This window comes from Sus scrofa, chromosome 4 (assembly GCF_000003025.6).
Source record: "Sus scrofa isolate TJ Tabasco breed Duroc chromosome 4, Sscrofa11.1, whole genome shotgun sequence".
Classification (NCBI taxonomy): Eukaryota; Metazoa; Chordata; class Mammalia; order Artiodactyla; family Suidae; genus Sus; species Sus scrofa.
Window position 1 is genome coordinate 27,131,724 of NC_010446.5, and position 144,179 is coordinate 27,275,902.

The 144,179-nt window shown below is 34.4% G+C and overlaps 1 long non-coding RNA gene across 1 annotated transcript; it reads right to left on the minus strand.

The window, feature by feature from the left end:
• Nucleotides 8,735–71,589, minus strand: LOC110260237. Its single transcript, XR_002343154.1, has 4 exons — nucleotides 71,391–71,589; nucleotides 53,699–53,826; nucleotides 25,713–25,907; nucleotides 8,735–10,147 (listed from the first exon to the last, which is right to left on the minus strand). It is a non-coding gene; the product is annotated as an uncharacterized LOC110260237 (long non-coding RNA).

Here is a 144,179-nt window from a genome sequence, read left to right on the forward strand (position 1 = left end):
TTCCACATGCCCACCTACCCATCCTAAAATGGTGTACTCCTGGAAAATTCTTAGATATAAGTGTAAGCTAGAGCCGAAACATTTAAGTAAGAGATATTTCAAGCAGAAAATGTAAGTATTTCTGGAAGACAGTCTTACTGACCCTTTTTTGTGGGCCCCAAAAAGAGAACACCTGTCTGGTGTCCTTTGAGCCAAAAGAAGGAGGCCAAGTTTGGTTCAGAAGCAAAGGAGAGTTTTATTCTTTGATGAAAGAATGAGGAGTGTGAGGAGTTCCCACTGTGGCTCAGTGGGTTAAGAACCCTACATAGTATCTGAGAAGATGTGGATTGCATTCCTGTCCTCAGTCAGTGGGTTAAAGATCCTTATAGGTCACAGATGTGGCCCTGATTCAACCCCTAGCCCCAGAACTTCCATATACCAAAGGTGTGGTGGTTAAAAAAAAAAAAAAAAAAGACTGGAGCATGCAAGCTACTGATCTAGAATAGGTGTTTTCCCATGCAGGCCAAAGGCCCTGCTGCTTTATAGGGAGAACTCTCACCAGTAGTAGGGGTCAGAGTTCTCATGAGTGAGCTCAGCTCAGCTGTGTGGCCCAGGGCTCCAGATCACAATAACCTGTGAAGCGTTTCTCCACACGGCCCACAGCCCCTATCTTGAATTGAGGTGTTGGGTGCAGCATTTCTGCACCCGGAAGTGGAGTTGTGGATTCAGCACAGCCCGTTCCCCACTAGTAATTCTACTCCTACTCTGAAGGACCTGTGAGGCCTCTGCTTGGGGTTCCCAATGAGTAAGTGAAATTAAACTAAATGCAAAGAAAAAAAAAATTAGACTTTATTTTACTACCCAGACTCTATTTTTATTTTCCAGGAAGTGTTAATGGGCTTTGCTAGTGACAATAATATTTTAGCAATGCTGGGAACATTGGCTACACAGCAAAAAATCTAATAGTGGCTGGAAAAGATACTGTAATTTTCTATTAGAGATTTAGGAGCAGAATTTACCATTTTAAAGTGGGTAAGCACCAATACTCATGAGCTATTTGGGGAAAGGGGACACTTGAGAAAAGTATTTTCTGCTAATTTGAAAGTAATTTCATAAGTAAAGTTGTCTGTGGTATGAACACATGTTGATAAAAATTTAATTCCTTAGCAACCAGAATGTCTTTTTTTTTTTTTTTCCTTTTGGAAAATGGATAAAACCTTTCTGTCCTGAAAATTTTTGAGTTTTCTAGTGGTAAATATATCTTCAAATTACGACTCATATTCTGCCTTATTTTTCTTTTATTTTTCTCTGAATTGTCCAATTTTTCATTGCATTCCAGTTACTATTTTTCCATTAAGGTTACATGTGTTTTTGTGGTTTATTGGAATTCACATATTTAGCAGAGCAGCTCATTTGAATTCTATATTTTCTTAGTAGCAAAAAATGCTCCCTAGATTTCTGTAGTAGGATTAAGACAGATGGATGGTGATGTTGAAAGCTCAGCATTTGACAGTTTCTTAAGGGAATCAAAGATTGGAGTTTGGCTGGGACATCATTACCTATTCCTGCCTTTTTTGTTGGGTAATTCTTAGAATAAAATCGGGTCTTTATCAGTTTGAGCAATCCCCATGGTTCACACCACTTGTGTCATCTCAAGCTTTCAGCTAGGAATGAGGTGGGAAAAGCAGTCTTCTCTTCCAAGATAAAGTTCAAGGCTAAAGTTAAGATAAGAACACAAAGGGCAGTGTTCTTCTTTTCTTCCAGTTTAAGGCTTGAAATAAAGAGGATAGGGAATGATCTGCTTCTCGGTGCAGTAAGGATTATAGAAATTACTATATTAATCAGAAATTTGCTTAAATTTTATTTCACATATTAGCTTTTTGCATTATTTTTTTTTCAATGAAACACTGGAAGAAGACCCAGGTTTTCATTCACACTATGTCTTTCTTGGGCTCCTACAATTCTTGATACTTTTCTATTTACACACATTACCTTCATACTAACTATCCACTTTCTTAAATTATAGCAGAGAGCAAGTAGCAGGTTGAAAAGGGGCAGACACCCTGAGAGGCAAAATCAAAAGCTGAAAGCATGAGGAAATCATAGTAAAACTTGTGTGTTGTAATTAATAAAAAAATGACTCGGCACTGAGAAAATGTTAAATTATATTTAAAAACTATCTGTTTAAGGAAGAAACATTGTGAATAATACATTTTGGATAGATTTTAGTCCAATATATTAAGAAATGTGAACTCTCAATGGTATAACTTTGTTTTGGAAATTCCCTGATATGGAAAATACATTGCTGACCGAAAACAGACTAAACAAACTGTTGCTCTGTATCCTATGTAGGATGTTCTGTTCTGTTATCTATGCACATATCTTGTTCTCCTTTAACTTTATTGTATAATCCTAAGAGTAAGGAGGATATATAAAGTATCTTGTGCCTTTTTTAGACAAGGCTTAAAAAATGCCGGACACTGATTGAAAGTTGTGTCACCTATGCAGTTAAACAGGCAGAGAAGGAAATAATGGTACTGCAATACATAATAGATTAACAAGTATCTTTTTTTTTTTTTTTTTTTTTTTTACTATTATAGCAATAATATGAGAGTGAACAAAATTAGTCTCAGGAGATGCTGGAATGGGTAATTTGAATAATTCCTTTAAATTTCTTGAGGCAAATGTTTTACTTTGATACTATTTTTAAAGAAAAAATGAAATACATAATATAGAGGTGAGTGATTTTATTATGTGGTGTTTAGGAGAACTTACAAATGTTACTCTTAACAGTAATTATCCTCATCTCTGTATGGGTTGAATGTCTATTAATCTAAAAATCATTTATTGAGTACATACTATGTTCCTGTCATTATGTAGGCAAGTGCACAAAAAGTGAAAATTGATATGAATTCTGCTCTGAGAATCATATCTTGTTAAAATATAGCAAGCCAACTGGGCAATAAGAACAATTTAAAAAGACTGAGTGCTCTGATAATGAAAATAAAAAGCATTGGTACATGCGATGGCACTGTTTACTATTCCAGGGTGCCATCGAGGATACCACATTACACTTAGTAGTCATGTCTCCATGGGTGTTTCTTGACTGTGACAGAGTTCTCAGACTTTCCTTTTTTAACAATTTTGAAAAGACCACGTCAGATATTTTGTAGGATATACCTCAGTTGGGATTTCTCTGATGTTTTCCTTCATAATTAGATAAGGTTTAGATGTTTTGAGGAGGAAGAAAAAGCAGGTAAAATGCTGTTTTCACCATATCATTTCAAGGGCACATAATATCAATAGTTTTCTCTTTGATGTTAACCTGTTCTTGGTGAAGTAGTTTGTCAGGCTTCTCAGCACTTAAGTTACCAATTTCCCCCCATCCATAGTATACACTTTGGAAGAATGGCAGAAAAGGCCCAGTCCATGAAAGAAAGGATGATAGGATAAACTTTAAAACAAAGCCAAACAAAAATCTTCTGATAGATGAAAGACAATATTAAGAGAATGAAAAGACAAGTCACAAACTGGAAGAAAAATATTTGCAAAAGAACCTTCTAATGAATGATATTTAAAATATGCAAAGAACTCTTAAAGCCCAATAATAAGAAAACAAACAACTTGATTAAAAAGCAAGAAAGACTTTAACAGACACCTCACCAAAGATGAAAAGTGTTTCATATCATATTTCAACAGAAAATACAAATTCAAACAAAAATGAAATACCACAACTAACTTATCAGAATGCCCCAAATCCATAACACTGACAGTACCAAATGCTGGCAGGAATTTGAAGCAATGAGAACTTTCATTGATTGCTAGTTGGAATCCAAAATGGTACAGCCACCTAGCTTCCAAAGATTAACAGTATCTTTTAAAACTGAACACAGTGTTACCATAGGATCTAGCAATCATATTCTATGATATTGACACAAAATATTTGAAAAATTATATCCACACTAACACCTACACATGGATATTTATAGCAACTTTATTCATGATTATAAACTTGCATGCAACCAAGATGTCCTTCAATAGATGAATGGAAAAATAAATGAATCTATGTGATGGAATATTATGCAGTGCTAAAGGAAATGAGCTATTAAATCATGAAAAGGCATGGAGGAAACTTAAGTACATATCACTAATTGAAAGAATCCAATCTGAAAATGCTACTTACTGTATGACCCCAAGTTTATAATATTCTGAAACAAGCAATGGAGGCAGTACAAAATCAAATGTTGCCAGGGATTTGGAAGATGGAAAGAGATGTAGAACACAGAAGATTTTTAGGGTAGTGATAGTACTCTGTATGATACTATAATGATGGATATATATCATTATATATTTAGTGAAGCCAATAGAGTGTATACCACCAAGGGAGAATTATAATGTAAACCATGAAGTTTGGGTGATTATGATATGTCAATATTCGTTCATCAGTTGTACCAAAGGTACCACGTAGAGAGAAATATTTATAAAGGGGGAGGCTATGAATCTGTGGGAGCTATCTGGACAATCTTTGTACCTTCTTAATTTTGCTGTGGACTTAAAAATGCTTGAAAACAATAAAATCTTAAGATATAAATTAAAATTTAATAAATTGATATTAACACATCTGTTCAAGGATCTTTATCCAAAATATTCAAAGATTCTCAGAGTTCCCACTATGGCTAGCAGGTTAAGAGCCCAACATGGTGTCTATGTAAGGATGCAGGTTTGATCCATAGCCTCGCTCTGTAGGTTTAGGGTCTAGCATTGCTGTGTGTGGCATAGGCTAGCAGTTGCAGCTCCAAATCGACCCCTACGCTGGAAACTTCCATATGTTGCAGGTGTGGTCCTAAAAAAGAAAAATAAAATCAAAATTCTTAAATTCAGCAGTAACAAAATGAACAATACTATTTTAAAAATGCAAAATATCTGAACAGACACTTCGTCAAAATACACAGATAACAAACATATGAAAACAACATAATTTGGGGATTGCAAATTTAAACAATTATGAGATACTACTACAAGCCTATTAGAATTGCTAAAATCAAAACAAAAGCCTGCAACACCAATTTCTGGCAAGGATATGGAGCAGCAGGAATGCTCATTCCTTGCTGGTGGGAATACAAAATGGTACACCATTTGAGAATACACTGTGGCAATTTCTTATCTGATACAGAGAACAAAGAACACTTTTGCTCACCACCCAGTTCTGCAAGAATTAAGTGATAAGCTACTTCAGTTGCTGAAGAACAGTATATTCTGAGTGGAAATTAAGATGATAACAGGATGCTCTGTGCTTTGGACAGGCAGTCCTCTTAGATAATTAGATGTTTATCCTAGGAAGAATTTTAATAAACCCAGATTCTTGCATTTTCCCATGCATAGTAAAACACTAAAATAATTAACTTAAGATATCTGTTCTTCGTGATGGGAATTCATCTTTTATCAAGATGTATGCTTGACTGCATGTATTCCTCCTAGCCCCAAATCACATATAAATTGGTTTCTAACCCTACCTTTTCAGAACAGTTCCTCAGAGCTGTCTCCTGGGCTATGTAGTCTTCAGTAAGATCCTGACTAAAAAACTCACAATTCTCGTATTGTGCATTTTTCTTTTAGTTGACACAAAGCTAAACATGGACTTTCCATATGATCTAGCACCTGTTCTCCTATGTATAACCTCAGTTGATTTAAAAATTTATGTCCATACAAAATGGTGCTCACAAATGTTTATGGCTGCTTTATACTATATATATATATATTTGTAATTTTTAGATGAATTTAATTTTGAGTAAAAATGAATAATTGATTCAAATCTGGCTGTATTCACTGAAGTAGGAATGCTTGAAATATATAGTATTTATGTTATTTTATTTTGCTTATTTCAGCTTGTTTGAGAGCTGGGGTAGGAGAATGATGGGTTCATTATATTTCATTTTTGAGAAGTGAACTTTAGACCGGCAAAGTTCACTTCTCAAAAATGAATAACATGCTGTTGGACATTTACATCTCGAAGTCGGAAGAGATGACTAAACCGATGATATTTGAAGTCAAACCAGCTAGGTTTGTTGGGAATCACTGTATGTCTTTTTTGTTTGTTTGTTTTGTTTTGTTTTGTTTTGTTTTAACTTGTACATCATGCAGCCTGTGATTGGCTGAAAAATGTAATTAAGACACATCAGGTTAAAGTTGACTTCACTGAATTGGAGTTGTTGTTTCAAAAAAAAATGCTTCTATAAAGAAACATTAAGTTTACAACTAAAAAATAAATGAGTAACTTACTTAAAGAACTTAGATTTCTTAACTCAATTTTATTTCTATTATGATATGGTTTTAAAATTTCCTTTGTATTGCAAATACTTTTTTTTTTTAGTACTTTGTATGTTACTAGCATGATGTGTGGCAACTGCTCTCAAATTATATTACGTGCTGATTATCTATATACTTCTAAACTGATTGTTTGCAATAATACAGTTAGTAACTAGAGAGCAAAAATTATTTATGTATTTTTCTTTCCTATAGAAACAATGTACTTTTGTATTATAAAATACAACAAAAATGTTTATATTGATTTTGAATTGATATCTTTATGTTAGAGGAAGCTTTGTTGTTTATATCATAGAAATTTAAACCTAGAAAAATATAAAGAAATAATATAAACACTTATTTCACAGAGATTTATAAAACATAGGTCATAGAACTATTAATGATTTTACTAATGTAGAATTTCATAATGGAAAAAGAACAAATAGGCCTTTGAACATCTAATTGCTTTATCTTTCCATAAGACCCCTAATTCTTAATCCCTTTAAGGGTCATATGGCTCTTTTCTGCGTAACTCTGATAGGGTCACAGTTTCCTTGGTTCCCAGTCTCACCCTAGCAATAGCAATGCATTGGAACAGCAGACGTTTTACAGTTTATTAAAGTGAAAGTGCATCTTCAGAGAGGGAATTCCTATGTGCTCAGGTTAAAAAGAGAGCCCAACTCATTTTACATTTCTTCTTATTACCACCCCCACCCATCCCCCAGCCCCTGGACGAGGACCTGAGTGGAGACCCAATTTTTCCTGTCCCGGCCCCCTACACTTCGTAAGAGCTGAGTGTTACTTTATCTCTGTATGGCTCATATTTGATCTGATAGGTTTCTGGCAGGATACCTAATTTGCATGGGAAACAAGTTATATAGAAACAGGGCGACGAATGGGTGACATTCCTTTCCAGTAGGTAGTGGGCAGCCCAGTCTGGTCAGGGTGAGGGAAGGGGCATTACAATGAGACATGGCCAGAGACTTTTGGGTTTAATCTCCTTGAAGGTGACTCGAAGTCTATAACAACTTGAAGAGTATATAATTTTCCATATGTTGATAAGGAATTCAATTCCCATTTTAAACAGATGTTTAGAATTACAGCAAATCTTCAAGAGGGCATCATGCCACACAAATTACTGTCCCTGTGAGACTCCAAACAAGTAATATTTTTAAATATAGATAATGTTAGGCAGATATTTGCATGGATACTAGAGATCTAAATGTTTAAAATGAGATAAATTTTCATATAAATTTAAAAACTGTTTGAAATGTCTTTGGAATGTGACTGACATCAGTAAAATTATAATTAGTCACAAGAAAAATTGATTGTTGATTCTGGAGACTGGCAAGACATAGTTATTAATTTATCAACTTATTTAAACATATACTTATTATATTGAGTCCCTGTATGTGAAATGGGGACAAATTGGATAGTCATTGTTCTCAAGGAATTTGAAGACCATGGAAGATGAGTTAAAATAAATTTTCATAAACTGTGATAGATGCTATCAAAAATATAGGAATTATTGGAATATGAAAAAGGGGGCGTATTTCTGTATTAATTGTGTGTGTGTGTGTGTGTGCACATGTGTATGCATGTGTGCATTGCTCAGACATGATCATGGTATAGTTTTTCATTGAAACCTTCTCAGAGGAAAAAAGCTTAAGCTGGTCTTTACCCAAGGGAGGAACACTAGAAAGACATTCCAGACAATAGGACAAAAAAAATAAAGATTGGAGCCAGAAAAGACTATAGAATCATCAGGAACTGCAGGTAGTTGAGTTTCCTATTGCTAAATAAACCTGATAGAGTCATTCGGTGGCCAGTATATCTAGCAGTTACTGGATAAATCTGTATGGCAAATCCAATATAAAAATGTGTTTAATCTATCTTTTGGGACATGCATTTCTAGATCAAATGTACCAAAAATATTTACCATATTTGCTATTACAACTGATTTCTCACATACTTACTGTTTTAACTGCAAGAGTATTTGATAAATTGCTTAATAGCATGAAATAAGACATGACAAATATTTTGAAGAAAAATTATCAATTCTATTCAAACATAGATGGATCAGAATATTGTAGGGGGAGCAAAATTTGCCACCTCGAAATGTATCTCTTTGGCATGAATACTAATTTAGGCTATTTTTTTTTTTTTTAAGAATCAGAAAATTCAGAAAATCTTTCTTTTTTCTTCTCCCTTAGCTATCTATAGAATTTAAAGACCTGTTCTAGGAATCGAGCTATGACCAGAGATATCTTCAAAGAATATGGACTGAGTGTAGTATGGGAAAAATCATCAGGGCCTAGAGATCAGAGTCTATTCTATGTCCCATTGTTTCTGCCTGGCACAGTACATGTTTTGTTTACCAAACATTTGCTTTTCCATCTTCTTGAGCCTACCTTCCCATGAAGTCTCAAAAGGATATTGCCAACATCCTCTTCTGTCTTTAGGTGAAGATGGTGTTTGAGGTGAGAGTTTTGGCTATTTTGATGAGTTACTGTTTTCCTGGGTCTCTCCAATGTATTATATATTATTAAAGTTTTGCTTAATTTTCTCCTGTTAATCTATCTCACGTCAATTTAACTCTTAGACCAGCAGAAGAATTTACAAGATTAAAGAAAAGTTTCTTCTTCCCCAAAGAAACTTTATTAGAAGAGAAATTAGGTGCACACAAGCTCACACACAAAAATAAGAGATTATTTTTGTGTCAACCTTTAAAACAAAAAGATAAATTGTTTAGTCAGAAAGATCAAGGTTATTCAGAAATAGCAAAGGAATTACAATTAGTGACATTCAAACTATGGCAAAAAAAGGTAAATTCAAAGAAAAAGGAGAGCAGAGTTCTCTTACAAAGGAAAGGAAGAAGTTGAGAAGGGCCATTTGGGAAAAGTTCTTTGGAGAAGAAAGTAAGAGTTCCAGGTTGTTACAGCTTCTCACTAGCTGAGAGCCTCCTTTGAAAGTAGTTGTAACTGAATATACAGCATAATATTTACTATTTTTTTTCCCTTTAAATAAGAACCATCAGTAAACTATGAAAACTCAGCATTGGTTAGAGGAGTTTCCCATGAATCATCTCCAGGGGTCTAAAGACCATGTGTCCTGGCCAACAGTTATCAAGAGTATTATATTCTGAACAGAAAAGATGTGTGGCAGTGTTGAAGTTATTACAGTGAGAAAGAACTGTGAGAGGATTGCATAGGAGTTTAAATTGCTGGCCAAATGGTATTGAGTATGATGAGAATTCTGGAGGGCTTTAACTGAATGGGTTACAAAAATGGCTACGAGGGATATCACCACTATTTCTTCAATGGCCCTAACTTAGAGGACAATAGCAGGAATGGTTCTGAGGAAAGGAGATATCCCCATGTCACAGGGTCTAGCTGCTGACTGTGGTAGTCTATGGGGCAATAGTGATCCCCATGATTTTGGGTAAGTAGTCCAAAAGTACATCCTTTCTTCTCATATATGAAAAGCAAAAAAGGGAATTTGATAATTAGGGAGTCCAGTGACAGAAAGATTTTTCAAGCTATTCTTTAAGGTATTAATAGCTAGGTTATCCTAATCTTCCCAAGTAATAGAGTCAGATTTGATGTTCTTAGTAAGGCATATAAAGACCTAGCCATGAGAGAAAATTTTGGAATCCAGTTTCAACAATAGCCAGACAACCCACTTTCAGCAATAGCCAGTATTTGATTTTGGGTTGGAAATTCACAATACCATGAAGCCCATTTGGGTCATGTGCCCCAAATAACAAACCTGGGTTTGACAAAAATGCAGTTTCTCCTTAAAAACTTTATGTCCCTTTGAGGCCAAAGGCTTTAAAAAGTGGATGCTGTCTTCCCCATGGAGAAACCTGGAAAGGAGTGGGGAAACAGAGAAGCAAGTCATTTACATTTTGCAATAGAGTAGAGCTTCCAAGAAATTTTATATTATCCAAATCAACTTTTTAAAGTTGATGAGAACCAAGAAGGACTTTTGGTAAAGCCCCGAGGTATTATTGCCCAAGTGTATTATTGTCCTTCTCAAATAAAGACAAAGAGATATTGACTAGCTTTTTCACAGGATGCTAAGGAAGGTGCCACATAAATAAAGCACAGTTAAAAAGTTGCTTTATTAGGGATGGAAGCTAATAAAGTATTGGGATTGGGAGCAACAGTGTGTTGAGGGATAATATTGTGTATTGCCCAGAGGTCTCAGAGAAATTTCTGTCATCAGCCGTTAAGTTTCTTTACAAATAAATAGGGATGATACAAGGACTAGTGCAGAAATAACGAGGCCCTGAGCCTTATAGTCTTCTATTATTAGCTTAATGTCTTGGAGGAACTCTTTGTAGAGTATTGATTGATTCTGAAGATAGGCTTTGAGGAACTTATTTGATCTTAACAGGAGGTGCACTGTTGATTCTGTCAATCAGTTGAGGTATAAGAAGAGTAGGGACATAAGTATAATGATGTTAAAGTAGAAAAATAACAATCAGTTGTCTCTATTGGATCGGCTACCACCTTCCTTTATGTGCAAGATCCTCAACTGATATTGGCAGAATCAACAGTATATCTCTTTTAAGATCAAAATAAAAGCCTATCTCTTCTTTACTTAAGAGAATATATTATACATTTCAGTAACAGAATTTATTATTATTATTATCATGAATTTATATTTGAGTAAACAATAGTTAGAGATGAGAGGTGAAAGGCATCACTCTATTAAAAAAGAGACCCATCTCACTATAGAGGCTGCACTTAGTTTAACCTGGATAATTCAGTCAAATTCACCGAATGCCTTCTATGTGTGAGGCTTTATGCCTGGTGCTAGAATTCAGATAGAGTTGCAATATAATTTTCATGGGTGCTTCTCAAGTTTATAGGATAGGCAATGTTACATAATGATTAAGTTTATATAGAGAAGAATCAGCCTACCAAAGGGAGTATCACCATTACTTGACCCCTCAATGATCCATCACCTGTAAAATCAGGATAATAGTAGTTTCTAACACAAGGGGCTATTTTGAATATTAAGTGGGGTACTCTGTATAAATTGCCAAGACCAGTTCAGCAGGAGAGGGCTGAAGAATAGTTGCTGTGAAACTAAGAGAAGGTTAACATAGAACAAGACACATAGACACTTATCTTAATTAAAGGTGGGAATTGCAGGACTCAAGGTCTCTGGGACCAAGAAAACCACACTGCTTTTATTGTGCTCTTTAGGATTATGTCAAGTGAGGAGGGGGCTGTAGGTGTAGAATTTTTTTAAAAGTCACCTAGCTGGTAACTGGATAAGTTTTTACTCTGACCTTTAGGCATTTAACAGTTATTAGCATTGAGGAAACCTGGCATCAGCTGTCTATGCATAGCATCTAGAGAATCACCATTGTGCTTCCGTAGAGGGCATGCCTATCTGCAGCAACCTGCGTGCCTAGGTTTGCACTTCGTTCTCCTTGCTAATTCATATCCTTCTAACAACCCCTCATAAACCCCCTGGGGCCTGAGGTCCTTCTTCCTCTTATTTTAACAGGATATATTATGCTGTGCAAATGGCATGGATGAATGTAGATTAAAGGTTTAAATTTCGTTGACTGCTTCAATAAAAATAATCAATAAAGCCACAATATATCTAAAAATTTTAATAGAATTGGGGTTAATTTTGTATTAAGATTTCTCAGCTAATATGGATGAATTCAATTTATAAGTAGAGTAATTATCTGACACCTTTACATCTTTCAAGTCCATAATATTTTAATGATTAGACTTTTTTTTTTAAATATGTTAAGAACTTTCAATAGCCAAAAACTTGAAAGTCAGTATGAAACTGGGAGATAAATAAATGTTCATATTTTTCCCAGCAATTGAATCTGACAAGTCTGTATTCTAAGGACAGACAGATTTAAGAGAAAAGTTTTGGATGATTTGGATGCTATCATCTGGCTTAGGAAAGCAATAAAGTTGACACTTGCTAAAATTGTATGTTCATGCTTTATAGACTGTTGCTTCTGCCTGAATAATCAACCATATATATGTTTCCCAAGAAATGACTCTCACAGGCACTTGGAAAATAAGAACTAAAGAACAAGAAAAAAAATTCCATGATCTCATAAAACATATAAATAAATAAACACATGGGGAAAATCCTGAAGTAAAATAATGAGTTCCACACTAAAAATCTCAAGTTATTTGCATGAATATAAGTTCATTTGTCAATGTAATTTTTATTTATTATGTCACCATATACAGTTAAAATATTAGCTGGGGATTTGAATTACATGAATCTATTTCTTCAGTGATATGTATAAAGAAAATTAACATGTGGAATCACAGGGAATCTATGATACACTTCAAAAGACAAATTGCAGAGATATTTTTCCCAAAAGTAAGCAATTTTTCTATGACTTCTACAAACTGAAGTTGTAAGCAAGTAGAAATCTTAGAAATCATGAGCTAATACGGTCTCACTATTAATTTCCTGTGCTATTCTTTACATTTCTACTTGTATAGTTTGATTTTTTTTTTTTGTCCTTCTCCCGTTGGCACCAGCACCACATCCCAAAGACATGTACTTTGAATTTTAATTTTTGAAAAATTAATACATACTTTTGGCTCAGATGTAGGAATATGTAATGACTCAGAAATTCTACTCATAGGTGGTGTATGCAACAGACATAGATACATATTTTTACAAATGGACTTTTAGTAGAGCATTATGTATTTTTTTAACAAAAGTATTTATTTTCAATAGCCCCAAATTGGAAGCCATCAAGATATTTCCATAAAACTTATGTAGATGTTTATCAAATTATAAGGTAACTACACTAGAGTATATTCACTCAGGCAATTATAAATATGTGCAAAGGCATGATCAACTATAACAAAACAGAACAGCATTTATAGAAAATTATCACAAACATAACACTGGGTGAAAGCAACCACATACAAAGATTACACAGTGTAAGATTATAATTTATATATTTTTTTAAATAGAGAAAACTAAAATATGTTGTCAGAAATCAAATTGGCTGTAGAACTTTGGAGTTTCTGACTACAAGGGAGCACAGGAGCATTTCCAAATCAATGGTAATTTTATGTGTTCATCTTCATACTGATAGGTTGGTGTATAATTGTTGAAAAAAACCAAAAAGTTTATCCTGTGTTATTTTTCTGCATGAATATCTTTTCCATTTAACACTAAAAGGATAAAAGATATTGTCCAATCCGTTTTCCTCAATAGTTACTCTCCCAACAACCTGCCAATAATGTCCTTCTAACCAAATAGTCTCTTTTATGTCTTTCCAGATCCTCTTGTAGTACTTTTTCTTTCTTTAGTTTTACTTTTTTTTTATAATAAATAACCCTGTATGTCATTTTATATGTGTACATCAATAGCATGAATCCTATAAGTAAAGCTGTAACATCTCTTGGTAAAAATAAGTATGTATAATTATACCACATTCATTGGGGATGTACCAATGAATACTGCCACAAATATACATAAAAATCCCCCCTCAATTCAGCTTTGGCAGTAGAGTATATTATCAAAACTTTTTAGTTTCATCATATTAAAGATGAGAATTAATCTGAATTGTCTGTCCATGTCATTTGCCTATTTTTCTATTGATTTTTGATCCCTTTATGCTTTAGAATATTAGTTTTTAATCTATAATATTGCCTATAATATATTTTCCCTTTCTCCATTCAAATTTGATTATGTCATATTTTATCATGAGTGTTTATGTTTAATATTTTCTGTAGTAAAATTTATCAAATTTGTCATGGCTTCTGGATTTTGAGACACAGCTAGAAAGCCCTTCTTCTTCCCAAATTATAAAGGATTTCTATATAATCTTTTAGTTCATTAATTGTTTAATTTTTAACAAGCAAATCTCTGATCCATATGAAGCTAATTTATTGATTCTATTTTTTTATCAGGATGTTGATTACAGAAGTGTATTCACCTTCATAAAATTGTTCCAAATGTATGCTTTTAAAATTTTTATGTACATTTCTCTGAGTATATCTTTATACACATCATATATCATTAAAATTTTATTTTAAAAATGAACATGTGGGAGTTCCCGTCGTGGCGCAGTGGTTAACGAATCCGACTAGGAACCATGAGGTTGCGGGTTCCATCCCTGCCTTGCTCAGTGGGTTAACAATCCGGCGTTGCCTGAGCTGTGGTGTAAGTTGCAGACACGGCTCGGATCCTGCGTTGCTGTGGCTCTGGCGTAGGCCGGTGGCTACAGCTCCAATTAGACCCCTAGCCTGGGAACCTCCATATGCCGCAGGAGCGACCCAAGAAATAGCAAAAAGACAAAAAAAATGAACATGTGCTAGGCAGTGAGAGAAAGTATATATCTGGATATGCTAAACTCTGTATGTGAACTTGACAGAATAGTGAACCCCACACATAGTATCTAAACATGATAAAATTTTCCCCAGCTTTAGTTTCTAATATATATAGAAACATATATACATACACTCAAACAAACCAGTCAACAAAGAAACAAATAACACAGAGACTCAATTGAGATGATGTCATATATTTTATTTAAGGAGGACTAGGAAAAAATTATTACCAAGAAAATAAGAAGTAATTAATTATAAATAAATAATACATGGAAATTGAACTTAAATTTGTATTTATTCCTTTTCATCCTTGTCTCCTTCCACTCTCCTTCTTGCCAGTCCTGCTTCATTCATATTGGATTTATCTCTATTTATTCAGCTTCTAATCTTCTTCACCACTAATTATGTTTAGACATCTGTTACCTCTGCCTGGTGTCCTCTTATCATCTGTCATGATTAATTCCTATACATCCTTCAGGTCTCAAAAGTTACTCTTTTAAGAAGACTTTCATATCATTAGTGTTTCTTTTTTATTTTTTAATTTTACTTCAAGGCATTTATCAGAGTTTTAAGTATAATAAAGAAGGATGAACACTCTTGCAATCATGTAGCATGTTACATTTATAATCACCGTTTTGGAAGGTCTTAAATTTGAATAGCTTACTTCTTTTTTTTTAATGTCTTTGACTTTTATTATTATTTTTTTAATTTTATTTTTTTAATTATTTACCCAATACAATTTTTTTTTTTTTTACTGTACAGCATGGTGAACCAGTTACACATAATGTACACATTCTATTTTCTCACATTATCATGCTTCATCATAAGTGAGTAGACATAGTTCCCACTGCTACACAGCAGGATCTCATTGCTAATCCATTCCAAAGGCAATAGTTTGAATCCTTTAACCCCAAGCTCCCAACCCACCGCACTCCCTCCCCTTCCCCCTTGGCAACCACAAGTCTATTCTCCAAGTCCATGATTTTCTTTTCTGTGCAAAGGGTCATTTGTGCCTTATATTAGATTCCAAATATAAGTGATATCACAAGGTATTGTCTCCTTCTTTCTGAATTACTTCACTCAGTATGAGAGTCTATAATTCCATCCATGTTGCTGTGAATTATTTCATTCTTTTTTATGATTGAGTAGTATTCCATTGTGTATTATACCACATCTTCCTAATCAATCATCTGTCGATGGACATTTGGGTTGTTTCCATGTCTTGCCTATTGTGAATAGAGCTGCAGTGAACATGTGGGTGCATGTGTCTTTTTTAAGGACAGTTTTGTCTGCATATATGCCCAAGAGTAGGATTGCTGGGTCATATGGTAGTTCTATGTATAGATTTCTAAAGTAACGCCATACTGATCTCCATAGTGGTTGTACCAGCTTACATTCCCACCAACAGTGCAGGAGGGTTGCCTTTTCTCCATACCCCCTGCAGCATTTGTTATTTGTGGACTTATTAATGATGGCGATTCTGACTTATGTGAGGTGGTATCTCATGGTAGTTTTGATTTGCATTTCTCTAATAATCAGTGACGTAAATAAATGGAAAGATATTCCATACTCCTGGGGAAAAATGAATATTGTAAAAATGGCCATACTACCCAAAGCAATCTACAGTTTCAATAAAATTCCTATCAAATTACCCATGACATTTTTCACAGAACTAGAACAAACAATCCAAAAATTTATAGGGAACCACAAAAGACCCAGAATTGCCAAAGCAATTCTGAGGAATAAAAACCAAGCAGGAGGCATCACTCTCCCAGACTTCAGGCAATATTACAAAGCCACAGTCATTAAGACAGTGTGGTAATGGTACCAAAACAGACATACAGACCAATGGAACAGAATAGAGAGCCCAGAAATAAACCCCGACACCTATGATCAATTAATCTTTGACAAAGGAGACAAAAACATAAAATGGGAAAAAGACAGTCTTTTCAGCAAGTATTGCTGGGAAACCTGGACAGCTGCATGCAAATCAGTGAAACTAGAAAACACCCTCACTCCATGCATGAAAATAAATTCAAAGTGGCTTAAAGACAGAGTTCCTGTCGTGGCACAATGGTTAACGAATCCGACTAGGAACCATGAGGTTGTGGGTTTGATCCCTGGCCTTGCTCAGTGGGTTAAGGATCTGGCATTTGCTGTGAGCTGTGGTGTAGGTTGCAGACGTGGCTTGGATTCCAAGTTGCTGTGGCTCTGGCGTAGGCTTGTGGCTACACCTCTGATTCTACCCCTAGCCTGAGAACCTCCATATGCCGTGGAGAGTGGCCCAAGAAAATGGCAAAAAGACCAAAAAAAAATGGCTTAAAGACTTAAATATAAGATAAGACACCATCAAACTCCTGGAAGAGAACATAGGCAAAACATTCTTTGATATCAACCTCATGAATATTTTCTCAGGTCATTCTCCCAAGGCAACAGTAATAAGAGCAAAAATAAACCATTGGTACCTAATCAAACTGACAAGCTTTTGCACAGCAAAGGAAATCAAAAAGAAAACAAAAAGACAACTTACAGAATGGGAGAAAATAGTTTCAAATGATGCAACTGAGAAGGGCTTAATCTCTGGAATATACAAGCAACTTATACAAGTCAACACAAAAAAGCCAACAACCCAATGGAAAAATGGGCAAAAGACCTGAATAGACATTTTTCTAAGGAAGATGTACAGATGGCCAACAAACACATGAACAAATTACTTCTATGTAGCTAATATATTCATGCTGACTTAAGATTTCTAGCCTATGTGTCTCCTCTCTAGACCTAGAAAGTCCTGGAGGCAGAAGTGTGTTCATCTCTGCTTTAGGCCTATGGAAAAAGAGACTAGGAGGAAGTGGCAGAGTGAAGTGGCCTTAAAGATCTTGAGAAGTTTGTCTTCTGGGCTAACTCAGGGAACATTTGAACATCAACGAAAGTTTCCTTTGAGCAATAAGGGCACTGAAAAATTGTAGTGAAAGAAGCCAGTAAATAAAGGATACAGTGGCATCCATAGAGTCCCAAAGTGAATTTCTTTTTTTTTTTTTTTTTTTTTTTTAGGGCCACACCTGCAGCATATGGAGGTTCCCAGGCTAGGGGTCAAATCGCAGGTGTAGCGGCCAGCCTATGCCACAGCCACAGCAACACGGATCCAAGCTGCTTCTGCAACCTACACCACAGCTCATGGCAACTCCAGATCCTTAACCCACTGAGCAAGACCAGGGATCGAACCCGCATCCTTATGGATGCTGGTCAAGTTCATTAACTGCTGAGCTACAACAGGAACTCCCCAAAGTGAATTTATGAAGGACAACCCAATAAATGGAGGATTTTAGGTAGAGTATTGAAGATTCATTTAACCATTCAGAATTATTTTTCTTGATTGTGTGCTTGTGCTATAAGTCATATGAATAAAATAGAAAACAAACAAAAAAATCGCTTATCTAATATGCCTCGATGGTATTAAACAACATTTAGGCAAATGAATTAATTTTTATTGTTTTAAGTTATAAGATGGAGAAAAAGACATGGCTAGAATAGTGTATGATAGAAATAATTAACCTAGACTATGATGGAAGAAATTTCCTCATATTGGGGTGTGGGGGAGACATTCTGGTTTACATGATTTCACCTGAACTTTGTATGAATTAGAACAGCCTGTCTTGTGGCCTGTTGAACATACATTGTATGCCAGCTTTAACCATTAAAGGAAAGAATGCATTATCCAGATTATTTAGAATGTCCACTTTGAAGATAGGAACAGGTGCCTCCCTTCCTATGACACCAATGCTAATACTCCTTTGAAGATGAGTTTTTCTTCTCAGGCACCAATGTCATGCTAACTCACTGTGTGCACACTAATCTCTGTTGAAACCTTGAATGAATGTACCCCCATCGTGTTTGGTATATCCTCTATGTGCTGACAAGGTATCAGACTGCTGAAAACCATGCTATGGAGAGGCTACTTCCTGAGCTATTGTTCTCAATAAGACCGTAAATGAAATTAAGCTCACAACTCTCATGTGTGTTTTTCTTTTGGTCAACAACTATTAAGCTACTGTGGTAGCTCAGGAGTTTTTTTTTTTTTTTTTGAGAGTAAAATTGAGACAGAGTGGAGAAAACAACAGGGAGATTTTTTTTTTTTTTAATTCTGGGAGAATCCGTTTATACTACGTTTAGTAGATAGCACATATAATACTATTCCAGAGTCAAAAGGGTATATAAAAGTAGCAGCCATTTGACTATGATGAAATGGAGAGCTTTATAGGAAAGAAGCTAGAATTGTGTTGTGTTTGCCCAAGATAAAGAGAAGAGAGAGGGACAATAAATGATAATGGAGCCCACATCCCTCAAAGGGCATAAGAAAGTGACTGAGGACTACTTCCCACTGACAAGACTGAGTGAACATTTTTAGGTATAGAAAGCTATATCTTCACTAGCAAATGCTATTCCTTAATATTTATAGAAGGCTTTGTGATGAGCTAATATGGTCTATTTATTTGAGGAGGAGTTATTATATAACTTAAATGTCACCCTAGTTTCTTATATACTCCATCTCATTAAGGTTTCAGTTACTAATTTGAAGACTCTGCTCTTTATTTGATGTTTCTTTCTAGTACTTAAAGAAATTACTGTAATACACAGACGAGTTTCTGCTTTTCAGCCTTGTAAGATTTAGTGATATAAGGTTGTTGGAGGATGTTAACAGAATAATTATAAAACAATTTATATATTGCAAATATGGGCTGAAAACCTCACTAAACATCAGATTTTTTTCAGATATATCTAAATAATTATAAAGTGCAAAATAAATAGGAAGAAAAAAAGTTAAGCAGAATACTCTCCAGCCAAAAAAAAATGTATGTCATTCTCTACCAAGTTATTGGCTTGTAGCAGATAAATAAATTCTTGTTTCATGAATGTGCAACATAAGTTGTAGAGATGTCCCTCCAAATCCCCCAAATTTCAAGCAAAAAAATTTCCACCATAAGAAACAATGCTTTTCAATACCTCTACCATTTTATTTTCTGCCTTCTGATGAAGTGATAAAAACGTAAAAGTCTCCAAGTCACTGCCTATATGTATTTCTGAGGAAATACAGCCTCTGCTCTAGGAATCTTTTCCCAATTATGCCAAGAATCTATATTGTTTTAGATTCCGTCTCTTTTTCATGATTCATACAGCCCATTGATGGGAGACTATTTTTCACATATCTAACTTTTCTGCATGTCTTTCAAGTGAGGAACTAACTGCCCTTTGTTCTGGATGCTTTTCAAGGATGTTTATACACTGGACAGCCTTTGAAGACAGAGATATCTCCTTCTGAGGCAAAGGACAGGCATACTTAGAGCCTGTTATAAAATACCTGAGTTCCCTAAGCTTAGGGTTTCTCTCTTATAGTGTTGCTATGTATGCAATTGTCATTTGGTATTTTCACATCACCTTAGACAATAGATCTTGGGGAATCAGTTGAAAAATACTGATCCTCTGTCTACTGCTATTGCTGTGAGTAATACACTGCCCTTTATCGCTGGCCTAGGATTCTCTTGTTTTTAACCAGCGTCTAAGGAAATGGGCCCATCTAAATTTTTAACTTGTGAATGAGGTAATATCTCAGAAGATTTAAAGTTCCTGACACTTATTCCTGTGGGGGTAGCTAGGGTTGAAACCATCTTTAAATAGTAAATGCAAATGTTGTACTGAGCTATCATCTTTTCTGCTCATATGCCATATTTTTGTGGAGAGACAGTTTTCCATAATCTCTGGTGTTTGTGCATCTCTTACTAGTAGAGGCACTGACAAATTTTGTTCTGGACTATCTTTTCAAATTTATTTATATAGTGGGACAATTTAGAAGGTAAAAATATTCTCCATCTAGGAGTTCCCATCATGGCTTAATGGAAACAAATCTGACTAGTAACCATGAGGTTGTGGGTTCGATCTCTGGTCTCACTCAGTGGGTTACAGATCCAGCATTGCTGTGAGCTGTGGTGTAGGTCGCAGATGTGGCTCGTATCTTGCATTGCTGTGGCTGTGGCATAGGCCAGCTACTACAGTTCCAACTCTACCCCTAGCCTGGGAGCCTCCATATGTCATGGATGCAGCCCTAAAAAAGCAAAAAAAAAAAAAAGTCTCCATCTAAAGCAGGAGTCAGATTCGTTTACTCTCCATAGGCTCAAAGTTCCTTATCTGTGATATGTAACTGTGTTAAATGCACAGCATTTAATTAGGTCAGTCCACCTCACTCCCAAGGATTCAAAGGGTGAGAGAAAGTAACACAAAAAGGAAGCTTGTATTGGAGTTCCCGTCGTGGCTCAGCAGAAACGAATCCGACTAGGAACCATGAGGTTGTGGGTTTGATTCCTGGCCTTTCTCAGTGGGTTAAGGATCCGGTGTTGCCATGAGCTGTGGTGTAGGTTGCAGACTTGGCTTGGGTCTCACGTTGCTATGGCTCTGGCGTAGGCCAGCAGCTACAGCTCTGATTAGACCCCTAGCCTGGGAACCTCCATATGCCGCAGGTGTGGCCCTAAATAGGAAAAAAAAAAAAAAAAAAATGAAGCTTGTATTGCTGTGTGAAGTGAGTAGTAAAGTCTTTTGTGTCTGAAATAGGATTCCCATGTCTTCTGTCAACATCCATGAATTTGTGGCAAGATCCATGAATCCTTAGCGCATGCAGGATAAAATCTTAAACCTGTCCCAGTTTTTCAGAGTTCTGTGATGCATTCTCACAGTTTTGAAAGTTCTGTGATTGCATTCTTAATCAGGTCTTCAACTAAATAGTTTTCTTACTAAGTTAGAATACTAATTAAAAGAAAGTCATTCATTTCTGAGATAATGCAAATAGCTCATAATTAACATCTTATTCTCTAATTAATAACAGTTCAAGGCATAAAATCTAAATGTGCTTCAAAAGGAGAAAAAAGATTTCTTAAAAATCCAGTTAAGTGTCTCCAAGATTAAGGATTTGCTTATCTATTTGCCTTGCCTGATGAATTGACTAAATTTCTACAGGCAGAATGAGTTCCATACAATACAGGGATGTAGGGTATTTAATTTAAGTTACCACATTCTACTCCTACTATTTCTTTTTGCCTGAGAAGAAATTACTTAATTATCCCTTCTGTTGTTCAAGAGTTTTTTTCTGTGATACTGGCTGTAGCGGGTAGCAATTTCTCCTAAGTGTAATACTAAACCACTTCAAAAGATAAAAACAAACACAGTTTTCTCTGAAAAATTTATAACCATGAAAAATGTAGAGAATAACAAGTATAACAAAATAAAGGGACATGTTTTTGTAGTAACATTAGAACACAATTAAAAGGCAATGACTGGAGTTCCCATCATGGCGCAGCAGAAACGAATCCGACTAGAAACCATGAGGTTTCGGGTTCTATCCTTGGCCTTGCTCAGTGGGTTGAATATCCGACGTTGCTGTGAGCAATGGTCTAGGTCGAAGATTTGGCTCAGATCCCACGTTGCTGTGGCTCTGGCGTAGGCCGGCAATAACAGCTCCAATTAGACCCCTAGCCTGGGAACATCCATATGCCATGGGTGCGGCCCTAAAAGGACAAAAAAAAAAAAAAAAAAAAAAAAAAGGCATTGACCTTCTAAATACATATTAGAAAGATTGCATTCCACAAATACTCAACAGTATGAACCTTTTTTTTTTTTTTTTTGATTCTGGAAAACTACAAACCTAGATTATATTTCTATCTAGAGTAACACTATATTATTTGTATTGTCATTCTCATAGTAAATTGCACACATTTAAATATTGATTGCATATTATCCAATTATCTACCATTTAAATTGTTTTGAAAGTCTGTTAAAATATTCCTCATCACAATAATTAAACGGTCCTCACAGCTCTAAAGAAAAATGTCACCAGTAAACAATAAAGTAATGGAAAGAGCCTGACCTAATGTCGTATGTGTAGAAACTTGTTGCCAGTGAAAGAGCCAGAGGGTTTTGGAAAAATGTGCTGAGATTTCTGACATAACCCCCTATAAGCCACACTGATGAATTGCAAAAAAAAAAATAAAAATTGTGAAAATTCTCACTGAAATCTTTTACCACGATGTAGAGGGAAACAAACTAAGCAAGTATGTTTTCCTTATGATCTGAAGAGGACAGGGGAAACAGTTCTGGAAATAAGTGAAAAGGCGGAATAATTTGGCTCTCAGCATGTATATAATACATTTCCTCTATCCACTCAAATGCACACAAAACATATATGCACATTTAAAGGGACAGAGAGGTAAGAGATGAGGTCGTAGATAGAGAAACACAGATATATGATAAATCTATCTCTGTATGTGTCTATAGAGGTATATCTAGGATGCTGTTTACTAGATGTTTCTCGGTAGTGGTATTTTGTTTTCACTTTTTCTTCATATGTGTCTCTATTAAATTCTTTATATTGAGTATGAAATGCTACACAAAAAAATCATATTATTTTAAAAGAAAATAATTTACTATGCTTCATTTTAGGTACACTTTATGTTAATGCTTAACATTGCCTAAAGCAAGTCCTGGTCTTAATTTGAAAGATACTTTCTTAAATATGTTTTAACATATCTGAAAAGTATACTAATTTTACAGAATTCAGTATGTGATTAAATTAAGCTCATATTAAACTGAAAATACTAGATCATTTAGTCATTTTCCATTTCATCTTTACATTATAAATATAGATCAAGTTTCATACAAAAGATATTTGTACATTTTCAGTATTCAAATGGATGTATGTTGTCAGTGTTACATGAATTACATATATTCAAAGCAAAAGTACTATTTGCCCAAGAATTCTAATTTTGTTCTTAATCATATAATGAATAATTTTAAAATAATTAAACGTCAAAAAAAGTTTTTTAAATCCCTGAAAAGCACATGTTTCACCTAACATTTTATCTATAACTATAAGTAATAATATTCAAAACAAAAAAGCACTATCATTCAATATCCAGTGTAATCCTATTATTAAAATGAGGGGGTAAATTTAAAAGTGTTTATACCATCACGTAAAAACTCAGTCTCTCAATTCAATAAATTACTTTCTGCAGGTCACTGACTTTCATTATATAATAAGAGTAATGAATAGACTTAAAAAATCATTTGTCATTTAAGTCACAGCTTGAATGCTTAAAGTCATTAAGAATACCCAGGTATATTCTATGAATCTTAGTAAAAACTAACATTATACTTCATGTACTTATTTTGATCATTGCTGCAGTTCTGGAGTGTTGTTCATGCAAATAAAAGAATAAAGTGAAGACACTAAATATTTACATTCAAAAGAAGAAAGTTGTTAAATCTTTTTTTTTTTTAATTTAGAGTGACTAATTTTGGAAATTACAAAATTGTCATTAATAGAACATACATAGAAAATCTCTCAGACCGTTAGGTAACCCTGCCCCAAAGGTATCCCTTAACAGAGTATACTTCTTACTATGGTGGTGGATACATGTTTATGCTTTTTGCCACAAACCAAACCAGACCAAAAATTACTGGCTTAAAACAACTAATGCACCTAGCTCATTATTTGGGGCTTGACTCAGCTGGGCATTTATGATCTCTGCATCCTCACTCATGTAACAGTATGTGGAGTAATACTGTATGCCTGTTGGGTGATACCATGCAGCTGTCTTTGGAGACAGTGGCGTCTGACCTGCATGATGATGTTTAATTAGGCTTCCAAGGAAGAGAAATAAAAGCACGCAAGGACTCTTAACCTCAGAACTGGCACCCTGTCTCTTCTGCTGTGTTTCTATTAGCGAAAGAAAGTCAAAATGCTAACCCAATTTAAAGGTTGAAGAGATAGACTTTACCTCCTTATGAAGGAAGGAACTGAAAATCTCCTCTTTCTATTTTTGGTATCTTTATTGATATATAAATGATATACAAAAAAACTGCACATATTTAATATATACAATTAGATGATTTTGGCCATATACATACCATCACCACAATCAAGATTACACACATAGCCATCACCTCTGAAAACTTCTTTGTGTCCTTTGCTTTTTTGTTACGGTAGTTGTCATAACTCTTATCATGAGATCTACACTTTACACATTTTTAGTGTACAATATAACATGTATGTGTTATACAACAAATACCTGGAAGTTACTCATCTTTATAACTGTATACCCATTGCATAATAACTCTCAAATTCCTCCTCTTCATCCCCTGGCAACCACCATTCTATTTTCTGTTTCTATACATTTGACTATTTTAGCTACCTCATGTAAGTAGACTTTATGCAGTATTTGTCCTTCCATGACTGACTTTTCATTCAGCATAATATTTTCTGGGTCCATTCATGTTATTGCAAATGGTAGAATTTCCTTCAGTTTAAGACTGAATAATATTCCCCCATATGTATATACCATATTCTCTTTATCCTTCTATTCATTGATGTTGAGCTATTTCTTGGTTTTTGTAAATAATATATCTTGGTAATTGTGAATAACAGTGCAATGAACATGAGATCTCTACAGGACTCTGACCTCAGTTATTTTGGGTATATACGCAGAAGAGGGATTATTGTATTGGATGGTAGTTCTGTTTTTACTTAGATATGGAAACAAACAAAAAAAAACGTGACCTTATTTTTTGCAGTCTACCCAAGGATGATATGTAATATGAGAATTTATTATAATGGGATGGCCTTAAAATTGTTCTGTGTTAATAATATTCATACACTTGAGGATTTTGAAGTCAAATTCATTAATTTACATGGGATAAATTGTTGTGGTATCATGACTGTTTCAGTAAAGTATTTTATAACCGATTTTAACATTTTTATTTTCATATTTCCGTGTGTTTGTGGTGGTGGCAGATGAGAAATGAAATATCACAAAAGGGAAAATCATGCTCTAGACACTAAGTATACAATTGAAAACTTTTATATTATTGGTATTGTAGGAGAACAATTGCACTTTGACAGCCTAGTATTCTTGTATGTGTTCACTTAGGTCATGCAGACAGTATAGTTTGAACCCCAGCTTTTCTGAGCGCTGGTGGAATAACATCTTATCATCCTCCTGAAACACGAGAATATGAAAACTTTTGAACCCAGTTTTTACTCACCTCCTTATATTCCATGAGAGGCTGTAATTCCTCAATTTCTTATCATCTCCCAGGTTCTAATGAGGTATAAAGGTTTCTTCTGTCCTATTCCGCTTGGATTATAATTGCAGTCTATAAAGGCCGTCTAGAATTGGCGTCTCAGAAACTGTGTCCAAATTGCATTGCATTGTCATCAAGCCTTATTTCAGTTTCACCCTTTTTGGCGTGGGGGACAAAGAGCACAGTGAGTTGTCTCCTTTTGCTACTATTTCTTTTGTTGGGTATACATATAATAAAGTGTCTAAATCTAAAAGTGGCTTGCTGAATTTTACTGACTGAATCTGTCAGGAGGTCTGTCAGGAGTTAGCCTGGCTTGCTGCTGTGTGCTGATGGGGCTGTATTTAGAAATATGGATGCACTCATTCTCATTGTGGCTTACCTCCTCCTTTGCTGTTTTCCTCCATTAAAAAACCTGAAAACTGCAGGTAATGATTCTCCCTATCAACATTAGAGAGCTCACTATATTGAGCTTCCAAGAAAGTAATTGGTTTGGTTTCCAGAGCCCTGCCTCTTGACAGAGATAAATCCCACTGGGATCATTTGAAACCACATGAGCAATACTCTTCTACCTAGCTCTTCAAAAAGATTCTTCCCCATCAACTATGAATCAATATCACAAGAAGAAACTTAAACCTCCACGTTATCCTTTTGTATGTGGTATGATCTCTGTACTCTTCCCAGCAGCAGGGAGAAATCTTTCTTTTCTTTTGCATAAGAGCAGTTATCTCAGAGTCTGAGACTACTGAGTGTTAGCTCTGAAAACACAGTTACCATTCTTCAAATCATTGGGTGTAAAGAGTGCCTAATTTGAAATCTAAGAGCCCCTAAATCATAGACATGCATCATTCCCTATTCTGCCTCTGATTGTTGATGAAACACCTAGCCTCTGTTAATTGTGTGTTGATAAGCCTCTATTTTTTTCAATCATTTTGATATTGGGCATTAGCATAAAAAATTCAATTTCAACATGAGACTGATGGAATTAATGCATTTCCATGAAATGATTTTGGTTTACACAGCTCTCATGGAATTTGTTCTGTGATTTTTTTAATGGCAAAATCAACTCTTAGTACCTCTTTAAGAACACATTCATTATCTAAAAATTATTTGTTTTGTTTTCCTTTGTTTTGGATTTTTAAATATCTTTTACATTTGAAAAATGGTCATATATAAAAAAACAACAAAATTTACAACCAAATACTGAGCAATCTTCAACCAAACAGACTGGAAACTTTCAAAAAGATATCCTACTCCAGAAGAAAAAGAGGAGGCCACATCAAGAGATAGGAGGGGCGATTACATGATACAAGTAACCCCATACCTCCTGGTTGGGAAGCCCTACAGACTGGAAAGTAACTGTTTCACAGAGACTCACCTACAGGAGTGAGAGTTCTGAGCCCCACATCAAAATCCCACGTGTGGGGATCTGACACTGGGAGAAAGAGCCCCTAGAGCATCTGGCATTGGAGGCCAGTTGGGCTTATGCATAGAAGCTCCATGGGACTGTTTCCTCCATGGGGGAAACAGAGACCCCATTCTTAAAGGGCACACACAGACTTTCACGTGCACTGGGCCCCAGGGCAAAGCAAAGTTTCCATAGGAATCTGAGTCAGACCTGACTGCAGTTCTTGGAGGACCTCCTGGGAAAACAGGGGGTGAATGTGGCTTGTTGTGGGGGAAGGACATTGGAAGCAACACTTCTGGGAATATTCAGCAGTGTGCCTTTCTCTGGAGGTGGCCATTTTGGGAAAATCTGGCTCCACCCATCAGTGCTGAGAAGCCCCAAGCCAAACAACAATCCAGGAGGGATCACAGGCCCCCCATCAGTAAACTGGCTGCCTAAAGACCCCCCAGGCACACAGCTGCCTCTGATCTCACCCAGAGACAAAGTTCCACCCACCAGAGGGATAGGAATCAGCTCTGCCTACCAGTGGGCAGGCATCAGTCCCTCCCATCAGGAAGCCTACAGCAAGCCCCCCATACCAACTTCAGCCACAAGGGGGGCAGACACCAGAATTAAGAGAGGCTACAACTCTGTTATCTGTAAAAAGGTGGCCACACCAAAAAACATATAAAAATGAAAAGACAGAAAACTATAACTCAGATGAGGGAGAAAGAAAAAAACCCAGAAAATCAGCTAAGCGATGAGATTCTCAGCCCCCAGGAAAAAGATTTTAGACTACTGATGCTGAAGATGATGCAAGACATTGGAAATAAACTGGAGGCGAAGATGGATAACTTACAGGAAACACTGAGCAAAGAGATACAAGATATAAAACTTAAACAAGAAGAGATGCAAAATACAATAACTGAAATAAAAAATTTACTAGAAGTGGCTAACAGCAGAATACAGGAGGCAGAAGAACGAATAAGCAAGGTGGAGGACAGATTAGTGGAAATCATGGATGTGGAACGGAAAAGAGAAAAAAGATTGAAAACAAATGAAGAGAGTCTCAGAGAACTCTGGGACAACATTAAATACACCAACATCCATATTATAGGGGTGCCAGAAGGAGAAGAGAGAGAGAAGGGGACAGAAAAAATATTCCAAGAGATAATAGCCGAAAACTTTCCTAACATGGGGAAGCAATCACTCACACAAATCCAGGAAGCACAACGAGTACCATATAAAATAAATATAAGGAGGAATACCCCAAGACACATATTAATCACACTGACCAAAATTAAAGACAAAGAGAAAATCTTGAAAGTAGCTAGGGGAAAGAAACAAATAACATATAAGGGAACCCCAATAAGGTTATCGGCAGATTTTTCAGCAGAAACTCTTAAGGCCAGAAGGGGGTGCCATGATATACTTAACTTGATGAAAGGAAAAAAACTCCAACCAAGATTACTCTACCCAGCAGGGCTCTCATTCAGATTTGAAGGAGAAATCAAAACCTTCACAGATAAGCAAATGTTGAGAGAATTCAGCAAGACTAAACCAGCCTTACAACAAATACTAGAGGAACTTCTCTAGACAGAAAGGAAAAGGCCGCAACCACAAACAAAAATACCACAAAGGACAAGGCTCACCAGTAAAGGTGTGAATATATATATATACACACATACAGTAAAGATAGGACATCATCCATGCTCAATTATGCCACCAAAATCAGAAATCATGAGATGAGGCGGGTACAAATGCAGGACAATGGAGATGCACTTGCAATTAAGAGACTCAACAACTTAAAATAATCTCTTATATATATATAGAATCTTATATCAAAATTTCAGAATAACTGAAACCAAAATTCTACAATTGATACACAAACAAATAAGAAAAATCAACTCAAATACAACACTAAAGATAGTCATCAAACCACAAGAGGAGAGAACAAGAGAAGCGAAGAAAAAAGAGCCACAAAAACAAATCCAAATCAATTAATAAGATGGCAGTAAGAACATACATATCAATAGTTACCTTAAATATTAATGGAATAAATGCCCCAACCAAAAGACATTAAGCAGCTGAATGGATACAAAAACAAGACCCATATATATGCTGTCTTCAGGAGACCCACTTCACTTCTAAGGATGCATACAAATTGAAAGTGAGAGGATGGAAGAAAATATTCCATGTAAACAGAATCAAAAGAAAGCTGGAGTATCAATACTCATTACAGGCAAATTAGACTTTAAAATGAAGAATATTTTAAGGGACAAGAAAGGACACTACCTAATGATCAAAGGATCAATCCAAGGAGAAGATATAACAATTTTAAATATCTACACACCCAACATAGGTTCACTACAATATATAAGGCAAGTGCTAACAACCTTAAAAGGAGAAATCAACAAAACACAATCATAGTGTTAACATCCCACTTACAGAAATGGACAGATCAACCAGACAGAAAATCAATAAGGAAACACAGAAAATCGATAATGAAGCATTCAACCAGATGGACTTAATAGATATTTATAGAACATTCCATCCAAAAGCAACAGAATACACATTCTTCTCAAGTGCACATGGAACATTCTCTTGATCACATCCTGAGCTACAAATCCAACCTCTGTAACGTTAAGAAAATAGAAATCATATCAAGCATCTTTTCCGACCATAATGCTATACAACTGGAAATTCACAAGAAAAAACTGCAAAAAACACAAACACGTGGAGACTAAACAACATGTTACTAAACAACCAATGGATCACTGAAGAAATCAAAGAGGAAATGAAAAAATACCTAGCAGCAAATGACAACAAAGATACGATACTCCAAAACTTATGGGATGCAGCAAAAGCCGTTCTAAGAGGAAAGTTTATAGCAATACAAGCCCACCTCAGGAAACAAGAAAAAGCTCAAATAAACAAGCTAACTTGACATCTAAAGCAGCTCGAGAGAGAAGAACAGACAAGACCTAAAGTTAGTAGAGGGAAAGAAATTATAAAGATCAGAGCAGAAATCAATGAAATAGAAACAAAGAAAACCATTGAAAAGATCAATGAAACAAAAAGCTGGTTCTTTGAAAAGATCAACAAAATTGATAAAGCCTTAGCCAGACTTATCAAGAAAACAAGAGAGAGGATGCAAATCAATAAAATTAGAAATGAAAAAGGAGAAGTTACAATGGACAATACAGAAATAAAAAGGATCATGAGACTACAATGTGCAACTATACGCAAATAAAATGGAAAACCTAGAAGAAATGGACAAATCTTAGAAAAGTACAATCTTCCAAGACTAAACCAAGATGAAATAGAAAAGATGAATTGACCAATCACAAGTACAGAAATGGAAACTGTGATTAAAAAACTTCCAACAAACAAAAGTCCAGGACCAGATGGCTTCACAGGCAAATTCTATCAAACATTTACAGAAGAGCTAACACCTATCCTCATGAAACTATTCCAGAAAATTGCAGAGGAAGGGACACTCCCAAACTCATTCTATGGGGCTACCATCACCCTGGTACCAAGACCTGACAAAGATACCACAAAAAGAGAAAACTATAGGCCAATTTCACTGATGAACATAGATGTGAAAATCCTCAACAAAATACTAGCAAATCACATCCAACAATACATTAAAAGGATTGTACATCATGAGCAAGTGGGCTTTATCCAGGGATGCAAGGGTTCTTCAATATCCACAAATCCATCAGTGTAATACACCCCATTAACCAACTGAACAATAAAAACCATATGATCCTCTCAATAGAGGCAGAAAAAGCCTTTGACAAAATCCAACACCCATTTCTGATAAAAACCCTTCAGAAAGTGGGCATAGGGGGAACCTACCTCAACATAATAAAGGCTATATATGACAAACCTACAGTTAACATCATTCTCAATGGTGAAAAGCTGAAAGAATTCCCACTGAGATCAGGAACAAGACAAGGATGTCCACTCTTGCCACTACTATTCCACATAGTTTTGGAAATCCTACCACAGAAATCAGAGAGGTAGAAGAAATAAAAGGAGTCCAATCTGGAAAGGAAGAAGTAAAACTATCACTGTATACCTAGAGAATCCTAAAGGCTCTACCAGAAAACTGTTAGAGCTCATCCATGAATTTGGTAAAGTCGCAGGATACAAAATTAATGCACAGAAATCAACGGCATTTTGATATACTAACAATGAAAGATCAGAAAGAGAAATCAGGGAAGCAATCCTGTTTACTGTCACATCCAAAAGAATAAAATACCTAGGAGTAAACAACCTAAAGAGACAAAAGACCTGTACTCTGAAAACTATAAGACACTGATGAAAGAAATCAAAGATGACACAAATAGATGAAAAGACATACTATGCTCTTGGATTGCAAGAGTCAATATTATCAAAATGACTATACTACCCAAGGCAATCTACAGATTCAATGCATTCCTATCAAACTACCAAGCACATTTTTCACAGAACTCTAACAAAATATTTTAAAGTTTGTTGGATAGCCAAAGACATCCTGAAAAAGAAAAATGGAGCTGGAGGAATCAGGCTCCCTGACTTCAGACTATACTACAATACAACAGTCATCAAAACCTATGGTACTGGCACAAAGACAGAAATATGGATCAGTGGAACTGGATAGAATGCCTAGAATTGAACCCACGCACCTACAGTCAACTAATCTATGTCAAAGGAGGCAAGAATATACAATGAAGAAAAGAGAGCCTGTTCAATAAGTGATGCTGGGAAAACTGGACAGCCACATGTAAAAGAATGAAATTAGAACACTCCCTAACACCATGCACAAACATAAACTCAAAATGGATTAAAGACTTAGATATCTAAAAGACCATATACTATAAAAATCTTAGAGGAAAACAGGCCAAACACTCTCTGACATAAACGACAGCAATGTCTTCTCAGATCCACCTCTTAGAATAATCACAGTAAAAACAAAAATAAACATATGAGACTTAATTAAACTTAAAAGTTTCTGCACAGCAGAGGAAACCCTAAACAAAATGAAAAGACAACCCACAGAATGGGAGAAAATCTTTGCAAATGTATCAGCTGACAAGGGATTAATCTCCAAAATTTATAAACACCTTCTGTAGCTCCATACCAAAAAAACAAACCACCCCATCAAAAAATGGGCAGAAGATCTAAACAGACAGTCCTCCAAAGAAGACATACAGATGGCCAAAAAAACACATGAAAAGATGTTCAACACCACTCATTATTAGAGAGATGCACATCAAAACCACTATGAGGTACCACCTTACACCAGCCAGAATGGCCATCATCCAAAAGTCTACAAACAATAAGTGCTGGAGAGAGTGTGGAGAAAAATGAACCCTATTACACTGTTTGTGGGATTGTAAATTGGTGCAACTACTATGGAAAACAGTATGGAGAGTCTTCAGAAACCTAAAAACAACTACCATTTGACCCAGCAATCCCACTCCAGGGCATCTATCCAGAGAAAACCATGACGCAAAAAGACACATGTACTCTGATGTTCATTGCAGCACTGTTTTCAATAGCCAAGACATGGAACAACCTAAATGTTCATTGACAGAGGAGTAGATCAAGAAGATTTGGTACATATACACAATGGAATATTACTCAGCCATTAAAAGAATGAAATACTGGCATTTTTAGCAACATGGATGGACCTAGAAATTATCATGCTAAATGAAGTCAGTCAGACAAAGAGACACCAACATCAAATGCTATCACTGACATGTGGAACCTGAAAAAAGGACAGAATGAACATCTTTGCAGAACAGATACTGACTCACAGACTTTGAAAAACTTACGGTTTCCAAAGTAGACAGTTTGGAGGGTTGGGGGATGTACTGCGGGTGTGGGATGGAAATCCTATAAAATTGGATTGTGGTGATCCTTGTTCAACTATAAATGTAATAATTTCATTGAGAATTTTAAAAAAAGAAAATGGTCATATATTTATAATATGCTTTGATCAAAGCTAGAATATATTGAGAAATTTATTTGAAAATCATTTTTGAAGTGAAGTTTTCAGTATTCTACATTGCTATACCTAGAATGTAGATTTTTGAAAATATAGACTTTTCATTGTATTCAAAACCCAAATATTTTGCAGGACACTAGTGTTTTTTTACTAAAAACAGAGTATATAACATAAATTGATTCATTTCTCAGATTATTTTCAAGAAATAAAATGCATAATTTCTAAGAATCATGAAGAATACCATGTTTCTCATATATTTATATTTAGCATATTTGTGCCTAAACATCACAAGCTGATATATTAAAATATTTTAAATGACAAATTAGGTTATGATTAACCACAGTGAGAGGAAAAATGCAGTTGAATATTCAGATACAGAAATTGTCTTCAAATCTGTCAGTTTTGTTTTTCCTTTCAGAGAAACCAGTGATTTTTGACAGGTGTGAACTTCTGCAATGATACAATTTCCCCCAGAACATTCAAATTGATTTTTAAACAGAAGTGATTCATCTTTATTTTTAAACTAATGCACTTCTGTATTCTAGAATAGCGCTGAGATTTTCATCCAGGAAAATGACTTTGTGAAAAGAAAATTTATCATTTGGGAACTTAAATGCACAGTCAAATTCTAATGAGTAAATGCAATACTGTTCACATCAAGATATTTTTCAAGAGTAATGACCATGTATTCAATACACTTGAAATATTTAGGTATTTCTAAACAGTTCTATGATTATAGATAATTTGTAATCATAAAAGGAATGATGAACCCTTCTAATGATAATTAAAACATTTTTTTAGAAATATTTACATTTACTTTTTTTTATTTTAAGGGTATTTTCCTTTTTATAGTCCCGTTTTATATGCCAAATTCTCTCTAGCATTTATTCTAAAGAAATATGAAAGAGCTCAAATTCCTAATTGCCAATTGAATTGTTCTAAGGCTCATTAAGTACTCTAAAAATTATAACAGTGAAATAAAGAGCCTAAAATTTGTATTTTTGTGAGTCATGTTTATTTTATATTTTTACATTGTTAGAAGCACCAACTTCATCTTTGAAACCAAGTTGTTATTGCAGTAACATTATTGTGTGGTATTATTTTTTTTACAATTGCTACATCTAAAATCTAGTATTTATCCTTATTATTGTCACTATCACTATTTTTTCTATGGAAATATTCTGTCTGATTCTATAAGCCTAGAAACTTACATAAGAAATAAATATTTTTATTTAAAGTACAGAGTAAATGGGAAAATATGCTCAAAGCATAGAATCTGAGTACATCTTTACAAAGCCTTTCAAATATGGCATGACAAAGACTCTTATGAATAATTTTGCAAGTCAAAGATGTCCTCAACTCCTCTTTCAGGGGTAAAGTGATATGAATTCTTGGTTCTTCTCAGAAGTTAACGAAGAAAAATAAAAACTGAGACAAAAATTTACTTAAATCAAAACTGTAATTCAAATCTGAAGTGAATCATTACTATTAATCTAGGATATCCACCGTGAGCTATAAAGACACTATTCTTTCAGAGCTGAAAAAAAGTATACAAGATAAAAATAAACTCATTATGTCTCAAATTGAGCACTGCACAGATCTGGGACATTATATTTTACATTACGACTTTTAAAATAATTGTTTAGACCGAGAGAATGTACTAATCAAAAAAGAGGACATCATAAAGATGTTTCCAAACAAAATAACACAGATAATTTACAACCAGCAGACTATCACTCAAGGAAATTTTAAAGAATGCATTTCAGGTAGACAAAGAATGAAGATAAAAGTGGTAAGTATTTGGATATATCTATCTATATATGATACAGTATAAAAAATTATAAGGTTTTTGGGATTAAAAAGGATATGTGAAATACCTAAAATAATGACCAATATGGAGGTCCCGTCATGGCTCAGAGGTTAACGAATCCCACTAGGAACCATGAGGTTGTGGGTTCAATCCCTGGCCTTGCTCAGTGGGTTAAGGATCCAGCGTTGCTGTGAACTGTGGTGTAGGTTGCAGATACTGCTTGGATCTGGCCTTGCTGTGAGTGTGGCATAGGCCAGCAGGTACAGCTCCAATTGGACCCCTAGCCTGGAACCTCCATATGCCATGGAAGTGGCCCTAGAGGAGGCAAAAGACAAAATAAAAAATAAAATAAAATAAAATAGTGACCAATAAGAAGTGAGTGGAATTAAATTATTCTAAGTTACTTTGTTGTTCAGGATGAATTAGGGTAGTACATTATATTTTGCTAGTTACCTTCATGAATGAATTGGTATACCAGATAGCTGAAAAGGCAAGCAGTAGCAAGAGAAATTTTTTTAATTTTTTAATTTTTAAAAAAAAATTTGAAGTATAGTTGATTTGCAATGTTGTGCCAATTTCTGCTGTACAGCAAGAGAGAGAATCTGGTGTTCTTGGGCAAAATCCTTGGATTTTATCAAAAATTCTTGGATTTTTTTTCTTTACATTAATAAGAAGCCACTGAGCATACTTTGCTGTGGAGAAAAAACTGGGGAGAACAATAGCAAATGAAGAATGAACAGAAGTCCATCCCTTTTTTTGGCGGGGGAGATAATAAATGAGGAAAATAAATCATCATTAGATAAAAAAAGACAAGACTATGTTAACAAATTAAATCAAACAAGGCACATAAATAGTTATACACTACAGCCAGTTATGCAAGAACATTTCAACATTTGAAAATCAAAGTTATTATCATATCAATTATTTAAAGAAAAAGTATATATGATCATATAAATAGATGAATTAAAAAATTCATCACCCATTCATGAATAAAACACATCTGGGAATAGAAGAGAACTTCTTACTTTATATAGAACATCTATTAAAAAAAAACAGGTAATACCATACTTAATGGTAAGAAAATGGATGCTTTTCCCCTATGTTTGAAAAAAAGACAAACTTTTCCTTCTCACTACACCTACTCAGCATTATACTGGAAGCACAAACTTGTGTAATAAGACAATAAAGAAAATAAAAGGTATGCCTCTTGGGAAAGAAGAAATAAAACTGTCTTAAACTGTCTCAATAGAAAATCCCAAGAAATTTTCAATCCCCCATCCCCAAACTCCTGTAATATAGAAAGGTTGCAGGATGCAAAGTTAACTGCTTTCTTAAATGTCAGTAATGAAGAATTGGAATTTGAAATTTAAAATAACACCATGTATAATATTATCCAATATCTTAAATACTTATGTATAAATAAAATATGTGCAGCATTTAATATAGGAAAATATGTAAAACTGATAGAATGTCAAAGAAGAACTGAATAAATTGAGAAATATTACATTCATAAATTGGAAGACAGTATTGTTAATGTGTCAATTCTTCCCAACAGAATACAAATAAAAATTCCAGCAAGCTATTTTATGGCTATCAGTAAACTGACTCTGAAGCTCATATGAAAAGACAAAAGGACAAAATAGCACAATTATAAAGAACAAAGTTAAACCTCAAGGCATATAAAGCTACAGTAATCAAGACAGTATAGATTGATGAAAGAACAGACATAGAAATCAATACAGCAGAATAGAGAGGTGAGAAAAAGGCACACCAGTATCAACTAATCTTTGGGAAAGGAGCAAAGGTGAATCAATAAAGAAATGACAGCCTTTTTAACAAATGGTCCTGGAACATTGGATATCCATATGTAGACAAATGAGTCTAGACATGGACACTGTGGTCTCCCTCCTAATAACTCATGTCCCCAGTTTTAGCAAAAGAAAAATATGCCCATAGTAGGACATTCTACAAAATACCTGATTAGTACTCCTTAAAACTTTCACGGTTATCAGAAACAAGGAAAATACAAAAAACTGTCATAGCCAAAGGAACATAAGCAACATGACACATTATCCTAGATGGGATCCTGGAACAAAAAAAGCACATTAGGTACAAACTAATAAAATCTAAAGAAACTTAGTTCATAATAATGTACTAAGCTTGGTCATTAATTGTAACAAACATTTCTAATGTAAAATGTTAATAATGGAAAACTGGATGCAGCATATATAGGAACTGTGGACACTCTTCTCAGTTTTTATATAGTTCAAAAAAAGTTATTTCCCATGATATGCAATCTAATGAAGAGAATAAAAGCAAGTCTAATAGTGTTTCTGAGGATCAGATAAGATCAGGCAGGAAAAAGAGCTTGAAATAATATTACAAAGCTCCATACAGAGATATACAATTTCTTATTGTAAGGAAGTAATTTTCACTTGCTTCTGGTTTAACATGTGTGTTAAAATGGGAATTCTTAAATTCTGCTTTCTAGATTAGCAAGGTTGCAACTAAATTATATTGAATTGATTAAAGAAGGAAGAATATATATTCTTGTCTCACAGCATATAATTGATTCAAAGTTATTTTGAGAATTATGATTGTATAACATAATGATTTGAAACATAGGAAGAGGAGGTTTATCTTTAAAAATTAGCTATTTAACTGAAAGACTGATTATGTAATTTTTTATGCCCACAAACAAAATGTTCGAGGAATAAAACTGAAATAAAGCTGGCATATACCCTTGCTAATTTTCCTTCTCATAGTGCTTTAATCAATATAATGTTCAGAACTGAGAGCTAATTTTTCTAAGAATAAGGAAGGTGTAATTTGGATGTATTTAAAGAGTTTAGATTTATACATAATAGAAAATCTAAAACATAAAGAGTAGGGGGTTCTAATTTCATTCTTTTGTATGTAGTTTTTTCCCAACACTATGTGTTGAAGATACTGTCTTTTCTCCATTGTATATTCTTGACTCCTTTGTCATAGATTAATTGACCATAGGTGTTTGGGTTTATTGCAAAATAATGAAATTAGAACATTCTCTAAACCCATACACAAAATAAACTCAAAATGGATTAAAGATCTAAATGTAAGGATAGATACTATAAAACTCTAAGAGAAAAACATAAGCCGAGTACTCTCTGACAAAAACCACAGCAATATTTTCTCAGATCCACCTCCTCGAGTAATGACAATAAAATAAAAATTAACAAATGGGACCTAATTAAACTTAAAAGTTTTTGTGCAGCAAAGGAAACCATAAACAAAAGAAAAAAAAAGCCCATAGAATAGGAGAAGCTATTTGCAAAAGAAGCAACTGACAAAGAATTAATCTCCAAAATATATAAACACCTCATGAAGCTCAGTACCAATAAAACAAACAACCCAATCAAAAAACGGCCAAAAAATCTAAATAGATATTTCTCCAGAGAAGACATATGGATGGCAAAAAAACACATGAAAAAATACTCAAATCACTAATTATTAGAGAAATGAAAATCAAAACTCCTATGAGGTACCACTCTACACCAGCCAGAGTGTCCATCATTTTAAAAATCCACAAATAATAAATGCTGGAGAGGGTATAGAGAAAAAACCTGCTTTTACTGTTGGTAGGAATGTACATTGGTGCAACCACTATGGAAAACAGCATGGAGTTTCCACAAAAAAACTAAAAATACAAATAACGTAATGATCCAGCAGTCCCACTCTAGGCATCTATCCAGAGAAAACCATAATTTGAAGAGATACATGCACACCCCAGTGTTCATTGTAGCACTATTTACAATAGTTAAGACATTGAAGCAACCTGTCTATCAACAGAAGAATGGATAATGAAGAATGGTACATATATACAATGTAATATTACTCAGCCATAAAAAAAAGAACGAAATAATGCCATTTGCAGTGACCTGGATGGACCAGGTCATACTAAGTGAAGTTAGACAGTGAATGACAAATATCATATGATAATCACCTATATGTCAAATCTTTTTCAAAAGGCTATAAATGAACTTATTTGCAGCACAGAAATAGACTTAAAGATTTGAAAAATTTATGGTTACCAAAGGAGACAGGTTGGGGGATGGGAGGAATGGACTAGGGGTTTGGGATTAGTCTCTGCACACTGAAGTGTGTGGAATGATTGGCCAATAAGGACCTATCATGTAGCACAGAGAACTCTATCTAGTATTCTAATATTCTGTCATAATCTATGTGGGAAAAGAACCTGAGAATAGATATGTGTATATAAATGACTGAATCACCTTTTTGTACGGCGCAAATTATCATAGCCTTGTAAATTAACTATACTTCAATAAAACCAACAAAAAAAGAGGGGGTTATATTCTTTCTAAATCAGGTGCATTTTTTGAATTTTATATTATTTTCAATGAAAATCAGCTACTCAGCAATAAACCCAGCAATTATTTTTAGCTGGCTTTCTAGACTTTTTAAAAATGATAACCTAACACATGCTTATATTTAAAGAGGCAATATTACTTTTTAAAATTTGTGAGCCAGAAAGTTTGAATAGAACACACAAAACATTATTAAAATGTTTAAATATATATAGCTCTTGGCACTCATTCTGTATAGTATAGTTGATTAAAATGTAACTGTTGTATTTTCTATCTCTACCAAAATTGGAAATTTCTGTTTGCTTCCTCTTTAAATTAGTCAATTCTCACTTGCAAGGGCAGTGGTAGTTCAAATGTAAATCTCACTGAATAAAATAGCCTTTGTTGATATGTGGAGATGGAAAAATGTATTTCAATAGTTTATTTACTTTGCATAATGACTTAGAACATTGTTTGATCTTAGATATTGTTAAGACCTATGTACTTACTAAAGAGAAAAAATAGGAAAGGAAAACAGCTATTGCTTGACCACCTTCCAGATGTCAGTAAAGTAGCTTTGAAATTTCCCATATAGACCTTACTGAGTAATGGTACCATAAGAGGTAAGTACTATTATTGCCCTTTTAAACAGAGAGAACTGAGGTTCAGAAAGTTTAAGTAATTTACTGATGGAAATTATGCAGTCAATAGCATAGAGTGGAGGCATCCAAATTGTAGCATATATGAATCCAAAATTCATCTACTTTCTACTATACAGCAAGATCATTATTATCATTGACTCTATTTCTACCATGTGGCCAATCTCCTAGTTCCCAAAAAATAAATAAAAATGTATAGGCCAACCTCCTATAAAAGTAAAGAAAGGGGAAAAAAAGGAATGTGAAGACAGAAGTAGGCATACATTACAGTTATGATGCTGCAAGCCAAGGAACACCTGGTGCCATCAGCTGAAAGAGGAAGAAACTGAGGCCCTCAAGTTTGGCAGGTTATTGGCACTGGATTGGTACCTTATGGTTCTGGACCTGCTCAGTAGAAAATTACACAGACAAACATTTTGATCCATTCATGGGATTCCCAGATGCCCTGAAGCTCTAGGTTAAGAAGTATTTTAATAATACATAAAGGGCATAGAGAGATCAGCCTTTTATGAGATATTTAGCTGCTACATGTAAGAATTTGAAACCGAATAATCTAGAGTAGTTTTTTCCTGAACCAGATTTGAAAATCAGTAAGTATGCAAACCATCAAGAGAATGAGTCACCCTGATACATTTTGGTAATAAATAGTAGGAAGACAGATGGTCATTAAAAAAAGAAAATTGAAGCAGAAACTTGATGGACAGTCATTTCAAATTTTGCATGTGACATAATGGTTATAATTTATAGACCTACCATAGCTATTCAGAATAAATTCTTCCTATTTAAAAAAGTAAAGCGAAAATATTGTGACATGAGAAGTTAATAGCATCTAAATAAAAGCTATGTATATTTCTCCAAAGAAAGCAAAACTTGAGGAAAAGTTAATGGATATGGTAATAAATTATTGGAATGATAGTCATAACATATAAAACATGAATCCTAATAGTTTCGGGTAACTTCATATACATTGAGTCATCAAAGGGAACTGTCTCACTTTTTTTTCCTACAGATTATTCAGGTAGGGACTTTATGGAATATTTGAAAATAAACACTATTTCAATCTTCTTTTTCTAAAGAAAACGAGTCTGAGGATTTCTCTAAACATCGGCCAGTAGTAAAGACTAGATCCAAAAGAGACAGATAATTTTTTTTTCTTGCTCTGATATTTCCATGCATAAACAACATGCTTACATTTTTTTTTTTTTGTCTTTTGTGTTTTTAAGGCCATACCCATGGCATATAAGAGGTCCCCAGGCTAGGGGTCTAATCAGAGCTGTTGCTGCCAGCCTACGCCAGGGCCACAGCAACACCAGATCTGAGCCTCATCTGTGACCAACACCACACTCACAGCAACACCGGATCTTTAACCCACAGAGCGAGGACAGGGATTGAACTCACAACCTCATGTTTCCTAGTCAGATTCGTTCCTGCTGAGCCACAATGGAAACTCCAATGATTATATTCTTTACTGGATAGATACCCTGTTGTATGAGCACTTTTTCTGTCTGTAAAACTCTACTCTTGATTTCCATTTATTATCTATTTTGATCATCATTATCATCCCACAATTGGGCTTTCTTAATCAAGAAACATACAGTTTACCCTCAGAACAAGTATACAGCAGCAGCTTTGCTAGTATTTCCTTTGGTCTAACATCCTGACGGGTGTTAAGGGGTTAGAAAGGTAAAGACTCAAGGCACTGACCCTTACACTTTGTAATTGAATAAGTTTAGAGTTAACTTCAATGTGGTTACATAGGATGAACTTATGGATCATGACTTTAGAAATGTTAACTGTTATATTCAATAATATATTTTATTTTGGACATTGGTATTGTCTTCCTTGGGTAACTTTTAGCCCACGCCTGAAACTTCTGGATTAAGCAAAACAAAAGAAAAATGTTGTTAAGTGGAAAATATACATAGTGCATAATTGAGTCCATTGCCATCCTTTCTTTGTTACTTTCTGATCCTGGAACCCCTTCCAGTAGTGTCCTTGACTTATTTCTTCTCAATTTCAGAACATATTAATTTGACCTACTGTTCAACACTAAACTCTTTCACTATCTCTTTGAATAAGTAATGTTTCAATCGTCTCTTCCAATTTTCTTTGAGACTGCTATTCAGAGGGTGATAAGGATTATAGCATGTCCAGATCCTATTGTGTTTCCTTCATCATTTAGTGTCAATAAAATGCGTATCTTGATAGGGAAAAAAAATTACCAAAGTGAATAAAATTGATAAAAATTTACTGTCTCAAACATTAATTGTAGGCGTTCTTGTCGTGGCTCAGCAGTAACAAACCTTATTAGTATCCATGAGGACGCATGTCTGATCCCTGGCCTTGCTCAGTGGATTAAGGATCTAGCGTTGCTGGGAGCTGTGTTGTAGGTTGCAGACTCTCTTTGGATCTGGCATTGCTGTGGTTGTGGTATAGGCCAGCAGCTACAGCTCTGATTCGACCCCAGCCTGGGAATTTCTATATGCCACAGGTGCAGCCCTGAAAACAACAACAACAACAACATGAATTGTATTTTCCGGAGTGCTTTGGTTATAAATACCCAGAGAGTAATATGGCATAGATGTCAAACCTAGTAGCATCTAATTGTTGTTCCCTGGGGCTCACAGGAAGTTTCAATATCATCTGTTTGTGAGCATTCCATCCCTTTCCCTCAGGGAAATTTACCCACCGCCATTTTCATGCAATTCCTTTTTTATTGTCATTGCTTTCAGATTCTTTCTCAGGTGCCCAGTGGTCTTTCAGTCCCTTGATATAAGGCCTGAATGGCTACCTGCATGCTCATTTCATGAATCCAGTTATATTCCTCTATGGATCTGACTAAAATATCTGCCTCAGCATTTTAATTTCCTTTTGGGCCACAACCGAGATTTTTTTTAGTGGACATCCACATGACCTATTTTAATTCTAAATTCCCTAACAGTCTCCCTATAAGATTTGATTTTTTGTTTGTTTGTTTTACTAGTCATCATCCACAACCTTATGTTTAGCCACATAACAAAGTTACTGGATGCACACAAAGATCCAGTGAATATGTAAATGCTCTCTGAAAGGCAGGAGCCTAACTTCATTCACAGATAAGTAAGCATCTCTCAGCTCTGCTCATTTTCCAGCTTGCCTTTATTGAGATTTTACCATTCTCCAGGCATATTGCTGCTAATTTCCAAACAGCTATGTAACCCTCAATTCAGAACAGCTTGCTTTATCTCTTTTGAGAAGATATCATGGGACTCAGACCACAGAGTAATGTGAGCAGAGTTCTCAAAGAGCTCTACTACTGACCTAATGAGCAGAGAAACAACTTGCTCATATATACAGCAGACTGAAACTTTCCCCTTAGTATTTGTTTGACAATTCAATTTATATTTTATCAATGTGCTTTGCTGTTTTACTCCCTCAAAAATCTTTCTAATAATATCCAAGACAGGTGTCTTGAAGATTATCTGATGCCCTTCAATGGTGGGAGTGGTTTAGAAGTTAACTATATTTCAGGGAGTTTCTGTTGTGGCTCAATGGGTTAAGAACCCGACACAGGTTTGACCCATGGCCCTGCTCAATGGGTTATGGATCCGGGATTGCAGTAAGCTGCAGTGTAGATCACAGACGTGGCTTGGATCTGGTGTTGCTGTGACTGTGGTGTAGACCAGAAGCTGCAGCTCTGATTTGACCCCTAGCCTTGGAACTTCCATATGCCATGGGTGGGGCCCTAAAAAGAAAAAAAAAAAAAAAAAAAAAAAAAAAAGTTAACAGTATTTCAAATGGACCACATTCGCTGCTGTCTCAGAAAGAGACAAAACTAAATAGTCTTTCCTAAATAATCCTATTAAATTTCTGCCAAATGCTGCTATATATTTGTTCTTATTGCATACATAACAAGTTTCATCTGAATGGTTGAATCGTAGGGTCGAAGTGTTTTATGCTCTCACTTTTTTTTTTTTTTGTTCTTGTTTTAAATCAATTATTTCCTCTCAGAATCCTCTCAAATTAGATTCTTTGGTGATATTATGAATTGGGTCGGAAATAATTCCTAGATAGGAGTATGACTTTGCCAAACTCAAATAACCCTGCAGATCTCTGGAACTCTTTCTTGCAGTGTCTGTTAGATATAATTTTTCGTGATTTGATTGCTGTCTTTGCTCCACTCCATATCAGGAATGCCCAGATTGATCTGGGCTTTATTATGTTAGCTGGATTTATGAGCCAGCTGTGGTTTTTTACTTCTCCTGAGTTTGTTCCTCTGGTGATGCAATTATCACGAATATAATCAATATAGTTATTAGTGCCTTAAGATTTGCATTGTCCAATTGGAAAGCCACCTTCCACAAGTGGCTATTTAAATTTAAATTGATAAACATTAACCCACCACCTACAAACATCAGATACTATAAACCACATTTCAAATACATGATAGAAACTTGTAGTTAGTGGCTACTATATGGGTAGTATAATTCTAGAACATTTCTATCATTAAAAAAATTCTGTTAGATGGCACTGCAGTGGATTATGACAGTATGTCAGCAAATTCAAATATTCCTGTGGCAATCAGCAAATATTCACTAGGTTTTCTTACATGAGGATGCAAATCACACCTGGCTAAACTCTGAAATTAAAATGGAAAAAAATGTTGTTATCCAGGCTTACTTCTCTTAGCCTTTTTGTACTTACTGCATAGTTTTGATTATTTTTATCACTTCAAGAAGAGCTGACACAAACAGAAGAACTACCTTGCTTAATATTGTATAGTCTGGTTTTAACCTCTGGGAACCATCTGCCTTATGCTCTGACCAGAGAGTACTATTCAACAGGATGTTATTACAAATCAATATTCCTACCACAGTTTCCTTGGTTATATCAGTGAACCCTAATGACCTCTCTGGATAGCAATTACTTACTGTTGACGATAGCCAAGACAATTCCAATGGCTCCCACTCAGCATGACCAATTCAAACTGTGTGAGAGTTGGACTTGGGTGCTACCTACATGAAAAGCGCAAAAGCCACATGCACTATTCACAAATTTTATCCATCCCAATAATGCATTTGGGTCTAGGTGACATAACCACTAAATACAGTCTCCAGACACACATTCCAATTCATATGTTCACTGCTATGTCGTTCTCTCATCCATAGAGTTTTCAAATCCATCCTCTTCAGATCACCATTCCCTATATTCCTCAAGGATTACTATACTTGAGCATCTCCAGTGTTCTTAGAGTCACATGGAGGGAGAGCAGAAACTCTTAGGATTCAGCTTATATCACTCTTACATTGATAGAATTCCCTTGTTTTGGGACTGTAATCTTATCCTCAATTCTGTCTGTGGTCATCCAATGTACAGACTGCTTATCCCTTATCAAAGAGTAAGTCCAGCTTTCTGAAGAGTGGGGAAGAGTAATCAATCCGTGTAATGGATCTGCAGTGCAATCTAATGATCAAATTGCTTCTTAAACAGGTTACAGCTTATCCTTATTTAGCACCATTCTCTCATCTCTGGTACTGGCATTTCCTTTAGTTTCTTAAGGATTCTGCCTTAGAGATTATGTTTTCTTTTCCTTTTTTAACCTTCCCCATATTCATCCTAAAAGTTGGTACTTTCTGTATTCACTGAGCCTAATACTACTCACTCATATGCTTGCCAAACTTTGCAAGGTATTTCCATCATAACTGCACTTGAATTTGTTTTTTCTATTTATTATATACTTGATAATTGAAACAAATAATTTGCAAATATACATTCAGAGAGAAAATTTCTTTTTAAAATGAGTAGATCTTTGATACAAGGTAATGTAGGACTGGGGAACTAAGTTATCCATCACAATATCTGGTTGCCATAAAAATCTAGAAAAATAAGTACAAGCCTGGGAATCTCACTCTCAGTAATTTGTTGTGAGACCTCAGATCTGTGTGAATCTTAATGCTTTTGTTTGAAAGATGAGATTAATATCTATACTTCAGCATTCCTTATGTTTTTATAAAAATAAAAAAATTAATATATGATGCTGTGAAATGTAATTTAGTATGTTAAATGAAATGCTTTTGCACATACAAATATTAAAAAGTGTTTTTTTGTTGCATTTCTATATTTTAAGACATAAAGTATTTGAAATAAATATATCCTGTTCTCATGTAAGTAAATTTGGAAAGCATTATGCAAAGTATAATATGGATATCATGAAATCATTAAACATTTAAGCATAATAAATGCTTTTAATGTATATACCCTCTCTGCAACAAAATGATGAGGTAATAAGAATGCCCTGAAAGGAATTTGTTCCCTTGCTTGCAAAAAAGATGTCTGTGAATTATTCAAGTTGCGTAAAATAAAATTATACAATTATATTTATTGTTTTTATATATTTGTATTATAGTTGATTTACAATATTGTGCCAATTTCTGCTGTACAGCAAAGTGAGTCAGTCATGCATGTGAATATATTCCTTTTCTTATATTATCTTGCATCATGGTCTATACCAAGAGATTGGCTATAATTCCCTGTGCTCTACAGTAGGATCTCATTGCTTATCCATTCTAAATGTAGTAGTTCACATATACTAACCCCAGACTCCCAGGCCATCCCACTCCCTCCACCTTCCACTTTGGCAACCACAAGTCAGGTCTCTGTCTATGAATCTGTTTCTGTTTTGTAAATAGGTTCATTTGTACCCTATTTTAGATTCCACATGTAAGTGTTGTCATATGATATTTGCCTTTCTCTTTCTGAATTACTTCACTTAGTAGGAGAATAACTAGTTGCATCCATGTTGCCGCAAATGGCATTATTTTGTTCTTTTTATGGCTGAGTAGTATTCTGTTATATACATGTACCATGTCTTCTTAAACCATTCGTCTGTCAGTGTACATTTAGGTTGTTTCCATGTTTTGGCTATTGTGAATAGCACTTCAGTGAACATAGGGGTGCATGTATCTTTTTTAAATTATAGTTTTGTCTATACATATGCCTGAGAGTGAGGCTGCTAGATCATATGGTAGTTCTATATTTAGTTTTCTGAGAAAACTCCATACTGTTTTTAAAATTGGCCTTTTTAAAATTCTTATACTCCATTTAATATTAAAAGTGAGAGGTAATCGATGTTATATTAAGGTATCTAACAAAGTTATATCTTTCACCAATTATCCATTTGCACTGTAACTCAGAGTCATATTTCTACATAATATTTAATTGGAATGTCTTTTCTTTCATTATCCCCAACATGTCGAAAATAAAAACTATTCTAAAGCTCATAAAGCAATGAGGTGTTGACCATATTGTATTAACTTTTTATTATTAGATAACACTTACTCTTAGTTTCTGATAAAAAATACCATAATTTACATAAGTGTTTTAAAATATGGAGTATTAGGGAGTTATTGTCGAGGTTCAGTGGTAACGAAACTAACTAGCATCCTTGAAGATGTGGGTTTGATTGCTGGCCTTGCTCAGTGGGGATCTGGCATTGTTGTGAGCTGTGGTGTAGGTCATAAATGTAGCTCGGATCTGGCATTGCTGTGGCTGTGATGTAGGCCAGCAGCTATAGCTCTGATGTGACACCTAGCCTGAGAACTTCCATATGCTGCAGGTGCAGCCCTAAAAAGACAAAAAATGAAGTATTAAAGACAAACTATAATTAGTTAATTTTCACTCAAACCGTTTCTATATGGAGTAAAAATACATAAAAGACACTTATTTGTGGAATCTAAAATATGAAACAGATGACCCTATCTAAAAACAACAAACAAACAAAAAACACAGAAACAGATCATGGCCAAGAAGAGCAGACTTGGGGTTTCCAGCGGGAAAAGGGAAGGAGTGGGATGGATAGGCGTTTGGGGGTTTTTAGGATGCAGACTGTCATATTTGGAATGGATGGGCAATAGGATTATATTGCACAGCACAGGGAAATATGTGTAATTGGGTCACTTTGTTGTACAGCAGAACTTGACATAACATTGTAAATCAACTATGCTTTAATAATAATAAAAAAGACACTCATCCATTAATCTCTTTATCAATTTATCTGTTTGGCAAAAATAATTGTCTCCTCTTTTTGATTCATCCATATCCCTTCTAAAGCATATATTAGGTGGTTCATGAGTAATGAAATAAAAGATAGTCATAAAAATATCATGAGTGTTAATTCTTCATTTTTGAAACAGTATTATATTTTGATTACTTTTTTCTCTCCGTTCTCCTGGTAGCATTTTTCTTCTTTTAGAAACATATTCTTTTCTTCAGTAATACCAGCTAGAATCTCTATAGACCTATTTGGTCTTTTAAAAACACATCAGGCTACTCCCTTGCTTAAAAAGCATTCAGTGGCTCCCACGGCACTTAAAATAAGTGCCAACTCCTTACCAACTTCTCAAACCTCACAGCATGCTGTCCATACTCCTCAGACACTAATTTCTTACCATACCAAACTTTATCCAGTTTCTGGACACACTTAGTTCATTCTAAACTCTGCTTTATATCCATAATATATAGATATTCTCTCACTCCACCATACGATCAGCTCCGTCTCATCCTTTAGCGTAGAAGGATGAGATGTCACTGTTTTCAGTGAGGCCTTGCAAAGACAGCATGTTACAAAGTAGGTCCCCCTGCTATGTGTGTAACATAGCATCCTCCTTGTAGCTTTCATAACATTTACCACAGCTTTAAACTCATTTCTAGTTTGCATTTTTGGCACTCCTCCTTTAGATTATAAATTTCATGAGATCATATCAGGGCTTTTTAGCTGAATATCCAGTCCCTAGCTTGATTCCTAATTTGTGATGGACACTTAATGGCTATACATCAAATATCTAAGGGCATACACACAAACACACACACACATATACACACATAAATATATAAATGATGTTTATGACATTAACTCATTGTATGTTTGAATTAAACCCGAAGGTAATCACTTATTAAAGTGTGAAAAGAACTTACCTAGATAATGTAATAGAGTCTGACTCCATTTTTGATATTTGATTGCTAACAGCTTTTAAAGCTCAGTGTCCCTTTTCTCCCCCATCTTAATAAAAAGCCCAGGTGCTCTAATCTTTGGAACTAGCGAGAGATTCAAGCCATGTGTGAAAACATTCATCCTGCTCCCATCCTCAAACCACCATAAAACTCCAAGCCAGTTTTCTTTCCTTGCTCTCTCAATCATTTTTGGACCTTCCCTGCTCCCCCTCTGAAAGCCTCATTATGTAAGTAACAGAACTTTTCATTCCTCCTGGTGTTTGTGTGGCACCATTAATCTTGACATCCAAACCAATTTTTTGATAGGGACCATCCTACTTTTGCAGGGTGGTCTACAACAGTAATAGTACAGTAGCAGAGAGTTTTCCAGATATTCTTGATTCCTGATGCCCACAGTGTCTCATAATACTTTTCATGGCATTACTAGTTCCCCACAAAAAATTCTAATAGCTCTATTTATTAAGTAGTTAGTAAACACCTTAATAAGTATAGGTATTAATATTGTAACAACAAAGTAGCTATTTGAAAAAATACATGTAAATGAAAGTAGTATGTAAAACAGTATTCAACATATTTGACAATTTCCCTTGAAAAATCTAAAATATCTGAGTGTTCACTAGGGCAGCCCTGGGCCCCTAGGACATGTCATACAAGCAGATGCATGTGATACCCTCAGTCCACCTGATTTCAGTCCAGCTGAGGGTATTTCCATGCGTGTTCCCAATATTATATATCAAGCTTTGTGTCTTGGTATTGATTTGCTTTTTAACTTGAGAACTTCCTTCTAAGCCATAGAATGCCACGTAGACCACATGTAGGTGCAACATAGAAGTTCAGGGAAATAATGGCCATGGTGGTAAAACTCAATCAGAGAAAACAGAGGTTGAATAAAGGTCTCAGACTTCCCATTCTTTGGTGATATAGGTCTGAGGCACATTCTACAGAGTTCCTGGGTGGACCCAGTGGAATCGAGTCTTAGCTGTCCATTACAAAAGTCAGTTTAATAAAACCATTTAAAAATGTTTTCCTCCTGTCTGATTACCCTGCTCCTTCCAAATAAGCTACCATCAGCACACACATTTTTAGAAAGAAACAGGAAAAGTTCTAAATGTTCTAAATCTTGTAGACATGAAGCAAAAGGACATCATTCTTCTGGTGTCATCTAGCTCCTTCCGAACTCCTATTATGCCTATATGAGAAACCATATGGAATTTAATTTAAGGCTCTAGATTAACACTATTTGGGCTCTTCCTTTTATATATTGGATAGATCTTGGACAAATGTGATATTGTGATATAATAAGAAATAAATATTTGGTCTTCACTCCCAGTTGTTGAGACTGAGCTCCTAAAACCCTTGTAATTTCCAGAATGATAAGGGCAAGAGGAATGTCTTTCGTTATTCATAAAATTCACTTTTAAATCATACTTGAGTTTATGTTAATGAAGTGACTCTTGATGTGTCCTTCGATAACTTCAGGATAGGGGCTCTTTGCCATCAAAATGACCTGTGATTAGAGTGTTGAACTCTAATCAGTGCCACTCCTGACTTCTGGGGAAGGAAGAGAGGTTGGGTGTTGAGTTAAATTGCCAGTGCCAAATGATCAAATTAATCATGCCTGCTTAATGGAGCCTTTCTAGAAACCCTTAAGGGGTTTGGAGAGCTTTCCTGTTGGTGAACACATCAAGGTTCTTGGAAAATAGGATGCATGGAGGGAACATGGGAGCTCTGCACCCCTTCCCCCTACCTTGCCCTGTACTTCTCTCTCAATTGATTGTTTCTAAATTCTGTTCTTTATAATAAACAGATAGTACCAAGTAAAATGTTTCCCCTTATAGCAAATTATTGAACCTGAGGAAGAGGTCTTGGCAATCCCTGATGTGTAACCAAATAATATACAAGTGTAGGTAACCTAGGAAGTGACTGGTCTCTGAAGTGAGGTGGGGGACACAGTCCTATGGGACCGAGCTCTTAAACTGTGGAGTCTGCAGTAATCCCAGGTAGTGTCAAAATTGAATTAAAATGTCACTCAGTCGTCCACAGAAAAGTGAAGAAATTCTTGTGGAAAATCCACACATTTGGGGCCAGAAGTGTTGTGAGTAGAGAAATAGGTTTTTTTCCTTTTACAGTCATCAATCTCTCTAACTCTTATTTTCTTATTTAGAAATTAGTAGTAATTGAATTTAGCTTATTGGTTGTTGGGAGGAGAGGAAAAAACTAAAGCAATCAGTGCAATAACTGACCTATATTAATTACTTAGTGTACATTAGCTCTCATTATTAAATGAACATGACTTAGAAGGGGTCTTTTAGCCTCCATTTGTACACTTACTAATTACATGAACTATATAACATACCATGTAAACCATATTCTCTAGCTGCTTTCTAGTGTGGTAATGTTGCTTGTAAAGTGGTCACTTTCTTGTTTCCATGAACAATTTCATCGATTCAGGCTGAGAAAGAATTCTCTAATATATCATGCATTATCATAGTTAAAAATATACAGCAAGGAGTTCCCATTGTGGCAGAACAGGATCAGCAGCATCTCTGGCACAGCGGATTAAGGATTTGGTGTTGCTGCAGCTGTGCCATAGGTTGCAACCCTGGCTCAGATTTGATTCCTGGCCTGGGAACTCCACATGCCGCAGGGCAACCAAAAAAAAAAAAAAAAAACAAAACAGAAAATAGTATAAAGCAGTAAAGCAGCCCATGAGTCTGATCCAACAACAGCAGACTATCCCCATCCTTCCTGCCTTCCAAATGGAGATGCTAATCCAAAGAATTACAAATAGTTAAAAAGGGAGCTTTTGTCTGGAACAAATATTCAATAGAAACAGTAGAAAAGTAAGGTGAATAACATATTTAGCGTATAAGATCTATGGTGCCGCAAACCAGAAGTACAATATTTTTCTTTCTATATAACAATATACTTTGGCATAAAGTTGTTCAAAAATTGGCTAAGAGATTTTTAAACAACTGTTCTGATGTTTTGTTTTTTTATTTTTTTCTTTCTCAGCTACATCTGCAGCATATGGAGGTTTCCCAACAGGGATCAAATTTGAGCTGCAGCTTTGATCTACGCCACAGCTACAGCAACACCAGATCCTTAACCCACTGCACTGGGCCAGGGATTGAACTTATGCCATCACAGAGACACCACCAGATCCTTAACCCACTGTGCCACAGCGCAGGAAATCCTGTTCTGATGTTTTAGACTTTTATTTTATTTTGTCTTTTTAAGGTACCACCTGTGGCATATAGAAGTTCCCAGGCTAGGAGTCCAATTGGAGCTGTAGCTGCCAGCCTACACCACAGCCATGGCAGTGCCAGATCTGAGCCGAGATGCTCATGGCAACGCCATATCCTTAACCCACTGAGCAAGGCCAGGGATCACTCCTGCATCCTCATGGATGCTACTCATGTTCATTACTGCTGAGCAGCAATGGAAACTCCCTTTAGACTTCATTTTAATTGTCCAGAATTTTCAAGCATTTGGGGCATAGGTTAGTATTATTTTCCCCTTGATTTATCTAAATAATTACCTCAATTTTCCACTTCATTTTCTGCATGTCAGTATAACCTTGGGCTATTTCTTTAAGGAGTTATTTGACATAGTGTGACTTCTCTCTCCATTTTAAAATAGAATGTGCTACATTTAGGTTTCCACAGTAGTAACTGAAGTGAAGCTTTAAGAATTAGACAGTTAATATAAGTGAGTTTGAAAAATGTAATGAGCCAAGATGGGTAACTGACAAATTTCCATTTTATTTTATTAGAATTCAGTGGAGTTGGCTTTAGAAATTTAAGTGTCTTACATCAAGCTTTCTTTCAAACATTTTTTTCCTCTTTGTTACTTCTATTTGTTACCTCTATGTAAATGAAACTATATACTAGAAGATGTAATAATCAATGCTTATTGTTAATCCATTCACTTACTCTGCTTTAATTTGAAAATACACCTGACTTTACATTTGAAAGATACCTTAGAGTTTCAAAGTAGTTTCATGTGCAGTAACTGATATAATTCTATCATTTTTCTTTGAGGTACTTTGATGAAACAAACACTAATGGACTAATGGTGATGATTTTCTAGCTCAAAGTTGTTTCTTCACTTCTAGACACAGTGGTAATTATGGTACAGTGATTAATTGTCTTCCGTCTTAACTGTCTCACTATTATAGAATCATATATCCAGAGTCTTTACAATTTGACACTGGAGCGCCTCTGACTACAGCACACAGAATGTATTTCCTTATCCCATTCACCTTGGCCATATGGTTATATTTGACCAGTAAAATGTTAGACAGTGTGAGGCAAATAGAAGCTTTAGATATACATGGGTGTTTGAGTTTGGCTTCTTGTACTCTGCTATCTCCATAAGAAGAGCATATTCTTGGGAGTTCCCATCATGGCTCAGTGGAAACAAATCTGACTAGCATCCATCAGGACACAGGTCAAATCCCTGGCATCACTCAGTGGGTTAAGGATCAGGCATTGCCGTGTGCTGTGGTGTAGGTCACAGACCTGGCTCGGATCCCACGTTGCTATGGCTGTGGCATAGCCAGCAGCAACAGCTCCAATTCAACCTCTAGCGTGGGAACCTCCATATGCCATGGAGGTGGCCCTAAAAGGCAAATAAAGACAAAAAAAGAGCATATTCTTGTTCCTAGTCCTGGAATGAGGTATGTGGAGAAGAATCCAGACTGACTCATAGTCTAGAGCCAATTTTGACCTACCCACTGAGCAGATAACATGAAACTTACAGTTTTCGTAAGCCATAAGATTTGGGTATTATTTGCTCTGAACTGCGTCAAAAAATGCTGACAGAGGAGCTGGTCGGAGTCCACCCAAACTAGATTCTTGATGCTTCTTCTGATTCTTGATCAGAAACCTGATTAATACAAATACATAAGATTGGGACTTCAGTGGCAATGTATGTTATTATTGTTACAGCAGATACCCAGCAGCCCTGCGCTGCAGTGTATAAGCCCTGGCAACAGCCCCGTGGCTGTAGTGTACCAGCTCCGGCAGCTCTGTGGCTGTAGTGGGTCAGCTCTTTTACCTGGCGAGAAACCAAGCGAGCACTCAGAGTTGGAGAACTCAGGTTTATTACGCCGGCGGGCTCAGAGGAGATCGATCTCCAGAGTCTGAGCCCGGAAGGATTTCACAAGGCTTTTATGGGCTACGTCTTCCGGGTCCATGCTTGGCTAGTTGGACCGGAATGACGTCAGGCAAGGTAGTAGATGCGGAAACAAATTTACAGAAGCAGATGCGTGGGGAAGGGGTGGTTGGGACAGTTGACTAGACTTTGCTTAGTCATCATGGCCAGGGTCTCTCCTTGCTACATTTTTATTGGGACATTTTCTCCTACATTATGAGACTCAATTCTTTCCCTTAGCTGATTGTACTAGGTACAACAGTTTTAATCCACATGAGCTTTAGCACCACAGGAGATGACAAGAAACCTTTTTCTGGCATTTAAGGGTCACATGTTATAAAGGCCAGCACCTTGCCTGTTCATCATACATCACTGTACACAGTGTATCCACACAAAATCAAGACTCCTATACAATGAGATACCTACAATATGAGACAGTTAGTTTAAAAAATGTGTAAAACAACCATAAAATTCTCAAAGTTGGAGGCAGAATGATTATAGAGACATCAAAACCCAATGAATGGTATGATTAAAAATTCTTTTTTAAAGTAATAACAAATTGTTTTCTTTGTGCTTCTTGAACCAGTCTTTGAGTAACAGAAAGAACCTCACATTCACATAGAATAGTTTATGGTCCTCCTTTGACCCAGAGGAAGACACATGATTCAAGATAAGCCAATTGCAGATCTGTCCTTTGCCAAGACCAGCTCAGCAGGATGGGGCTGAAGAAAGGGTGCTATGGAGCTTAAGGAAAAAAAAGTTAACATAAAACAAGACTCAGAGATATTTATCTTAAGTAAAGGTAGGAACCGGGGGACTCAAGGTCTCAGGGACCAAGAGCCCAGACTCAAGAAACCACACTGCTTTTATTGTGCTCTTTAAAAGGGGGTTGAGGTGCAGGATATAGGGTTTTTTTTATTATTATTTTATAAGTTCTTTTATTATTTTAAAAGTCACTTTGCTGGTAGATGGTTAAACCTTTTACTCTAAACTATAGGCATTTAAGAATCATTAGCATTTGAGTTAGCTGTCTATGCACAGCATTTCAGAGAATCCTCAAGTCATTTACCATCACCTTGACTGTTTCTCAAGCAGGAAAACGGGGACAAAGTAAGGAAGGACAAGATGGAGTTTTCAGCAAAGAGGCTAAGAAAATATTATAAAAACATGTCTCACAACAGTCCTTCTATGTATAGTAACTGCTGCAAACATTTAGGGATTTGACACAAGCCAAATTAAGCCAGATAAATGAAGTCCTCTACTGGAATTTTCCAAATTGATAGGTGACATACTTTCCTTTGCCTTGAATTAGAGTTATAAGGATGATTGTATACAGATGACTATAGCTATGTACAATTGATATGAAAAAAATAGAAGTAATTAAGGCAACTCACAAACTGAAAAGAAACATGGAGAATCAGAGAAAGTAAATCCAGTTTCTCTTCAAATCATTCAATCTGGTTACCTTTGAACCTGTTCTAAGGTCTTTTGTTGTTGTTGTTGTTAAATCCTCTTCATTAGTTAAGTTGATTTGATTTGTTTTACTTGTAACTAAATTTCTTCACTAGTACATCTGAGAGGAAGCATTAGATTCTTGGTTAGCAGGAATTCCATGACATTTTCCCAAAAAAGGCCATGTTATTTTCCAGACAGCAAGACAAATTCTACAAATTCTACTTGCTCTGCAAAAGTAACAAAGCTGAAAGCAAGTTATTTCTTCAAAGCATGAGAAAAAAAGACATTCCACAAGAATAAACCTAGGTATACACATTAAATGTGATTATTCATCAATTCTATGACTTTGAACAAACTGAGATCATAATCTGGATAAAATAAGAATACATCTCCTTTTTAAGGTAAAAAGGAAAATTACCAGTAAAAATCTATCTTAATTTAACTCTGCAGTTACACTTTAAGAAAAGCTATGTTTAAATGATTTCATAGAACTGAAACATTTTTCCAAAAAATTGATAGTGTCCATTTTGGAAAACACTTAATCTTTGGCTTGGTACTGTAATTAAAAAATTCTCTATACTATGTTTACATTTGCTAATGTATTCTTAAAAAGTAAAATTAAAGGATTATTTTATAGAAGCATATGTTAATGTAAGAATCATTGAATTAATTTTTTTCTGTCTAGATGCATTTATGTAAATCTCAAAGTACTGCCATTATCTAACTTATTTTTGAAAAATTAGTTTTGGTATATTTGGAATCAGTGCTCATTATGCATATTATATAGAAGCAGTAGCCTTTCAATCTTTCATCATAATTGTAAAAATATCTAGTTGCTTTGTATACTTAATTTATGAATGAGAGACTATTCCATTTGGTTCTTTTTTAAAATTTCAGATTAAGGTATTCAATTACATAGAATGGCTTAATTTTCTAATACATAATTATATAACTTCTAGCAAACAAAGCTCCTCTTTGAAAAAAAGTTAATACAATACTTTAAAATAGAATCAATCGGAAATAATAGCATATTCTGAAAACTTTCCTACTCCATTAAGATAAAAAAGAGATGGTGAGAGCCATCTGTGTGTGAATGATCTGTGTGGCCATAAATAATAAGAGGAGCTACTAATGCTGTTTTATGAGTAATGAATATTTCTAACATGCTGTACAAATAAATCCTTTTCTCTTGAAAAACAGCTTCCTATTTTCATATTTTTTGAAATCAGAAATATGCTAGGAAAAGCACATTATTTAAAGACTGAGCTCTAAGTGAAGTGTTGGTGCCTTGCTAGGAAGTTTTGAAAAATTATCTAAGTCAGGGACTTTCAACTTACTAGGAAACAATTTAATCATATTGTATATTGCTTTCCATATTTGTTAGGCCAGGAGTTCCCTGGTGGCCTAGCAATTAAGGATTCAGCATTGTCACTACAATGCCACAGGTTTGAACCCTGGCCTTGGAACTTCCACATGCCATGGGTGTGGGCAAAAAAAAAAATTATTAGGCTGGATCAGATGAGAGCAACTTTTATTCATTGGCTAATTATTCCTTACTACCAAGACCTTTCTGAATACCCTATTCAATGTACCTTGAACTATGAGAATTTTTAATTTGGTTGGTGGGAAAAGACACTTTTTCATTCCTGATATGAGTGCCAGGTATTCTTTCTTCCCTCTGCATTTTTTTTAATTAATTAATTTATTTTTTTTTACCTTTTGTCTTTCTTAGGGCTGCACCCACAGCATATGGAAGTTCCCAGGTTAGGGGTCTAATTGGAGCTGTAGCTGCTGGCCTATACCACAGCCTCAGCAATGCAGGATCCGCGCTGCATCTGTGACCTACACCACAGCTCACAGCAATACCAGATCCTCAACCCACTGAGCAAGGCCAAGGATCAAACCTGCAACTCATGGTTCCTAGTCAGATTTGTTTCCACTGTACCATGACAGGAACTCCCCATCTGCATTTTTGAGGAGATACTGTCTCTAGTCGTGGGTTACTTCCTCACACATACTGTGATTAGTATTCTACCATATTCTTTCAGGGTGGCCTCAGAGTATTTCCATAGGTTTTCTCTGTACAGCTCTTTTCTCTCTGGTACTACATTCTTTAAATTCTCATTATATTGGTATTGCCAAACTCTCAGCTCCTTTTCCTTAACTCCCAGACTTCAAGTACATTTTTCCTCCCAGCAGTATGGTCTGCAAACCCTCTCAAAACATGTAATGGTCTGAATGTTCATGTGCTCCCAAAATTTATATGTTGAAACCCTAACTCCCAGTGTTACTGTGTTTGGAGGTAGCAGGTGATACAAATTAAGAGTTCATAAGAGCAGGGCCCTAATCTGATAGAGCTAGGTGCCATTATAAGAAGGGGAAGGGCATCTCCCTTTCCACCATGCAGGAGCATTGTAGAAGGTGAGAGAGTCCTCATCAAAAATCAAATTGGCCAGTACTTGACCTTAGATGTCCCAGCTCCTCTAACTATGAGAATAAATTTCTGTCGTTTAAACACTCAATTTGTGGTATTTGCTGTAGCAGCCTGAGTAGAGAAAGACAGGACACTAAGCTGGGGCAATCATAGAGCTCAGCTTATTTGTTTCCCTTATCTCAGGAACATTTTCTTTGTTGCCTGATATCTAATGTCTTGAAAACTATTGTTGCAGACGTTTTTTTCTGTATTTTTTTTTCAAGAGATTAAATCTGGACCTTGCTACTGTATCTTGGTAGAAAGAGGCATTAATCTTTCTAGTGCCTATGTGATTAGTATTTCATGGTTCATCTATTTTCAACCTCTTACTCTTAGCCTATCTATGTCTTCTATGCTTAAGAGGTTTCTTAAAGGAAGCACATATTTATGTATTTTCTCACAGTTACGTATAATATGGTTATTGTTACCTTTGATATACTTCTATCATCATTATTTTTGGTTTGGTTTTCTAATTTTTTGTTCAATATTTCCACATTTCTTCTTTCTTTTGTATAAGTATGTATATTTTAGCATCCCATTTTTATTTCTCTATGGTTTTTTGGTTTCCTTTTTTGTTTGTTTTTGCTTCATGGAGATTATATTTCTCCAAGGTTTTGTAGTCTTCTAGTATTAGTATGTGACCACTTCTAGCAAAATGTTTAAGTTCTACATTAACTAAGTCCTTTTGCCCAACTCCATATGTTAATCTTACCCAATGTATTATATCTGCTTACTTTGAAAACCCATTGGATAATGATGTGCATTGTTTTCATTACTTAAAATCAATTATTTCCTACTTCAGCTAAAATGTTGAAGTCTTATATCTGTATAGAGTCTTCTACTCCCACCTTGCCTATCTGGCCTATTATTTTATCTACAAACACTAAGAACTACTCCAAACAGTGTTATGATTTTGCTTTCGAAAGTCATAGATTATTTTTAAAACTTAAAACAAGAATAAGATATTCTTTTATACTTAGACTTTTCTCTTGCTCTTCCTTTTTAAATTTCAGACTTTCCCTCTGGTACCATTTCTCTTCATATTTTAGACATTTCTTTTAGAGCAGGTCTGGTGGTGACACATTCTTTTAATTCCCTTCGTGTAATAATTTACTTTTTTGGCTATAGAATTTTGGATTGGCAGGTTTACTTTATTCTTTCAGTGTTTCAAAGATGCTATCGCCCTGTCTTCTGGTCTCCATGGTTTCTGATGAAAAGCCCCTAATATTCAAAAGGTTATTCCCTGTGCATGACCTGTAATTTTTCTCTAGCTGATTTATAGATTTTTTGATTAACTTTGTTTTAAGCTTTTTGACTATCATGTCTTTGGGCATGTTTTTCTTTAAACATCTGTTTTTGGTTAACCTCTTGAATCTGTAAATATATACAGTTCAGCAAATTTGGGGACTACTAAACCATTATTTCTTCATATATTTTTTCTGCACCATCTCTTTCTCTTCTCCTTATGGGATTCAAATGACATAAATTTTTGACCCTTTGTTATTGTACCACAGGTCTCTGAGTCTCTATTCTTTTTAAAGTCTTTACTTCTCTTTGCTCTTTTTACTTGATAATTTCAAATAATCTGATTTCAAGGACATCTCTATTTTGCTCTTCCAGCTCTATTTTGCTTTTTAGCCCATGCTATGAGTTTTTACTTCAGATGTTGTACTTTTTATTTCCAAAATTTCCACATGGTTCCTCTTTTATAGTTTCTTTTATCTTTTCATTTTGTTCAAGTGTAGTTACCTTTACATCATAGAAAATAATTATAGTGAGTGTAATCTGATAAATCCAATGTCTAGGCCTTTTTAGATTGTCTTATATTGATTGTCTTTTCCTTTGAGAATGAATATAGCTATTGGTATATTGAGTCATTTTGGCTCTTATCCTAAAGATTTTAAATATTAGGTTGTATAGATTTATATCCTTGGTTCTGTTAAAATACTCTAGAATGGAAATCAATAAACTTTTTATGCGAAGGGTTGGATAGTAAATACTTTAGGCTTTACACATAATATGATCTCTAATGTGCCAGGTTAACTCTGGCACTATAGTCCAAAAATAGTTATAGGTGGTATATTAATGAATATATATGGCTCTAATCCAATAAAATGTTTTATCTGGAACAGGCAATGATTAGACTTGGTCCATGAGGTTTAGTTTGTCAAGACTTTGCTCTTGATAATGTTGATATGTTTGTTTTAGCAGACATTCATTCCAATTAGGTTGAGACTACAAATTATGTCTTACCTTCTGTGATCTGTAGTCCCAGTGTGATTTTGGCTGTCAAAACCTTTGTTCTACTGCTCTGAGTCTTTCCTTCACATGTGAAACTCTAGAGTTAGTCTGAATTTGGACCAGGTGCTGAAATCTTAGTCCATTTCTCAGAGTCTTTTCTGTACTTCTTTATATCTTCCCCAACACATGTAAGAAAGTTTGACAGTTTGGTTGCAATGTTAACTAAAGTTTCTTCTCTAACTATGTTGCTTTTGTTCTTTTCACATACAGCATGGAGATAAGACCAGAAATTGTGGCAGGTTTTTTTGTTTTGTTTTGTTTTGTTTTGTTCATTTATAGAATAGGAGCTATCTTCTAGCTTTCCTCTAAGCTTCCATAATCTCTGGATGAAGATTTTTTCCTGGCCCTTTGTCCCTAATTCAGGTTTTAATTTATGTTTTTTAAGTTTTAGAGGCCTGTGCCATCACTCCCATGGCACTAGGGGAATCTGACTAGTTTTCTGATTGAGGTCTATCTAGTTTTGGATCAAATCTCCAAGAGAAAACAGGGAAAAATTAGGAAATTCGTCTCCCTTACATGTTGCATCTCTAGCTTAACTAAAATTCACCTATTTTGTTTACTTTTAAAATACTTTCTATACTTTCTATCATGTTTTATACAGAATTTTTAGATATAATAAGCAGGAGAGATAGATTATAGTATGTTTACTACATCTTTGCTTACACAAGCAAACAAAATGAATCTTAAAGATGTAAGCTTGGTCTTCTAATTAGCACTTCCAGATCTGGTGACAAAATATGTGACTCCCAGATATTTAAACTCAAGATTATCTGTTGTGCAATCCTCCTTATTTCTAATTATGGAGCATTTGACTAAACCAAGGCTTGGATCTGGTGTTGCTGGGGCTGTGGTGTAGGCCAGCAGCTGCAGCTTCAATTCGACCCCTAGCTTGGGAACCTCCGTATGCCTTGGTAGCAGCCCTAAAAAGCCAAAAATAAATAAATAAATAATAAAAATAAGAATAGATACAGATTTCCTTAGGTATATAAATGCTGCCTACTGAAAACTATGTCAATATTTAATGACCAAATATTTCATCTAAAATAGGAGTATGACATGGATACCTGTTTTAAGTTGTAATGTAATGGAAGTGACAACAAAAACAAACCAACATATATGACACTTATTATTATTTAATTAAATCTCCTATTAACTTTTGGCTTTATGGTTTACAAAGTCAATTACACAAACGCATATCTGATCATCATTATGGCTTCCTTAAACTATTATAAAATTTTACCTATCATTCTATTATAGTGAAGATTCTGAAAATAGTACTTGTTTGTAATCTGAGATGTATATGGAAATTCAGAAATAAATGTATTATTCTCAGGCCAATCCCATTTCCTGATACTCATTATAAAAATCCTCTTCCCTTGTATGTGGGCTAGAATTACTTGATTCCAATAAGTAGAGTTTAGCAGAAATGATGGACTTCAGTTCGAAAATTAGGTTACAAAGGCTGTGACTTCCATCCTACCTACACTGTCTCTAGCCTTCTCACTTGCTCGCTTTGATGAAACAAGCTGCTGCCATGTTGTGAACTTCTCCGTGGGAGGTATACATGGTAGGAAACTGAAGATTATGTTCAACCAGCAGTTAGCAAAGAATTGAAACTCCTTCCTGTTCAAAGGCCCATGAGGAACAGAAGGAATCTAAAAAATAAGAGTGAACATGGAAGTGCGAGTGTGAAAGTTAATTCTTTCTTCATTGAGGCTCGTGGTGACAGAAGCATAATGATACCTTGAGTGCAATTCCTAAGAGACCTTGAAACAAAGTACCCACATAAGCCACACACAGATTCCCGAGCTATAAAACTGAGATAATAAATGTTTTAAGTCACTAGTTTTGATGTAATTTGTTATGCAGCAATAGATAAAGGCACTCACCTTTTTTCTCTCAACATACTGTAATGGAACAAACTATCTCTGTATCCTGCTCATAGTTTGGGGATGGGGATTAGCCTTTCTTGCTCAATATTTTGTGGGGTGAAGTTGGAAATGTAACCCTTTCGGCAGAATCATGTCTTGCATCATATATTCTTTTGATTTCATTTAAAATATCAGGCTGTAATTAACTGGTGCAAGACAGCAATTATGGTGAGAAGGAAATGTTGCTTTAGAACATTCCTCTTTTTTTTTTTTTTAAATTATCAACATTTTCCATGACTTAAGCTTGTTTAGTAGTTTTCAAAACTGTGTTCCGTAGACCTCTCATGTTCTGTATTTATCCTTCATGTATCTATAAAGTATTCAATATGTTAATATTAATGATATTTAATATGTTAATATTAACATATTTTTTCATTATACCATGACCTTTGCCCATCACCCCAAGTCCTTTCATATCCTAATGGAGAATTAACACCCAATAAAAGATGTCTGGTAAAAAAAATTGTGTGGAGAGAAAAGGGCACACTAAGATTTAAAAAGCTCATTGTTTTCTTATCAGTAACAGTTTTTAAGGTGAAAACTGCTATGAAAATAGAATCAGTAGCATTGTGTATCTAATGCAGTTGATTTAACAAGTACTGAGAATATGTGAAATGTTTTCAAGTAAACTAATGAAGTATGAATTTTGTGAAGTTCTCCATTTTGCTTATTTGATAAAATATTTTAGATAGGCAAATACAAAGAAGATTTATTGCTTTGTAAAACTTTTTGACAAAGAGAATTTTTAAGTGTTTGGATTCATTTTTAACACACCATTAAATAAACTGGCAAAAATATATAGTGACATTTGTACTGATGGTACAAGAGCGAAATAAGAAAATAGGATTAGTTCCAAAATGCAAATTAGAAGTCATTGTACATTTCCTGGAAAAATGCTAGGTCATAAGAAAGTACCCACGTCTTTAACAGTGCTGTTAATGTTGCACAGATTCTCAAATTTTATGAAACTATGGTTTATGAATATAAGCTTTTCAACATTTTAAATGTATACTGTGATCTACAGAATTTGCAGGAAATCACTGGCTGACAGCCAGATGGTGAGCAAAATATCAAGAACGGAACAGAAGGAATTTATTTTTTAAAAAATTATGAAATTTCATTTTTGAAATATTCTCAAATATGGCATAGGAGGACCAGATTTTTGACTTTAGTATCATTGATATAATTGGCATATGAATTTGAGTTACACACTGAAAACTAATGGCTTTATAATCTTTCGAGGATATATTTGATAGAAAATCAAGACATTTTTAGATAGTCATTATAGAATTTTTGTGTTTATTAATAATTAATACATTCAAGAGAATATAAATGGTCCAAAAAGCACAAAGTAAATACATAGCTGTGTATTCTCACCAATCCATCCTTCCAACTACCCCTAGAAATAACTTCTATTCTTATTTTAATGATTATCTATACCTTCATTGCTTTTTTTAGAGCATTGTCGTATTTGTATGTATTCATGAAAATATGTTTTACATTTGTTTGGTTTTGAGCTTTATAAAAATTATATGAAATATTTATTTTTTGTCCCTTCCACATAATATTTTAAGATTCATTTTTAAATAAGAGTAGCTTTGTCCCATCTGTTTTTGTTATATTGTGTTAAATGTATGTTTCATAATTTTTCAATTTTCCCACTAATGTATGTTTGGAATGTTTTCCATTTTGTGTTACAAATAACATTGCCATGAGCAGCCTTCTGCCTATTAACGTGATGAATATAAAAATATTTCTCTATATTATGTAGCTATGATTAAAACTGCTGTCATAGGTTATACAAATATTTAATTTTATCGTACAAGCTCAAATTATTTCCCAGATGGTTATGCCAATTATACTCTACCATGCAAACCTCTCCTTTCCCACCTCTTTGCCTATACTTTGGCTCTGGTCTTCCTAGTGGTTGTAAAATGTCATTTAACTGTGGTTTAATTTCCATTTTATTGACCATTAATGAAGTAAGTCTTCAATTTTTTGCCATTTGCATTTCTTCTCTGAAATTCTTCTTTGTGTCTATTGCCCATTTTTATAGTTTTATCTTATACAGAATTTTTAAAAGAAATTAAATATTTTTCATCAAATGACTGTACACTCACTTGGAAAACAATTTTATGCTCCTTTAAAACTAAGAACTTTCAAATTGAGAATTCTGTAGCTTTGAATAAAATGTTTTATTCCAAAATTATTTTTCTTTCAAATTTAGGAATAAGTTTATTTGAACAGGGTAGTAACTTCAAGTCAGACTTAATAAATAGTATTCTACGCTTACATTTTTTTGAAGGAGAATATTTTAAATATTATGTAACCAAAACATATAATGTATAGAAATAGTTTGAAAATTTAATGTTACAGTAAAATATAAATCTTATTATCAATTTACTCTAAAATATGAAAAACAGACTATTGTCTGTGTATAATTGTGCCTTGAAAGTAGAATGCCACACTTGTTTTTACAGTTGAAAGCTCACAATTAAGAAAAATCTATAAATTGCATTTCCAAGTTAGTTCATACATACCAGTAGTCTATAATCCAGTGATAGCTGTGGCTTGTCCTAGAGGCTACATTACTTGGCTGCCTTAACAAGAATTATACCCTGGAGTCAACCTCTGTTTCCAGGGCGTGGTACAAAGCCTCAAATTTAATCCTAGATAAAGTATTAAATCAAAGCAATTCTGAGAGTTCTGCTATTGAGAAACATCATTGTAATGCACACTAAGTGTTTATAATCCCATTATAAAGTCTTGTGGGTAAATATCTGTAAATAATCCATTGCAGCAATGCTTATACAGGCATTTGTCTCTTTAAGAGTGATTTGCAGACCCAAATACATTTTAAATTGGTGATTTAGTCTCCAAAACCACCCAGGTAGTAGTTGAGTTAGGCCATTAATAAAATGTGTAATGAGTCCTTCACAACTCATGTATACTGTGTCTTGTGGAGCTTTAATTGTAGTGCCTGGAATCCTGCCCTGAAAATACAACTATTCAAGATCATTGTGATTCAGAGGACTGACCACCACTCCTCCCCACCCCAAATGTTTAACCTAGTAGAAAACATCTATATTTATTAAATATATCAATTCTCCTCTGGAAACTAACTTCCTCCACATTTCCTCAAGAGTGAAGATACTACTAAGAAGCTCCTTGCTGCTTGGGAGGCATAGCTATTTAATGTGACATTAGGAATTCCACCGTGGAGACAACTATATCAGGGACATGATGACAGAGAAAAAAATTAACCTCTTGAACACAAATCCCTTATTTGGAAGATGGGTCACAAAGAATGCTACCCTGGAGGTGGTTTTATATCACTGTAATAAAGAAATTTCAGACTTTAAGATATGAATAGAATACAAGACAGTATCATTTTTCTTTGTGATACAAGTTTTTCACAATTTTTCTCCATTGGCCTGATAAACAACATGAACCTTCTTCTTTCTTTCTCCGCTATTAGATAAATTTCAGTTCTCGCTTTGTGTTCTTATAGGAAAAATTATTATCAAGTATGTTGCTATTTGTGTTGAAAAATCACCCTCGGTGGTTAATAACACATATTGTAAGTGCTATTTTTTTTTACTTGAAATAAACTCATTGCACAATTAATATTCATATTATTACTCCAGAAATGCGAGCAGGCCATTTAAAGGGAATTTAGTGCTATCCAAAGAATTAGATTACTTATAAACTATTTTAGTTGTAGCTAAAAACAATTTAGCTGTACTGTGCCAGAGACTAGGGGATTACAAATGCTGCTAATCACTTATATTATCTACCACACTGAGAAAATTAAACAAAGTATATCAGAAGGAAAGACATTATGTAGACTCGGAAGGTTTAGTCCAAATAGAGAATTTCCAATGTAAAAAGGAGTGACCCTTGGGAGGAGCTGCTAATGGGTACAGGGTTTCTTGGGAGATGATGAAAATGTTCAAAAATTGATTGTGATGACAGTTATGCTGTGAATGTTCTAAGAATCATTCTATTTTATACTCTAAAAGAGAATATTTGTATGATATATAAATTGTATCTCAGTTACACACACACATATACACACACATGCTGTTCTGTTCTATTTTAATATCTTTACTACTGGGATATACAACAGTAGAACAATAGCAGCAATCACAAACACACCAAAAAAACCTTCTCTTCTACATACTACTTACTTAGTATCATGCAATCTAGAGAAAAAGAAATACCACCAGACAGGTGAATAGTGCCTTTTTAAAAATACAGCCTCATGAGAGGACTAGGGATTATTTAAAGATATTAGATTGCTTTAAAGTAAATGCATAATTAAGTTCTTCAAGTGACACGTAAAACCTAGATCATAATGCTTTATCCATATTGCTAAGTAATCACTTTCTTATCAAAACATCACTGATGTTTTTATGACAAATGTTCTTCTCAAGTGCTGATTTACCAAAGACATAAAGCTTTTATATAGTAGAATGTAGGATAAATGGAAAAGACATTATTTCTATGACTAATCTGCAGCCATTAAAATAATATTTTTTCCGGATAAAGTAAGTAGTACAGTGAAATATACACTAAAATAGAATCACCCAGCTTAAAGTGGTCCTATAAACCCTCTTCTCTATATGCATAAATATAAAATGATTTCAAATACACAATTTCCCATTTTCCCTGTGAGGATATTTCCATAGAAGTGCATCTTTGTCAAATTAAATGTATTATATTTAGATATGCAGTTTAAAATTTTGAGGGCCTACTTATATTTAATATATGTTTTAGATACATAACATTAAAACAACATTTGATATTTTCCCCCAAAATCATAAAATGTATAGTACATGCAAGTTTTAACTGAATACTTTTCATTGATATACGTAGTTATAAAAGGAATTATAGGTAGAAATAATATAAGTGTATTTTAGTTCTATGTGAATAAAAGCATTCTTTGGGATGAATAAAAATTAAATCTGATTGAGTTTTATATACATTCCTAATTTACTCTATTTCTTAAATAATCATTCTTAAATGGGCCAACTCATTCTTACATAATCATCTGTGTTATGTATACCTCTGTACATTGAACACACTCTTCTCTCTGCACAGAGAATTCTTCCGCCCTCTATCTGTCTGCCAAATTTCTGCATGAGGCTCAATATTTTTCAAAAAGTGAAATACTCAAGGCTGGGTATATGCAATGAATCAATGCTGACTAATATTTAGCAACCACTGCAGGGTGGCATGGTGAATTCACAAAGTCCCTCAAAGTAGGGAAGCCTGGAAAATGATCCTCAAAGAACCATCATTAGATGGTTCCTTGCATGACTAAAGGCATAAGACCATGAAGGCCTGTAAAATTAAGGAAAGAAGAACAAATGCTCCAAGCCAAGGGGAAATGTCTGAGATCTTAAAATAGCATGTCAAAGGACAACGGATTATTTTCCTATGGGCCTCAAGTACCATGTGAAATACATATCTTTCAAATGGCTTACCTACTACATTACTCAATCGATTATCTGTTTTATTTAACTTTTGTTCAGTTAACATCTGTTTACACAATTTTTGGAGAACCCAACTCTTGTAATACCTAAGCTTAAGTCATTGACTAATAATAACTCTTTTAGTTGACAATTTATAAGTTGGCTCTTTATTTAAAATTTATTTGTTGTCACTGCTGTGGCTTGGGTCACAGCTGTGGCACGGGTTCAGCCCCTAACCCTGGAACTTCTGCCTTCTGCAGGCACAGCCATAAAAATCAAAAAACAAAAACAAAAATAAAAATTTACCTTGCCTACCTCCAACGTACATTTCCATAACTTTAGTTCACTTGTCATATTTTTAGTTTACTTGTAACAAAGAAACAGCTCCCTTTGGTGCTATAAAATTGTCTGTCATTCTCTGGAAGGGCGTACCAAACCGTGAAAGATCATGCACAATAAATGACCAATTTAGGAAGTGGTGCTATGGTCTGAAATTGTATTGTATACTATACTACGCAATTAGTATAATCTTGCAAGATAATTCAGGTTACGAAATCTCTATTTTTTTCTCCTGCAAATATTGTCTTCTGGAAATTATCAAGAAAGATTTTTGTCCAAATCAGCTATAATTAATTTTTTTTAAATTCCTCATAAGATCTAAAGATATACAAATGAATGAGAATATTTTAAAAACATTGTTTTTAAACAGTAAGAGTATTAATGATCAAAATAAATTCTGCTCATTAGAATAATAACTTTGTATAACCATAATTTAAAAATACACTTTCTTAACCTGTATGTCAATAAATAAATTTAGGTATGAGGACATAGAGATGAAGTTAGGAAAAAATAAAGTGATGTGGAAATTTAGAAAATCAGAATTATAACTAAATTTTTAATCAGTTGTTAGAACAAATTACAACTGATTAATGAAATATATAATTTATATAACTTGGTTTGATTACCCCATCATTTTAAAATATTGTGAAGTTGAAACATAAGTTTGGTTATTTTTTTACACAATCACCAACTCCTCTCTGGATACTAACCACTGAAGTTATAGTATCTGATATTTAGATTCAAATAGTGGTGTACCAGGGATATTTTTATTTTGTTCTTTGGTATGCCTAGCTTCTTATGAGGAATGTGAGATTATATTTTTGTTTCTAGACACAGCTTGATTTAGTCTTTAAAAATAAACACAGTTTCTCATTTTGGAAGAAAATAAGTGCATGCTTTTTTAAAAACTAAGAACCTTTTCATACCCTTTCCTACAAATTTAGATTGGTGTATAGATATTATGGATCATAAGTATATATCAAGTATTGATTGACTTAATTATTGCCTCTAAAATAATTTTAACAAATATGTTAAAATGTTAAACAAAATGTTTAGGATCCCCAACTTAAAAAAAATAACACTGCGTAGTTAAAGAGAAATTCCTCACCAAGTTGATGATTCATATATCTCATCACAAAGTAAGGCATTTAACTTTAGATGCAGTAGATGCATTTTCATGATTAAGGTTAATGACATAGCTCATTGCTATTCAAAATCCCACTGAGAGACAATTTCAGAGCAAGGTACCAGTGAGAAACAGCTACCAATATTTAATAGAGTGCCATAATGGAAATTGAAAACTGCAGTTTGCTGGTCTTATAAGAACCCTGGTTTGCATTAACAGAGCCAAGGGCTTCTGCCGTTTACCTCATGTAAACATACATGATTTCAGAGAAAAGGAGATGGGGAAAAAAAAAAAGCCTGAACAAGTAAGAAAACATACAATGAAACAAGCAGCTGGATATCACTTTTTTTTTCTATTCAAAAATATTACATCCCCAGGAAAATATCATAGGAAATCATTTGTGTTGATGCATCTCTAATGGATAAGAACCATAGTATAGCTATTGCTAAAATCAATTGACATCCATTTTCAAGGTAAAATGAAAGACCTGCTGTTGTGTTGACAAAAAAGTATGGAACCTACAGCTTCCTACGTGCTGATATATAATAAAGGGTTTTGATGTGGAAGTTTACTCAGGCTTAAATTTCCTCACTCCATTCTACAGGAGGTTTAAAATAAAAAATATAACACTATAATCTAGAAGTCAAATGAAGAGATCATTCAATCTACCATTTACATTGTCCACAAAAGATTGCTCTGGGTCTAAATGATAGTAAAAGCTGACTTACCCATCACAGACAAATAAATGTCCTCCATTCCATTGTCTCTTCCACTTGCCATATACAGGGTGACTGTAACCATGACAAGGAGAAAAGGGATATGGTTCTCATAGTTCCGTAAAACCTAATGAGTTGGAATTGGGGAAGGCATTTTGACCCACAATACGTGTGTCCCCAAAGTTCAGCCCTCTCTTTTATATCCCTCACTCTGGGAGATGCCATCTGCCATTCTGGGAGGGCAATTAAGCAGCCTTATGGAGAACTCCGTGTGGAGAATAGCTGAGGCATCCTGCCAACAGTCATGTGAGTGACATACCAAAGAGTTGGATTTTCTAGTGCCAGTAAAACCCTTATATGACTGTAGCCCAAACCACTTCCACGCCCCTGATCCACACAAACAATGAAATACTAAATGTCAGTATTTTCAAGTCTTTAAGTTTGGGGCTTATTTTTGACATAACACTAGGTAAGTAATACAGACAAAAATATCATTCTAGATGTAATGATCTACAGTATAAGGAAGAATAGGGAAAGAAGAGTTCCCCACAGAATTGTTACATAAACTTGCTTTTGAAAGAAGACTGAAACATTAACTAGGAGAGCTGCCTGTTATTCACAGGATGTTTTTAAAATATGAAAACACGCATTATTTTTTGTGATCAAGTATTAGGTACCTTAGAGTGGAGTTCAGAAATAGAAAATGGATATCTCAATATAAAATATAAATGTGTATCATTAGACAAGAGAGACATGAATCATCAAAAATCAAAAAGATAATTTCCATAGCTCTTTATATGGAGGGTGTTAAAATTTGTGTGTTGCTTAGAATTACTTATATACACATATATGCATAATCTTTATTTCTGAATAGTGGCCCATTTCTTATTATAGATCTGTTTCTTTTGTTCACAATTTTCCAACTTAGATAATATCTAGGTATTATTACATGTAGATATGTGGAGTGACTAGCATATATCATTTTATTAAAATAAATATTCTACTATTCATATAAATAAACCCATGTACAACATATTCTTTACAGAATCTGGTACTGAATATTTTCCTAGTCAAATAGTCTCACAAAATTGAAAGATACAATAGGGAAGTTTCTCATCTTAAAAAATGTGTTTACTGTAGTTATGCTATGCCTTGTTAGATTTTGAATGTACCATATATGTTTGTCTGTGCAAATGTGTCTGTCTGAGGGTGTGTTCATGTTTTACCAAAGGACTATTCTCTGTACTCTTCCTAATTCTAAAAATTTTCTAAATGTCTTCATTATTATCTGAAATGATTCTTGAACCTCTATTATGTGCCAATTCCTGAGGATAAAATGGTGAATTAAAATGATTAAATTGCTACTCTTAAGAAACATACAGAGTACTGAGGAAATCAGAGGGAAAAATATACAAAAACATAAATAAAATATAAATGCTATAACTGCTATTAAGGAAAGTAAAGACAGTGCTGACTTACCTTTTATAGCATTCTTCAAAAAGCAGCTTTGAGGAGGTGAGACAATATGAGACTTGAGATATGAAGGATGAGAATGAGCAGACATTGAAAATAATAAGGAAGAGGGAAGCCAAGAGAATTCCAATCATAAAAACTGCTTATAGCAGAGATATGTGGGAGAGTGTGATGTACTGGAGGAATGGGAAGAAGACCAGTGTGGTTTGATCATACTGGCAGGATGATAAGTTGAAATGAAGCCAGAGAAAGTGATATGGGTGAGATGATAAGTAGTGAAGATCTTATTTTATTTGTAATGGAAAGTTGTGAAAGCATTTTTTTATAGAAGTGATGTAAATTATGTAATTTATTTCATATGTTTTACAAAGTTAACTGGCTGAAAAATTCTACAGAATATAGATAGGAAAAGATAGACAATTGGATGTGTCCAAATGGAGGATAACAGTTCCTTGAAAATGGCAATTACAGTGGTGATGAAGAGAAGCCAATTAATTGAGATATTTTTAAATAATATTGGCAAGTATTAATGATTGGATAAGCAAAAGAGAAAAATAATTAATGCTGACTTTGCTAGGTTTCCAAAAAGAGCTTTGGGATGTATGGTTATCAAAGTTTAATTAAATTAGAAAAACATGATAATTATTTTTTAGTAAATGTATGGAATTTGAAAAAATCATAAAAATGATCCTGGAAATTTAAAATATTTTTACTTCCAACTCTAGAGTTTTGTGTACAACTACATCCTTGGTATCATATCTGTACCAAAATATCTTTCTCTTAATTTTAGTCATCTCTCTTTGGACTTTTGACCAGTTTCTCTAGATTAGTAAAATAGATTGGGATCCATATATTCACTAGTTAGTTGAGAACCTTGAGAAATTTGCTCTATCACAGAGTGCAGTAGTAATATACGTTCAGTACAACTGTCACAAAACTCTCTGGATATTTGTAACTCAAAGTCAAAATTGCATATAAGACTGTCACACCTTAACATCTCAGGTTTTGAAAAGTTTAAGAAAAAAAGAAAGCAAAAGAGAGAGAGAAATAAGAATCTGTGGAGGCTTTTTGCTGTTACTGTGCTCATAAATAAAATGTCCCATTCATAGTCGAGTGCAATATTATAAAAAGCTTATCTGTGATCGCTCGCTGTATGAGACTACTGTTCTAGATTCTCCATCTGCTAAGACAGCCGTCAGTTGACAGTTGGATCACATTATAATAGTTGATGTGAAACAAGGTGATAAGAAGACACTCTGTTTCTTAATAGCTTCCTGATTCAGTCCATTTTCCTGAGTAATGTGCTTTCTTGGCACCCAGGGAGTCCCAGGTGTTACTAATGACTTTGTGTGAAATTTTCACCTGTCTATACGTTTGAATATGACTGAATGAAGCCCAAGTCATCAGATGCCCAATAAGTTCAGTGAGATGCAAAATATGTAGAGAAACAGTTGGCAATGTGTGTTGTGTTTCTAATGAAATTTCGCCAACCCATATTAGCCATTATGCAATGTATTTTAATTGTCTCTTCTGGCTCACTGTTTTTGCCATTAGAAATTGTTTATGTTGGTTATATAATACATTTTTTGATACTATTTATGGAGGTAATTAGAGAAATGATTGGTAGGATATATATTATAAAGTTGTTATTAATCTTTTATTTTCAAAATATTAGTCTTATAATTCCAGTGAAAATAGTAAAAATCACAAACAATACAATTTGTTTTTAATTTGGCTTTAATAACTGATCATGTCTACTCATTTCATAAGCCAGGCACATCCTGGTTTCTTGAATTTTCATTTGTTTTCTTGTTTCTCCACTGCATTTTTAGTCCACATTATTTATTACTAGCATGTAATATCACACATCACACATTTTGAATCTTTTTTTTTCTTTTTTTTTTTTTTTTACTTTTTAGGGCTGTTCCTGCAGCATATGGAGGTTTGCAGGCTAGAGGTCCAATTGGAGCTACAGCTGTGGGCTTACGCCACAGCCACAGCAACTCAGGATCCAAGCCGAGCCTGTGACTTACACCACAGCTCACGGCAACACCAGATCCCTAACCCACTGAGCGAGGCCAGGTATTGAACCTGCAACCTCATGGTTCCTAGTCAGATTTGTTAACCACTGAGCCACGATGGGAACTCCCACACATTCTGAATCTTGATCCTCCTTGATCTTCTCTGGTTTCCAGCACCTTTAATTGGCTCTTCTGCTCACAGGCGTCTGTTCTATTAGAAGAATCTTCCCACATATTCCTCTTTAGCTAGTTAAATTATGCTTTTTCTAAAACCACAACTCAATTATAATTTTCTCAGGAAAATCTTTCATAACAAATCCTCAAGTTATGCCGTAAAAATGTGTCTTTGAGGGTGCCTATGACAACTGAAATTTTGCATTTTATGTGAATTTTTCATCTTTGAATGAAGTCTTTTTCCTGAAGGCAGGATTTATATTTGTATTTCCTGATTAAATTAGCAAAATACTGTATAAAAGTAGGAAGCAAAAAAGGAAAGGAGGAAGAAATCCACTTAAATTTTAAGTAATGTGAACTGGACACTGCATTTACAATTTCATTATTACTTCTAATATTTGTATATGAGAGCCATCATTATTTCTCTTTTACAGAGTAGTTAAAAAACCAGTTTTCACAAGTAGGTGAATCACAGCCTTGAACTGGAACAGTCTAACTCATTTGCACATGCCTTTTATTACTTGTCTATATAATAGAGACTTCAAATCTCGCATTTTAAGCATATCATTTTCCTCATAAATATTCCAAGTAAAATCACCTGTAACTTTATTATATGGAAACTATATGTTTTTATATTTAATCCTCCACTGTGTAGTATCAAAAAGGTGATTTTGCCAAAAGCATTGTAAATTAGATGTAATGTGATAGATGTTGTAATGTTCTAAGAACAGTACTAGGTAGTAGAAGAATTGTGAATTTGAACCTTTATTTTATAACTTAGTAGTTATATAGTGGTTAATACTTTGAATATTAGTCTTCTGTTATACAAAATGATGATTATAATAATTCAAATGAAATCATAAAATTTCCTTACCTCCATTAACAGCCAGACATTGCGCTGACACAGAATTCAGAAATGTATGATAGATGTGTCAGCAAATGTGCTTTGTTAACTCTAAAGCATTGTGTACTTTACATATAACCTAAAAACTTCCCTAAAAACTTCTCTTACTAATGAAGTTAAGAGTTTGATCTCCATTTGTCTAGCACTTACATTTATCTTTTAATTGATTTTCAGCTCAGGTAAGAAAGAGAATTGAGGCGTTCCCATAGTGGCACAGCAGAAACGAATCTGACTAGGAACCATGAGGTTGCAGGTTTGATCCCTGGCCTCACTCAGTGGGTTAAGAATTTGGTATCTCCGTGAGCTGTGGTATAGGTGGCAGACACGGTTCAGATCTGGCATTGCTGTGGCTATGGTGTAAGCTGGCAGCTGCAGCTCCGATTATAGACCCCTAGCCTGGGAACCTCCATATGCCACAGGTGCAGCCCTAAAAAGACAAAAAAAAAAAAAAAAAAAAAAAAAAAAAAAGGGAGAGAGAATTGATGTGTATTGACTCCATAAACATCACAATAACATTTTTCCATACTTAACTCGGCAGGATTGGAAGTATAAAAGATTGAGTGAAGCTATCATATAATAAAAATCAAAGAATTACTGTTTAATGTTAAAAATATATTTGTTTTGAACTTGTATATTGATTCGGAATAAATATGAACAGGCTTGTTTTTAAAAAATCGGTGGACACTTGACTATGATATAAACTCATTTAAAAGTATTTTATAAACCATTAAATATTATAATTGGCAAGCTGCTGCTAATATTTTTAGAAATTATTTTTATTAATAGGAAAATATAAGAAATATGTAATCTTTCTTTTTGAGGTCTGAGCCTTGCCAGAAATCAATTAACTTATGGACCCTATACTTTCCCAAATTACCAAAAGATATGTATGTTTTGCATTTATGCATAGCTTTGAAAAAATAGATGTTGAGAGTTTAGTAATGTTTTTGATACTCAGAGTATGCATATGGTATCAATAAAATTACTATCACTGAGAGCTTGTTATAAATGCAAAATCTCAAGCTCTCACTCCAAACCTTCTGAATTAGAACATGCATTTTTTAAAAATTCTTATGTTATTGTATCCTTAGTAATATTTGAGAAGCTCTGTTAATGGTCATACACAGTGAGATAAAGTCATGTAGGTAAAACAGGAGTACCAGTTGGGGCTCAGAGAGTTAAGGACCCAACATTGTGTCCATGGGATGTGGATTCAATTCCTGTCCTGGCTCAGTGGGTTAAGGATCCAACACATAGATCACAGATGCAACTTGGATCTGGTGCTGCTGTGACTGAGGTGTAGGCCATAGCTGCAGCTCCAATTCAATCTTGTCCTTGGGACATCCTTATGCCAGAGGTCCAGCTGTTAAAAAGAGAAAAAAAAAAAATCCTGTAAGTAAAACAACACCACCTCTATGTCATTAGATCAATATTTTATTTACTAAATTAATAATGCAACTTAGTTGACCCCCTTCCTAATCTCAACAATAAATAAATTAGCATATGGTAAGTTTATCTTATTCTACTCTCTGTGTTGTATGTGAGAAGCATCACAGTGTCTTGAGACTGTCTTTTGGAATTTTTAGAAAACTAAACCATGAGTTCAGGTTCAGGCTAGAACTTTTTATTCTGTGCCCTCCAAAAGAGTCCAAATATTATCAGCCTCTGTGATTGGGGAGAGCCTTATGTTATGGATAGAACATTCCAATGAACACACCTTTTAGCTTGGAAGCACTATGAATAATGTGGACAGTATATGTTGGCTCGTCTAGCATAGTCCTTCATTATTTCTGCTATCTTTTCGTGATTGCTAATGGTGTCCCATTCCCATTTAAATATCTTGGTTAGAATGATAAATTATATGGTCACACTGTCTATAAATAAACCAAATAAGAAAAAATACCTGAATGAATGCTTGAGGATTGTCATGACATGGCATGGTATTCTAAGACTTAATTTTACAATATAAACGTGGTCCTAAGGCAAATTCTCTCCCAGTATGTTTGAAATAGAGTTTATCTGAGGAAACATCATATTATTTTCTATAGTGGCTGCACCATTTTACAATTTTTTTTTTGCATTTCTTCAACAGTAAACAAGGGTCCCAATTTTTCCACATCCTCACCAATACTTGTTATCCTTTATTTTGATAATAGCCATTCTAACAGGTATGCAATTACATCCATTTGTGGTTCTGATTTGCATATTACTGATGATTAGTGATGTTGAACACCTTTATTTGTATGTAATCTTTGGAGAAATGCCTATTCAAGTCTTTTACCCATTTTTTATTGGGTTGTTTGTTGCTATTAAGTTATAATAGTTCCTTACGTATTTTGCAAATTAATTCTTTATGAGATATCTGGTTAGCAAATAAGTTCTATTCCATTGCTTGTCTTTTCATACTGTTGACCGTTCCTTTTGTTGTGCAAATGTTTTACAGTTTGATGCAGTCCCACTTGCCTATTTTGTTTTTGTTGCCTGTACTTTTGGGGTCAGATCCATGAAATTATTGTCCACTGTCATGAAACCTTTCCTTTACCAATTTTACAGTTTCCAGTCTTAAGTCTTTAATCCATTTTGAAGTTGGTTTTTGTGTGCATGTGTGTGTGTATGTGTATGTAAGACATGAGTCCAATTTTATCCTTTTGTATGTTGCAGAGTTTTTGTATATCAATTATAAACCAATAAAGCTATAAAGGAGTTCCTATTGTGGCTCAGCATGTTAAGGACTCAACATAGTGTTTGTGAGGGTGCAGGTTCAATCCCTGGTCTTGCTTAGTGGGTTAAGGTTCTGGTGTTGCTGAAATTTGCATTGTAGGTAGCAGATTTGGCTCATATCCAGCATTGCTGTGGCAGTGGCACAGACCAACAGCTGCAGCTCCAATTCTTGCCCTAGCCCCCAGGAAATTCCATATGTGCAGGTGTGGCTTTACAAAGAAAAAAAGAGATAAATCTTAAGCTATAAAACCCAGAAATAAATATTTATCTTTCAAATGATCTGAATAGTTTTCTCTTTCTCTATTCCACTCCCTTTTTTCCAAATATCACTCCAAATTAATTTTATTTGCTAAACATATATAAGTTAGAAGTTGTGATTTTTCCTGGTGAAATATTTTACAATATTTGGTATACTTGAAATACATTAAAGCATTACTATATGGCAGATGTTTTGCTGTATCTTGTTTGGGACATGGAATGTTACCTCCAATACTTTTCTATGTTCTCCAGCTAGAGAGTAGGAAACCTGGACTGAAATGTGAGGCTCCAAATCCATGGTTCTTTCCGTTCTTCATCACTGTAGATTCTGGATATTTTTTTTTTTTTACCATCACCAGTATACCCTGAGATTGAGGGAAAAGCTTCAAGAGGCTGGTTTCCAAACATGAAGGGCAACCAAAAAGAATAAGCCCAACAATTCCTCAGAAGCCTGCCTTCCTATAGCACAGGTTCCTAGAAATGGTCTGAGGTTGTGTGTAGAATGGAGGAGGCTTATTAGATATATTAAGATCATCACCTGTAGAAGGGACAAAAAGGAAACATGATAGCGTAGAGCAGGAAGCTAGACTGAAGAGCAGTTTCAGAAGATCCCATGGAGAGTTCTGCAGCTGAAACAGCCCTTCAGAGGTATCCTGAGTCCATGTAAGAAGCTAGGAACTCTTCATCAACCAGCTGAACTGTGAACCTTTAGTTCCTGACTCAAATTATTTAGAGCTGTAAGTTTACATGTGTTGCTTTTTTTTTCTAGAGAAGAAGATAAATAATGGATAGAAATAAATGTGGCAACAGACTTGAAAATTCTCCTTCTCTAAAATTCATATCTAAGAATTGAGCAAAAATAGTCCCTACTTTGAGAAAGGACAAGGATACTTGTAACCAAGTATAAGGCATTTAAAAGCCCTTTTAAATGAACTTCCCAATTGTTTAATCTGCCAAATATTTGAATTATAGATATAAATGTTCCCATTAGTAATAGTAACTCATTGCCCCATATAGTAGGAAGAAGTTGTGGGCTCTATTACATGAGGTTGTAATTTATATGTTTTATTTCTTCATCCCATTTTTCCTTTCCAACTTATATGTGTAAGAGTCACTTAGTTCCATAGTGAAACGAAATCATGCTCAAAGGAGGTTTATTTTGTAGATGCTCCCATCCAAAGCATGTTAGAATCCTTTCTTGCTCTTTCTGGTCAGAATGAGGTTTGATTCTCACCTGCCTCCACTATGGGATATAAAGTTGAATTTCAACTTAAGAGAAAGGACAGAGAAGGAAATGAGGAAGGGGGAAGGAAGGAACTAAAGAAGGAAGGCAGGCCAACTAAGAATGAAAGGACCTCTTTATCTCCCCTTCAGATAAGGCTTTTGTATAAACTAAGACTGGATAGGGGTGGTTTTATACAACTCAGTATGTATTACAAATTCCAAATGAGAAGGCATTCACCCAGGTAATGGAATATGCCTATAAATATTTCAGAAATTGCCATCCATAATTTAGTGTTATATCAAAGAGACCCTAACATGAATCAGTTATGCCCTTATAAATGTCATTGTTCTCAAATGATTTTTAGGGATCCACAATGTTAAAATAGGGCACTGAATCTCTGAGTATGTTTGACACTGGAAAACATTGATTCCTTTCTTATAAATACTTCAGGTAATAAACTGCCCAATTTTCATGATTTTTAGTTCTAAACCAGATAATAATATTGGGGAAAATACCTCAACTTGAGAAAATTGCTAATGTAGAACAGAAATATAATTTATTCAGACTCAGATAAAGAAAAATAATGTATTTACAAGCTGACAATCCAACTAGAAGATGCATTGCATGTTGGAAGAGAGTTAATGTAATAAATCAGGTGCATGAAGCACTTTCTCTTTTGAATAAACAATTGGTAAATGCCTTAGAATTACAGGACATGTCAAACTCAGATTGCTAGAGGCAGAGGTTTAAGGCTGGTTAGTTTTGTGCCTTGTGCCAGGTACCAGTGTTGGCAGAGAAAAACTGGAGAAGGGACACTGAGACTTACTTGGCCAATTGTTGCTTGGTATAGAAAAGACATTATCCTGTATTGATTCCATGGAGAAGCAACTACCAAAAACTCACTCCTCTTACAAAGGCTAACATTGCATTTCCAGCTATTGATCATAGGGAAATATGGATGGATCTGATACTGAAAATATCAGTTTTATTTTTTTTTCTGTTGTTGTCTGTCATCACTGCCTTTTCTCCAGGAATACTACTTTCAGGCATAAATAATTCTGCACATTACTGAGTATAGAAGCCTCCTTTGTCTGGTGTCAACACCCCTGATAGGAGAGCACCATCTTTCTTCTCTAAGCCTTGCACATCCATTCAAAGTCCTTACTTGTGATTTTTAAAAACTTTTGTGTACAGACAATTTATTTGTTCAATAGTATGGAATGGTTGAAAGAAAATGTCATTTAGAATCAGACATTTAGATTCATTGACCATTTAACTAGTTATACCTTAAAAATATCATCACTCTCCCACCCAAATTCCTATTTTTAAAATGGAAAAAAATATATTTCTCAAATTTACTTCAGGAGGTAAATGGTAATAGAAAAATAGGCAGCAGTACTGATCTCCTAGCACCCATTTCTAATTTTTTAAGTCATTTATAATAATTTCCTTCAGATAGATGACTTATAAGGTAGAAAACTGGCTTGACTTTAAGCAGACAAAACAAGTCCTAAAATGAACTAACATGGCTCAAAATGTTCCTTGAGTTTTGGCCTTAACTTCTGTGTGAAATGATGAATTTAATGGCAATTAGACAGAAACAAAGGAAAGCGTTTTGGGCACAATTATCAAGCTGCTAATATCCTCAGTGATGCACAGCGTGATTCGGTTCCTTTGCCTTGTTCCTTCCCATTTGGCCACGATCCCAATTTATCCAGACCATCACGTACGGTTGAAATCAGTGAAAGTCTCGTGCTTCCACATTTTTTTATACTTCTTTGTCTAACACAACACCTGCTTTCTTAGTGCTTTTCTTTTCAGATATGCAGAGCCTGAAAAGCAAAGTATATAAACTCCTTTCTATTTGGATCCTTCAAGGCCATTTTCTTCCTGTTTTTTCGTTAACTTTCAAATTTGTTCACTATTAAATCTTTGGCACCTATGCCTTGTTTTTTGTGCTGTTTGCAATTCTATAAATGCCGAAAATTAAAAGAGAAGGGTCTTGACTCTAACCACAGCTAACTGAATTAACATTTCCTGTTTTAGAAATAGTTGAATAGAAATTTTGTTTAGAAATGTTTATACAGCATAGAGTTATATCTACTGAAAGAAAACAGAAATACGGAATGTTGCACTTTCAACCTTGCTGCTTTCTCTTTCTTATTGTCTCCGCTTACCATTCCACTGAGGAAGAGACTTGTGCCAACTCAATAGCTTATTAAATAGGATTCATCTCACATCATTTAAAGAAATAAAAGGCCAACAGAGGAGAAATAACCAACTTCTAGTTAAAACTTTCATTTTTATTTCTGAGAATTTAAAAATCTTACTTAGGAGTTCCCAATATGGCACAGTAGAAATAAATCCAACTAGTATCCATGAGGATGAGGGTTCAATCCCTGGCCTTGCTCAGTGGGTTGGGGATCCAGCATTGCCATGAGCTGTGGTGTAGGTCACAGATGTGGCTTGGATCCTGTGTTGCTGTGGTTGTGGCTTAGGCTGGCAGCTGTAGCTCTGATTTGATTCAACCCCTAGCCTGGGAACTTCCACATGCTGCAAGTGCGGCCCTTTAAAAAAACAAACAAACAAAAAAAACCCATCTTATTTAATTTTTTGACTCTTTAAGCAAATATAAATTTAAGTATGGCCAGAATCTAATACTGGTTTCAGAAAAATTCAGATGAAATATACATATAAATGATATGTGAAAATGAAATATATAAAAGACCTTCAAAAATGATAAAAGAAAAAAAGCAGAAGAGTAATAAGATGAAATTTTAAAATTTATATTATAAAGTTGTTACAAATACTCTTTCTCGTTATATATACTATGGATATAATCTATACATATGTGTATGTTATACATATGTATGTATAATACATGTATGTTGTGTGTTTATGTATATAATCTGCACATTAACATTGTGCTACAATAAGGATATACAGAAAACTAGATTCAGTTTTTGCCCTAAAGCCATATAATTCAGATTGTCCAGGCACACAGAATGCAGAATCCAGGTAAGTACAAAAATTCATGTTAATGCTCTTCTTGTGTTGTTGTTGGGAGAGCTTCCTTAGCTGAAAGAGAAGATATTTAAATGTCTATGTGAAATGTAAAAAGAAACACAAGAAGAAATTTAAATGTGAATTGATACATTAAATTTTTCAACATAACCCCAGCCTTTTAATCACTATCAGTCATTGAGTCAAGAGGTATGGAAACCTCAAACCAAAAATTCCTTTAAAAAAAAAATGTGGTTTTAGGTAGAATATATTCTCATTCACGGTCCTGAAAGGGACAATACTGATGCAAATGAGAGCAGGAAGGGTTTCCGTCAAAATGAAGAGTAAATGAGAAAAGCAGAACAGTTAAAATAGATTTCCAGATTAAACACCTTGAAGCATAGTATTTGTTAGGTTTTTAAAATCCTAAAGACATGTGGTTGCATTTTGTTAAGCTCCACAAACTTCATGGGCTTATTTGGGACACCTGTCCCTACTGCTATTTAACATAGAACACATATCTTGAGTATATGTGCAGAAGCCTGAAAAGCTTAAGTATATTTAGCATAACAAATATTTTGTAAGATTCTAGATGCAGGTGTTATGGTTAAAAAAAAATGTGTACTTGTGAAGCACTGACAGCTGAGTAAATAGAAACTGAAATGATCTTGAACTATTGGAGTATAGAATACTACTAATTACAATACCTAGCATTTTATCTTAAGCTGTATAATTCTCATTAATGCAAAATTTCCATTTTGCATGAAGCCATGGCTTCTGCGTGCCAGGGGGTAGCCACTGTTATGATTATATCATAATAAATATTTTGTCTCTAAATTTTTCCTGTACTTTCCTGCACAGAAAATAGAATCACTACAATACAATAGGTACCTGTTTTGTCGGCACTGTCCTCATTTCCAGGCATGCATTCTAGCCTAATCATCCCACCACTCTTAAAGCTTTGTATTTAGCCAAAGACTAGGTTGGAAGAGCAAACACCTAGATTCCAGGGTATTGTCTTCTACCATTTATCTAAATACCTAAGGCATTTTTCCTTGCTCTCCATTATTTTCAAGCATCTAAGCCACTGCTGTTACGATCTTTCAATCTATGACAAGCTATACATGTCATTTGAAATATTTTTCTCCCCACATATTTTCAAGTTGTCAAGGATCCCGAGTTTTTCTTTGGCTTATAGATACTTTCTCATATCTATTGTGTGATTTTCAAAACACATACTAAAATGCGCAGGAAAAAAATTCCCAAAAGAGACTTTTGTTATAAGCATTTGCACTGTGTGTGCGTGCACACACACATGCACACGCACACAGACACACCACATCTGTAAATGATGTAGCAACTCTTCCTAACTCAAGGAGGGGTCTTCGGGTATTTTTAGAACTATATTGTTCAGTAGACCTGGAGGAAGAGACGGTTGTATTTGTAGCTTTTCTAAGTGGCTCTCTATAACTATTAAGATGTCTTTAAAATAGAAATTGTACATGTTAGCATTTTAGAATTAATTCTGCCTTTTGGATGATTTTTATTTTACACAGTCTTTGGGAAAACATATTTCCCCTAAAGGAATTAAAGAGAGTTGATGGCAACTGTTAAAATAATAGTAATCTTATGTCAATCCGAAGCTAGAAATACAATTGAATTCCATTCAAAAGTATTCACAGTGGGCCTAGTTACAATTGAACTGAACTAAATTGGCATAATTTGAAGAACTTCATTTAGTGATAAATACCACAGATAAATACTGTCTCACTCACAAGCTTATGCATCCACAATAGGGGTACCTATCTGTATGCTCATTACTAAAAGGAAAAAATACAGAAAACCATATTTCTACGCACCGCATTTGACTACAAATGTTAAAGTTTACTTTGAAAGAAAATTCAGATCATAGAGGATTTAAAAAATCATATTGTAATTAAATAATCCATGAATCAAACCATCATTTTAGATATAATTCAGTACTCAGGCAGGGACATTAAGGCCCTCATTAAGTACCTAAGCCTGGTGAGGCCCAGAAGTTCAATTTTTAACCAGTCATCTCTATATCAAACAATTGACTTCACTGTGTATTTTGTAAAGCTTCTATTTATAGTAGCAGACATTTATTATGCTCTTTTTTTCTTGCTATGGCATACTAAAACCTCTGTTAAAAGGTTTATCCCACTTTTTTGGCTTATTTGTTGATTTAGCTTCATTAAGTCTGATATTGCTAGGATTCTAAGACAATAATCAAAAAGTATAAGCAGGACTATGGCCCCCAAGTAAGAGTTATCAGTACAGGTCTGTAAAGTTTTTAAGACAATCTATCAAGCAGATGTAATTAATTTTCTATTGCTGTAAAAAATAGATCCCAAATTCAGAAGTTTAAAGAAATATTTATGACCTTACATGTTTGTTTTAAATTTTATTCAAGTATACTTGATTTACAATGTTTTATTAATTTCTGTGGTACAGTGCAGTGATTCAGTTATACATTACACACAATCCATTCCCATACAGGTTACATCAGGAATCTAATAGAGGTTTAGATCACTGATCCTGATTCAAGGTCTTCTACACAGTTTTTACACCAGGACTCATCATATTCAAGTTTGACAGAGACTGGAAGATCTTCTCCCATGATAGTTCACTTGTGGTCAGTAGTACAGGGTTCAGTTGTTTATTACAAAGGTTCTACTATAGAGGTATTCTACATGGCAGCTGGCTCCTTCTTAAGAGAGGGATACAAAAGAGGGAAATTTACCAAGATGGGAATGACAACATCTTTCATAAAGTAATTTCAAAAATAATATACCATCAATCTATAACATTCTATTGGGTACGCAGGTCAACCGAGCATAAACTAGGAATGGAATACACAGTTATGTGAATATCAGGAGATGGGGGACACCGGAGGCGATCTCAGAGGTAGGTGAAAGCACATATTACTTGGTATTTGAGAACTAAAATAAATTTAAAATTAAGGCTATAGGCTAAAATACCACCTCAAAACCATTTTTTAAAAATAGCGTCATATATTTTATTCTACTACCTCTCATTTCGGTCACCCTTCTGTTGTTATCTGAGCCTCTGTTCCATCTGTTATTCAAAGCAGGGAGACTACATAACATTACTCAATTTGAGTAGTTCTAAATATTTAATATTTCTTTCCTACTCAAGACAGAATCTAAGTACAATAAAAAGTTCCCTACATTTTATTTCCTATGTCTCATTCTACTACAGATAGGGCACAGACCCCAGTTTAGACCTCTGAATCAGCTATTCCCATGCCAGTTTCTGAGTATTGAATTTTATATTTGTTTTCTTGTCCATCGCCATTCATTGAATACCACTAAATATATGCATATGAAGGTGTTATGCATTTTTCTGCTATATCAAATATGTATCTAACCAAATAATTACCTTTACAACAAAATAAGTATCAGTTGGTATTCATGACACTCCGTTCTCTCATATACCCTATTATAGAGAAGGAAATGACTGTATAGACACCTTTGGGTTTTTGAAGATTCAGTATGGAGCTACAGGTGAAACAGAACCTTTCAGAGTTATGATGCTGTTCTGCAGGTTTTATAGCAATCAATATTTGGAAATTTCCTCCTGAAGTAGAAACGGTCATTGAATTGCACTGATTGGTTGTCATTGCTTTGATTTGGAAGCTCAGATTGCCTCTGGACCAATGCAGCTTCTTATATAATTAGGTCAAAAGGTAAACAGGGCTTTTATGTTGACTAGGATAATTAATTCTCACTATTAGAGGAATAATATTACATAATGGAGGGAAGAATATGATCCTTTGGGGCACCTAATAGTACAACCACATGGAGTACCAGGTATTATAGGCAGGACTACCCAATCACAGATTTCTCATTAATAAAAGTTTGGATTATACTATCGTGTAGAGAACCTTGACAAGGCGTGGTGCTGCCTCAAAGCCAGAAGAATTTGAAATGAGTGGCAGAGGAGATAATTTGTAAATGTGTGTTATAGCCTCATGTTTAGTTTTAAACCTCAAGGACTATAGCCTTTAGCCACTTTTAATTCCTTATTAGTTCCTGTTATTATTTCTATATTGTAGCAAACTTGCTTACACAGAAAAGAATAAGGATTCCCCAGAGAATCTGGATTTAGAAAATTGCATGTCAAATTTGATGAATTTTTTAGACCATCTTCCTTTGGAGTGGAATTTATTTCAATTGTATAAGAAATATTTGTACTATGGCAAATATAATCATTTTTTTCCAAGTATAAAAAGAGCAATATATGTAGATGTTGGAAAAACTAGTTTAACTGTAGTAGATGTTTGCCACTTGTTGGGAATCCATTATTTCAATATGTCTTAAATTTAGAAGAAACCCCCAGGGTGATGTTGTATCTAGTGAGAGCTAAGGCCCCATCCTACACTCACATCCTAATAGGCCATTACTTTGATTGGCAAATCAGATCCTCCTTCTCCAGGCATTGACTACTCAAAGACAATCAGGAATTACAAGAAAAGTTACAGGTTAATAAAGTTACATTTTCAATGGTGTCATCTGTAAATTGAGTTTCCAATGCTGAAATGCCCAGAGTGGTGTCTATACAGTTTGTTTCAGTAGCACATTGTCTGCTACATAGTTATCTTGTTCTTTGCTCATTTTTTCAGTCTGGTTATCCAGATTCATTGTAGGAGCAATTTTATTTCATCTCAATAAATTATTTACATTCTTACATTGCTGCTTTTGTAATAAGTACAAGGAACTTGAAAAATGCTGCCTAAATATAGATAACAAGTATACACTTGCCCTAGATGGAACTTCTCTGATATAAAAATGAAAAAGTCAACAATCTATTGAAGCAAAGAGAAGGTTGAAGTGCTTAGCTAACATTTATCAAGTAAATATGGGCTTGGAAACTCTATGTCAAATTCATTGCATGATACAATATAGGAGGATATTATGATTGTGTATTTCTTTTTGAGTCTACCCTAAACCGTCAGTATTTCATGGAATAGTTGGCAGTTGGATCGGCATATAAAACATTGATTACTGCAGGTAGATAAATCCTAGGATTGTGAAAAATTTTGAAAAAACTTACTAACATTCTTTGTTAGATCAAGAGCCAATTGTTTATATTCACAGTAGCTCAAAAACTTGTATTTATCTTAGTAATGTGACAGGAAATGGAAAACAACAATGCCCTAAGATCAGACCCCAAAAATGTTTTCCCTTTTGGTTCAAGGATATATAGAATATTTGACTCACATCAGCTGCTTTTTCTGAGGTTTCTTGTTGTAGTTGCCATCTATTCTTGATCTATAAATATTATTGTGCTCCTAGCTCACCTACAGGCTCATTTATTAAATTTATACTTTGTTCTTAAATGAGCTCATCCAGCTTCGTGGCTTTAAATAACATCGATATGCCAGTGCTCCCCAAATCTCTCTCTAAATCTGAACTTTTCCTTGAACTCCAGATACATACATATATATATATATAGATACATACTCTTAGGTGGCAGAAAAAAACATGACACTGATGGTAAAATCACATGAATTTAACTGTTTTTAGCTTACAAGAAAGACAATTTCATGTAGTTCAAACCAATCAATAGCTTCACTTGTACAGTAATCATTAATAGTTATATTTAACATTTTCAAAATGTAACTCACAATTCCCCACCCCTTTAATTCCTTGTCAAAACTACTCCTAATCTAGGCTTTTCATTTCAGGAAATGGCCAAACATTTTACACAGTTTTTCATGGTCAAAACATTGGAGAGGTTCTTAATTCGTTTTTCCCTCACATACCTCAAAATATAATATGTTAATAATAAGCCCTATTTTTTCCTACTTCCAGCATATCCTATAGTAACTTCTTTCCTTCACAAAGGATAAAATTCTGTTAAAGGCATCAAAACTTTTTATCTCACCAAGTTCTGTGTTCTCCAGACCAGTCTCTCTGTCTCTACACTTGATCACTTTAAGAGAGACCACTCTAATCATAGAAAGGGGCAGGGGTTGGTTAATGAAAATTATATTATGCTAATATATAATCAACTAACAACTAACATCTCCCTATCAAGTTTAGATAATAAATGTTTGTTATTTACCATGGTTTATCAAGACCTACACATTCTGGGTCCAGCTTATTTATCTGACCTTATTCATCATAACTTTTCTCTTTCTCATTATGCTCCACTCACATGGTTTCTTTTTCCTTCAGCATGCCAAGTTTGTTCTTCCTCTGGTATCTTACTGTTGCTCTCATCTCAGATATTTTTCTGTAGTGGTGTCTGTCTTGTCGTTTATTTTCCTGCTCAAATGTCATGTCTTCAGAGAAGGCCCTGATATTTCTCCCTGATACTTCTACCCAAAATGCTGCTTTTGGATAAAGTCACTCTCTCACTTTACTGTTTTCTTTACATCATACAAAGAGCCTTTTTTTTTTTTTTTTAATTTCTCAAGTACTTTTCCTTGTTTATTTCCTGTTTTCCCCAACCCCCTTACCTTCCAGAATAAAGTTACTTTTACATAAATCATAAGTTCCCTTTATCATAAACATAGAGAAATAGGAAACATTTAACAAATATATGGTATCTGAATAAGTAATACCTTTTTATTTCACAAGGGAAACAACTGTGGTCACTAATTGCATAACATATTAAAATTATGATACTCGTTTTCTCCTACTCTAGCTGGAGAGAAATCAGAGCCATCTAGACTCATTTCTTGTTTGTTAGGAAAAGCGAAAAGACTCCACTTTGATTAATAATTATCTTTTAAGTGTGCACAACAATTGAGGTGAAAAACAGTGGGATAGAGAGGCACAGCATGTCTAATTGATAAAACTGCATGATCAACAATATTGTGTTATAACCAAAGATAGACTAAAATCAATTAGCAGAAAATTGTCTTTGGTCTGACTACTCACACTGAATGATGCATAAGACTAATATCTTTATCAACAACATTTCTCAGTAGATGGGAAACATGGAATGTTCATCTTTTCATTTCTGAGAAGTTCTAAGAGATGAAAATAGCATAGATATGTTGCAAAATAAAGCATAGAAATGATATTACCAGTTTCCTTATTCAGGTGAGAAAATTTGTAAATTCATAGCTCTTAGATGCAGTTTTTTTAAATATTTGATGAAACTAGATTAAATATTGATTCTTAGCCTGTCTTGTTTAGTTAATCAAAGAATGGTGAAGAAAAATAAAGGTATTGAATGGCATAGAAGAATGCAAATGTTGAAAAGTACAGGGAAAATGAAAGAGCTTTAAAAAATGACCAAATCTAAATGAAAACCTATCTTTTACTTGTCATTGCTGTTTAGTTCTAGGTGCATTAAAACATTTACATTAGAAATGATAAATAAGTAGATAAATCTGTACACAGGCTAAACAATATTCATTACTCAAACACCTGATAAATTTATGGTTTAAATATACCTTTCCTTTGATATATACAACACTCAAATTATGAAATAATGTAGTATAATCTTATTTTATAAATAAAGAAGATTTGAAGAGATTAACTTGCTTATGAAAATAGGTGTATATGGCAGAGATGGTTTGCTATTAATTATACTCATATTATGATGCTTTCTGATCAAGAACTAACATGGCTGTTTATGAAAACATTATTTTAGACTTTGTGACTGTTTTTTTTTTGTTTGGGTCTGGCTTTTGGTTTTGACCAACATAATTTTATCATTTTGGATGACACACATATATACCCAAATACATGTACACGCAAAAGTTTATATCTAGTCTTACTAAAAAATGTATAAGTTAAATTGCTATATATCTTTTAGTGAAAATAGCATAACAAAAATCAGCTTTAATTTTCAAGTATATTATATAACTTAGCATGTTTTCCAATTAAATAAGTAAGATAGATATATTGTAATTGTATGAGTTCTAATTTTTTTCACTCTTATTCTCACTGGATTAATTTACCAAATCTAAAAATTACCTTTCTCTAAAGATGAAAGATTTTAAATGAGTAACAATATATTTTTAACTCACAGAGGGCAATAAAATAAAATTAAAGAATAAAACATAAGTTCCATGAAGTCAATAAAACCACTTTTATTTTACCCCAAACACTGCTAACATCTGTTTATTGAAGAAACACCATTTATTGAAGACACTATTCTTTTCCCATGTGTATTCTTGGCACTCTTGTTGAATTTAAGTTGATTGTAAATGTGTGGATTTATTTCTGGACCCTATTCTGTTCTATTGTTATGAATGTCTGTTTTATGCCATATGCTGTTTTCCTTACTGTAGCTTTGTAATATATTTTGAAATCAAAAAGCATGATGGTGCTAGCTTTGTTCTTCTTTCTCAAGATTGCTTTAGCTATTCTGTGTCTTTTGTTGTTCCATATAAATTTTAGGATTTTTTTCTATTCCTGTAGAGATTACCATTGGGATTTCAGTAGGTATTATTTTGAAACTGTAGATCATGTTGTATACTATGGACATTTTAAGGCATTAATTCTTCCACCCATCATGAGCTGCACTTATATGTATCTGTCTTACTGGATTTCTTTCTTCAATGTTTATAATTTTCAGTGTACATGTCTTTTACCTCTTTGTTTAAATTTAGTCATAGATATCTTATCATTTTTACTGCTATTGTATTTGGTATTGTTTTCCTAATATTCTTTACATAAATTTCTTTGCTAGTACATAGAAATGTGACTGTTTTTTTTGTATGCAACGTGTAATACGTCACATAAAACAGAATGAAAGATTTAATCACATAATCACCTCAATAGTTACAGAAAATGCATCTGACAAAATTCAGTACCTATTTTTGATTAAAAAAAACCTCAACAAAATGTGTACATGGAACTTGCCTTAACACAAGAGGCATATATGTAAAGTCTATAGCTAATATTATAATCAGTGGGAAAAACCAAAAGCTTTTCCAGGATCCAGTACAAGGCAAGGATGCCCACTTTAATCATTTCTATTCAATATAATACTAGAAGTTCTAGCCAGAGCAGTTAGACAACAAAAGGAAATAAGAGGCATCCAAATCAGAAAGGAAAAAGTTAAATCATCTCTGTTGGCAGATAACATGATCATATGTGTAGGAAATTCTAAAGACTCAACAACATCAACAATGAAACTCTTAGAATTAAGAAAACATATCCAATAAAGTTTCAGAATATAAAGTCATCATTAAAATGCCATGGCTTTTCTTTTCTCTACTTTTAAATATTAATGTGATCCAGCCTTCAAAATTCTCTCTGTATTTTCATTTGCTGCCTAGGAGCTTTCCTTGAGGACTGTTTTGTCTCAGCTCAAACTGTATTTCTTGTGAAAGCTTAAAAATTAACAACACCATTTATCAGGTTGTGTAATATTTCAAAGTCTACCTTGCTCTCCCTTTTTCCAACTCATTAATTTATAAAGTCTAGAATTTTACTTTTAAAGCATATGCTACTTTATCTTATATTCTTTTTTCCTCTTAAAACTCAAATTAACTTTCAGTCTTCCAGTGTCTTCATTTCTCATCTGCCTCTTTGATATTTGGTGTCTCTCAAAGTGCAATTTTATTATTATTCTATATGGTCTTTCTCTGCTCTTCCATGATATTGAATAATAGCTATGTTCTGATAATCCCTGAATCTATATATCTCCAAGCAAAAACACTGTTCACCTGAGATGAATGGATCCTTTCTCCTTCTGAAAATGTCTTCTTGCATATCTTATAGGTACCTAAAACTGATGTAATATTTAAAATTCAGTGAGTACTTACTTGTACCTGGCAGTAATTTAAATGTTTTACACTTTCATCTCCTGTAATTATCATGAAAACCCCATGATTTTGTAACTATGAAGACCTCTATGTGACAAACAAATAAGGCACAGACAGGTTGAGTATCACACCCAAAATCCACAGCTAATAAATGAAAGTCTTAGATTGTAAAGGTAGGCAAATTTGGCCCCAGAAAGAACATCTACACAACAGGCCCTCTTAAAATATGTGCAAAAATCATCTTATCTTCTCCCCTCCCTAATCTACTTTTTCTCCAGAGTTTATTAATACTAGAGTAATCTCTATGGTTGTTTTAACTATGGACTACATTCTAGCCACCTCCTCACTTACAGTTTCTCAATCCCAGACACATCTACCAGATTATCTCATTTTATCTATTCTAATGCCTATTTATCATTTAAATTTATTTTCTCCATCTCTCTTGCTTTTTCCAAAATCAGATAACTATCATCTTTCAAATTTTCACAGCTGCTCAGCTAATACCCCTGCCATCAGAATAGATCACCTCCTATCCCATTTTTGAACTTCAGCCAAAATAATTTTAATAAAATACTCCCCTGTCTCAGCTTTTAATACTTCAATAGATATACTCTCTAGTTGAAGTACAGAAGTAATAGATGTAGCTTGTGCTCTGATTCAGTCTTATTCTCCAACTTCTATTTCCCCATTGTCTCCCTCTATCCTCAAGAAAGAAGGGCATGGTTCAGTTTTTCCCCCTTGGCCAGGCTTTCTGCCAGGTTTTGGTCCTGCAATTTATTTCCTTTGCTCAAAACACTGATCCTCTCACTTTATCTATTTAGCATTTACTCCAATTCAAGTCTCAGTTTAGAAATCATTTTCATCATTTTCATCATTTCCTCCTACCACTTGAATCATGAGTAGATGACTCAGACCCTTGCTCTTCCAGCACTCCATAATCTCCATTTTACTTATCCTACCTAGCCATAATTTATATGTAACTCTCACTGGACTGCAGGCTCAATGAGGCAAGGGCAGTGTTTTACTTCTTAAAATTTGGTTGAGTGATTAAAGAAATAAATGATTAAATTATTCACTGTTTTCTATATTGTTGATATATTATCTTTGAAATTTATTAAATAATCACACACCACACACACCACACACACACACACACGTTTCCTAACTAAATGAGATTTATCCTGGTACTGACCGATTACGAATTCTAATTGTCCTTTCCAGGTGCAACTTTGCATTTATGACTAAATGGTTTAGGGATGAGATACATTTGCATTGAATGTCTTCAATAGAAATGTGTATAGACTAAAAATATTCTGAGATCACTTAATATATGATTTTAAATTCTACATTATAAACTCTCTTTGACTTGTACAGTAGAAGTTTTCAAGATTCTGTAAACTCTTGTGAGCTGTTTATAGAATCCAGCAGATAGAGGATTTAGTGACTATACATCACAAACTTTTCACAGAGCATTGTAAGTTCAATTTTTCATCTTTCTATTTTCATCTTCCTTCATCTCAGTGAAATTGCCGCAGGCCACTGATCTTGAATCAAATTTATCTGAAATTCAAACATAATGAAAATGGGAATTGATAAATGGAAACTAGTCATAGACATAAATTTAGATCTTAAACAAATAAGTTTCTTACATTATGGAACATCAACACTTATGCCTGTGGCAATAGGAGCAACAAGATAAATAAATATAGTTGTGATTTTCAACTAATTAATGTCCAAATTAATTTACTGCCGTTATTATTTAAATAGCTACTGATTTAAGTTTTTTCTATCATTCAGTGTCCTATTTTACCTACTAAAAATTTCAAGTAAATGCCATTGGCTCATTTTCAGTGTTTTTTTTTTTATGAACTTGGAATACAACCTACATGTTATAATATGGAAAATTGAATTGTAGTTATCAAATCAGAGTCACATAAATTAGTGTATATTTTTCTCCCTTGGGGCATAGAAAGTATATACATTTCTGAGCAAGAATAGAAGTGAAGAAAAAGAAAAACATATCACATTTTCTCAGTCTTTTCTTGGGTCCTAGTCAAGATTAATTCTGGGAGAATCTCCTAAAGACTATTATCAAAGCATGTAATTTCTAATGAAGAGAAATAGCTACAAATATTTTGGAAGGTGATTATGGGTTTCCTGACTGAACCAACAGGTATCATGGATACTAAACCAAATGGTTTTATTCCAGATAAAGCTAATAGTACTTCAAACCAGAGCAAGTTTATATACAAACATGATCAATGATATTGAATTCCTTATTATTTACTGATATTCAAAGACACACTACGCATTTTTTCTGTGACTTTAAACCTCAAATTATTATATATTTAGTACTTCAAATAAATAATTTACCAGCAAAGTTCATTCATACGAGGTTCTAATGCCAGTCACCTTTTTCATTTAAAAACATACCATTGCTGATGCTTTAGTAAACCAGAGGTTTTGATGAACTTATGTGGAAATGTAAAAATATGTGTTTTTACTCTCTGTTTTTAAATCATTGGTGATTTTAAATATAGAGATCTCAAAATAGATCAGTGGGGAAGAGATATTTTAGTAGCTTCCTACTTTCTTTTCAGATGTATCATACTGAGTCATATCACTCTGGGTCTAGGTAGCTATGGAAATACACCAGTGTATGCCAGCTATTGTTAAATTATATTTTTGTTGTTTTAATATATATTTATCCACTGAAATTGTTTTATGATAAGAAAATTCTTATCTTTCACATTGCTCAAAATGTTTATGAAACAAATCCAAAAGTAATATATTAATACAATAAAAACTAAAACATGGTTTATGCTTGTTATAGAAGCAAGTAAAACATTTTAATGTATGCCTTTCAATGCTACTTATTCTCTGTAGCATTTTAAATTATTATTTTCTCTTATATATGCCAGTTAATAATGTTTTCTCTTCATCGTAGATGCCTATTTTTGATGAGCTATCAATTTGGCAAAACTACTTTACAACCTTAGCAAATTTGTATAATGTCCTGAAGAAAATAATAAAGTTGAGGTTATAAATAAAACCCAACTATTAAATTCAAAGATCAAAAACTGTATAAAAATTTAGTTTATGCAAAAAAATTAGACTTTTGATAAGAAGCAGGACCCATTAATGATAAAAATTCTTAGGAAACTAGAAATAAATGAAATATTTACCACATAAAATACTACTATGAAAAATTATAGACAACCTTAAAATCAATGGAGGAAGACTGCTTTTTATGTTTCAAGACAGACTGCTTTCTAAGATGAGGGTCAAAGCAGAAAAGTTGACCAGTCTCATCATTCTATGCAACCTTGTACTGGAGTCTTTTTTAGTGAATAATGCAAGACAACTAAATAAACTTTATACATATTAAGAAGAAAAATAGTAAATCTTTATTTGTAAGTTCCATGATTGTGTTTGTAGAAAACTATAAAATCGCTGATAAATCTTAAAAGTGAAATTAGTAAAATCTCAGTATGCATGGTCAATATCTAAAGCTTTATTATGTTTTCTATACAAGTATTGATATGAAAATTGATAATATAAATTATACTATTAGCAAAAAAAATCTAAGGATGAATTTGTGGAAAATTTTGCAAGACATGTACATTTAAAACCATTAAAACATTGCTGAAGAAAATTAAACTCATTCAAGAGATATGCCATGCTCATGCTTTAAAAAAAATGCAGTGTTATTATGATATCAATTCTTTCGAAATTCATTACAAATTTCATGTAATAACTAAGAAACTATTAATGGGCATTCTGAAGAAATTGATCTGCTAAGTCTAAAATTTGTTGAGGCCAATGAATTGGAATAGTCCAAATGAGGACAAAGTTTGAAGACTGGCATTACCCAATTTCAAGACTTTTAAAGCTATAGCAATCAACATAGTGTGATACTGGTGTAAGGTAGAAATATAGGGACTAAAACAAAATAGGCTTACACATACATAGTCATTTGATTTCCTCCAGAGAAAACGCTGTGTGAAGAAGACACAGTGAAAAATTACCATCTACAAGCCAAGGAAAGAGGCCTGACCAGAAACCAATCCTCCTGGCACCATAATATTGGCCTTCTAACCTCCAGAACTGTGAGGAAACATAAGTGCTAGAATAGGTTTACTTTGTTTGATATTCTTAAAGCTGGCTGCAGCAACCTGAAATCATGAGGTTTGAGATTAGTTTTGTTCTTTTTTTTTTTTTTGTCTTTTCTAGGGCCGCACCTACAGCATATGGAGGTTCCCTGGCTAGGGGTCTAATCGGAGGTACAGCTGCTGGCCTATGCCAGAGCCACAGCAACGCAGAATCCGAGCCATGTCTGTGACCTACACCACAACTCATGGCAACGCCGGATCCTTAACCCACTGAGCAAGGCCAGGGATCGAACCCACAACCTCATGGTTCCTAGTCATTCATTAACCACTGAGCCACGACAGGAACTCCAGTTTCGTTCTTTAAACTTAGTGACTATCAAGTGATTGATGAAATACAAATTTAACTCATCTGAGCATGTGAATTGCTAAGGCATTCAAAAGCTTGCACAAACCTTATCCTGACCTTTTGGTGAGTGAAACTTGACATTAAATCTTGCTAGATCAACATCAAAATAAAATAAAATACTCCAGAGCTTTCTAAAATGTTATTATATCAAGCACGGGCAGAAAGTGATAATACTTCTGCAGTATACTTATGTCAATGGAAAAGACTGCTCTTGAGTGAACAAGTAACGCAAAAGCTCCATTACCTCAGACGTCCTCTCATGGCCTAAGTGTCTGGAGGAATCATTAACTTGGTACATCTGTAATCAGGGACAAAAACTAGTGATCCTTGCCTCTTTGGACTAAATTTACTTGTAAGTGGGTAGATCAAGTGCTATTAGGCAGAATGTTGAGAGCGAGGTTAAGTGTACTTTATGGAAAACTAAGATTATACTTTTGCCTTCTTTAATTTTTTGAACTTCACTGTTTGTGAAATCCCAGTCCAGCCCTCGCCTACCATTAGTGATACAGTCAATGCAGCTAGCCAAGATATGGACAAAATTCCATTTCTGCTCTTAGAACAAAACCTAAAAGACCAAATTACCCTCATGTCTGTGCTATCAACTTCAACTTTTCATTGTGAGATTACTTCTTTGTTTTCTACTTCTATCTCTATGTAATTATTTATTGCAGTGCATTTGAGAGCAATTAAGATAAGAGCAAGAGTCTAAAGAATAAGCATTCAAGGACATAGAAAAAAAAGTCAGAGTAATTCACTGAGAAACAATGAAAACTGACAGGGGAACTGCACAATCATTTTGAACTCTGGGTAGAGGACTTCCAGCTAAGTGTGATATGACTCTTGGGATCCCAGAATAAAAAATGTGTTTTGCTATATCATGTTGGTTTATTGGCCAGATCATAAATTGATTAGAATTCATGCTGGTGGGCAACAATGTGAACCTTAGTTACTGCCTACTTAACACATTGCCAATTTTTCAAACTAAACTTAGTCATGCAGAAAATAATGTAAATATTCAAACCATTCATTCTTTTCTATTTTTCAGTAACATCTCACAACTTAAGTCTTTTCTCATCCCCTACCAAAATACTTTTTCTGAAGTAGCCCAAAGACTTGTGAGTTGAAACCTTGATTCTGATGTTCCAACTGTGGTATGATTGTCTAGTCTGAAGCAACCACAAAAGTATGAAAAATACATACATCTGTACTAATACTGCTTTCTGCTGGCACACATAAATAATTTTTCTCCAGGGTTTGGGATTTTTATTATAGCTGAATAATCACAGCATCACATGAGATGGGTTCTGAGTAGTAAATAAGTACCAAAATGTATGTTTTATTGGCATTTCGATAGATGATTCATTCACTTCTTATTCACTGCATGTGGGCTATCTAATATTTGAATTACTGGTAATTACATTTTTTCATGTTTACAATATTAGCGAAATATACAGATACTTTTCAATCACCCCGTGCTCTTCTAAGCTGTTTTCCCCTACCCCTGATGATTATGCTCATGGAATCAACCTAATTTGAATATTAGCCTGAGCAAAACATAATTAAGAATGTAAATCTGAAGAAAAGCAAAAAAAACTAATAGAATCCAAAGTCAAATATAGGTGATGTTTGGATTATCTCATTACTGCTTCTTTTTATCGCTTCAAGAACTGACAGTATTCTAAAAAGATTATGTGTATGACTGTATCCTTGAGTAAATAAACAGAAGGCATTATAAAGCAGGATCTGACAACGAGAAGGCAATGCAGAAAAATAACATGTCCTTCTCATTGCAAGTTCAATTCTAGGCAGAAGAAAGACCTGCTTATTCATATGGTTTAGTAAACTGAAACAAGTGACTAAGAGTGACTGTAAACATCCCCTGGGAGTCCCTAAAACTATAATGCATATGGGATAGCCTACCCTATATTGCTTTGAAATTGAGACAGATTAAAGAATTCTTTACTTTACAACTCATATAATTTTAAGTCAAGGGAGAAGAGGATGGAAATTTTACTAGCTATTTACTAAGTAAAAGGAGCCTTATACACTTATGTTTTATGCCCACCCATGTGGTGAGTACATTTTTATTAGCTTTTATGATAGATATTGGAAGTGCAGCTCAGAGAAATTAAATAGATTATCAAAGATAATACCTGAGCTTGGATTTGATTTATTTTTTCTCCAAATATTATGACTTTTCCTGTAACATTGGGGAAGAATAACAAGAATTTTTAAGTTTTATATAGAGCAATACAATTTTAGTTCTTAGTTTACTTTTCTATGGCATATTTCAAAGTGTTTCAATATGCATTTAAGAATTTATTCCCATGCCACTTTATTGAATTTTCTCACAATTCCTGTGGAACAAATAGAAACTGATATTGTTCCCATTTTCCTTCAGAAGTGAATCAGAAACAAAAGAAGTGGATTTTATTTAAAATCATCCACAGGGTCTAGTGTAGAGCCACAGGTTTTCCCAGGACCCTGGAATAGGAGCTAGACCAATATCATGTCTTTGACCACAGTAAGCACATAGGAGGTTTTATATATAAGCATTTCTCAGTTGAATTATCTTCCTGGATCCAGGAAACAAACCATCTATGCATCCTGTCAGAGTTACTTTTCCATTTCTCCTTAAATAGCAAGAATATGTATAGGATTCATTTGATTAAACTTTTTTGGCCTCTGAAGAAAATTAATCATTAGATTTACAGTTTTTAGTAATGTAGAGACCATGAGACCAACCCTTATTTTTCGGATGCAATTGTAAAGCAGTCCTATAACTGGAATTCTTGTGACCTTATATCATCATTCTTCCTCCTGTATCCCATCAATTGTCACTTGCCTATCCAGTTTATTATTAGCTAGAAAGCATTTTTAATGTTTTAGAGTCTCTTAGGGAAACTGTTATTGTCAAAGAATAAGTTTATAGTGTTCAAAATGCCACCATACTGTGTACACTGATGTAATAAAAAGGCTATATAGTAAAAGACAGAGCTTTATTGTCAATTTTAAAATCAGCTGCACAACCAAATGCAACAAGCTCTGAAACCATGCCGTGAAGTGAACGGACTGCTGAAATGGTTCTCATTATTCCTGCTTGACAGCTTTTGAGAGAGAATTCTGATGTTTCATCTTGTCTGTATTTTACACTTGCGAGATAAGTTCACAGACATTTTACAATTAATGTTTATAAGAAAGTTGGCCACATTCTAAGTAATGGAGAAACTTATCAGAGAAATGCCAGTTTCAATAAAAAGTATAACTAGTCTTATACAATGGTTTCCTGTACAAAGTTATCAAACTTAAAAAAAGAAATTACATAACTAATCAAAGTACATGTACAGTATGTACAATTTACTCTGACAGCAAATTCTTCAGGGTTATTTAAAAAAAAAAGATGATCCAGCATACAGAATCTAAATAGTACAATTTGTGGTAAATGTCAAGGAGCATTATTCTGATAAATGTCATTGTAATAATTAGATGAAAATTGTTCTGAGTATTACACACTGTATAATCAGTTTTGATAGAAGGATCAAAGGTGTAAATTTCATGACCACTCAGTGAAGGCATTTATCAGAAGCTTCACTGGGAAAGAGAGGGGTGGGGAGGATAACAATTTATGGTGAAATTATTCTACTCAGCATACTGGCTTGTTGGATTTTTGGAATATATATATACTTAATCTCCTCTTGAGAGTGCAGTTATGATTTTAAATGCATTAAGCCAAAAATAAAGTCCATTGAAATTATATTTCCCAATCCAATTACGACAAAAGAAACCCCCAAATATATAATTCCTAAAGTTGTAGGACAGGTGGTATCTATGGGTAGCAATGGACTTTTATAATTTGCCCATCAAGCAGAACTACTTACTGTTATTAAAGAGCTTGGTTATTCTCTCTCTCTTCTTACTAGTAAATCAGTAGTGTATAGATGAATATTGGAAATAGCAAAAATGCGGAGGATGCTCTCAAAAATACATTGGAAAACAAAATTACCGAATATGAAATAATTTAAGCATATGCAACATAGTTTTTGATCAGTTTTCTAAGTCAGAACTTTTCAAAGTGTGTAAGATATTAATCTCTCAGTCTCAGGAATGTCAGGGGCTCTCTGTTTACCTATTGTTTCATATACATAATATGTATTTTCTGATTTTACAAATGTTGAGAATGATTGGCTTGGCAACAAATTTTATTGAAAGTCTAAAAAGGGAAACATCATTATGGATTGCAGGGAAGAAGGAAAATGGAAGAGGTTTTTGGCAGGACATGTGCAGTATTCAGGAGATATATATTCTCTCTTTGCTTAGCTCAAAAGAGCCATGGCTGGCTGACATCCTGTCTGCCTTCTCAAGGTATACTGTCTAGCTGCCTATGTATATTTGGGCATAAACAAGAGAGGAAGAGGGATGGTGTAGGAGGGAGCCAAGGTGATTTTGGAGCACTGTAATTGATTTGTCAATTTAGGAGTCCTACAGAACTCAAGGTCAGTCTGAATCTAAGGCAGAAAACCCTGGTCAATTTTGCAGTGAGGGAATGCTTGCACGGCCCAGGCTTACCCAAACTCATGTGGGAGAATATGTGAGATGAGTGAGTTTAGTTTATGAACAAGTGCAACTTATATATATCCTTTAATGGTGTACAAAGTAATATCTTAGTTTCCCCAGAAGTGACAAAATGTGATCTGAGAGAATTAAAAAGAATATACTTGTCAATAACTATTAACAAATTGAAACAGACACAAGTACATTGATGTTTTAATGCAAAGGTTTTTGCAACCTTATGTTTCATCCTTCATGGAAATTCTAATTTCACTACATTTGTTTAAAAAAATCCAGGATATTTTTAGAATGCATAATTTAAGGAATTCATGTTCTGTGATTTAGTTGCTCTGAGCAAAGTAATTTTAACTTCAAGAAACATATATAGGTAAAAATTATGCTACTTTTTGTTAACTGGAACTCATAGTTAGCTCATCTTGCCATAACCTTTACAACACGAAGAGTTCTTTCTTACAAATCCATTTAGTTTATTTATTTAAGAATAAATCCAGTTTCAGGAAATGTTCTCATATTTCAAAAAGTTTAGTGTATTTTTATTTTAATAAACTGAAATGTTATTTGGAATAAACTTTAAAAAATATGAAATTTATCATGCCATGTGATGTAAAAAGCAGTTACCTTATACATTTTATAGGAATCTTTTATATTTAAAATCTTTTTATTTCTCTGAGGCTACTATTCAATGGTTGGCAGGAGATAATTTGTTTTGTTCAGTGATTTCCTGATTGCTGTACAAGAAAAAGTTCTTTCACCTTTCATTCAACAATCCATCTTCCTGTGGTGATTTATTTTACTATTTCCAGACATGCTTTATTACCTACAGACTTGACATGCATTTTTTTTCTTTCTTTCTGGAAACCGACCAAGCCTTAAATAGGTATGCAGGTTATAAGTTATAAACTTCTTGAATTTTGCATTGCTATAGACAATTCTGTTGTATTGTTTTGTACATCTTTACAAATATGCCTACATGCTATTATTTAAAATTGAGAGGAACATTTAGATGTACCTATAGATCAATTATTTAGAATTATCTTGGGTAAATAAGATGTTATGATATTAAATACTAAGTGTATATAAAAAATGGTGAATAATATTTGAGGAGATCAGAAATATTTGTTACTAAGCCATAAGACTGTAACTTCACTCAGATTAAGAAGGCTCCAACATGGAGGTGACATTTATGAGAAAGTGAGGGAGGAGAAAGAAAGAGACCACACTAGATTCTTTTTCATATGTCGATATTGTAATTCGGTTCAAATTACAAATGAAAAATATGCATGGGATTCTAGAATTTAAATATTCAAAGCACCCATACAGTTTCTGTTTTGTATTATACTTCATTGTCAGTAGCGTCCACATATATCACCTGTTAGTGTAGAGCAGGTTGTAATAATTACACATTTTTATCTTATGATAAAATAATCGCACTTTTCTATATTAGTTTGTCAATACATTTTAGCTGCACTAATGCCGAATCTGAAAAAAGTCTTAAATAGAATATTCATTCTAGCTTGTACAGTAAAAGACGTCATATAAAACCAAAAATTCAAAGTGTGCCAGCTCTCTCAACATTTTCATTATTGGATAACTATAGAAATTTCTTAAATCTCTTAATTGGAGCACTGTAGTTCCCTTCACATAAGATGAAATTTGCCAATGGAAGGTTTCAGAAATTTGATTCCCATAACATTGTATCTATCCTGATAAGGTAAAGGAGAATAATTAAATACAACAATGAGATTTTAAAAATGAAATAGGATCCAGGAGATATAAATTTCAGTGCTCTTCAGTTAAATGTGGATTTGGCAAGGTCATGGTCCTCGATCTTATTTTCCATAAAATGACCCATTTTAGTGCTAAAGTTCTAGAACCCTCTGTCTCAGGGATTTGGTTCTGGGTTTCTGGATTTAATTTATAGCTTTTCTTTTACTTTAATCATATATAGATGCAATATATATTGGATGTCTAAGAACACTTTTTTAAACTTAGCTACTGCTTATTTGGATTCTGCTCCACATATTCATCTGCTTACAAGTTCATGAAAAATAAGTCTGTATTTCAAAAGGCAAAATGACTGTAGGAAAAAATTACATTAGAGAGCAGCCAATTGCTTTTGGACACTGTTTGATCCATTCTGCTTATCAGAAGTTCCTTAGTGAAATTGTTCTATAAAGTGGTGCTGTGTTTTTGTAGTATGATAGAAAAGTTGTGGGAAGTCTTATGCAAAAGTCAATGAAAGTATACATGTGGAAAATTTCTCTACTTTTGCCCCCAAATTAGTTTTTTAAAGAGATACATTAGTCTCTTTCTCTTAGGCCACTGCTAATATATTTTTCCCAATCTCCAGTGTTCCCTTCATAACAAACAGAATCATTTATTTTTCAACCTGTCAGTTCCCACATGAAGGGACTTCAGATGGAAAAGATCCCTGCGAAGCTCAGTGCCATTATCTCAAGCTCTGTGAAGCTTAAGGCAGAAATAGAAATGTCTCCATTATAAAAATGATTGCTGAAACTATTAAGGAGGGCAAACTCATGGAGGAAGGGAAAGGGAAACTTCTAAGACAGAGACCGAAAGAGTACACCAAATGAGAAGCAGTATTCTGACTGGAAAAGGAAGAGATTGTGGTGTTTTGGAAGATGAGTAAGGAAAAGTTTTGATGATGAAGAATTAGTCCGCAAGCTAGATTCCATGGATTTCAGTTAGGGTAAGGTCTGAGTCATTTACACTGGGATTAGGGAACACAGAGGACTGATGTTTGTGATGAAAGTAGATTGTAGAGACCTGTGAGAGAACAAATGTAGAATATTCAGACTTGGAGAGTGAACATGAGTATGAGAAAGTAAATCTGAAACACTCTCAAAAGATTTCCCATATAGATTATTACAGAATATTGGGTGGAGATCTCTGTGCTATTGGGCAGGTCCCCGTTGACCAGTCATTCCATATACCACAGTGTGCATATGCCAATCCCAAATCCCTAGGCCACCCCTCCCTCCCACCTGTCCCCTTTGGTAACCATCAGTTTGTCCTCAAATCTGTGATTCTGTTTCTGTTCTTCAAAAAAGTTTTAATTTTATTTTTTTTATTCCACCTATAAATGATACTATAGGATATATTATTTTCACTGTATGACTAACTTCAGTTAGTATGACAATCTCTAGGTCCATCCATGTTGCTACAAGTGAGATTATTTCATTTTTTATGTCTGAGTAGTATTCCATTGTACATATGTACCACATCTTCTTTATCCATTCCTCTGTCTATGGATATTTAGGTTGCTTCCATGTTTTGGCTACTGTAAATGGTGCTGCCATGAACATTGGGGCACATGTATCTTTAAAATTATGGTTTTCTCTGGATAGGAGACTGCTGGATCTTAGCTTTATCTTTAGTTTTCTGAGGAAACTCCATGCAGTTTTCCATAGTGGTTATACCAATTTACCTTCCCACCAACAGTATAAAAGGGTTCCCTTGTCTCTGTACCTTCTCCAGCATTTATTTGTAAACTTATTGGTTTTTTTTTTTTTGTTTTGTTTTTTTTGTCTTTTTGCCTTTTTCTAGGGCCGCACCTGTGGTATATGGAGGTTCCCAGGCTAGGGGTCGAATCGGAGTTGTAGCTGCCAGCCTGCACCAGAGCCACAGCAACGCGGGATCCGAGCCATATCTGCGACCTACACCACAGCTCACGGCAACACCGGATCGTTAACCCACTGAGCAAGGCCAGGGATCAAACCCACAACCTCATGGTTCCTAGTCGGATTTGAGCCACCATGGGAACGCCTATTTGTAAACTTACTAATGATGGCCATTCTTACCAGTGTGAGGTGGCACTTCATTTAAGCTTTGATTTGTATTTCTCTATTAATTAGTGATGTTGAGCATCTTTTCATGTGTCTATTGGCCATCCATATTTCTCTCCGGTAGGGAAATATCTATTTAGAGCTTATGCCCATTTTTTGATGGGTTTGTTTGTTTTGTGATACTGAGCTCCATAAGTTGTTTGTATATTTTGGAGATTAATCCTTGTCAGTTGCTTCATTTGCAAATATTGTCCCCCACTCTGTGGGTGTCTTTTCATTTTGTTTACGGTTTCCTTTTCTGTGCAAAAACATTTTAAGTTTAATTAGGTTCTATTTTTTGTTTGCTTTTGTTTTTTAATTAATTTATTTTTGAAGTATAGTTGATTTATGGCATTGTGTCAATTTCTGCTGTACAGCATAGTGACCTAGTGTTATATATTTATAAACACACACATTATTTTTATCAAACTCTCTTCCATCATGTTCAATCCCAAGAGACTGGGTATAGTTCCCTGTGCTATACAGTAGGCCTCATTGCTTAGCCACTTGTTTATTTTTGTTTTTATTTTCATTACTCTAGAAGGTGGAACTGAAAAGATATTACTGCAGTTTGTGTCACAGAGTGCTCTCCCTATGTTTTCCTCTAAGAGTTTTATAGTATCCAGTCTTACATCTAGGTTTTTAGTTGATCAAACAAAAAAAAATATGAGTCTATTAGAAACTTTTTTTGAACTATAAAATTATCTCATCTTCAAACTCATAGCATATTTTTTTCAAGGGAAATTCTTGAAATGTATTTTTTCTTTCTCACATAAGGAACAATAATAGTAATTTGTGGATTTTCACATGAGGACATAGAGCTTGGGCATGTAATTGGATAATAACTAGAGTGTGAACTGGGGCTTAGCAAAGGGAAAGGAGCGGCCCAAGAAACATGACAAGAAACCTGAGTCTGAAGAGAACAAATAGGCAGCAAAAAAAATCACATTTCCTGGGAAGTGTATGATGTAGTTCTAGGAAGAGTGATCTCTAACATTGGATTCAGTTATTTCCAGCCCTATGTGGTAATTGCATCTGCTACTTCCTAACCTTTGAAAAGTCTGCCACACAGAACTACCTGGTGTTAGGGTAAATTTAGGGGAATGAAAGAACAGTGATGAAATCTGGCAAAGGACACAGTATATGAGCAGGTTAGAGCAGAAAGGGAAGCAGCTATATTGGCTGACTCAGCAATAAATATCATAGAAACCACTTGTCCTCCATATAACAGAGGAATGTGACTATTGAGATGGAGGACAAAGAGTGGGATGCTACTTAAAATCCGTAGAAAATACTGTTATTGCCCTAATGGCCTCATTGCCAGAGGAACTTGGTGCATGACTGAAGCAACAGAACAGAGAAAGATGAATTTGTTCTGACATTTTATGTATCACTAATGCCTTCTAAATTTGAAAAGTACTGAAAAATCATATACAAGACAGTTAAATGAATCAATCCTAAGCAAATTATAATAAAAATAAATATATTTACAAAGCAGTAAAGGTGTAAAAATGTGTGTAAGTGAGAGGGTTTAGGTGGTATGAGCTTTCAAGTAAAAGGCTTTGAGAATGTTTAAAGAAGGTAAATACCAGAGAAGTTGCTTCCCAAGCAAAAATAGAATGTTCCGAGCCTGGGGAAAACATGACAGAGGGTTCGTTTTGAGCCTTTTATACTATTATTAATCAAGGTTTGACTGACTTCTAAGAAAAATCCAAAATGTAACAATAAACAAAAAGAGAGATTTTCTTCCTAGTATAAATATTTACAGCATCGTGAGGCAGGAAAGGCATTGAGAGGCATCACAACATTCTTGTAAGTTTCAATCTTGAAACTGTTTAGGCAAAATTCTGTTCATTAATTCACCTGATTTCTAGTTAGTACATGATATTTGCCAGACATTGGGAAAACAGCTGTGAATAAAAAAAAAAAGATTTTGTTCTTGCTGTCATAGAGTTTATTTATATACCTTAGGAGCAGAAAAACCATAAGAATGCCTGCCGCTCTATGTTCTAGTTACTACGACTGCATAAACAATTACTCCCAAATTGAGTGGCTTAAAACAATAACAAACTAAAAATTAAAAAAGAAAAAAAGTGAACCAACTTGACATTTTCACAGCACGGAGTCAGTACAAAAATGAAGAGTTGAAATCATCTGAAGGCTCATTCATTTACATGTCTAATACTTGAGGCTGACTGCCAACTGAAACTTTTCTGGAACTGTTGGATGGAAGATCTTTATGCACCCTGTCCATACGGCTAGGGCTTCCCTAGAACATGTTGTATGGGTTCAGCCCCAGGAGAGAGAAAGATTTTTAGAATCCTCAGAATATCTGCGTGGCCCTTTATTTTAATTTTTTTATTAAAAATATAGTTGATTTACAATGTTGAGCCAATTTCTTCTGTACAGCAAAGTGACTCAGTTATATATACATATATATATATATATATATATATATATATATATAGAGAGAGAGAGAGAGAGAGAGAGACATTCTTTTTTATATTATTTTCCGTCATGGTCTAGCCCAGGAGATAGGCTATAGTTCCATGTGCTCTACAGTAGGACCTTATTGTTTATCCTTTATAAATGTAATATTTTGTATCTACTAACCCCAAACTCACATCCCACTCCTTCCCCCTCTCCTCCTTGGCAACCACAAATCTGTTATCTATGTCTCTCTATGTCTTTTTTGCAGTGTGGCCCTTTTTTTATCTAGCCTTGAAGTCACTCAGCATTATCCTTTCCAACATATTCTACTCATCATAATAGTCACAATGTCCCACCTAGACTCAGGAGGAGGGGAAAATTAACCCCACCACATGACCAAAATTCTCAAGGTTCTAAAAGAAAATTTGTGAACTGAAATATTGCTGTTGTCATTTTTGGAATGTACGATCTCCCACATTCTCTTATTTTAGATTCTGGTTTAATAAAATTTGAATATCGTACTCAAATATTCATGAAAAAACGTTTTGTTTTGTTTTGTTTTTGTCTTTCCCAGGGCTGCACCCGGGGCACATGGAGGTTCCCAGGCTAGGGGTTTAATCGGAGCTGCAGCCGCCAGCCTACACCAGAGCCACAGCAACGCGAGATCCGAACCATGTCTGCCATCTAAACCACAGCTCATGGCAATGCCGGATTCTTAACCCACTGAGCAAGGCCAAGGTTCGAACCGGCAACCTCATTGTTCCTTGTCAGAGCCATGACAGGAACTCCGAAAAAATGTTTTGTAATTTAAAGCCTCTCACACACATATCTTGTGTTTCTTTGGAGTCATTATCAATATTGTTGTTACATTATTACTATTGCTTTTTAGCATTATTGGCCTGTGGGCTTCCATTCTCACTGGCTCTTAGCTTTTTTTCTTCAATAGTCTAATAATTTGAGTGTAGCATTCAAAAGTTGATACTGTAAACTTTCTAGCGAAAGGGACTACATTGAATTTTTGGTTCAGAATATTTGTAATGTTCATTTGAAAAAATGTAGTACTTTATCACGTAGTTTTTAGGATGAGCATAAGATTTGGATCAACTAGTGTAGAAAAGAAATAGCAAATGGATTATCTCCACTGATTATATCCACTATCTTCGGCAAATCCCCATGAGAATTATCATTTTACTTATTTTATTATCACTTAACATAAAGAACTTGTCTTGGTCTTATGTGAACAGAGTGTTATCATAAATAAAAATTATATTCCTCATAATATTGTTCAAATATGTTAGTGTGATATGTTCTACTGTAGAAATTGTTTCTCTGTTTAAAAATGTTAGAGACAGTTCTAAGTGAAGGACATTATGAAAAAAAAACTTGAAAAAATTATGAAAAAAGTGACTGTATTAGAAAAACGCAAAGAATGTGCCACTTTTGTTCATATTAAAGGTAAGAGTATATTAAAATAGAGTCATTGGCGAAATGATTACACTATTCAAAATGACATCATCATGCTGACAAGTCATCATTTCTTTAATGGTTAGTAGGCAGAGAACTATTTGCGCTCTTTGAAAATGTCAAATAAATGTTACTTTTCCAAAGCATGAAACAATGTTAATCTAAACATTATAAGCATAAGTGATATTAAGGAAGCAAATTTAATACGTACTATTAATCAGACATTATCACATTTCCTAAAATGTTCAGATGTACTTAAGGAAACTTTGAAGAAGATTGAAAATCCATGTTTATTATTCTTTGATACATTAACTATAACCTAAGTATACTGGAGGAGAAAGAATAATGAAAGGCATAGAAATTCAAGTAACAGAACATAAAATTATCTTACTTAAATTGAAATAAGAAGATAGAATTAAATGAACACTTAATTTGAAAGAACAAAATATGATGTACTGAATCAAGCGCAGGTCACCAGGGTGCTACAAATTAGGTATCATTTAACCTACTCCCTGTACTTAGCTTCTTTGTTTTAATTGTAATCTTTTGCCAGGCACTACCTGGCAAATCTGCTGTGAACTAACGGTAGACAATTTCTAACACTTTTGCTTTAATATTGCGGCTGTTTCCAAACCATGTATGTATCCTCATGCATGCATAAATATTTTATGCATGTGCTAATGTATCAATAGAATTAATTCTTTAAAGTGAAACTGCCAAATCAAAGGCTATGTGTATTTTAATTTTAAAAGATGTTTAACATATAGGTTATATTCTGTGATATTGTCAGATGACCGTTGATGTTCTCCTGATAAAAATCAGTCAAGGTAAGTCTGTATTTCCAACTTCTATGTTGTAAACACATGCACACCTCAGCTCACTAAAAAAGTGTAACCAAGCAGAGGAAAATTAGGGAACTGAGTGATTAAAAATGTTAATCAAATTCATGTACATGGCATGCAATGGGTGCATTCTCAAAAAAAACTCTCACATGACATGTTCTTTTCACATTACATAGTCTTCTTCATAACTTGTATAGGCCTTTGTGAAAATGACATACGTAATTTATTATATGGTATATTTCAACACAGTATACCATGTACAGTAAGTACCTTATTATTTCATAGCCAACTGAAGTAAATACACAAACCATAATAAAGCAGAAATCCGTTGTGACTTTTTTAAAATCTAAAAACGCTTCTTAGTTTCCAGTCCACAGGTAAAGCACTTGGAAGTCATCACTCCTCTGCTCACAAGAATAAAAAAGCTAAACAAATCAAAAAATCAACAACTCTTCTTAGATCCTCCAGAGAATTATTTTCACAGGGTGGACTACTGCCCCCAAAATGTAGAGACAGACAGGCCAATACAGAAAATAACCATTTTGAAATACACCCAGAGCTCTCTGCTCTCTTTAACAAAGCCTTTTCTCAAAGAAAACTATTTGAGCCTAAACCACTGGGGTTTTATCAAAGCCTAATCAATGTGAAGGAAGGGGCTTATTCAACTCTGACCCCTTCTAGCCTTTAATTCGGGGCAAAGGAAATACCCAATTCAAGCTCACTACAAATAATGGAGACCTAGTTATAGGACAATACAGCGTCCCCTGCCCTCCCCTATACACACACCTTACCACCACGTCAGTAGAGCTCCTCTGTAATAACAGAACACTACAGATAAAAGAATGGTAGGCTCGTGCTTTATTTAAAGAGTCCCAAGGAAAACGGAAAACGGGGGAGGATAAAACAAGGACACTTGAGAAAATTTTAATCTCTGATACCACAGCTATAGCTAATAGTAAACACGGTGTAACTCCTAGCTAGATAAACATGAAACCTCACACTGAAGTCCTAGCTTCATCAGTCCCTTTTACTCAATATACCACACTTAGCTTTCAACAAACAAATCACAAGTCATAGTAAAGGTCAGAAAACAGTTTGAAGACACAAGGCGAGCATCAGAGCCAGACTTGGATATGGCAGAGCTTTTAGAATTATCAGGCTGTGAATTTAAGATAATTATGATCAACATGCTAAATGCTGTAATTTAAAAAAAAAGGACAATACAGAAGAGGAAAGATGGGTAATATAACATAAAGATGAAAAATCTAAAAAAGAATCAAAATAACAGAAATTTAAAAAAAAAGCAGTAAGAGAAATGAAAAAAAGAATAAATGCCTTTGATGGGGTCATCAGTAGTCTGGACATAGTAAAGGAAAAGAATTAGTAAGCTTGAAGGTATGTCAGTAGAAAGTTCCAAAACTGAAATACAAAAGAAAAGAAAATGGAAACACAGAACAGAATATTCAAGAACTGTGGAATAATTACAAAAAAAATTATAATATACCTTTTGGAAATACTAGAGGAAGAAAGAGAAAAAAAGAATTGAAGAAATATTTAAGTGATAATGACTGAAAAATTTCTAAAATAATGACAAACCCTAAACCACAGATCCAGAAAATTCAGAGAACACCCAGCAGAATAAGTTTTGAAAAATCTGCACAGGTACATATCGAAAGTACATAAAATCAAAGCAAAGAGAAATCTTGAAAGAATTTGGGGAAAAAAATCTTATGTAAAAAAGGAACAAGGATAATTATTACGTAGGATTTTTCTTCAGAAACTAGAAAGCAAAGTGAAATAAGGTAAATTTTTAAAAAGAAAAAAAAACCCTCATCAATCTTCTTGATAAAATAGATGTCCTCTTATCTCTTCCTTATATCCTGTTTGGTTGTTATTTTATGTCTTGATGTCTGGGGCTATGGCAGCCATTTTGCAGTCAATCAGAAAACAAGCATAAGGTTAAAAGCCTTTAGTGAATAATAGAGTCATGAATACATAGAAGTACAAAGAAGAACATAACTCCTAGAAATAAGTGCCAAGAAGAGGGGAGTTTGAACAAAAAGGAAAGCAGCAGGAATTGGAAAAAGTTATCTTCTTCATGATTTTCCATTTCATTGGCTCTGGGATGGTCCTGGAGACATGGAGAGAAAGAAATGATTTTAGTTATAATGGTGTTAATGAAAAATCCATGTCCAGGTGTCAGATTGTCCAGTTTTTGTCAATCAAATTCTTCAGACTTCTTACTCTTTATATAGTATTACTTTTGCCCCAAACGTACATGCCTAAAACGTAGACTTACTGATTTTAAATGAAAACGTTATGCTGTTCTTTCATTCGGCTTCCATTTGTAATATCAATTTTGATATTAACAAAATTTTTCTATGGGGTGTCTATCACAGGTGAACATATGGATGAGAGAGATGCAGGTTTAAAAATATGAAGGCCATGCATAAAATCGAAAAACATTGTCCATTAAATCAATGTTTATAAGGCATTCGGGGATGTCCTCTAAATGGTTGCGTCAATCTACTGTTATAACAACTTCTGGTCAGTGAAAAGTGAACCATAAAAGAAAGAAGGATGATGCAAGGCAGTTTCCATTGGTGGAAGCTTCTATACTATGCCCAGGAATGTGTCATCTTTACTGACACTTAAAAAGCATATATAAAACCACTTAATGTGTTTGGGTTACTGTTGATGATGGATTGTCATTCAAGTCTATCTTCTGTGTAATTTCTTCTCCAAGTTTATCTTCTTAAAAGGCAGATGCTTCAAGTATTTTGGGACTTACAAATTTAATGGGTTACTATTTTTCTGTTGGCAATTGGTGTTTCCAGAATGATGGTGTAAGTGTTCAGAATAGCTAATGTGATGGAAATATCTGAAATTATAATTATGTGCTTTGATTTTGTTTATAAAGGAATGAATTTGGTGGCATCAGTTTCTTAAAATAGCAAAATGTCACAGGATTTAGTACATACTTGTTTGGAAATACAGATAGTAGGAGTTAGAGTGAGTTGCTCAGTCAGAAAAACTGGATAACTTCTTGATCTGTTAGTAAGAAGAAATTAGCCATTTCTCCCCCCAGAGCCATTTCTCTGTTTACCTTAACCGTGTGTAAGTAATCTTAAAAGCAAAAGAATCAGTGATATGAAAGACTTAAGGACACAATAAGCATTTCTAAAAGTGAGCCCTTATATTGACACCCTATCTGGCCACTTTGGATCTAATTATTTTGAACATTTTTTGATCGTCAAATTTTACTTAAACGCTCATTTTTTTTTCACATAGTTTGTTCTTTCAACATCCCATCCCTACCCATGTGACAGAGTAAGATTTAATCATCACCGAGTCTCCTTATCCCAGAAATCTTTTCTCTCCAACAAATCTGGGTTGGATGGCTTCCCTTTAGATTCCATAATGCCATTTACTTCCCTGAAATAGCACATTATGTACTTAATTTGTATTTATCTCTGTGAGGTCAGAATTCAAATTATCTCCATTACTCTTGTATTCTTACCACAGTGTATAAAATATTTATTAGTTTAAGTATTTAAAAGGTATAAGAAAATAGTTTTTTAATCATTGAGTATTAGAGAAAAGATCTACTTCCTTTGAGGGTTACTACTCAGTTTTGCCTATATTAATTTTGAACTATTTCGTTGTATTAGTTTTCTACAGCTACCATTAAAAGCACCACAAAGTTAGGGCTGAAAACAACATAAATTTATTATCTTAGAATTCTGTAGGTCAGAAGTCAAAAACAAGTCTCATTGGCCTAAAATCAATTTGTTGGCAGAACTTATTCCTTTCTGGAGATTCTGGGAAAGAATCAGTTTCCTTTCTTTTTCCAGCTTCTAGAAGCTTCCTTCCTCCATCTTTTAAGTACCAAAAGTTGCAGCTCTCTGTGACTTTCTCCCATAGCCACATCTCATGATTTTCTTCTTCTCACTTCATGTAATTTTAAGGATAATCCAGGATAGTCTCCTTATCTTAAGGTCCAAAGACTAGCAAACTTAGTTCCATCTGCAACCTTCATTTTCTAGTGACACCGTAATCTAACATGCACAGATTCCAGGGATTACAACATAGACATGTTTGGGGGGACTGTTATTCTGCCAACCACACAGATAAAATTTGTTTCCTATGTTTTATTCTACTTTGTATTTTCCAAAGGAAAAATCTATAGATACTTTTCATGTTTGTAAATAATAAAGAGTATTTTCTTAATTGCAAAACAACTAACACTATATAAATCATCACAGTGGGACTTCCAATGTCAATATGCAGGGTCTACCAAGTAACCTAGAATCATATTTTAAATAAATAAGAGTTACTTACCTGCATTCCAGACAGGAGTTATTTTTTTCATTATGGATATGAGAAAATTGCAAGAACAATAATAACTGGAGTTCTTAGTTATAAGTAGCAGAAATCCAATATACATATCCTTAAGTGCACTGGAGAATATTATATTAAATTTAAATATAAATATTGCATTAAATATACAGTGTTGCAATAAAACACTGTAGATAAAATTTTGGAGGTACTCCTAATCCTCAGAACTGGAACTTGAATAAGGTTAAGTCTTGATTGCCTTTCTCTGTTTTTCTCTTTGAATCCATGTCATTGTTTTCACTCAAGCTTTCTCCTCATAATACAGAATGTGTCCTCTGTTGGCTTTTGAATTTTATATCTCACAACCTCAATTGCTGGAAAAAAAAGACCATATACTTTGGACCAGATCAAGTCTAATAATCCAAGACCACAAACTTTTTTTTTTTTTTATTTACCACTTTTGGTTTAGTTATCCTAAGACAGAAATGAGTGTGAGTGTCACACTGTGTTAAAAATATGATCTCTTTAAATGTTTCCCAGAAAATACTATCTGGGAAAACAATCCCACCAGTAACCAAACAAAATGTAAACAGTCATCAATATATTAGCTACCTGAATGAATAAATAAATGATGAGTATGTTTTTGCTGTAAAGAAATAAATTCTAGATGGCATCCTGATAACATTAATAATTTTTTACTATCCTCTATAATTTATCACTACATGCTTTCCAATGAGAATTAAATATTCATCTTTATACCTATAAGGGACATACTAATCCTTATCAACATAGCACTCTTTTGTTAGACTCAAATATTTCTAATTACTTAGAAAATTAAGTATGTGAAAACTGTTTTCCACAGCTATCAGTTATGTATGCCAAAAGTAATTTTTTTCTCTTCTGCCAAATTAATTTTAAGTTAAAAACTTAGAATACCTCATTATTTGAGCATTCTTATTAATCAAATAAAAATGTCTATGTACTCAGTTTGCTGACTCCAGGGCATATGAAAATTATCTTAATTCCCTCTGTGTTTTTTAAACAGCTTTGTTGAGGTATAATTGAAATACAAAAGAACAGCATATATTTAATGTATACATTTTGATGAGTTTGAACATATGCACTTACCAGTGAAACCATCACCATATAAAATAATAAACATATCTATCATCTCTAGAAGTTTCCTCTTGCCCATGCCCCTTCTTTGCAGTAAGAACACTTAACTTGAGATCCTCTCTTTCAGAGTATAGTCGTTTGTTAACCTGATGCTGTATTGTTAAGTATAAAATAATATAGTATTGTTCTGATATAATAGTGTGGACAGTAGTATTTGATATATATCTGTGCAGCAGATCTCTTGAAATTAAAAATTGTGTAAATGAAACTTTATACCTATTGAATAACAACTCCCCAATTTGCCCTTCCCTCTCCTCCCAACAACCTCCCTTCCACTCACTGCTTTTTAAAGTTTGACTGTTTTAGATACTCCATAAAAGTGGCATCATGCAATATTTGTCTTTCTGTGACTGGCTAAGGGCACAGTATTCTCCAGATTCATCCCATGTTGTCACATGTGGTAGGATTTCCTACTTTCTTTTTTTTTTTTTTTTTTTGTCTTTTGTCTTTTTGTCTGTTGTTGTTGTTGATGTTGTTGTTGCTGTTGTTGCTATTTCTTGGGCCGCTCCTGCGGCATATGGAGGTTCCCAGGCTAGGGGTCGAATCAGAGCTGTAGCCACCGGCCTACGCCAGAGCCACAGCAACGCGGGATCCGAGCCGTGTCTGCAACCTACACCACAGCTCACGGCAACGCCGGATCGTTAACCCACTGAGCAAGGGCAGGGACCGAACCCGCAACCTCATGGTTCCTAGTCGGATTCGTTAACCACTGCGCCACCACGGGAACTCCCCTCCTACTTTCTTAAGGCTGAATTCATTCCATCGTATGTATATACCACATTTTCTTTAGCCATTCATTTGTTGATGGACATTTAGGATGTTTCCATATCTTCGCTATTGTGAATAATGAATGCTGCAATGAAAACAAGGAGTGCAGATGTCTCTTTGAGATCCTAATTTCAATTCTTTTGGATATGTACTTAAAAGTGGATTGCTGGATCGTGTAGTAGTTATATTTTTAGTTTTTGAGGAAATCTTATACAATTTTCTATAGCATCTGTACCATTTTCTATTCCTATCAACAGTGTACAAGAGTTTCTTTTCCCCATAGCCTTACCAAAATTTGGTTTTTTGATAATAGCCAATTTAACAAGTCTGAGATGATATCTCATTGTGGTTTCGATTTGCACTTCCCTAATGATTAGTGATGTTAAGTACCTGTACGTATTGTCCATTTGCATATCTTCTTTGAAGAAATGCCTTTTGGGTCCTTAGCACATTTTAAATCAGGTTATTTGTTGTTTTGCTACTGAGTTGTAGGAGTTTCTTGTGTATATTGTTTGCAAATTTTTCTTCCTTTCCATAGGTTGCCTTTTTACACTGTAGTTTGTTTTATGCAGACACTTTTTTTTTTTTTTTTTTTTTTGGTCTTTTTTGCCTTTTCTAGGGCTGCTCCTGTGGCATATGGAGGTTCCCAGGTTAGGGGTCGAATCAGAGCTATAGCCACCAGCCTATGCCAGAGCCACAGCAGCGCGGGATCCAAGCCACATCTGCGACCTACACCACAGCTCACGGCAATGCCAGATCCTTAACCCACTGAGCAAGGCCGGGGATCAAACCCGCAACCTCATGGTTCCTAGTCAGATTTGTTAACCACTGCGACACTACGGGAACTCCTGCAGACACTTCTTAATTTAATGTAATTTGACTTAACTAATTTTGCATTTATTGCTTGTGGTTTTGGTATCAGATTCATAAAACCATTGTCAAGACCAAGGTCTAAGAACTTTTCTGCTGAATTTCCTTCTAGGAATTTTACTGTTTCAAGTATTATATTTAACTTTTAATCCATTTTGAGTTTATTTGGGGATATGTTGTAATATAGGGTCCAGTTTCATTCTCCTGCATGTGAATATCCAGTTTTTCCAACACCATTTGTTGAAGAGACTCTCTGTTCCCCAGTGTGTTTTCTTAGCACCCTCGTCAAAGAGAGTTGACTGTATTTGAATGGGTTTATCTCTGGGCTCCACCATTGACAAAGCAGCCTGTGTTTAGATGATATAAAATAAATGGAGAATGATTATATAACTTCTGATTTGCTACTGTCTTTCAAAAAAAAAAGAGACATTTGTTGATAAAGTCAAATGACAGGTATAAATGAAAAGAATACTCTTTTGCATAGACTTTATATTACAAAGCACTTTCAGGGCATTTTAATCTTCACAAGTGTTGGCTTTACCATCCCCAGTGAAGAGAGAACTGTGGCTCAAAGACTGTAACTGATTACCACAAATCATGGGTTCATTAGGGATGGATCTAGGTCTCATTCTTAATACTATAGTCTATTTAGCATAACTTTTTTCTTCTTTTTATATTGCTCCTTGTAAATATCTAAATAAGAGGAAAGTCACAAATGTGTTCATATTTTATTTGTTGGCAAGACAATATGACTATACCCTATGATTCCTCAGTTCTTAATATTATGAAAGTAAACTAGCTGATGAAGGGGGAAAAATGCATGTTGAAAGACAACTTTTATAGTCCATACAAGTAGGATCAGAGGAAATGATTAATTGATAAATAGGAAATGACAAATAAAAAATGCAGTGTCCACTTGCTTCTTGATATTACTTAACTTCTTATAAGTTGTTACTTCTAAAATTAATATCAACAAAGAGTTCCCGTTGTGGCTCAGTGGTTAATAAATCCAACTAAGAACCATGAGGCTGCGGGTTCAATCCCTGGCCTTGCTCAGTGGGTTAAGGATCTGACGTTGCCATAAGCTGTGGTATAGGTCGCAGATGCAGCTGGGATCCCACGTTGCTGTGGCTCTGGCGTAGGCTGGTGGCTGTAGCTCCGATTCGACCCCTAACCTGGCAACCTCCATATGCTGCGGGAGTGGCCCAAGAAATGGCAAAAAGACAAAAAAAAAATTAAATTAAATTAAATTAATATCAACAAACGTAATAATGTTTTAATTAGATTTCCATTGCTATCTTTCATGAAAGATGAAACAACTTACATATATTAGACTAAGAGTTCTTATTGATTATGAAATTAAACTTAGCAGTTACCCTTTAATCATGAATGTGAGGAATACACTACTGTATCAATAGTAATAAAAATCACTAATATTCTTATCAGATTAAGGACCTCAAAATAAATATGTGTTTTGTAGCTGATCTTCAAGCAGACTATGAAAACAGTACCATTTTATATTGTTTGAATGAATCACTGAGTTAGATCACTTACAGATGTGGCCTTATTTGTGGGAAATGAGAGTCATAGTTGGTGGAAATGATAACTCAATTTAAAAAAAATAACTTTCAATCACTGAAAGTGACATAATTCCTCAGAGAACATTGAAGAAAGTCATTCAACAAGACCACCTGTGGAGTTAATGCTCCGCATTGTCATCCCCCATTTAGCTCCCTTCATGTAAATGCTACAGAGAATTTTAAAGAATGGCAAAAAGGCATATCAAAATTGAGTTACAAATGAAATTAATAATATACTTGTGATCAACAATAAAATGTCTTCAAGGAGGCAATCAGACAGCTCACTCAGCAGGAGTGTATCATGGGCTGAAAGCAGATTTGGAACTCAAACTGCATTGTAATTACACATCTGAGGATCAGAAAAGCTATTATCTATGCCATCAGATAGTCCATAATATTCAAGCAAGTATTTACTGATAATTAGGCACTCTCCCTAAGTTACTAAAATCATTTATTTTAGACCTTACAAGTAAAATGTAACTATTTCATTACATTTTATAGAGGATGCCAAAAAGATGTGGGCATTTGCACACTGTTTTTGATATAATAAAGCAAATTCTTGGTATACAGTAATCTGTGAATGTTTTTCAAACAAAAATCAATGTGCATTTAAAATCTTTTCAAATCTTTGAGATCTAAGAGTGCCTAGACAACCAGACACATCTGATTCCAGTGTTTCCATTGGAAGACCAGAAATCTACTGAGTCCAAAGATAATTTTTATAACTTAGCTGTAAATATAACAGTATATAAATATTTGTAAATACAGCTGGGCTAAGATTCATCCAGATAGCTGGTGAAACATTATTTCTGGGGGTGTCTTAGGGGTGTTTCTGGAAGAGATTAGCATTTGATTCAGTAGATTTAATACAGAGATCTGCCCTCACCAGCATGGGCAGGCATCATCTAATATAGCGTGGGCCAAATTCTAACAGAAAGGCTAAAGAAGGGTGAATTCCCACTCCTGCCACTGGACATGGAAACTCCTCATTCTCAAGCCTGCAGATTCTGAGACTAACACCAATGTCTTCCTATTTTCAGGCCTTCATCCTTGGACTGAAATATACCAGCTTTCCTGGCTCTCCAACTTGCAGAAAGATTGTGGCATTTCTCAGCCGTCATAGCCAGGTGAGCCAATTCCTATAATAAATATCTTCAATCTATCTATCTATCTATCTATCTATCTATCTATCTATCTATCTATCTATCTATGTCTTCTATTTGGTTCTGTTCTGTTTCTCTGGAGAATTCTAATACTGATTATGGTTTTGAGAGTAGGTTTTTTTGTATTAGTCCTTTTGAGCTGCTATAATAAAATAACACACTCACTAGCTTATAAAGAACAGAAATTTATTTTCTCATAGTTCTGGAGGCCAGAAGTCCAGGATTGGGTTGCCAGCATGGTTAGGTGAGGGCTTTCTTTGTGGTTCATAGCCAGTATCTTTTTGTTGTGCCCTCCTGTGGTAGATGGGGCAAGGGAATCACTGATAACTCTTTTATAGTAACACCAATCTCATTCATGAAGATTCCACTCTCGTGACCTAAATACTTCCCAAAGGCTCTACTTTCTGCAATCACATCACATCACATCAGGCTTTAGAATTTGAACCTATGAATTTTGGGGAACATGTATTTAAGCCATAGTACTACCCTTACCTAAAAGGAAATAAGGCAAGACTAAATGTGATTTCTAAATTAGGAGTTCAGTATTAACATATACATACTACTATATAAAAAATAACCATCGAGGACCTATTGTATAGTACAGAGACCTATATTCAATATCTTACAATAACCTATAATGGAGAAAACTCTGAAAAACACCGTAAGAGTAGCTATTCTTTGAGCTGTTAAAGCATTAATTGGTACTGGCTAATTAATTGATCAATTTTGCCATGGTACTAGCGAATGGCAATAGCTTGCTCTGAAGCTGCCTGGGGGGGGGGGGAGTAACTCAATGTAGTTTTGATTTGCATTTCTCTAATAATTAGTGATATTGAGCATTGTTTCATGTGCTTATTGGCCCTCTATATGTCTTCTTTGGAGAAATGTCTATTCAGGTCTTTTGCCCATTTTTCGGTTGGGTTGTTTGTTTTTTGCTCTTTAGCTGTATGAGTTGTTTGTATATATTGGAGATTAAGCCTTTGCAAATGATGCAGCCATTTTCTGCCATTCTATAGGTTGTCTTTTCAGGTATTTTATTGTTTCCTTTGCTGTGCAAAATCTTGTAAGTTTCATTAGGTCCCATTTGTTTGTTTTTGTTTTTATTTCTATTGCTTTGGGAGACTGACCTAAGAAAACGTTTGTACTATTAATGTCAGAAAATGTTTTGCCTATGTGCTTTTCTAGGAGTTTTATGGAGTCTTACCTTATGTTTAAGTCTTTAAGCCATTTGAGTTTATTTTTGTGTATGGTGTGAGGGTGTGTTCTAGTTTCATTTATTTACATGAGGCTGTCAAGGTTTCCCAGCACCACTTGCTGAAGAGACTGTCCTTTTCCCATTTTATATTCTTGCCTCCTTTGTCTAAGATTAATTGACCGTAGGTGTCTGGATAGAACTAGAGACTCTCACACTAAGTGAAGTAAGTCAGAAAGTGAAAGACAAATACCATTTGATATCATTTATATCTGGAGTCTAATGTATGGCACAAATAAACCTATCTACAGAAAAGAAACAAACTCATGGACATGGAGAACAGACTTGTGGTTGCCAAGAGGGAGGAGGAGAAAGTGGGAGGGACTGGTCATTTGGGGTTAGTGTATGAAAACTATTGCATTTGGAATTGATAAGCAATGAGTTTCTGTTGTATAGCCCAAGGAACTGTATCTGATCATTTGTGATGGAATATCATGGAGAATAATGTGAAGAAAAGCATGTATGTATATATATCTACACATACATATTTATATATATGTATATGTATGTATGTATATGTATAACTGGATTACTTTACTGTATAGCAGAAATTGACAGAACATTGTAAATCAACTATAATAAACAATTTAAAAAAAGGAATAGAGAAAGGGTACACAGATGCTGCAAGGTATGCTTGGGAAATAACATAATAAACTTAAAATTTTGTTTAAAAAAGTAAATATATGTGTTTATACTTAATTTATGTATATTTATTTTATATGGGTATTATAATCCTAGGTGTTAAATAAATTCCATCTATTCCTAAAATAGATGGAAACCGTTTTCACAGGCAAAAATCACAAGATTTATATTTTGAGGAGGACAGATTCTGACTACCAGTTTTACACACAATAATATTCCTTTAAAATAGGAAAAAGTGGAGTTCCCACTGTGGTACAACAAATGGCATCTTTGGAGCCCTGGGATGAAGGTTCAATCACAGGCTGGCACAGAGGGTTAAGGATCCAGCATTGCCACAGCTGTGGCTTGATTCTGATCCCTGGCCTAGGAGCTCCATATGCCACGAGGCAGCCAAAAAAATAAAATAAAATAGGAAAAAGCAACTTTACTTCTGTTTTTCTTTGCTTTTCTAGGGCCACACCCATGGCATGTGGAGGTTCCCAGGCTAGGGGTCCAATTGCAGCTACAGCTGCCAGCCTACGCCACAGCCACAGCAGTGCAGGATCCAAGCCGCGTCTGTGACCTACACCACAGCTCACAGCGATGCTGGATCCTTAACCTACTGAGTGAGGCCGGGGATTGAAACCACAACCTCATTGTTCCTAGTCGGATTTGTTTCCACTGTGCCATGACGGGAACTCCCAATTTTATTTTTTAAATTTAGAAAAGTTAAAAGAATTTTTCTGTAATTATAAAACAAAGAAGTATTTAGGTGGGGAAATACCTAAATAATGGATTTATACCTGTACTTTTATAGGGTTTTCACCCTGTTAAATAAAAAAATAAAAATAAATTGTATTTAGAATACCAATTTGGTTATTGTTAAGCTTTTCATAATATGTGTGTTAGTTGAGGTTAATTATACTAGAAAAAAAGTAATTCAGAACCCATGCTCAGTTAACCACTTTTTTCAGCATTTATTGATTACTGAACAGCATTCCTCATGCTACTTTAAAATCATCTGTTTTCACACTAAATTTTAATATCCTGTAGAGCAAGTACAGTGTCTTTTATCTCTCTACCATCAATGCTTTGCTTGGTTTGAGACAAATAAATAATAATGTCGTTTGGTTAGATTTATTGATGACTGATATATGAATGATTTTCAACCAGAAACTTAAAGTAACATTTCATATCATGGTAAGGCACTAAAATGAAACTATTCAGAAGATCCTTTATACCAGTATATGAGACACATTAAAATGCTTTTATAAAAATGAAAAACAAGTGCATTTATGGTGTATTTTTAAAGTTCAATCCAAGTTATTCCTTGTTTTAAGCCTTTCTTTGCATTTTCTGTTAAATAAACTAACTTGGAATGTATCATTTATTTTTAATATTATGATCCTGAAAGCCTAAAAGATGATATGGGGTTAACTCACTACACTAAATGTTCATGCTATAAAAATAGAAATCAAAAGCAGGTTAATTTTGGAGTTCCCACTGTGGTACAGTGGGTTAAATTTCCAGCATTGCTACAGTTGTGGCAACTTGGGCTCAATCCCTAGCCTAGGAACTTCTGTATGCTGCAAGTGTGCACCCCACAAAAAAAATCAGGTTAATTTTGCAATCAACAATATAATAATTGATGCAAGTTACAATCCACAATATATATTAAAACCATTGGATAAAAGTCCATTGGGGATAGGATTATGGTCTTAAAATATCATCTAAAAATTACATAAAAACTCATCTTCGGAGTTCCCGTTGTGGTGCAGTGGTTAACGAATCCGACTAGGAACCATGAGGTTGCAGGTTGGGTCCCTGCCCTTGCTCAGTGGGTTAAGGATCCAGCGTTGCCGTGAGCTGCGGTGTAGGTCTCAGACATGGCTAGGATCCCGCGTTGCTATGGCTCTGGCATAGGCCGGCGGCTATAGCTCCGATTCGACCCCTAGCCTGGGAACCTCCATATGCTGCGGGAACGGCCCTAGAAAAGGCAAAAAGGCAAAAACAAAAACAAAAACTCATCTTCGACAAAAGCAATGCATTACTCCATTGTGAAATGGGGAAAAGATAAGTTCAACAGATGGTGCTGAAACAGTTGGACAACAATATGCAATAAAAACCTGTATCTAGACATGCTCTTTCTACCTGTCAAAAATTAACTCAGAATGGATGACAGACCTCAATGTAAATTGCAAAATTATAAAAATTCTAGAACATGACGAAAGAAAAACCTACATGACTTCGGTTTTGGTGATGACTTTTTAGATACGAAACCTAAAATTCATACTGAATCTCAAGAGATTCTGAATAAACAAAACAATCTCGAAAAAGAACAAAGTTGGAGATTTCACACGTCCTCATTTCAAAATTTACTACAAAGTTATGATAGTAGCTAGGATACTAAGATCACACAATGAGGAAAGGACAGTCTTTTCAATAAACGGTGTTGAAAAAACTTGATATCCACATGCAAAAAAGAATGAAGTTGAACCATGCATCATACACTAGAATTAATTGAAAATGGATGAAAGACTTAATTGTAAAGGCTAAAATTATAAAATTTTAGAAGAAATTGGAGAAAGACTTTGTGACATTATATTTGGTAGGTTTTTTCTTGGATACAATACCCAAAGCATAAGTAATTGGACCTACCTGCTCATTGCCATGTCCACAATGTGCTAAATTTTGTCAGTGAATCACGAAGTCAAACATTTGGGCAAGACCACTGTAGTTCAATACCTAGGAACTAGTCTCTGTAAACATACCAAGTACCTTTGCTCCACACTCCACTTTTGATTCCTTGATTTTTGAAAACTTCTTGAGGCGATGAAAACCCAGTTTAAGTCAGTGTTTTTAACTTGCATACCTGGTATAGTATATTTTCACCTTGTACATTTAAATAATGTTTCTCTCTTCAGCATACTATATAGTATGAAGAAAATATTTTCAATATAAATTGACTTATTTAACAAACATGAAGTAAATGCTTTATACAGGAAAGATTCAAAAATGATTAAGCCATACTTTCAAAATCTCAAGGAATTTTCAATTTCTTGAATGAAACAATCAGATAAATAGACTACTATTTTATAGTTCATTAAGAGACTAGCCTAGTCTGAGAGTGAAACAGGTTTCCTAGAAAAGATGCTGCCTTCACATGCAAAAGAAATTTTTAATGAATTGCCTAATTTGACAGCCCCATGCAGTTTTTCCCTCAGGCTTACAGCCAAATTATCTGATTTTTCTTTGTACCTGGGCAAAATTTAATTAAAGATTTGTTTTCTAATAACAGATTTTACTGTGCTTGGAATATCTTTGAGGACAATGGCCGATTAAAATATATATTATCCCAACTAGGAAGAAGATTGTGATTTTATGTAAGTGGAGAGATGAGAAAGCTATGTATAGATGTGATTCAAAGAGTCATTGAGATTCATTGGTTGCTATTTGATAACAGTGTGGCATGGAGACAGAAGAATACCTGTTTTAAAATCAGCTTTAAAACATTTTTATTTTCCTTTATTTTAAATAGATTGAGGTATTTCAAGTCAAAAATGGCTGGAATATTAAGTCCTGTGGAGGAGAAAATGCATCTAGTAATGACACTAGGACTTTGAATAATCTGATTATTTTTTAACTATAAAATAATTTAATCATATTTCAACTTTTCCAATAAACAATACTCTTAGTTTAAAATAAAAAAGAACTGTTATTCAAGGGGCAAATTGAAAGGACTTGCCTAGATTCATGCTTCCTAAGTGGAAGGGAAATACATCAACCAACTTACTGTGAGTAATTTATTGACAAAAATAAAGTCTCTTCAATTCAGATTGGGAGGCTGTATGCCAAAAAATAAACTGCCATTTTGCAAAGCTAGAGTCTTCCTAAAGGAAAGCTCAAGAGAAACACTTAACAATTTTGATTGATTTTTCACTTCTAATTTTGAAAAGCATACTTTGGAGTATCATGTGCATCAACCCACTAGAGTTTTGGGTATTTTGTTTTCCTGTGGATGGTACAAATCTGTTCCAGACAATTTCATTTAAATCAATCAGCCTAGGTCTAGATACATGGTGGCATAATCACCAGGGATTTGTAGTGCTAGACTCTTAAAATTCCTCCAACACAGAAATTAAGCAGTTGAAATCTATGGCTGAAACAGCTCTGAAGCCATTGTGTGTTGAAAGTCAGTGTGAGTTCCAAAACTGATTATCATCACTCCCTGATTAAGAATCTTAATGTGGACCAAGCTCAGCTTTACCTCCCACCAATCACTGTCTCCATTTTTAGACTTATAAAGCTCAAAGAAAAAGGAAAAGAAAAACTGTAGTGATTATGGGAGAAATTTGCATATCACATATGGCTATTTCTGAATCGATATTTATTTTGTTCTGAACAACAGTCAAGCCAGACTGGAAATGAATGTTGAATATTAAAAGACTTTGGTGTAATTTTGTGGGGATTGAAGACTTTGATATGGTAGGTGTTCAGTAAACATTTCTAATAAGCAACTAATGTTTTTTTATGATTTTTATTTTTTCTGTTATTGTTGATTTACAGTGCTCTGTCATTTTTCTACTATACAGCAAAATGACCCAGTCATATATATATATACATATACATACATTCTTTTTCTCACATTATCCTCCATCATGATCTATTACAAGTGACTAGATATAGTTCCCTGTGCTATACAGCAGGATCTCCTTGCTAATCCACTCCAAATGCAATAGTTTGCATCTATTAAACCCAGAATCTCAGTCCACTCCACTCCCTCCCCCTCCCACTTAGCGACCACGAGTCTGTTGTCCAAATCCATGAGATTGTTTTCTGTGGAAAGGCTCATTTGTGCCATATATTACATTCCAGATATAAGTGATATCATGTGGTATTTGTCTTTCTCTTTCTGACTTACTTCACTCACGATGAGAGTCTCTAGTTCCATCCCTGTTGCTGCAAATGACATGGTTTTGTTCTTTTTTATGGCTGGGTAGTATTCCATCATGTATATATACCACGTCTTAATCTATTCATCTGTTGATGGATATTTAGATTGTTTCCATGTCTTGGCTATTATGAATAGTGCTTCAGTGAACATGCCGGTGCATGTGTCTTAAGGAAAGTTTTGTCCGGATATATGCCCAAGACTGGGATCGCTGGATCACATGGCAGTCCTACACCTAGTTTTCCAAGGTATTTCCTTACTGTTTTCCATAGTGGTTGTACCAATCCACATTCCCGCCAACAGTGTAGAAGGGTTCCCTTCCTTCTTATCCTCTCCAGCACTTGTTATTTGTTGATTTGTTAATGATGGCCATTCTGACAGTTGGAGGTTATACCTCATAGTATTTTTGATTTGCATTTCTCTAATAATCAGTGATATTGAGCAATTTTTCAAGTACTTGTTGGCCATCTATACATCTTCTTTGAAGAAATGTCTATTCAGGTCTTCTGCCCATTTTTCAGTTGGATTGTTGTTTTTTTTTTGCTATCGAGTTGTATAAATTTTTATATATTTTAGAGATTAAGCCCTTGTCAGTTGCATTGTTTGAAACTATTTTCTCCTATTCCATAGGTTACCTTTTGTTTTTTTTATGGTTTCCTTTGCTGTGCAAAAGCTTGTCAGTTTGATTAGGTCCTATTGGTTTATTTTTGCTTTTATTTCTGTTGCCTTGGGAGACTGGCCTGAGAAAACATTTGTAAAGTTGATGTAAGACAATGTTTTGCCTATGTTCTCTTCTAGGAGTTTGATGGTATCTTATCTTATGTTTAAGTCTTTAAGTAATTTTGAGTTTATTTTTTGTGCATGGTGTGAAGGTGTCTTCCAGTTTCATTGATTTACATGTAGTTGTCCAGTTTTCCTAGCACCACTTGATGAAAAGAGTGTATTTTTTCCATTTTATATTCTTGCCTCCTTTGTCAAGGATTAGTTGACCATAGGAGTCTGGGTTTATTTCTGGGTTCTCTATTCTGTTCCATGGTCTGTATGTTTGTTTGGGTACCAGTACCACACTGTCTTGATAACTGTGGCTTTGTAATATTGCATGAAGTCTGGGAGAGAGATGCCTCCTGCTTGGTTTTTGTTTCTCAGTATTGCTTTGGCAATTCTGTGTCTTTTGTGGTTCCATATAAATTTTTGGATTGTTTATTCTAGTTCTGTGAAAAATGTCATGGGTATTTTGATAAGGATTTTATTGAATCTGTAGATTGCCTTGGGTAGTATTTTTTACCATATTAATTCTTCTAATCCAGGAGCATGTAATATCTTTCCATTTCTTTGATCCTCTTTAATTTCCTTGATGAATGTCTTCTAGTTCTTAGCATATAAGTATTTCACTTCCTTGGTCAGGTTTATTCCTAGGTATTTAATTTTTGGGGGTGTGATTTTAAAAGGTATTGTATTTTTGTATTCCTTTTCTAATGTTTCATTGTTAGTATATAGAAATGCAACCAATTTCTGAATGTTAATCTGCTACTTTGTTCAGTTTGATCAGTTCAAATAGTTTTTGTGTGGAGTACTTAGGGTTTTCTATGTATAGTATCATGTCATCTGCATACAGTGACAATTTTATGACCTCTCCTCCTATTTGGATGCCTTTTATTTCTTTTTTTCTGTCAAATTGCTATGCTAGGACTTCCAATACTTTGTTGAAAAAAGTGGTGAGAGTGGGCATCCTTGTCTTATTCCAAATTTTAGCTGGAAGGCCTTCAACTTTTCTCCATTATTATATTTGCTGTGGTTTGTCATAAATGGCTTTGATTATGTTAAGGTATGTTCCCTCTATACCCACTTAGGTAAGAGTTTTTATCATGAATGGATGTTGGACGTTGTCAAATGCTTTTTCTGCATCTATTGAAATGATCATGTGGTTCAAACTGAATCAAGAAGGAATAGATTATCTTAATAGACTGACCACTATTAGTGAAATTGAGTATGTAGGAAGTGTTTTTATTACAATTTTACCAAACGTACAAAGAAGAACTTACACCCATCCTTCTTAAACTTTTCCAAAAGGTTGAAGAAGAAGGAACACTCCCAAAGACGTTCTATGAAGCCACCATCACTCTAATACCAAAACCAGACAAAGATACTACCAAAAAAGAAAATTATAGGTCAATATCTTTGATAAATATTGATGCAAAAATTCTCAACAAAATTTTAGCCAACCAAATCCAACAACATATAAAAAAGATCATAAACCATGACAAAGTGGGATTCATCCCAGGTCTTGAGGATGGTTGAACATACGCAAATCAATCAACATCATACATCATATCAGCAAAAGAAAAGTCAAAAAACACATGATCATTTTAATAGATCAACTAATGTTAAAAATGGATAAAACATATGCACAAGGACAAAACTCTAGGGACAGACTACAGAGTAGTGGTTGTCTCAGGATGTGATTGAGGACAGGGGTTGACAACAAAGAACTCCAAGTTATTTCTTGGGGAGGTGGAATGATTCTTACCTCGATGGTGGTGGTTATTACATGATTATACCCATTTGCATTGTATTTAACTTATACGTATGTGTCAAATTCATAGAGCTGAAGGGAATTTTTCTATATGTAAGTTATATCTCAATGTATCTGATTTTAAAAATAAAAGCTCTGAAAATCATGTGGACTACTGTATCTAAATGTTTGAGATTTTGAAAAGCTTATAGGAAAGATGCTGCTATGCATGTGCTTAAAATGTACATTTAGAATGGATGGTTGATGGGATCTTGCTGTACAGTACAGGAAACTATATCTAGTCTCTTGGGTAAAAACCTGATGGAAAATGAAAAAACAAAAGGTATGTATGGGCATCTGGGTCACTTTGCTATACAGCAGAAATTGAAGGAACATTGTAAATCAACTACACTTTAATAAAAAAAATTTTAAATGTACATTTGCACCAAAAAGACTCATTAACTTCTACCTACTCCTTTTCTTTCTTTCTTCCTATTGAAGTATAATTGATTTACAGTGTTATGTTAGTTTCAAGTACACATCAAAGTGATATAGATATATATATGTATACTTTTTCATATTCTTTTCCATTATAGGTTATTACAAGATATTGAATACTGTTCACTGCACTTTACAATACATCTTTATTATTTATGTTTTATATGGTGTAGTGCGTATCTGTTAATCATCATGTCTTCTTTTATCCATTCATCTGTCAATGATCATTTAGGTTGCTTTCATGTCTTGGCTATGTAAATAGTGATGCTATTAACATGCATATATCTTTTGAATTAGAGCTTTCTTCTTGTCAGGGTTCATGCCCAGGGGTGGGATTGCTGGATCATATGATAGCTGTATTTTAGTGTGTTGAGGAACCTCCATACAGTGTTCTCCATAGGGGCTGCACCAATTTACATTTCCCATCAACAGTGTAGGAGAGTTCCCTTTTCTCCTCACCCTCTCCAGCTTCATTATTTATAGACTTTTTGATGATGACCATTCTGACCAGTGTAGTTTTGATGTGCATTTCTCTAAAAATTAGCAATGTTGAGCATTTTTTAATGTGCCCATTAGCCATCTGTATGTATTCTTTGGAGCAGTGTTTATTTAGGTCTTCTGCCCCTTTTTTGACCAGGTTTATTTTTTTTTCCTTGTTTGTTTTAATATTGAGCATATGATCTACTTGTATATTTTGGAAATTAATTCCTTGTAATCCACATTGTTCTGTGTATGTTTTCCTCAAGGAGTTTTATAGTATCTGATTTTATGTTTGATCTTTAACCCATTTTTTATACTACGTTAGAGAATGTTCTAATTTCATTCTTTTAAATATAGTCATCCAGTTTTCCCAGCATCACTTTTGAGACTGTCCTCTCTCCATTGTATACTCTTGCCTCCTTTGTTATAGATTAACTGACCATAAGTGTGTGGGTTTATTTCTGGATTTTCTATCTTATTCTATTTATCTATGTGTCTGTTTTTATGCCAGTTACATACTGTTTTGATTATTGTAGCTTTGTAGTATAGTCTGAAGTCAGGGAGCACAATTCCTCCAGGTCCATTCTTTTTTCTCAAGATTGCTTTGGTTTTTAAGGTCTTTTTTGTTTCCATACAAACCTTAAGTTTATTTGTTCTAATTCTCTGAAAAGTACCATTGGTAATTTGATAGAGATTGCATTGAATCTGTAGGTTGCCCAAGGCAATCTACCTATTCTTATTTTGTGCAGTATTGCTTAAAAATATTCCATAAGGCAACAAGAGTTTTGCTCTTTGTTGTGGCTATGGTTATGTTGGGCTAGAAGTATAGGAGAATGAAAGGAAATGTAAGTCCACAAATATTCCTTTATTAGAGCAAAAGCAAAGAAAATGCCTGACTAACCACAAACTAAGTCATCATAATGTGTAGTACCTCCAGGAACTCAAAAAGCAAAACACAAAATTAGAACTACAAGGGCATGCTGTGGAAAACCTTCATACTAAAAAGGACTCTGATATGTACAAGAGATCTGAGGAGAGATGTGAAAAAGTCGCACTACTGGTTGATCCAGTATCTTATTGGAACTCTGAAACTCATGTATTTGATCCACATTCAGAAGCTCCTCCTTCCATTCCTCACTCATCCCCACTGTCTGGCCTTATTGGTAAATCTTACTTTTCCCTAAGTGTCATTTGTAAGTCTTGTTTTTCCTTTGATGGACTGTATTTCTCTCCAAGGACAGGAATTTCTTTCCAAAGCTACCTGTGCTGTTTATTCCTCCACGCACATAAGCTAATGTCAACCTCAGTATGTCAGAACATAGCAAAGTTTTTAAAAACATCAGGTGCGCAATAATTTTGTGTTAAGTAGAGGTGCTCAATAATTTTGTGTTAATAAACCAATGGAGGTGGTTTATTTTTCTGTCACTTTTATCATCCCCTTACATTCCATACCCTTATTCTGAGAGCAGTTTAAATAAAGGTGAAAAATCATATATTTTCAGCAAAGGCAAAAAGCTGTTTTGCAGATGTCTCCAGTTACCAACTTTATATTTTATTTTTTAATGATTTTTATTTTTTCCAGTATAGTTGATTTACAGTGTTCTGTCAATTTTCTACTGTACAGCAAAGTCACCCAGTCACACACACACACTATATATATATTTTTATTTTTTAATTGTTATTTCCCTAATACAAATATTTTTCTGTTGTACAGCATGGTGACCCAGTTACACATACATATGTACATTCTTTTTTCTCCCATTATCATGCTCCATCACAAGTGACCAGACATACTTCTCAGTGCCACACAAAAGGATCTCATTGCTAAACCATGCCAAAAGCAATAGGTTGCATCTCTTAACCCCAAGCCTCACATTATCCTCCATCATGCTCTGACACAAGTAACTGGATATAGTTCCTGGTGTATACAGCAGGATCTCATTGCTTATCCATTCCAAATGAAATAGTTTGCATCTGTTAACCCCAGATTCTCAGTTCATCCCACAACCAAAAGCATCACTAAATATGTTTCTAAAGAATGTGTTTCTGAGGGAAATAAAATGACCCCAGAATACGCAAAAAAGAAAAGAAATGGGAGCCAAATAAAAATAATGTGAGCATGCAGTTGAATCTAAACAAAAGTTGCATAGGTAAAATAATAAAATAATATCTAAAGTATGGGGTTAAAATGAAAGACAGACTAAACTACTGCACCAAATAGCATGTTAATTGTGAGGGAGTTGATAAGAACTTACAGGTTCTAAATTTTTTATATTTTTTTGCCATAAAGGATATGATATAGTTTGGTAAGCATGCAGCCATTCATGATTAAATACTAAACAAATAAATAATGTATCATGACTAAGTTAGGTTTATCTCAGAAATACATCATTGATTTTACATTAGATGTTCAATTGATTAATAAAATCACACTTAATGATTAAATTCCTAAATCATACAATAATCTCAATTAAAGCAGAAAGCACATTTGATGAAATTCAATAAACCATTCTTAATTTTCTTAATTGAACATGCTAGGCAAATAAGAAAAGATATAGAATATATACCAAAATCTATGTAATTCTTTATAGAGAATTGTAAGAATTCCCTCTCTTTTAAAAATTCAAAACAAGGTAAGTATGGCCAGTTTTAACATTTCTATTCAACATTGTACTAAAGACCCTAGCCAGAAATACAAAAAGGGAAACATTTATTATTCTCAGAAGTTATGTTTTATTTTAAAAATAAACAATTCAAATTGCACTAAATGATAAACTAACCAGGAAAAATCTAACAAAAATATGTGCCAAATATTCCCTCAGGATAATTGGAAAATGAAATGTAATATAGTTTAAAAAAATCTGAATCAATAGAGAAAACATGCATGCCACTGAATAGAAACTTCCCTAGTAACAAAGTGTCATATCAACAAAAATACATTTAGAGATATAACTGAAAAAAGATTAAAAAATTGACCCCAATTTCAAGTAGTATTCTATAACTTATAAAGCAGAGCAGATGACTAAGAATAATGAGGACATTCTGGAATAAGAATAAAGTAAGAGATTTCAGAACATTAATGGTTATTTAAAGCTATATTAATTATACTATGTAATATTGGCACAAAAATAGACAAATTAACCAGTGAAACATAATAGAAAAATCATATACAAATAGAAATATGTGCAAATAGAGAAATATGCTATATGACATAACTGAAATTTTGGAGCAGTGTGGAAATAATGAACATTCAATAAACTGTGTTGAAACTGTTGTTTATTCTTATGGTTAAAATGAAATTGAATACTTAAATCATGCTAAGTTCAAGTATCAACTTCAAATTATTTAGAAAATTAAATGTGAAAGACAAACTTTAAAACATTTCTAAAAATTATGGATTAATATCTTTATGATTCTTGACCTATGAAGCATTAAGATGATGCAAAAAGAGGTCACCATTTAAAAAACAGATAAATTTGCCTACATTAAATTGAAAATTGTTGCTAGTAAAAGAGTGTAAAAAGATAAGTTATCTACTGGGACACTATTTACAGCCCATTTAACCAACTAATAATATTTAAACAATTTTAAGAATTCTTATAATTCAAAAAAGCCAATGACTATTCAAAAATTCCTGAAAAGACTTGAATAAACTTTCCTTAAAGAGTAATGATCAGTGGCCAATGAGCACGTAAAAATATATTCATTCTTTTTTGAAATATAAGAAAAATTTTATCTCTATGATACCCTTTTTTATCAACTATATTCACAAAAAATTTAAAATTCTGCAGAGGTGGGAAAATGTGGATTTATACATTATTAGTGGGATTTAAATAGGTACACGTGCACTGGAAAGCAAATTTGCATTAACAACCAAAAAAGAATGTATGGATAACTCATAACCCAAAAATTCTACTCATAGGTATATACCTTGGATAATTTCTTGGAAGTGTACATTAGGCAATGTGAACAAAGCAAGGGACAGATAAACATAGTATTCATTTTATAGACATCTTCCATAGCTTGCTTATAGGTTACATATATACTTTCGTAAGTATTAAATGAAAATACATTAGTGAATATATTGCAAATTAATGTAAAAACTACATTTATGGGCTTTGTTTATTTGTTTGTTTTCTATATTGCTTATCTGACCTTTCTTGGGTTTTGGCAAGTCCTAGCCTGATCAAAAAAGAACAGTGTCCTGAGGAACTCAGGGAGTTGTGTGTACTCATGGAAGAAATTCAAATATATCATATTGTTTAGGATGTACATTTAATGTGTTTTCATCCTTATGACAAAAATATATTCCTAAGAAGTTCTGAAGGAATTATGAAATCAATCACAGAGCCAATAATCCATACTGATTTTTTCATTAAACGTAGGAGAAAAATTACAAGAATCCATCTGATTTCTAATTTAGTGTACAAAAAATTGTCTAAAATCCTGAATCTTGTCTCTCTTAAGAAAGTGTTTTCCTGGTGCAGGTATCCGAAATCTGAGGGAAATTTAAGGGTTCATTTTACAGTAATGGAATTAGTAAATTAATAGTGAAGAATGATTATTGTTAGTTTCATTTTTCCATAGCCTCACTATGCCCTAACCTTGTCATCTGAGAGAGAAACATTGGACCTTAGGAAATAAGCATGATTTTCAACATAAAAAGAAAATGATTCATTCTCCACTACAAAAGATATATTAGAATTTCAAATGGATTTTTCATAACTAAGTTATTTCTAAGAAAGCTTCACCAGATCTATAATAATATATATAGATTTTATGTACCTTCCTACGTTTTAGTACTGAGAGAATTATGAACCTGTTTATCTGAAGCAGAGATTTGTTAGAGCTATAAATCATAAGGTTTGTTCTAATTGCCATCTTCCAATAATTGTACAATCTTTAGCAGAATGAAAAAAGGAACATTGATTTTGATTTGTGAGTAAAGCTTTCAGTGACAGCAATTGATCTTATTTGCTTTTAAAACTGCACATTTGGTGTGACAATTATCTAAGATTAATGAATATGGAACACCACAATGCTGTTTTTTTTTTTGTCATAATTACAGCATGATATTTGGTGAACATCAGTTTCAGAAGAGATTCTCAGACTCTTTTAGCAAACACTGTCATAACAGTCATGAATGTGATAATCTAACACAACTTAAAAATATTTCTAGAAATTCTTGGTAAAATTTAGTTTGTATTGTTTTTATTATGGATATATCTATCACCATATATCCTTATTGTACCTGGCTCTCCATGTTGATGACTTTCCTTGTTATCCAAGAATTAAAGAAATGACCCAGACATCTTAGACTTACTATTTACGTTACAACCATAACAGCTTGGAAAATATCTACACCTGAGACTATTTCTGATATAACTAGTATCTGTCCATAAATATAAGAGATTCATTCTAAAATAGTTCCTGTTCTAACTATAATGGAATCCACATTCACTTTTTGTTATAAAAAATAAGAGAAACCACAAAATATGCCATTACTTCTATTTCAATACTAATCAAAAAGTGCCAGCAACCCAATTGGAAAGAAACGATCATACACATTATTTATCTTGGTAAGGCAAGCTTTTTTATAGAAAATGGCTTTTAAATCTTACCTACACTGAGCAGCCTAGACATGACCCAGAATTGCAATCACTTCCAATGCAGAAAAGTAATTGGACAGGGTCAAGTTTAGAGCCACGTTTTTAAAATTTATGAGTATCATGACTCCAGCCTTAAACATTGTCAGCGAATCAGATTCTGTCACAACTTAAATCTCAAGAATCTCCCTAGAGAAATATTTAGCAAGTTTTTATGGTTTTAATCATGTTTGAATTTAGGGAATAAAACACAATACTTCGTTACAGTTTAAGGGAAACTGTTCTACTATTTATTTTCATTATCATAATGAAAACAAAAAATCTAGACCAAAGATTCATTCTGGGCCTGTTTGGAAAAAATCTGGGGGGAAAAAAAGTCAGTTTGATTAGTATCTACCCACAGCATGTTGTTGACCTAAAAGAAGTCTTCCAGCTATATGGGTTTATTCAGAATCAGCAGAGAATTTCAGTTTATGGTCTGCAACCATGATGAGCCATGTGCAAGTTCCCACAGGCCAAGGAGAGGAGAAGGCATTTATAAAGAGCAAAATGAAGTTGGGAGGGCTGTAGCAAACAAGAGTCCATGACTTTTCATTGGCTCTGTCTTTGCCCAGAGAGAAGAGGAGTCTTTTTCCTTTTGTTGGGCCATGCTATCATCACAGGGCAGGAAAGCTCCCGCTTTGAATCTTCAAAAAAAATTTTTTTTCCCCACTTTTTTAGAACCACACCTGAGGCATGTGGAAGTTCCCAGGCGAGGGGTCGAATGGGAGCTACAGCTGCCAGCCTACGGCACAGCCACAGCAACGCTGGATCCCTGACCCACTAGAGTGAGACCAGGGATCACACATGCATACTCATGGATACTAGTCGGGATTCATATCCACTGTGCCACAGTGGGAACTCCCTAAATCTATTTAACTGAGGTCTCTGTTTAATAATTTTTAGAGTGTCTAGTCATAGTAGCGTCCCCTTTAGTACATGCACACACACAAGCTCTAATAAATATTTAATTTCCATTTTACCCATTAGAAACATAATTTTATGGTTAAAAAAAACCCTCCATTTCATCCAACTTATGCCTAATTCTGCTTATATGTAATAAAATTATTTATTTTTTAAATTGTTATTGGGATCTTGATTGTTTCTCTTTTAAACTTAGAAAAATGAAGTTATCATGCTCTAAGGTTTACAAAACACCATGAAACCAATTAAAAGTAATTTCTCAAAAATTTTACCTATGACTTTTTCTACATGGCATGATGAAGAGTGATTTTAATTTATAAAATGTGAACAGCTGATTGTGGAACACTTTCTCAGTGGCATGCTATTATGCAAATTAAATATTGTCAGAAGCAAAAGACAAAACTATTAAGATGAAACTAGATAATATTTGTATATGAATGTGAACAAAGTCCAGAGGAAAAAAAAGGAAAATGTAAGCATTTAATTTTTTAAGTTTTAATCGTATTGCATTTACTGATTTTTAATGTGATATTTCTTATAGCTCAAATTCCAAAAATTTTCTGAATAATGAACTCAGGTAACTATCAGCTAATTTGAACTGTGTAATTTATATTTTCTTTAAATATTCATTAGTTTACCACATTTTCAAGTTTCAAGTTACCGTAATGCTTAATAAAATAATATTTGATTGAGTTAAGCACAGTGAGAAACACAGGCTTGAGAAAGTCAGAAGTAGATCTTTTACCATAAAAGTGGAATTGGTTTGCTAGACATGGCCTATTATTTAAGACAAAAAATAAGTTACAAGAAAATGCCCATGTCTTACTGTTTTACTTTCCTTTTTGAGAAATGTCTGTAACGTTTCATTAGATAGCTAATATGGTAATCACAACTATTGATTCAGTGGTAAAAATTTGAGACTGAAGGGTGTGGTCGTTAAAAAGAAAAATATAGCTGAAGTAAAACATCCCCAAAGCAAGAACTCAAGACGTTTGAGTATGAGAAACCATGTTTTTATCAATAGCTAAGCGCATTATTTAAAATTTGTAGTCAGGAGTTCCCGCAGTGGCTCAGTGGTTAACGAATCCGACTAGGAACCTTGAGGTTGTGGGTTCTATCCCTGGCCTTGCTCAGTGGGTTAAGGATCCAGCGTTGCTGTGAGCTGTGGTGTAGTTTGCAGACACGGCTCGGATCCCACGTTGCTGTGGCTCTGGTGTAGACCAGCGGCTACAGCTCCAATTAGACCCCTAGCCTGGGAACCTCCATATGCTGTGGGAGCGGCTCAAGAAATGGCAAAAAGACAAATAATAATAATAATAATAATAAAAATAACTTAAAAATTAAAAAATAAAACTTGTAGTCATATATAAGTCTGAATATGTAATGTTATCAATAGAAATGGTTGAATTTTAATTCCATAGGTTAAATAAAAACCCTTAGAACTTTGCATTTTTAAAAATTCACAAGAAATTTAAGATTAAAGTTGTTAGATCCCCATTTCCAGCTATTCATACTAAAAAAAACTAATTAATAAAAATTTACATAGATGGATTATCCTTTCAAAATACTTTGATTCATACGAAAGTTTTCAGAAATATCTTACACTAGCCTATTTATCGCATTAAATAAGAACAAATTTTCATTTGATCTGCTGACATCAGCAGTGGTTTAATTATAACAGAGGTAATAAGGAAATAAAGGAAAGCAATACTATTTTTAAAAATGAAAAAAAGTAGCCACATTGTATTGAATACAAGGGCTAAAGTTATCCCTATTATAGAGGTTCTAAAATATGACCTAATATTGTTCATAATAACCATCCTGATATTTCCAGCACAATCACATGTATTTTGTAAATAAACTAAAGAATCCTTTGTGTAAACAGTAGTCAAAATCTTCAAAGAAATGCAACAGAACATATATTTGGGAAAAAAGTCTGCAAAACCTTAGAATATAAAATGAGAACAGATTATGGTGTAAAATTGTATGATTATTCCTATTTTTAAATACTTTCTGAACAGAACTTCATGATTGTTCAATTTGAACTGTCTTAAGCTAAGTTCACTATAAACAGCACCTTCATTAGAGATTCTTGTTCATTTCATGAGAAATTGCTCTCAGTTGACTCCTATACGGTCACTAACAGATTCAGTGTCTGATGAGTACCTGTGTCCTGGTTCATTGACAGCTGTCTTTTTGCTCTGTGTCCTCACAAGGCAGAATGGAAAAAGTATTTCTCAGGGGTCTTTGTTATAAGGGATTATTCATAAAGTCTCTGCCTTTGCTACCTAATCACCTCCAAGGACCCACCAACTCCTACTGCCATCACATTGGAGGTTAGTTTACAACATAATTTTGAGGGAATGTAAACGTTGAGTCACAGCAAATACCAAACTTTCTAAATGAAAATCAAAGTGACTGTTAAGACAGTTCTCAACTTGTGACTCTATGTAAAAAAAAAAAAAAAGGAAAAAGAACACTTTAATAGGAGAGAGCATCATCGAGTGGAAGATGCTTTGATTACTTGCTGAATGTTAGGACAACCTGAGTACAAAACTCTCCATGCAATTACTAATTGATCTCCAAATACAAAGTCCGGACAGCCAGCAAGTATCAGATGTTACTTCTGACAATTAGCTAAAATTCCAAGAGCAAATGATGAACGTTGACAGAGAATATATGATTTGTATTAGTATACATTTAAATCCTTTAATATACCTGTTACTACTCTTTGCATTAGTCCTTTTGTTCTTGCCCACAGGAAGCAAGGATTTGAACCAGCAGATGTTACGGATGTTAACAGACCCTTTAGGCAGGATCATTCCAGCTGGGAAGTGCCTCAGTGGCTCCAGGATAGGGGCAGCATGGTGCCATCTTGTGAGAACCCAAGTAGCAAATAGCCTTAGGGATTCAAGCAGGCGGGCTCTCTAAGGGGGAGCATTCTATTCCAAACTCCAGTGGGTTGGAGCTGAAGGGAATTCCTTTAAAGCAACAGCATCTGGGGTCAAAAGTTATAGCTCTCCTTAGGTGGTTTAAGGGACCATCCCTCTGTCTGCCTCCACCAGAAGGAAAACACTGCCACCGTGGGTTGCCTTGGAGATCACAATTGAGTTGAATCAAGTTCTCCATAACAAAACACACAGGAGATTTTTTTCATGCTCTCAGAGAATGGGCTGCCCTGAGAGTGGGGACTGACCCTGCTTTACAATTGGGTTTCCTTTATATCCCCTTGCTGATAACTTGACTGGGGACCTGATTTCTCCTGTCCCGGGCCCACTAATTTCTCCTGCCCTGGCCACCTGCACTATTCCTAAAGGCTGAGCCATTGATTGATCTCCATATGGGCCATGTTTTGATCCTATGATTGCCTTCAGGCAGGATGCCTCATCTGAATGGGGAACAGATGATATAGAGGCGGGGCGAGGAGTGGGCCATACCCCTCCTAAGAGGAAGTAGGAAGGAGAAGACCTCGATGCTCAAGGACGTCGGGGAAGGAGCATTACAATGAGACAGGTGAGGCAATGATAAAGGTCTGGTAATTCTTGTCTTGTCCAGAGGCTTTTGTGTTCAGTCTCCTTGAAGGGAACTTGAAGTCTCTAACATACCTTCTAAGAAATTGGGAAATTCGGGGAGTTCCCGTCGTGGCGCAGTGGTTAACGAATCCGACTAGGAACCATGAGGTTTGCGGGTTCGGTCCCTGCCCTTGCTCAGTGGGTTAACGATCCGGCGTTGCCGTGAGCTGTGGTGTAGGTTGCAGACGCGGCTCGGATCCCGCGTTGCTGTGGCTCTGGCGTAGGCCGGTGGCTACAGCTCCGATTCAACCCCTGGCCTGGGAACCTCCATATGCCGCGGGAGCGGCCCAAGAAATAGCAACAACAACAACAACAACAAAAGACAAAAAAAAAGACAAAGAATAAAAAAAAAAGAAATTGGGAAATTCAATGGACAGGACAAGAAAGACAGAAGAATGCAAAAGTTTTTGCCAACTTGTATTAAGAAAATTTTTTAACTAGGAAGTTCCCTTTGTGGCTTAGCAGTAATGAGCTCAACTAGAATCCGAGAGGATGCAGGTTTGATCCCTGGCCTCGCTCAGTGGGTTAAAGGATCTGGCATTGCCATGACTGTGGTGTGGGTCATAGATGTGGCTTGGATCCCTAGTTGCTGTGGCTATGGCATAGGCCAGCAGCTATAGCTCGATTAAACCCCTAGCCAAGGAACTTCCATATGCCACAGAAGCAGCAATAAAAAAGCAAAAAAAAAAAAAAAAAAAAAAAAAAAAAGAAAGAAAAGAAAAAAGAAATTTTTAACCAGATTTTGTAAAAATAATTACATCAACTGCTGTCCATAATGACTGTGAGGTATTAGTCCCATGCAGTTATGAGTGTGGATTAAATGTAACGTAATAATTAATTTCAGAAAAGTTAAACCAGTATATCCAATGTACTTACTAAGTCAAAGGCTAAGAAATTGCTAACATTCAGCTGTCTTTAATGAACCAGAATAGTGATTTCAGAAGGTTCAACCTGATGGTCCTAATAGTCCTTAATTAACACATCGAAGAATATACATGCAATTTGTAAAAGAAAACAGGTTTATTTTTAATAAATGAGTGTAGAATAAATGTTTAAGTAACATCTCATTAATATCATCTGATAAATTCAATTTATCTGATTTTTCCTGATTCTAGCCTTACTCATATAGGGCTATTTAATATCTAGATAATTATAATGCTACATATATGTATAGTGCTTTTCTAGCTATATAGTGCCTTTACTATCACATTTCACCCATAGAATATTCTTATGAAGCAGTTAGAGAAATTACTATATTCCCTACTTTATAAAGAAGAAATTTTTTTTACCAATAATAAGACAATTCACCCCTGCAGTAAATGTAGTTGATTTTATTAAAGCTGAAGATGGGTGATTTAGATATGCATTTCATCACGGAAATGTAAGCAACTTCAAATTGCACAGAAAACATTACTCTAAGTACATTGTGGCTACCCACCCCCAAGGAAATGCCTTTCACTATCAACTGTCTTCTTTCCCCACCTCTTTCCCTCTCATATAGGCATTATCTCCATTTCAAATGGAAAATCAAATTCCTCTCTTTTTTTCATGTATTTCTCTCTCTCATTTTGTCCCTTCACATATTCATACTCTTGGGCATAACTTTATATTCAAGGAATTTATGATGGAATTTTTCCAATTAGAGTTGCCTATCAGTAGTTCCCTCATAGATAGTTCTGGCTTTTGAACTATGTTTTTGAAATAATGATCTTTTAAGTTTCTTGTTTATATAAATTTCACCAACTGCATAAGAGGAAAATTGAAGAATCCTAACACACTACTATACTGCACCTTGCGAAAGTAGAGCTAGATTCTAGGACAAAGAGATGTAGATTGTCAATGACTAAAGGTAAGGAAATGCCTGTTAGCAATTGAGAAAGTACCATCCTGAAGGCTAAAAAGAAAAAAAAATGAGGTAGGCAAAGCAGCTTGAAATCTATGCTGGGTTTAGACCTTTGACTCTTCAGCTGCTCATCTCAATTCTGATTGATTATCCCTCGTTTAAGCTCCCTGAATGGAATTAATAACTGAATTATGCTTCTTGCCCTAAGACAAGCAGCTCTTAAGGGAGAGTCAGTCCTAAACCCAAGTGTTCTGGCTTCAGGGTCAGGGAACACACTGCTCACTACATTATATACTATGACTGTACATATTTTGGGGAATTCAAGGAGCGTAAAGAATTTGGTTTAAGCATATTAAATATGGCATGTGTAAAATTGCATTTCCATCACTTATTAAATTTCTTCCCATTCCCTCTTCTTATGTATAGTGTGGTATTTAACCTTTTTCAAATTGTTTGCACTCAAGGGTTATGATTTCTTTGGTCTCCATGGAAACACTGACAATATATTTAAGCATTGATGATTTTCTTTGTTATCCATGTTAGCTCAGCAAAACGTACAGTTATCTCGGATAAAGTGAAAATACAATCTGCTGAAGCAAGTGTTTTAAAATGAAGAGTATTTTTTCTTTCATATACCTTAAGTAAATAGTTTGTACTAATACTGATTTTCAACTTAAGCATTATGTTCTAAGAAGTCACATCGCCGTAGCCTCACATACTATAAAAAAAATTTTTTCTATTTCTTTGTTTAGTATTATAATCACTTTTTAGGCAAAGCATTTTAAATAGTAAATGCATTCAGTATATAAACTCATTCCATTTATTAGTTGGTTAAAAAATACATTTTAAACAATTTTACTCAGCAACCAGTTCTTACCAGTTTGGCAGATTTGGGTTTGAGGTCTAGTAGCATATGCTTGCCATACCTTAGCTTACAACTTTCAGGGGCAGCCTTGAGGTCAATTTGCATTTTTGTCAGAATCACCGTAGTGCTAAAGACAGCCATGGCTGAACCAGTGATGATTGCCATGACACCTTTCTTGAACCTCTAGACTTTGATAAGCACAATCTGTCAACACACATATAAGCAGAAAAGCTGCAACCCTGAGCTATACTATTTACTTTGTGCACTAGGCTGACAAAATTGAACTATGAAAGCAATGCAAGATTTTTCAGTGTTGGTTGTTCTAAAAATGAATTCAAAAGTCTCTGAATTTGTAATTTAACTTTTCATACATTCAAATAACTTCTGCAATCTTATTATTAAAGGCAAGAGTTTGTGAAGCACAATTAATTCTCATCCTTTCCTGTGGAGAATGAGATATAATACCCATTCAAGTCAAAGGAATCTCTTAGGCAAAGTGTTTAAAAGATGATTCTCCTGTTTTCCTGGACTGAATATTTTTTTAAAAAGTTTAAAAAAGCAATTCTGTTTTACCTCAAGTCAGAGCTCTCGGATAAATCAAAACAAACAAATCAGAATTTGTCATACTTCTTTGTTTTAAACTCCATGGTCAAAGTTCACTAGATACTTTAGATTTCCCTCAAAAAGTCAATTTTCCAAGCATTTATTTGGGGATGTCAAACAAATTTGGGGAAAAAATATTGCTGTAGAAAGCTAAACTGAACTTAAATCCAAAAGTTCAGCTCTTTCTCTGCATAAGAATCACAACAAGAAAACAATTCTCTAGTGAGAACAGCTCCCATGCCATTTTTGATGTTTTCAGTTTGATGTCTTTGAACAGAACCAGCTGGAAAATAGACTAGAGGAAGAAAATGAAGCTTTCTTTCTTTTAAAAGAAATAAAAACGCAATATGTGAAATAATACCCTAATTCAGCATTAAAGGTGAGAAACTAACCTGTTATACAGTGTCAATTTAGAAGTTTATAAGTTTCATTTTTCTATAGCTTTGAGCATTGTGTTAGTCCTGCAACTGGTTCTATTGAATGTGCTGTTTGAAAAAAGAATACAAGTCATGTTTCTCCAATTCCCTAAACACAATTGTAGTTGGGATACAAATAGAGGAGATCAGTGTTCCAGTGCTGAGACTCCTAGATTTCACTGCAGAAGTTTTTGTTTAAAATAACAACATAAAATGAAATGCAGTATTTCATGTGATGTGTCAATAGAAAACAAATTACACGTTTGGGTTGATACTTGTATATAATTCATCCAGATTCTATTGCACTGAGAAATGACTGATCATTTAAAGAATGTACTTCTTTGTAGGTAAGAGAATAAGTGATGAGAATTTGTTTAAATAACAGCTGTTGCACATGTAAAATAACTGTAAATAGAATAATGTTCCATGATTTTATTATGTCAAACAAGAATATGAAAAAATTAAGTCAAGGCATGAAAATAACCTTAGATACTCATTTTTTTTAGGGCCGCACCCATGGCATAAGGAAGTTCCCAGGGTAGGGGTCGCATCGGAGCTGCAGCCTACACCACAGCTCACCACAGTGCTGGATCCTTAACCCACTGAGTGAGGCTAGGGATAGAGCTCGTGTCCTCATGGATGCTGGTCAGATTTGTTTCTGCTGAGCCATGGCAGGAACTCCCTAGAAATTATCCTTTCCTTTTTATATCAGCTGAATCAAGTGGAAATCAATGAGTGAGATGAATAGGGGCATGAAGCATACTGTCATATTTTGAATCTCTGTTGGTTGATTAACTTTTTTAAATATGCAGAATCTTTATTAATTTTCAGATATCAGAATTTACCCTCTTCTCTTTTCAAGTAAAAACATATTTGCAAAATTATTCCAGTTTTTCTTCTTTTCCTTTCTATAGTATTATTCTTTTGCTTTTGATTGCCTTCTTTCTTGCATATCATTTTTCTTTG